This window comes from Denticeps clupeoides, chromosome 7, assembly GCF_900700375.1.
Source record: "Denticeps clupeoides chromosome 7, fDenClu1.1, whole genome shotgun sequence".
Classification (NCBI taxonomy): domain Eukaryota; kingdom Metazoa; phylum Chordata; class Actinopteri; order Clupeiformes; family Denticipitidae; genus Denticeps; species Denticeps clupeoides.
The window spans coordinates 11,737,352-11,859,247 of record NC_041713.1 but is presented as its reverse complement, the minus strand read 5'-3'; the positions used below and the strand labels follow the sequence as shown (position 1 = coordinate 11,859,247).

Here is a 121,896-nt window from a genome sequence, read left to right as displayed (position 1 = left end):
GTAAGATTCTGTGCCAACACGTGATCATCAGACTTCCCTGGGCAGCTGTGCCAACCATTTCATCGACCTGATGCAGCTGGAAATTGACCAGTTCAAGAACAATTCGACAAGCTGTCTTTCTCTATAAATATACACAATTAATGTGGAAACCCTGATTACACCTTTACTCATAAGCAACAATGTTGACCAAAGTGGCCCATAACACATTTGCACATAAATGATGTTGTAAGGATTAACCCTTTCTATGCAAACCCACCTTTCACACACACACACACACACACACACACACACACACACACACACACACACACAAATCCAGTTCACACAGACACAGTCGAATCTCCCTAAAGCACTTAAAACCCACACACGCAAGTGTACAGACACATACAGACGGCAGCAACATCCCACATCCGAAAAAGGGACACATCAACTAATTCCAAAAAATATGGACAATGATGGGGAAGTGGTGGCCTAGCAGGTAAATAAATGAACTCGTACCCTTGAGCAAGGTACTGTCCCCACACACTGCTCCCTGGGCTCCTTTCATAACTGCACACTGCTCACTAAGGGTGTTGTGTTAAATGCAGAGGACACATTTTGTTGTGAGGATGCTGTGTATCACAGTAACACAAACAATCACTATCGTGTTGTAAATCTGAATCAACAGGGTCTTATAATTGGTCATATATTATTATGTGATGTGTATTATTATACGATATTATGTGATGGACCGTCATTAGGTGGACTGTCCCTCAGTCACTCTGTCTTGATCTGTTTCCCACCTGGCAGTAAGATCCACACATGACCATCATACAAACATCCTGAGACAGGTGGCACCTCTACTGACCCCGGAAGTACTTATGCCGTAACCCCTGGCGACCTAGGCAGGGGCGCAGGAAGTGGCAAGCGGACCCTGGGGGTATCTTCCTGTCTCATCCCATCAAGAGGAAGGATGCGGTTTACTGTCCTCAGGGTGCGCTTCACACTGAGGACTGCATTTTATTAAATCCAGCCCCGTCCCATCCTGTCCCATCCTATCCTATCGTTTCCTATCCTATCCTGTGCAGTCTCTTCTCTTCTCTTCTCTTCTCTTCTCTTCTCTTCTCTTCTCTTCTCTTCTCTTCTCTTCTCTTCTCTTCTCTTCTCTTCTCTCCTCTCCTCTCCTCTCCTCTCCTCTCCTCTCCTCTCCTCTCCTCTCCTCTCCTCTCCTCTCCTCTCCTCTCCTCTGCTCTCCTCTCCTCTGCTCTGCTCTGCTCTTCTCTTCTCTGCTCTGCTATTCTGTCTGGAGTCCTGGCAGACCGCAGGCAGGCGCAGCTGTGTTTTCTCGCAGCCCATGCAGTGGCAGCTCACTGTCATTCACTCTCCCAACTTCATGTTTGTTTGCTGACATGTTTGTTTGTTTGTTTGTTGTTTTTGCAGCAGACGTGGTGGCGCAGGCCGCAGCAAATGTGGCGCAGACAGTTTGTGCCACGTTGTTATGTCTCTTAATGATATGGTCACTGTACACACAGACACGCACACACACACACATTTCCTGCTACTGAGGCGGATGCCACAGACTGTCCTCATTTGGCCAGTGCTGGGTGAACTTTGTGCATTTGGGGTGAGTTCCTTTGACCTTTTTGCCTCAGGGTTAGAGTCTGGGCTTTGTTTTCCTCTTTAGCTGCCTTAGACATGAGCTTTTGCAAAAAATACAAAAATCCATCACACTTTAATTGATTTAATTTAATTTTAGATGTGCAAACCCTTTGAATCAATAACTTAACTAACTAAAAATATATATTCTAAAATGACTTTTTTGATGCATTGTAACAAAACCTTAACATTGCTGGATGCATTTATGGTAAGTATTTTGAATATGAGCAGCTCTCCCTTCCCTGCCAGTGATGACGCCTTCATCTGTATTGAATGAAGGCAGGTTATAGTGAACTGGTGTGAACAGTAAGTTCTGGAAGCTTCCTTCATTCCTTTTTCTCAGATGATTACAGAGCAGACTCGGGATCTGGAGCATCCACTGTAACATTAATCACCGAATAATGCAAAGGTGTCACAGCATGTCATGGTCCAGAATCAGATTTACAGTTCATCTCGGCAAGGGACAGGTGGTCCGAGGCTCAGTGGCCATGGCAGCTGTTTCTACCAGCAGCTGATATGAAGAGTCGCAAGTTAACCCTTGCTCTGTTTGATGCATTCATGCCAGCCAGCAGATTCTTCTTGAAAAGTGCAACTTTTAAAGGGTTGCCGTATTTTGTGGGAAATTCACAAGACCGCACGAGATGAGCAGGAAGGTAAAACTGCTCTGCCATCTAGTGGTGGGCTTGAGGCATTAACACTGCCGGGGACAAGTGACAAAATTGTTCTGTATTATTGTTTACTTAGAATATAGAACATCTGGAGAGGAGAGGAGGGCTGAAAAACAGATCATCACTGTAAAGTGTATGACTTATGTACAAAGGTAGGCCTAATTGGTCATTATTGCCGCTGCCTCAGTGCCAAACAGCGCCTGAAATGGCTTCTGGCCACCCGAATACCTGAACATGTCGTAAAAGGGGTAGCCCATTTTGTTTAGCTGTGCTCTGCTAATTGGTCTCTGAAGACCAACTAATGGGTTTAGTTTTATGGCCACCATTAACTAAAAAATAAGTGGGCATGAACACAGCACACGCTGCCCACAGTTCACAGCCACTAAATGAATATAACATGTAAGCACACACACAGACACTGAACCCATGCTCTACACTGAGTTATTGCTGATGAATGTGGTCAAAATCTTTCAGATGACTATCAACATTGCAAAATGGGACATTATAAAATGCATTATTCATCAGGAATACAGAATCCTACATAGTACAGTGCGACATGGTTTGTAAACTTGCACCCTTTTTGTACCCCCAACTTGCCATCCACCTCATTAGACTATTAACGATCCCATGATCCTAATAAGGCAAGACCCCAGAGTGGAACCCTCAGGTCCTGAACTGTGAGTCTATAATGTAAATAGTATATGACCTCAATATTTCTTGGCTGATGTCAGAATTAGCTTGTAAATAATAATAATAAAAAAAAAAAACAGTTCATTTTCCAAACTGTCTATTTAAAATCATAACTGTGTGTAGGACATTAAATCAGAGCTATGACTTAGACTATATGGTGATGGCAATTTGTGTGTGTGTGTGTGCTTGTGTATGTGTGTAATTTTATTGGGTGTCTAGACATTCCATAATTGAGTTATGTGTGTGTGTCTATGTTTGTTACAGACCACGTGTGTGTGTGTGTGTGTGTGTGCTTGCGTCATTCCACTCAGTGCTTCATAAACGTGTTTGTGCTTGTGTGTGCTTGCACGTCATATGATCCTATCTAGAGTTTGAGAGGTGACCACGGAGATTATTATGCATAACCTCAAAGTGTAAACACACACACACACACACACATACACACACGAACAGACGCACGCTCACACACGTATCTCCCATTCCAACACGACAACTGTTAACTCTCACTGCAGTGGTGACAAGCTGCACAGCGCCAGCATAGATCACACAGAGATGAAATGACAACAAAGTCGAGACATCTTTTTCACTCACTCACACACACACACACACACACACATATACACACACATGCACACTTTCTACAAAGAGAAGGCAGATCATGGCGGTTTCCGGTGCCGACTGCAGCCATGGTCTCACTCATTGTTCAATTACAATACTGGGATTTTTTATATTCATTTTGTGCAATAAGAAGGTAAACTCTCACAGGATTTATTCAGTGGTCTGAAATAATGCCCCCCACACGATGCTGAAACAAGGCAGAAAGCTGTATGAACTGGATGAAAGAATATCTCAAACTAAGGGCACTGTTTTCAAAATGGTGCTAAGCACAGCCCTACACAGGAAGTGTGGGCTCGAATTTTCGTAATCAGAAGGTTTTCGGTTCGAATCTCGCCACTGAGCAAAGCACCGTCCACACAGTTCCCCGGGTGCCTTTCATGGCTGCGTCACCAAAGGTGGTGGGTTGCAGAGCAATTTCAAACGTTGCAGTAGTGAACAAGCCCCACGCTTAGCATGCAGCCTGAAACTAGACGTTTTAATGAACATTGTGTTTTCTTATCTAGGCACACACACACAATCTACAACTCCAAGTATTAACTGTATGATCTTGTGGGCACTACCTGCCTTTTTAAAATAGTGTCCAACACACATACATGTTTATACCTTTATAAACACCCATAACCACGCTTCACACACCCATTGCCACTGTTTGTTCTGCCAATCTGTGCCCACCCCAGGGTCCCCTTGCTCTGCCACTGTGATCATCAGCGGGAGAACGAGAGCAGGGGGAGGGAGTGTTTGTGTGTGTGTGTGTGTGTTTGAGTGTATTTCTGTTTTTTATTGAGGTCTTCGCTGCTCGGTCTGTGTGAGTTATGAGTTCTTTCAAAAGCTCAGTGTTTGGGCCACAGCAGTGATTGAGACAGGAAGGTAACATCTCTCTCTCTCTCGCTCTCTCTCTCTCTCTGTGGATCATAAACACTTTCTGGGTGTCGCAAGATGAGCCCCATGCTGACATAGCATATTTTTCCCTCTGTTTTTCCCCCTCATACACACACCCGTGAATAAAATCACACATGCGCTGCATTTTGACTTTATTGCCACAGCAGCATGTGCCCTCAGCAGCATGTGTGAGATCATCCATCACGGGAACGAGCTGGCGGGTGGCGCGACAGGCACAGGAAGGGGTCTCTCTCTCTTCACGAGATTTACGGCAAAGGAACAGAGGCCCCCATGAATCCTGGGAATGCCCTGGGAAATGCCATCCCACCGGGAGGATAACGATGGGCTGCTGCTAAAGAGCACCATGAGGCAAACTGCTGCACAATCCAAAAAAACAACAACACAACTTCTCTCAGCAATCTCATGGTTGAGGACCCCCAAGTACATAATCGAACTGATGGACTCTCTCTGCAGGGTCTGGCAGCGGATCGCCTGTCACCTGTGTCTTCCAGTGGCCTACAGTCTCTAGGAGATTTTTTTTATAGGTGTAACGATGCAGTTTGCTAATTCCCACGATCCAACATTCTCAGGGTGACCCAACAGAAAATTGTGCAATTGGTCAGGCGTAATTGTGAGAAGGAAAGCTGTGGGGGTGTTTGAGAGATATTATATTTCTGTTTGCATAACCAGAAAGCTCAAAAAATGAAAAATAACTGCAATAACTTTCATCATTATTACTTCTAAAGGTTGCAAATACTTCGTATTCGAGTGAATCCGGCCATCTTGTCTGTGACTCTACATGTCATAATTATAAGATGAGTTTAGTGAATGTCAACCCCTCAGTATATCAGTATCTGCATGTTTTATCTAAGGTTTCCACTGGGTCAAGGCTGCTGCTGGGGGACTGGACATCCATGCAGCAGGATAATGGATGACGGTTTGTTTGGTCTTCCACTGCTTGGGTGAAGAAAAGCCGGGAAAAAAACTTCATCCTGTTCAGAACAAAAATGATAAAAAGTCAGCATACATAAGGAGAAAAATTATATGTTTTTTTTTTCTTGTGGAGCCTGAATTGCAAGGTTGACCAAAAACCTTGTTCAAATTTGAGGACAATGCGAAAAAAGCAGAGAGGGGAAGTATTGAAGTATAAAATATCTTTACTTTACTGCTGAAGAATGGGTCAGCCACCTCTGAGCAAAAGGAAGAGTCTATTGTCACTTTTGTGATAAACTGATTTACAGATTCACCAGACTCAACTGATGCTTCATTCTCCCAAGGGTCAGATTATGTTCAGATGTACATACAGGCATGGCTTAGGGCCATATTCAGACGTGTACATCTTACCTGAATGCCCTAGTTTCTCCACATTATTCAGGCAGGAGCACCTTTTCTCTGGAAAGTTTGAAAACATGACGAACATTGCTGCTGGCTTGCCATAGACTGCTGCATAAAACCTCACTATGCAGAGGCCTACAAATCCTCCAGCTTTTATTTGGCTCCAGGTTCAGCCGAGAGGTGTGAGCACACAGCCAAATGTTTCCTCCACGGCTTTTGAATTGCGATGAATATCAGTTTACTGCTGTTGGATTAAGTGAGGCTCTGTTCTTCAAGAATATATCTTTTTAAACATCTTCTCCTCAATACCTTCTTCCCCTAATTACTCTGATACCTGGATAATGAGGATTACAGATGCACTTGTCTCGCCTTTTCCCATTCGTGCTTGGATTCAGGAACATTTAATTTTCCAAGGCCGACACCAAGGCCACAGGCATAAGCCACTGCGTTTTTAATATTTAGGAATGATATGAGCCTTACAAATTGACTGTGGATAAAGAACTCAAGGACACAAAATGACACACAAGCTTTGTACAAAAATATTCTTGTTCTTACGTATCACTTCACCTCCACAACAGTTAAATAAATATCAGACAACAGAGAAGGTGCATTTTAACTAAGACTGATCCAAGGCTACATGGAACATGATTACATGAGTATTACATACATATTCACCAATCAGCCATAACGTAATGAACAGTGAATTAAATAATATTGATTCATATTGATCAGCTATCTTGTTACAGCGGCTCCTGGCAGTGGGTGGGATATGTCAGGAAGGAAGGGAACATTTTGTCCTTGAAATGACAGAAGGTGATGAGTTGGAAGCAAAAATAAATAAAACATGGCCAGGGCTGTTTTGACAGAAGAAGGGCAACCTACTCAATAGGAGGTGGGTGGTCATAATGTTAAATCTAATAAGACATGCAAATAACACTAAAGGTGATGAAGTGCACATTGGCGGTGAAAAATTAGAAGAATGATGTAAGGTCAAACTGAACATGTATTGACTTGGCAGTTTGGCATTTTATTACATATTGACCGATTTATTGATGGTCCTGTTGGAGGGGAGCAAAGAGATATTGTGCAATGTTGCATAACTCACACATTTTGGTCTCTTCGAACATAAAATATAATTGAAAAAAGTGCATGTGTGTGTGTGTGTGTGTGTGTGTGTGTGTGTGTGAGTGTAATGCTGGTGTGCCAGGGCAGTGGCTGCTGCCAGGATCTCCGCCCAAAGTGTAGACTACAGCAGCACTTGGGCCAGTGGGCAGCTGGGGGCACACATGTTGGCTGGCAGCTGCTGCAGGGCTCACCGCCAGACTGCTGTTGACCATCAGTTCGTGCACACACACACACACACACACACACACCCTGGATAAACTGACAAATAACTGGGATCAGACAGGCTAGAAGACGTTGGATTATGTATGTGGATTATGCTTCCAGACATCTCATATTATTTCATTACACAAACACACACACATTACAACATTACAACATAACACATTTAGATTGGGGTACCCCCTCTGTTCAAATAAAACGAATGTTTCAGGGTCTCCCACCCTGCAACCCTGAAAACCAAATCCAGTTCACATATTGTTTGGTTTTTTATCAACATTTTCATTGATGGAAGAACCAAAGCAAGTAACTTGAAGTATAAGCACTAGAAGTGTTCTACTGTCCTGCAGCTGGCTTTTTAAGTACTTGGACACATTAACAATAATAACATGAAAAAGAAACAGATTGCTTTGCCATGATTTATGCATCACATACAGGAAAAATCAGTTTTATCTGAGGTGCCGCACTAGGAATCTAAGATATGGATTCCAAAGCCGTTTTTCCCTCCTTTTCAATTTCTCTTCCCTCCAAAACGGCCAGCTGTTGCTACGGGAGACAGCTGCATGCGAGGTGGAACAAATCTCAGCTGTCCGAGGCGCTTTGCGGCCTGATGGAGGAGCATTCGGAGGGGGGTGGGGAGGGCGTTTGGGCGAAAGTGCTGACAGACAGCAGTTCTGCAGTGAGGGGCGGACCAGCAGCACCCCTCCCTGCCAGCTGCCCTGACTTGTCTTGTGGGCTGCATCACAACAAGGTCCTGAGATCCTATCTCCCTCTCCGGCTATCTTCTACCGAATGACAGAGATGCTCCTGCAAACTGACCTCGTCAATGCCACAGACTCATCCTAAAGGAATGTTCTTTAGAAAGAAGAAACCAGTGACACAAAATGCATAAAAAGCTCCTCTACTTTTTTAATTCAATAGAAAGTATTTATTTGTGAGTGAATGAAGGAATGGATGAACGACTGGATCCATATGACGTTCTCCTGAATATGGCTCTAGGTTGCCCTCACGCGGTGGTATCTGGTACAACATCTGGATTTATCGCCACTCAGCCACGTGTTGCCAAGTCCAGCAATAATTTCAATTCAATTCATTTCAAATATCTCTTGCCACTATAAAACTGTAAAATTCTAATTCATTGATGACCAGTTGTTGATGTATTTACATTTTTTCCACAAATCACTTTCAATAAAATATCTGGCAACACTGAGTGTAACAACCTATTACCAGGAATGTGTTCAGACCTTGTGTGGAGTTTATATGAAATTGTCATGGCCAACGCGCCTCCAGCCCGCTAGAGGGCGCCTCACCAGCCTGGGAGACGACGACCCGGAAGAGGAAATGGAAGCGGGCGGTGGCAAGTATAAAAGTGAGGTAACCCCAAGGAGACCCGCCCGCTCTTTGTATGAGTTGTATGAGTTTACTCGCCAGAGACGCTAGCTCTCTCACCCACGACCTACGATAATAGTGATTTCCTGAAATACGACCTTCGCCTGCCCACGACTTCGAGAATTGCCTGACCCCCTGGAAACCACGAAAGGAACCCCGACCGGAACTTCCTGGCTACGACCTCAGCCTGTCCCTGACCTTGAACCTACCTGGCCCATCGTTTAAGACGGGATTCCATGCTCCCCTACCTTCCTGCCGCCCAAGACCTACTCCCGTCCAGTCCAAGATCCCGGACCATCCTGAAACCCGCCGTCTCCCGGTCCTCCTGCCCCGCTCGCCCAGTGTCCTCTACCGGTACGATGGCTTATGCCCACGCCCATAGTATGTCTGCAAGTACGTCATCGAATTCCCCCTGTGACAGAAATGTTCTCATGGTCTTCATATTGTGCAAATTACAACAGCACATAGTTGCACATAATTAAATCACCGTTATGATGATAATGTCTCATGCTCACCTTCATATTATTTTGACATTCATTTGACTTTGACATACTTCCTATTTAGTAACAAATCATTTATTATTTTTATCAAGTCAACATAAACTTTCTGTTCTTGTTTATGGACCAGCTTGAACATGTACGTGTTGTGAGAAATTCTTCAGAGCTTTGCATCCAACAGCGAGCTTGCTTCTCTGGGAATGCAGATCCCTCAGAAGCGCCCATTGAGTGATTATTGACTAAAACCTGGGGCAGACAGGAGGCGATATTGCTCTGGCCTCTCACGGGAGACCATACGGCCTCATCCGGAAACAAGTCTGTCACTTCTATTCTCATTTCGATATCTGGAGAAATGCACAGTAGACTCAAACCCCTTTTTTCATAACTACGATGGAGAAAAGGTTGTGAGAAAAAACATACGGCCCTCCACGTTACATATTAAGTGTTCATACTGTTGATATGGTGAGCAAAGGCGTTTAACATGCCCAAATGAAAAGTAAACAATGGTGAGGGTACTTGTGACCCACATGTAGCATGAAGAGGCTGAAGGACATATGAAATGTCCTTCAGAGAAGACAGCAAGGGTGGGATCAGATGTAACCATTCTTCTCCATCCCACTCTTACCTTTTTTTCCCACTTTCACTTCTTATAAGCAGTAGGTTGCCGGTTCGAATCCTGAGTTGCCGAGGTGCCACTGAGCAAAGCACTGTCCCCACACACTGCTCCCGGGTGCCAGGCATGACTGCTGGTTAAAAGCAGAGGAAACATTTTGTTGTGTCACCGTGTGCTGTGCTTCTTTTCACAACGACAATCACTTCACAGGGGCATGGCATGATGCACTGTGTGGCAGTGAAGATTTTTCCATCTTCATAAAAAGTGACTGAAATAGTCAAAATTTAAACTGCACAAATAATAATAATGATTACAAAGTGAAAGTGTGTAATCACTTGTCAATTACAGCAACAATCACACTTGCAATTTGATAAAGAAGCTCAGTCTCTCATGCGAGTTTTTATGGGTTATAAATACTATGGGGATGGGTACTATGGTTATGGGTATATGAATACTACATTTATTCTAAAAGTGGCCTGGCCCTTCAAATTTGTGATTATATAAATATATCATATATGTCCTTTAGTGTATATGTATATATGTGTGTCTATATATATGTCTGTGTGTGTGTGTTTATAATACACACACACACACACACACACACACACACACACACACATGATATATATATATATAAACAAACAAACAAATAAATAAATGCATATATATTTATAAACGCAGCACGTCCTGTAGGCGATTAGCCATTTCTGTTCACTCCGGGCTGGTGATCGTGTCAGTCGAGACCTCCACTCGGTGAGAAGCAGGCGTGCGTGATCGCGCAGCAGGTCCATCATGCCAGGTGAGAGGGGGGATTCAGGTTAGTGTGCAGCCTGCGGTCTCTGCTCCCATCGGACGTCCGATTCGCTCGCCTCCGCGAAGTTTTCAAACTCAGCACCGACGCCGCAGCCGCGACATGTCGCGCAAAAAGGCGCAGAAGGGGAAAGGCGGCTCCGCGAGTCCCAGCGCGGCTGCGCCCGGCGCCCGGGGAGGCAGGAGCATCATCGGCTCCGGGGTCCAGGCCGGCGGGGTGGTCCACCCCAGCCGGCCCGCGCTCAGCAGCAGCAGCGAGTTTTACGACATCGCCTTCAAGGTAGGGGGAGCCGAAAACCTTCAACGGGCTGCGCGTAAAAGGCTGCTCGCCAAACTTGTTGAAAAGCGGCGATTATAAGAACTTTTGGTTCGCGTGGTGGGTGGGAGGACGCTGAGATATTTATACTAGATTGTCGTGGTTTGCTTTATTTATGGCTTAGTGGTCCTTTCACCACGTGACAGACCGACAGCGGCTCTGCGCAACTGGCGCGTAAAAGCCGCAGTGCTGGATCTCGGAGAGGATGAAACAATATCTACGTGAATAGGTTTAAACTGTTTTTTTTTTTTGCCATTGTCGCCATGGGCTCAGCCTTCTGGCCAGCGGCATTGGTGGGATCCCTGTCGTGGTCTGGAGTTGTAGTTTCTGGATGCGCCTGTGCCGTATGCATGATCATTCATTGACTGTTGCTCCTCTCCCCTTTCACCTTGAAGCGGGCTCTTCGCTTGCGAGAAAGTGGCGTGTTAATAATAATGGACACAGCCCGGAGATGGACGCACGGCATACATAATTTATTCCTTTAATATGAGCCATCCGTGTAGTCGTCCGCCGAAATGCTTTCGCCGTAGTTTATGTGCCCAATTTCCGCCGCTGGAAGGAGGTGGTAAGATCCCGTACATATTTATCGTGTCGTTCAAACTATTTAACATGCAAAGATGCTTCGTGCTTAATCTTGCTTCTGGCCTTGGGCCGTTCTAGACCGTTTTTAATATCATTTCTCGAATGAAAAAGAGGAGCTGTCTGTGGTGCTGAAGCTTTTCACATGCTTGTCTTCTGTGGATAGTTTCATGGTCTCTCTCGCCCTCTCTCTGGTTGGTAGGTTCTCCCATGATGCACTCCTGCCAGATTATAATAAGGTGCAAAGAATTTACGAAACACAGGATATGTGTTATTCTGTTTTTCCTTTAATAAGAAGAGAAGGTTGCCCACTCGACTGAACAGCTGAACTTTGAAAAGCATCACAGCTGAATTGACACTAGTGGCTGTGGCATTTAGAAATAGAAGACATTTCCCTTTGCCCCATCCATACCCTCTCTTCATTACGAGTCCAGGGGCGTCTTCATTCCCTCATCAAGCCGTATGCAGCCGCCAGCTCCATTTGCAGTAATGCCACTAATTCCAGGAAAAGGTTGAATACCACTCACATGCTACATTTAATTGCAGCCATTTACGGTGAATATGTATGCAAATGAGACGCCCATCAGTGGCGAGGTGCAGAAATCTGAAAAGCGAAACCTTTACTGCATTGTTCACGCCAGTCCATTCTATGATCATTGAATTGCATTATTCACTTTTCGTTTAATTCAGACCTTTGCTCAAATAATTTTGCACAATATATGGTTGGATTGAACAAATGAATTGAAATACAGGGTGGTCGTTAGTATTGATTTGGCACAGCATTGATCACTCTGACTTTATCCTCCTATAGGCAGCATTGCATACATTAGAATGAATAATAGTGAACAGTGAATAATAAATGACATATTATGTGACATATTGCATAGTATGTGACATAACACTTTTTTTTGGGAAAGTATCGTAATATGTCATGTATTATGTAAGTCACCAAAGCACTTATCTATGCATTTTCAGGGGCCAGACAGCAGTGGCCTGGCATGTGAGGAGATGAGTCTTGACAGTATGATCAGTAAATTAAGTTCTCAATTAACAACAGGAATCTGGACCATGGATGGATTTATTTATATTAAATTAAGGAATAGAATGGGTGTCTTTCATCTAGCAGAACATGGTAGTGTTTACAGTAGGTGTCAGTGGCACTCTTGCATCTTTTCTAACTAGACACAAGAGAAGGATTCATCCCCATATTCCTAAAGTGATGAAAGAATTTCTAAATGCTATATTCTAAGATCACTCATAGAAGAAAGCGCGCTGAACAGAGTTACATCTGTGTTTCTTATAAATGGTTTATTCTGCCTGAATTTCTTCTGGGTAGAGGTCTCTTTCTGTCTAACAGCATACTTGTCCCACACAGAGGTCTAGACCTTCTCAATAAAAGGCTGCATTTCATCCTGTCAAGCCTCCCACCAAAGTCCCCTTCTTTCTCCTTTAGTTCTTGACTTCATTTTCCCCATTTGCTTTAACGGTTCTTGCTATGTCAAGATATTGTCCTATGTGTTATCCTCACTGAACTAAACTATTTATGTATTATTAACATCATTTATAATGGGAAGAACACTATATGAACTTCTGGAAGTATCATCAAAAGATGAAAGCATATGTCAAAAGCCCAAATATGAAGGCTTTTTGTAGACATCATACTTCAGGCACATCACTCATCATCAGGAAAACAAAGACAAAAGAAAGAACTCATCATTCTGACATAATATGCTCTGTGTCTGCAGGAGCAAATCTAAACCCTTGTGCCGGCTACAAAATCTGTAAAACAACCAACCAATGACAACCATTGCTAAAGTTTCAAACTCAAGCATGGTTCACACTGTGTGTCTGTCTCTGGATTATATAGTTTGAAAACCACTTATTTCAGTGCAGGCTTGTGGTTGGTGGTCAGATGGATGATGGGACTTTTTCCACACAGTCATCAGCTTTAATGCTGGGGCAGTGGTGGCCTAGTGGCCTCAAAATCAGAAGGTTGCCAGTTTGAATCCTGGTCCACCAAAGGAGCCACTAAGGTGCCACTGAGCAAAGCACCGTCACCACAGACTGCTCCCCGGGCACCTGTCATGGCTGCCCACTGCTCACTAAGGGTGATGGGTCCACACACACACCATTCTCTCACACCTACAGACAACTTAGAGTCACCAATCCACCTAATGTACAGGCCTTTGGATGGCATGAACTAAAAATATGCTACGAAACAAAGACAACAGTGAAATCAACACTTAGAAGAGGACTATACATTATATAAACTCGTAAGCCATTTCTCTGGGACTGTTTGCACAGACAAGCTGAGAAAAGTACGGGTGGGGGAAGATGCAGGTGTTTTTCCAGCCCTGTATCCTGAAGGAAGTGCTGCAAGCCAGCCGCCAGGCACCGACCAGCCATCAAAAAAGGTGTTAGTTAAGGAGGGATGGGGAGACTCTATCAGTTCAGATCTGACCACGGTTCGTTATATAAGAACACAAAAATAGACTCCTATGAAGAGATGTATCGATCCCGACTTCAAGTGGACCATTTAAGAGAGGAGCTTATTCTTCAGGCCCAGTAGAACTCAGGGTTTCAATAAAAATTTCTATATGCTAATAAATGATATTGAAGCAGCTGTGAGTCATGTGATGCTCTGGCCATTTTGGTCCCTGCAATGCAATATTTTGGCACCGGACATGATTGGAGCAGTGGTGATGTGGTGGCCGTGGTTAAAGGACAGCTTCCCCCATCAGGCTGTCAGGAAGTTTAACTCTCTCCCGGCTCTGCCCCCACTCCCCTCACTCCCCTCTTCTGCCCCACAAACTTTTTGAATTCTAACACACACACACACACACACACAAACTGACCTGCACCAGTCACTCTGCAGAATTGGTCTGCCAACTACCTCACACTACTCATAGTCAGTTACAAGACTGCTCTGACACTTTTACACTTTACAAGCTCTGATGCACTACATTGTTTACCATGTGCCCTTACTTGTATATTGTGTTTATAAATTTTATGTATTATGCTTATTTTTATACCTTTGTATTTAATGTTACTGTGTTGTATTTAATGTTACTGTTTGTATTTTAATGTTACTTGTATGCACCATGGGTCTGAGAGTAATGCAATTTCAATTCTCTGTATGTCCTGTACATGTGGCAGAATTGACAATAAAGTTGACTTTGACTTGAAATCATTAACGATGGGTAATAATGTTGTGTCACAGGTGATGCTGGTCGGAGACTCTGGCGTGGGGAAGACATGCCTGCTGGTTCGCTTTAAAGATGGAGCCTTTCTGGCTGGCAGCTTCATCTCCACCGTAGGGATTGACTTCAGGGTGAGTGTGAGGGCTGCAAAAAAACCAAAAAAAATTCACATTTTAATTCAGACAAATTCTCACATGTTGTATAATATGATAATAATACGAAATGTCATATTATCCTACAAACCTCCATTCACATATGACTATTATGCATACATAAAACGTCATCAACCATATAGGTAAACCTGATATAAAGGTGTTTTTATAGTAAAACATAGAAACATGGTACACACAGGCATACAAACACACACATACATATTCATAAACATTTTTTTTTCTCTCTCACACTCACACACACACACACACACACACACACCTCCACCACCATAAAGAGTCCTCAATCGAAGAATATGAATAATTCAAGCCTTAACACACACAAGGCCCATTTTCCGAGGTGCATAAAACAGACGTTCAGTTTCACCTACTGTAAAGCCCTCAGGCCCATGCTGTCTGTTGGGTGAAGCCTCAGAGGAACCACACTGATTTACTGACACGGTTTTATTCTGGACGAATCGTGACGTGTTGTGACAGATTCATTTGCTGAACATATAAACACGCCGATTTTCACTGCAGGTGGATTTTAACATTTTAACATGCAAATGCTACCATGTCATGTTTAATTCACTGTCATCATGAGGTGTAAAGCCTTGTCTGTGTGTTTTAAAGAAAACACATTGAATGAGAAAGTGTGTCAAACGTTTGGCCTGTACTGTATGTGTGAATGCTAAATAACTACTCTCCACGAATATGGATTGTGATTGGATCACCGTATGTCAAATTTGAACTAGATTTCATTTCTAGTGAAATTTTACAGACACCTACAAGATGGCATGTTTGTTATGATTGTTATGTGTCCAGCAAGTTTCAGCAGTTTTTTGCAAAATGTGTTGTACCTAACCAAACCAATACACATTGGTGGTGCTAAAGTTTAAAATGGGTGTTAATCAATACAATAAATGCTGATCTCTTGAAGACAGACATTGCAAGGAGGTGTTTGGTTATATCCGTATATGGTTGTAGAGGTGAAAACAACAACATGTACACAGAGCATGGAGTAGAATACAATAGAACAGAATAGAATAGAATGTTTTTTACTGTAACTATATGCACGTACAATGAGATTAAATGATGGTATAGTTGTAGGAGGGTGATGAGAACTAACAAGGGCAGCACATTCTTTTTCGCTTAATTTTAAGCTTTATATCACATTAAGAAAATGCCAAGCCTTATTAGTCCAGTAGCTATTGTATGTGTTGATCAACTGGGTTGGTTTAAAAGCTTCAGTCTATCAGGCCAAAGTCAAAGCAGATCCAATTTAAAGCTTTTTTATTTTATGAAGCTCTGAAAGTAATGTGAGGTTTAAAAAAAAAGTTAGCCCTGTCTTCTGCAGCCTCTGAGACTATCGTAGCTTTTGATGGGATCACTCATTAAAAATCTTCCCAGATGATAACGAAGATCAGCGTGAGCGCGTACATCCTTGCGTGCTACAGCGCCAATCCTCGCTTCTGCCAGTGTAACGTTTGATCTGTGGCGCATCACACACAGCGGAGAGCCACACAAAAGAAGCTCAGACACATGCGGTGCTTACAAGCTAAATAAATGAAATCTGAATGCGTTGTATGCAGAACTGCAGATGGTTCAGACTTTTCGCTGTTTATCTGGGTAAATGATGTGTATCAGTTTTTTGTCTGTGGGTGGACGTCTCTTTTTTTACTGTGGTTTTCAGAATGATTTCTCTTTAAATACTTATTTATTTAATAGACAATTTCAGAGAATCAGTAAAAAAACTATATTCAATTCAACTGTTCAGATATTAATACCTTCAAACTGCACAATTCACAATCTGTGTTGCCAAATTGGGCTGTTTTCAGTTTTACTTTTCAGCCAAAAAATTGGAGAACCTGTAGGAGACCGTGCCAACACAGGGAGAGTATGCAAACTCAGATTTAAGAACTCAGATTTAAAATCTGCATAATGTCATTCGGTTTGACAAACCACACTTATTTCTAATAACATAATATTCTAAATAGAACCCCTCAGTCACTGATCTGAAGACTCCATTCTCGTTGGGGTTGTGGCTTTTCTCCATATTCTGTTTTATTAATCACAATGATCAATTACTACCATGTTCTCTGCTGAAATGGATAACTGGGGTATTTTTGGGATGAGCCTGATCACTTTCATCATTTTCATATTCTGGCCAATTACCCATTTTTCCTTCATGCTGCTCTCATATACGCACTGCACCGTTGAAAGCGAGTATGATCGAGTGTGTGTGGCTTAGTGATGTGGTTAATGGCTGCCGTCTGCAGGAGGGCTGCAGGTTGTGTGAGCAGGGTGGCAGCTGTTGTTACTAAAGCTCAAGTGACCTTTAAGTCAGATGGGCCATGGTGATCACACAGCCATGGGGTGTGTTTCCTGACCTTCACACACACACACTAGGAAACACAGAGGTTGAAATGCTTGCTTCTGCACGCCTGTAAGAAATATCTGTTTTAGGTCCATTTGCACAAATGACTAGACGCAGAGCTAGAAAAAACTTTTTTTAAAACTGTCCTTTTAGGCCTCTGGGTTAGGTATAGTGTCCTCACTAACATGAAATAGATGGCCAAATCTACCTGGTGTAGGTCTCAGGCCCCCATGGCCTGGATAAGTAGATGTAATGAATTGAATTTCCCATATAGTTAGTTTAGAAGTCATGTGGATAGCCAATGGGGTCAAAATGGGATAATCTAGGAACATTTTTGCAAGGCAAATATCTTTCTGTGCCTCACTGTCGATCCAGTTTTGGGAGGAGGAGTCTATGGATTGTTATGACTGTGGCAAGGATGCAGATTGGTGGATCGGTGCAGATCAAGCTTGGAAGAAAAGCTCACTGGAATCTAAGCGGAAACATTAAAAAGCCACGCCCGAGGGAGGTGGAGCCTGGCTCTGACAACAGCAACAAGGACACAGACCGGTGGGGCCTAGAAGAAAAGATGTCCAACTTGCCATCCCACCACTGGGGATGCCTGCCTCACCAAGCCTGGCCAAAATCCACTGACAAAGCAGGTCCACAGCACATTACCGACATTGCGTCTGACCCCTGTGAGCTCTTCTCCTGGCAGCCCATCTTTGTCTGGCTCAGTATGGGTTAGGGGCCCTGACCCTAAGGCTGGAAGGAGGAGGGGCAAAGGGGCTGATCGGAGTTAGGTGGGAACAACTGAGGTATTGGTTCCATCTCCTCTCAAGAAGTGCAGAGAGAGTACACCAGAGTGCACGGTGCTCTCAGGAAGCACTGGGGGGAGAAGGCTGAGTACTGAGTCTGAGTTCTCGGGTCTGCCTTCAGTCAAGAAGCCGGAGTCTGATCTGCCTGAATGCACAGGGCTGCCCGGCTTTGGCAGCTGGATAGATTTAACCCAGTTAACACCAATGCTGGAGGTGCAGGACTCCTGTGTCTGCCATCGCCTACACCACCTCCTCCTGTGACTTTCTTTGGGTGCCATGGAGTTGTGTCCTTTGGGATGGGGGGGGGGGGTCTCCTGGATTATCAGGCAGTTTTGAACTGACTATGATGTGTGTTTCTGTGTTTTTGGTTGTATATGTGTTTCTGGCCAATGTTGCCATTCACAGCTGTTCAGATTGGTCTGTTCAGATGGTCTTGTGCCTCATTCACCCGGTGTGTCATTACAGTTGGGATGCAAATGTATTTATTTTTTCACCCCTCAAAAGTATCATGCTGGTTTGGTTATGCAAGTGTAGAATATTTTCAGCACCCAAACCCGTTTTTCGACATCAGTCAGTGCACTTTTTTTTGTAGCTTGGAATTCATTTGCTTATGTAATGTGCCCATGCTGCGCAATTGCATAGAAAATGGCGTGAACAGAGGAAAACAACTGGGAGAGGTGTGATGGCGCTTCAAACAGTTCCATGCATGTAGGTTGTAATTAACGTTCTCTTTCCAAGTCTTCTGTCATGCTAAGCATGAGGCAAGGGAGTGAAATACCACTTTAGCATTATTGCTGAGTATATGTGTGTGTGTGTGTGTAGTGGCAATGTGGTCTCAGATCTTGTTTGTTGCTTGGGTAACAGTTTTATGTTAGTATTTTGGATATCAAATAGATGGACGGGGAAGATGTGGATAAGCCTATTTGGAAGGAGTGCTTCAAAGTTGTCGCTATCAAAGTGAGCAGCAGTACAGGCTTAGCAAAGTATTTGTAAAAAACATCTCTCCAAATTATACATGTTTCGTGAGGGGAGTAAAGTTGTTGTTCAAACATAATACAAATATTTTAACTGCCTCTGTCAAGCAATACTGTTGATGTAAGTTATCTATAAAAATTGGCGGTGTCTTCGCTATATAAACATAAATATTTAGTGTATTAAAATGATCTAAACATATTCTTTATTTATATAAAAAATTATATAAAAGGTTCCTTTGTTTGCTTTTTTTCTCCCATAGTACTATTGAAAATAGTGCTAAGTATTGAATACCATCCTTAGTATTGGTATCGAGTTAGAAATTTCAGTATTGTGACAAGTCTAGTTCATTTCATAGTTGCTTTTGTTACTCATGATAATTAGCATCAGTACGGCAATGTTGTTTTTGTCACGTTTGCCTCTTGCAAATACCAAAAATAACTGTTACGAGAACAGTATGATGAAGGTTGTAGTGTTGTGAAAATCTCAACCCCATGCTGCTATTCAGACACAACAATGAGAGCAGAGACCACAGTGAGCAGCGTTTGCAAATGACACGTGAGTGAAAAAAAATGACACTAGGCTTCATGCGGGGGTGTTTTATCTCTGCTGCTCTTGTCCTTCAGGGCCCATTAGCGGCATCTCACCTGCATGTCTAATGTGCCACATGAACAGATCAACAGAGAAAACAATTAACACTGCATGTTTCTGATTGCTGCTATATTCAACATGTTTTAAAGGGCTTATATATCAGTGATGTGTTCTGAGTGGCATTATTCAAGTCATCTATCTGTCTGTCTGTCTGTCTGTTTTTTTTTCCACATTGAGTTTCTACTTCAAGTGTCACATTTCCCAGCCTTTGCCCTATAGTCTGTTCATGCCCTATATTCTATGCAAGCTAAGCATCCTGTTCTTTTAGAGCTGTGCTCTTGCTGTCAATGCATCCTAGGTATCTGAAGCACAGATGGTTCTTTCTTCATTTTAAGTCCACATTACCAGATTTTTTTCTTACTTGCTGTGAGATTATTATACTAAATTATCCATTTTGCCTAGACAGAAAAGATTTTTGATTTAAAATTCCCTGACTGACATGAGATCCTGATGTTGATGTTACAGACATTGTTGCCCTAAATATTAATTAGACAATCTTGGGCAATTATAATGAATAACAGGTGTTGGATATTTAGATTTTTTTATATCATTGTAAAGAAACATTTTCATTTGAAATAGCCCACTTTTACAAAATTTTAGCTTGTCTTGGTAAGAAAAGATCTGACAAACCATACTGGACGGAAAACAGGCACAAGGCCAGCTCTGAAGAATATAAATGAATCTGGAGCCACTTCAGAGGCCCTTGACGACTCTCTTGACAAATATAATTGATTTTACTCTTCATGTCAGCCCGTGTGGAGCTTCTGCAGCTTAATGCCGGATGATTGCAACATGCATTTTAATTATGGCCTACTCTCTCTACTGTCTCTTTCACTCTGAGTTAAATATAGACAGTAAATAAGACACACGGGATATTTGCCTGGTATACACATGCAGCATCTATTAGAAATAAAAGTTGCATCCACCTCAACCAGCAAACTGAAATGCAAAATTATTTGCCATATTAATTAATCTGGAGTCCATTCAGAAGCGCTTGATGACTCACTTGACAGATATAATATTGTGTGGTACAATAGCTTAGAAAATGTTATTGTCATGGCCTACGCGCCTCCAGCCCGCTAGAGGGCGCCTCACCAGCCTGGGAGATGACGACCCGGAAGAGGAAATGGAAGCGGGCGGTGGCAAGTATAAAAGTGAGGTAACCCCAAGGAGACACGCCCGCTCTTTGAATGAGTTGTATGAGTTTACTCGCCAGAGACGCTAGCTCTCTCACCCACGACCTACGATAATAGTGATTTCCTGAAATACAACCTTCGCCTGCCCACGACTTTGAGAATTGCCTGATCCCCTGGAAACCACGCAAAGAACCCCGACCGGAACTTCCTGGCTACAACCTCTACCTGCCCCTGACCTTGAACCTACCTGGCCCATCGGTTAAAATGGGATTCCATGCTCCCCTACCTTCCTGCCGCCCAAGACCTACTCCCGCCAGCACGCTGGTCGGACGCTCCGACGACTCCGCCACCCCCGGATGTCGACGAACCCATGCAGCTTGGCCGAGCTCGTCTCCCCTGCTCACCTGAGGCGCAGAGCCCCCTGGTGAGCACCCGAGGCGCAGAGCCCCCTGGTGAGCACCCGAGGCGCAGAGCCCCCTGGTGAGCACCAAAGCCTCCCCCTGCTCCACCACCCGCTGCTTGTTTCCCATCACCATCTGCTGGAGGACACCCAAACCTGGCCGTTATGAGGGACAAGCTCTGGTGGATTCTGGGGCAGCCATGAATCTAATCGATATCGACCTGGCCACCCAACTCCAGCTCCCGGTCACCCGGTGTAACCCACAACGTGCAGTCAGGGGGCAGGATGGAAGCCCGTTGGGCTCGGGTCGGGTCCTGTTCCAAACCAAACCCCTACTAATCTGCCTCGAGCCCAACCATATCGAAACCATGACCTTTTATCTGACCACGACTCCCCATGACCCCATCGTGCTGGGCTACCCCTGGCTGACCGCCCACGAACCCCACATTGACTGGACCACAGGCACCATTAAACAGTGGGGACGCCAATGCGTCCACCACAACCCTCGACATGCCACAGCAGCGAATCATTCTTGTCCCCAGAATGTCGCTATGGGACGACTCGGCCACACCCCTCAACCCAAGCCATGTCCACGAAAACGTGGACCCCTCCGAGTGCCTCGCCGCATCGGCCCAGTCCTCCGTGTCTCCCACCTCCGCCAGACTCACCCATCCCCTTTGCAACCCCCCCAGTTTCCGCCACCGTCTCCGCAGCGACTCAACGGCTCTCCGACCCACACCCTGATCTACCGGGCCCGTCAGGTGCCGGGCCTAAGAGGGAGGGCTCTGTCATGGCCTACGCGCCTCCAGCCCGCTAGAGGGCACCTCACCAGCCTGGGAGACGACGACCCGGAAGAGGAAATGGAAGCGGGCGGTGGCAAGTATAAAAGTGAGGTAACCCCAAGGAGACACTCCCGCTCTTTGTATGAGTTAAATGAGTTGTATGAGTTTACTCGCCAGAGACGCTAGCTCTCTCACCCACGACCTACGATAATAGTGATTTCCTGAAATACGACCTTCGCCTGCCCACGACTTCGAGAATTGCCTGATCCCCTGGAAACCACGTAAAGAACCCCGACCGGAACTTCCTGGCTACAACCTCTACCTGCCCCTGACCTTGAACCTACCTGACCCATCGGTTAAGACGGGATTCCATGCTCCCCTACCTTCCTGCCGCCCAAGACCTACTCCCGTCCAGTCCAAGATCCCGGACCATCCTGAAACCCGCCGTCTTTCGGTTCTCCTCTACCCCGGTCCTTCCCAAAGATCCCGAACCGACTCCCCGCTGTGTGGCAGCGCATCCATTGCTTCCTCATTCCTCGCCGGCCAGGCGCCCCTGGTCCTCCTGCCCCGCTCTCCCAGCGTCCTCTACCGGTACGACGGCTTATCCCCATGCCGAAAAAAGTACGTCTTCGAATTCCCCCTGTGACAGTTATTTACATTTTACATTTACAGCATTTATCAGACACCCTTATCCAGAGCGACTTACAATCAGTAGTTATAGGGACAGTCTCCCTGGAGCAACATAGGGTTGTGTTACCCACTAGGCTACTGCCACCCACTAATAAACTAATTATTAATATAGTCATGCTGAATATAACCCAAAACTTTGTATATTGCTTTACGGCACTGGACATTGCACACACAAAGCTGACAAACTTTCGAATCAAATTCCAGAAACAAAGAACTGTGTTTCAGTTTCAGACTGAAATGTCCCACATGTCTGTCAGTGTGACACAAAAGACCATCCGTCTCATAACGATTCCCTTCTAATCGAGATTGTGTCGAGAGAGAGAGAGAAAGAGAGAGAGAGCGAGTCTGTTGTGTAATTAATGAAGCAGATTTCTGCCACCTGTTGCTCTAATGCCAACAGGAAGGGATACCCAGAGGAAGGGTCATTTATAATTAACACTCTCGACTGATGGATGTGTTTGTGTGTGTGTGTGTTTTGCATTAATTTCTCAAATGCTTTAATAAAGACAGAAAGTATAAAACATTTGCCCACATTTAAAGCCTGTTTGTGTGTGTCATATGAGGTTTTCTTTTACAAAAATATTAAATGCTCTCCACTGAAGGATATAATAATATTATATAATATATAAACAATAAGCTTAATTGAAAATTTAAATGGCCTTTTTTAAAAATACAAACATAATTTATGTAATAACAAGAACAGCTCTGACACAACATCAGGGCATTTAAATAAAGGAACGTACTGGATGCGTTGAGAATGAGAGCGTTTTGTGTTTGAAAATGGGAGTTGCTGTGTGTGTGTAAGAGTGAGCAACAGTCTGTAGCTTGAATCTTATTGTTTTCTTCACCCCAACCTCGGAGGATGTGGACCAGAGTCTTAATGAAAAGGTTCCAGCAATTTTTGGTCAAGCTGGATGGGTCCAAAGTCATTAAAGAACAGTCTGTGCAATCTGCCTCTGGTTTCTGGCAGAACACGAACAGCTCTGTTATTTTACAGAAATGATTTTCTTTTTCCTCCAAATTCCTCCAAGCTTAATACATTCTTCACACCAAACCTAGTTACCCAGTAACTGCCCAGCATTGTGGTTCCTTGGGGGCAGGTGAGATTGTGTAGTCACTGCAAGTGTGAGTTTAAAGTGGTTACGGCTTTTGGGAAAAAAAACTGTTCTTTAGTCTGTTTGTCCCTGTTTTAATGCACCTGTAGCGTCTCCCTGAGAGCAACAGGTCCAACGGATGGGTGGGAGCTGTACTTTATGATATTTTTTGTTCTGCTGAGGCCTTTGGAGGTGTAAATGTCCTTCAGGGAGGGGAGAGGGCAGGATGTTCTGGGCTGCCTTTACTACTCTTTGAAGCCTCTCCCTGTCTGCCATGGTGCAGCTACCATGCCGTACAATAATATAGGCAGGGGGTGCAGGGGACCGGAAGGAGGAGTAGTGGGGTTTTTGGACCTTGCACACACCGTACAGGCCTCCACATAAGGCCTAACAACGGTGCCAATGTGGCCCCAGTGGAGAACTGCTGGACGACAGGTGAGTGGAACACAGAAATGGTTTGGTGGTGTGTTGGGTGGACAAGGGTTGATGGACTGGTCAGTGTGGACATGTGACTCAAGGGACCAGAGGAGGAATCCAATAATGCAAATTGATGCCAGGATGGGCGCTGGGACAGGAAGGTCAGGGGTCTGGGGAGTTTTGATGGGAGACACCATTGGCCTTCTTTCTTTTGCTGCCAGGATGGTAAAAGAGGTGGAAGTTGTAGTTTTCAAAAAACACATGGCTTGCCATGGATTAAGTTGTTTTGTCTTGCAAATTTTAAAAACAGTGTACTCGTTTAAACTGTAAATGGTGTGAACCAACGGATGGGTGGGAGCTGTACTTTATGATATTTTTTGTTCTGCTGAGGCATTCAAGGTAGCAGTCATTAGACCCCTGATTAAAAAGCCTGATCTTGATCGCAGTCAGCTTTCAAATTATAGACCGATATCCAACCTTCCGTTTATATCAAAAATCTTAGAAAAAGTCGTAGCCCAGCAGCTGAGCACATACCTAGACAGTAACAATATCCACGAAGTATATCAATCGGGATTTAGATCTCATCATAGCACTGAGACAGCGCTGGTAAAAATGTTAATGACCTGCTGTTGGCCTCTGATCAGGGACGCATCTCGCTGCTTGATCTGAGTGCAGCGTTTGACACTATCGATCACGCTATTCTCCTTGCCAGGTTAGAAAATGTTATTAGGATTAAGGGAACAGCCCTTGAATGGTTCAGATCATATTTGACCAACCAATATCAGTTTGTGGACATAAATGGTGTTTCATCTTCACATAGAAAAGTACAGTTTGGTGTTCCACAAGGTTCTGTCCTAGGTCCGTTACTTTTTTCCATTTACATGTTACCTTTAGGCGACATCACGGTATTAGGTTTCATTGCAATGCTGACGACACACAGCTGTATCTGTCAGCAATGCCAGATCAGAGGTAGCAGCTGAACAAAATAGAGAATTGTCTGAAGGACATTAGACAGTGGATGCTCACCAACTTTCTCCTGTTAAACCCTGACAAGATAGAAGCACTTGTACTTGGGCCTCAAGCAGCCAGGCATAAGCTGGCTGACTACACGATAACCTGTCACTGGGATAGCATTCTTTCACCTATTCTTTCAATAAGAAATATCATTTCAATGCATGATGCAGAAAAGTTGGTCCATGCATTTATTACATCAAGGTTAGATTACTGCAATGCATTACTGTCTGGATGCTCTAGTAGGTGCATGAGTAAACTCCAGCTAGTACAGAATGCTGCAGCCAGAGTTCTAACTAGAACTAGGAAATTTGACCACATCACCCCAGTCTTACAATCACTGCACTGGTTACCCATCAAATTTAGGATTGACTACAAAATCCTACTTTTGACCTATAAATCTGTTTTCTCTGGCTTTTTGTTAAAGTCCTAGACACTCATTTCACTTCACTTTGACGCAGTGTCAATTATAAAGTCCAGTTTATCACAGAGTCCCCCTGTTAGACACAGACACAGACAAAGTTAAATTCACCCTAGTTAGACTGTCCTAGTTAGGGTACCGGGCCACTGTAGCACCAATATACCACTATAACCACATATTTCAGTATCGGTCATACAGTGCAACCGTCTGCCGCTGCTTCTGTTTGTTTCTCCGAGACACGGAATCAAGCACCCAGACTACTGGCAGACCCCAGTGAAGAGACCAGCAGATAAATCTGAAAGCAAATGAAAGGAGACTAAAAATTCCTTCTTCACGGGGTCTCCGATTCCAATCACCTCTGTTCTCCGTTGTTGTCCCTGGCTGGTGGAACAACCTGCCCTCCTCCACACGACTAACCGAGACTCACCACTTTTAAGAAGCAGGTGAAAACCCTCTTGTTCAAAAAATATTACAGACAAATCTAACACTTAAACACGCACATGCGTACACATTGCACAGACAACAAAAAAAAAGTATAAATACATTACAATTTTTCTTAGTCTAGCACCTAACAATCTCTGAGCATGCTCTTCGCTGACAAGTTGAGCATTATCAGGGCTCTTAGTTTGTAAACTCAATATTCTATAGAAACCGAACGAGAATTGCTGGTGTCTTCCTCTTGTAAGTCGCTTTGGATAAAAGCGTCTGCTAAATAAAGTAAAGTAAAGTAAATAAATCCTGATTCCTGACAACTGCTAAACGAGGACATACCATGAAACGAACCAGAGGGTCACCACAGCCACCACCACCATTACAACTACAGCTTCAGGGATCTTCAAGTGGACCAGTATCATCATTATTGACACGTAATCTAGACCATGACACTGACTACATTCTGGAGTTCTCCAACCCTACAACTGTAGGACTTATTATTATATCATCCCCAACCCTGCGCTGACACCATTTGCAGGCTCACTCTACACTAGAAGGGGGTCCCTCTCTGTATAACTCCTTCCCAAGGTTTCTTCCTTTCTTTTTTTTCTCTCTCCTAGAGTTTCTTTTTTGTGTGGAGTTTTTCCTTGTGTGCAGAAGGGTCAAGTGTGGGGGGGTGTCAACTGTAGGGCCTGTCAAAGCCCATTGAGACATACTGTATGTGATTTTAGGCTATATAAGAAATAAATGTTGTTGTTCTTGTTGTCACGATCCGGTCCGAAATGAGGTTACTCTGGTCCGGGATCCATTGTTGTCCTGTGTAATGTTCCCTAATCGTTTTCACCTGTGTTAATTGTATAAAGCTGCCCTGTTCGTTTCTGTTCGCTGTCAGGTCTTTAATGTTATGTTCTGTGTTCACCAGTGTCTACGTCTTGGATGTCTCCCCTGTCTTGTGTTCCACAATTAAACCCCTGTTTCGTGATGTCAGGTGAAAGCGTCCTTCATTTCTCATCACTCTTCGTCCTGCTCTCCGTTCACCTGCCTCGTCATGCCCGCATGGACATGACAGTTGTTGTGTGTCGCTGCCCTGTAACCAGTGCCGCCACTCTTCCAGGGCCCACTTAACCGCCAACAGCTCACAGTCCCCCAAAACGTAACGTTGCTATGTAATGTGCACTTCTCCAACTTGAACTACAGTCAGTGGGCGAGAAACTTTTTCAATACGGCTCTGACGTGCTGGACTTGGGACTGGATGGTGGATGAGTAGATGAGTAGATGAGAAGGTCATCAAGATAAATGTACACCCACCGTCCCAACATGTCCCGGAGTACGTTGTTGATTAACTGTGAGTGTATTGCAGAGGCTGAAACGGATTTCCAAGCTTTCAGAGTGACCTGTGGGTGTGATGAAGGTGGCCTTCCATTCATGGTCAGCTATCTGATGCGAACAATATTGTAAGCTGATCTGAGGTCCAACTTGGTAAAGATGGTAGCACCAGAGAGGGCGTTGAGGGCAGTGTTGGTCACCATATTTCCAAATCAAGTTTCATTTGTGGATGCCATTCATTTTATTTGCAAATCATATGTATATATTCCATACTCCATACGCGACATACTCGAAATTCTTTCTGTCTGGACATAGAGGATAGTTTTAGTCATCAATTAGATAAATGAGCTTCTTTAGATAAATGGCCATTGCATGTTCAAAATGTGACTTTATATCTAGCCTGATGCTATTTTAGGTAATTTGCTTTGAGCAGCTCTTAGCCATTCACATCTACGCCAGAGCACCCATAAATCTACAAGGGCTTTTTAGTGCTACTTAAGCTCCAACGCTTTCGGGAAACTCTTTGTATATCCGTGATTTATAACATATAGCTTGGAGTGGAAAATATGACATAAAAATATGATGCAGATGTTCTTCAAAGATAATTTACACCATGCCGCAAAGGGTGACATAACAGAGATCTCAGACATGACTGAGCTTTTGCCTGCATTTTCCCTTCTATTTGTCTTAGTGAGACCTCATGTTCTTTGTGGAGGTATTGGTATGGAGCAGTGATACGAAACTGACACACAAGTAACAACACAACTGGCATGATGCGTGATTAAGTGTTAACAAGGGACTAATGCTGTTAACAGTGTGCTGAAGGAAACAGAATTGATTGCAGAGTTACAAGCATGCACACACACACACAAACGCACACTCGCACCATACACACAAATATGAATACGATAGCTGATGCTGCACTTATATAAAAAGCCCCAAATCACCAGTGAAGACATTCACTGGGTGTGTGTGTGTGTGCTCACTTGCTCAACCTACAGAAATTTGACAACAATAAATATGGGTCCAGTGTGTTTATACATTGTGTTCTTCAGTTTTTGCATAAAGCACCTGTCAGGATTCCTCTCTAACATCAAAGGTGAACAAAGACTTGCCGCCTTCTCAAAGCCACCTTCACTGTCACTCACACCGTCACTTATCATGCTGCTGTAAACAAGACACAACAAACAAGGCCTTTCAGATGCAGTGGGTATGTTCTATTAAAGTCATCGATGGAGACTAACGACTTTGTGCCAACTTTGGCATCAGTCACGTCTGAACATCAAGAAAAGAAAGAAATAACCAAGACACCTTAAACACTGACATGCTTCTTCGGGCTGCATATATGGATTTTCTGATCGACATCTGTTCATCAGCACTCCCTCATTATTTCTTTCTAGTGTTCTTCAGTGTTAATCTCATTTTCTTGCGACCTCGCAGCTTTGCTTCCTTCTTCTGTGATGAATGCACACACACTGGAGGCCACTGCACCAACTACAAACAAGCAGGCAAAGGAATAATGCCCCGTGCCGATTCCCTGTACCTCTTGTGTAATAAGTACAACAGTGACAAAAAAGGAGGGTCAGAAACACCAACCCCAGCATTGTCAGCTAAATGAGATCATAAATATTTTACAGTGCAGAAGATTTAAAAAATGACAGCTCAGCTTCTCAGATGCCTTAGAGTATAAACAGTATAAAGATATCATACTGCAGGAAAATGAATCCTACTTAAAGCAACAAAGAAATAGATTAATACTATTAATATAGGATTTTTACTAATTACAAAAAACTAGAATTAACCTGTTAATTCACTCATTAAAACATGTCACCAGATATTCAGTCTAAAAAAACTAAATAATCCCAAATTAATCAAATTAAATTTAATTCAATTGATATAATTTCTATTTACTGTACTGTTACTGCTTATTGTTAAAAAAAAAAAAATCTATTGATAAAATGTATAGGAACTCATATGACAAATATTACAGTGACCTGCCTCCTCTATCAGGTGAATTTATGTTACTGTTTATTTTACTGTACTGTACTAACAATTGTGTAGTCTCTTTTCAATGTGTACCAAAATGCATTGCAAATGACTGTAATTAAAAATTAGTTTTCTTTGGCACAATATCTGTGAATGCTTAACATTGGACTGGACCCCATGAAAAGAAAGTCCAGGGTTACAGTTAGACTGCAACTGTCTGAGGCAGGTGCGATTGAACGTATGAGCCTTGTACTATTCCGAGAAGCTTAATTGGTCCAATCTATCAGAGTAATCAGGCGTGTTCACCCATTAAAGCCCCAAGCCTTTGTTGGAGACTGAGACTTTGGGATCGTCCATTATTTATGGGCTGGAAGCAGCTGGCTTCTGTTAGATACGAAATAGGTGGCTTCTTCCGCACTGCCTAAAACCACAGAGCAAGTGCTTTTCATGATATTTTTTACATGAATAAAATGCCAATACCATGTTCTTTAAATATGTAACTGTTACTAATTAGAGCAGTGTGAGATGCTTTAATGATTAATTCACAATCAAGGATTAGATTTATTTAATACAATAACTCGTTTTAATGTGAATTTATTGCCATTTTGTGCAGTGCCATTTTATCTTCCCGCCCTCCTTCCTCATTGGGACAAAATGCATACATGCTGAGGGTTGCCATGGCGCTAATGATGTAATCAGGTGTAATCTGCTGTTGAGGCCATTGTAACACCATCTGCCGTTCAAAATAAATACATGGCCATATTTATATGAATATATGGCCATAGCTTCCATGCAGGATCTCAAATAAAGATTCAAATAAAACTATTATGCCATTATGCAATTAACTATCAGGAAGTAGCTACTACTGGGAGTAGCTAAGATTTTTGCAACACAATAACTGTTTAATTAACATGGGTACAAGGAGCAAAGCATGATTTTGTGCATGTGACAGGCATGACACTGTGCTTATTTAAATTGCTTACTCAAAGAATTAGTTTAAGCCATTTGTTTGTTAGTACTGCATTGTACTGATTGCAGGTAACCTTAAAGGGGGGAAAATCTGTTAAATTATTGTTGCTGAATTTTTTTTTTAAATCAGAAAAACCTGGCTGTGTACATTTTTTACATCCTCTGTACCTCCATGACGTGTCATTATTGGCCTTGGAGAAGGTTTCAGCATTTGATTCTGTGGCCTTCTGGTCCTGCGATTAGCTCTTTGGCTTGTGTCAGACAGAGAATAATGGGCAGGAAGAAGAATCTCTCCCCAGACCCAAAGGTGGCCTGGAGGTTACACTAAATGCTGCCTCCTGCTCACCTCACGATCATGGATCTCCATGGAGATAAAGGGTATGAGCATGAAGGTCAATACTTCTGGGTCGTTAAGGGTCATGAAGGAGAAGAGGGACAAGCAGGATAAGATGTGAGGTCTGTCTCAAGTGGCTGTAGAGGAATATGGGGTTCTGCATTATTCATGAACAGAGCAGGACACAGTGTGTGATGACCAGACAGAATATTAGGCTGTCAGCTGTCCCCTCTCTTACACACACCACACCACAACCATCACAAGAGAATGAAACAGGGCAATATAAAACGGTTCAAATCCCGAGCCGCCAACATGCCACTGAGCAAAGGACCATCCCCAGACATGGCTGCCTTTCATGACTGCCCACTTCTCACCATGGGTGATGGTTAAAAGCAGAGTTCACATTTTGTTGTGCCACCATGTGCTGTGCTGTGCTTCACAATGACAATCATATATGATATGATATATGACAACATGAGTTCTTTACTACACATACCTTCCTAAAGTAGCAAAAAAAATAAACAATTGTTTCAATAATTAATACATGTACATTACTGAAATAAATACTATATTTCAGCTATTTTCAGTATGCTTTAGCATAACATTAAACATCTGCAAACCTTTTTGGATGTACACACAAACACAATTTATTTGTTAAACCTTGACTGCTTTGCATGTCTTGCCACTGACAGTTGATAGCTCCCAGTTTGAAACTGTTTGCTCTTCTTTTCCATCTCACAGAATAAAGTCCTCAACATAGACGGGGTTAAAGTGAAGCTGCAGGTAAGCAACATATTTCGTTTACCATTTTCCTTGCACATGCAGGCCTGTAATTATTGTAATCGTTGCAAATGAGCTGGATTACAGTGCCAATGCTGCCCATCATGCTGTGATGTCTTCATTCAGGCATAATTGCCTGTAAGTGTGAACCCAGGACAATGTTTAGCATGTAAACGCCAGCCCCTCATTACTTCAGCGGAGCACCAAGGGGTGCACATGGAACGAACATGAGCTGGAGATTCAGGCGGGAATCGGGAGGCGTGCTGACAAAGGCTGGCAGAATGTGAAGGGAAAAATAATGATGGGGAGAAAGACAGAATGAGGAATTGGGATGTAGACCGCATATTCTACTCTGACTTCCAATGTATGTAACAGGTACTGGGCCTATATTGCATTTAATGCTGAAATGGATTCAATATATTGAAACTGTATTGTCATGTTGTTGTTAAGATGAAAATGGTACACATGCAGCACATCACTTAATTAAAATTTCATTTTATGTGGATTGTCACAGTAACAATGTAACAACAACTTTATATAGTGGCTTTCAAAAAACCCTTACAAACCCAATGGGACAAGTAGGGTGAGAAACCTAAAATCACTGTAAGGCTGTACAGTACAATAAAGAGTATTTCAAGTATCATGTAGCTATTGTTCATTAATGTAACATTGAGAATTTTTAGAAATTCTCTGTCATCCAAAAGCCAACGGTGATGACTGACAGCTCTCATGCACCCTACTTCCCCATTCTGGACAAATAAAGCCTCCCCCTGACAGTACGTCAAATGCAGTTGCATTAGCAGTGTTGCCATGCATGTGATTGTTGGAAGTGCTACAGACTAGGGCTGCAACTATCGAATATTCGAGTATTCTGTCGATTTTTCATCGAGTAATCGGATAAACCATACTTTTCAGTTTTTAAACAACTCTGTCAATAGTGTGTTATGCAACATGAAAATCCTATTGAAGTCCTAAAAGAACAAACAGTCGGCTGTTATTACTCACAAAAAAAGGTTTTTATTTAAACTCAACACTTTTATTAGATCAAAGCTTAAAACCTTTGCATTACTGGCTCCAGAACTAAGCCCATTTAACAAATCTTTCTGTCTACCCCCTGCTATAGCCCATCTGAGTATAACGAAAAAATAAAAAGTATAAAGGTACAAAATAGTAAAAAGAAAATATAAATAAACAATTCAAGTATTACTACTAATACAATTTAAATAATACAGTTCAGTTTCACGTTGTATCCAGATGAGGTAGGTAGGTAAATGTTTGTCTTAGTGCAAAGTTATGTGCAAAATAGAGAGAGAGACAGAGAGAGAGAGAAAGAGAGAGAGAGAGAATTTGTCTTAGTGCATGTGTGTGCAATGTATTTGCAAGCCTGCGCCACTGTGATGTACAACAAATGCTATAAACTTGCTCAAAAGTAAATCTATATGCTAATTAATGTAGATTTGTCCATCTGTTGCATTTATTATTACTACCTTATGTATGGAAAAGGCAGGTTTTGGATGTAACCTGTGTGTGTGTGTGTGTGTGTGTGTGTGTGTGTGTGTGTGTGGCGAGGGAGGGAGGGATGAATTACATGAGTGAGATCTTGGTGTATTTGCTCTCTTGCTACTTATCATGCCTCGTCACTATCGACTCATAACACAAATAATTACAAATAATGTACGTTCTAAGAAGCGCTAATGTTAGTTAGCAATCATAAAAATACGACACCTTGTAGAAGCTCCGAGTCCGCTTGGAGAAGTGCAGTTTACGTGAGGATTTGTTCGGTTAAGGTGCTGTAACATTAACATTCTTTTATGGTAGGCCAGGTCCGTTTTACAGTGTATTATTACAGTGTACTATGTTGTCCACGCTGCGTAAAATGGTCCCACACTTTAGACATTTTATGCCTTTTACGCACACCGGTATCATCATTTTCCGCCATTGCCATAGAGCTCAAAATAAATCACGGCTCCTTAACTTTGCACTTCGTTAAAAATGCGCTACATTTAAAACAGTCAGTGTAAAACAACGATACCGGTGTTGCACAATAGTCTACAAAGCGTGAGTGATGCGATAATAGATGGGCGAATTAAATAAAGCCTCGAGGCAAACAATTTTCCTTGAACATTTTTGTAATTGAATCATTCCCTACTACAGATTGTGTAGCCTGTAGAACCTGCAGAGAAATATATTCACGAGAAGCGCAGAATTTACATTGTAAAGACTAAAACTTGTGCTCTGCATGACGCTATATTAATGAATGTAATCTCTCACACTGCGAATCAGCAAATACGATGTAGCAGGTTTTATAAAGCGTGTTCCGTGCAAAAAGAGGCACAAACAAGCTTTCACTGTTCTCTGTGTCTTGAGTAAGGTAGTATAACATAGTTTGAACACTTACTCACATGCATACACACTTACAGAGTGTAGAAGTGACTCACATTGAACAGTCCGGGGAGTGTGTGGTGCACATAGTGAAATTAAACACACACAGTCTCTTTCTTCAGATATGGGACACGGCAGGACAAGAACGCTTCAGGAGTGTGACCCACGCTTACTATCGTGATGCCCATGGTAAGAGCACATACACACACACAACTATAACACAATGTTATAGTTATAAATCTCACTTTGACACTCTGTTGTTATTTTTATTATTATGATAACCATAATCTTTGAGTTCCTTGTGCATTTCAGTTCTTTCAGTTTTTTTTTTTTACTTTTTATTTTCATTTTTTTATATATTTATAGTTAGTTTTATATAAATAAGCTATCAACAATACAGAACATAACCAAAACAATACAAAACAAACAAACAAACAAAAACAATCAAAACAAAACTAATTCTCTCCACAACTACTTTCTCTCGCCCATGTATCAAACCAGGAGCTTTTTCTTTCAGCCAAAACATGGTAGTTCTTGCAGTTTTAATATGAGCTTTGACAGATTTACCTTCTACAGTCTGAACTATTGAGCTTGAGGTGGCAGGTGCTTATCTGTTCCTGTAACTGGATGGTCTAGATTTCTCATTTTATCCCCCAGTAAGAACAGCTCTTTAAATTCTCCACTCGATTAGCTCGGGAACTCTGCAGCTGTGAGTCTCCTTGTGTGGATTTTATTTGTGTGTGTGCGTGTGTGTGTTAATCACCTCAGTAGATGTTGAAAATGAAAATGAGTTGTTCGGTTTGTGATGAATCCCTCTTGCACACACACACACCTTGTCTCAGACTCAATCTTATTCCCATCCGTGACAGAGAATGAGCGCATGCAGAGGTATAGATATATCATATTGGCATTACGCTGTAGTGAAAGTGCTGATAGGAACTTTCTCGTCTGTGTTTGTTATGATCTATAATCTAATTGTTCTGCCATCTGACACTTCAGTTTATGGATTTTTGAATTATGATGACCATATGGTGAACTAACTCAGTGGAAGTGGAAGTTGTGGGGACAGCTCTGTGTGCTACAGTGTTGAAATACAGTCTGTTAAGCTTCGGGTCCGGAAGGGGCTGCTCCGGATCCAGGGTTCGGATCGGAGTTTTGTGTTTGTCCTGTGTCGTTATGTTCTCTGATTGTTTTCACCCGTGTCTGCCTGTATAAAGCTGCCCTGTTCATTTCTGTTCACTGTAGGGTCGTTGTTTGGTGATGTTTCGTGATGTCATGCATGTGAGTCTTGTCTGGCCATTTATGTGTCTGTTATGTGTCACACAGCTTTTTTTTTTTAATATCCATGCCAAAGTACTGATAGTGGGGAAGGATTCAGTCTTATTACATTTATTTAGAATTTATTGTTATTTATTGCTAAGTCACTCCAATTTTATGCCTTGGCAGGAATCCTTATAAACCCAATGGGACAAGATATAGGATCTCCCACTGATGAAGAGCTAAATGCCTTGACATCAAACATTTTTTTTATGTCCCTCTTCTGTCCTCTTCCATAGACAACATTGACGTGCTGTCATGATGAAGCTAATTCACAAATATTCACTAATGTGTGCCATGTAATCTGAAATACAAATTCTGAATTCCAAATACACTGCATCTGCAGTATCTCCCAAGAGTGACTACACCCCTCATATTTTGTAAATATTGTATTATATATTTTCTTTGTGACAACACTCATTTAGAAGAGTACACTATTTTGTTGCCAGGTGTTTAGACATTAATGGCTGTGTGTTTAGTTCATTTTGATGGAACAGCAAATTGTTACACAAGCGGTACACTGACATATTGACATTTTATCAAAGTATTAAATCTTCAGTACTGTCTCAAAGAAAGATATAATAAAATAATTTAAACAGTGAGGGTAGTACTTACTTTGTGGGTTCCTTTACCTCAGGTTCATGATCAAAACTGCAGTCAGGCTAAAATCAGTGTGGGCTGGAAGGAAAACATTCAAATTTAGAAAACACCATGTAACATCAGGCAGCAGGCAGGACATCACTGTAGTGTACTGACCTGAGGTAGTATAATACCTGTAATCTTCTGTAATTACAGTGACACTTACAAACATTGTGCCCAAGGAACAGGGTTGAAGAAAAATGGTAAAAATATCATAATTCAGATTCTGTTCATATAATTTTTATGAAAGATAATGAACAAATGCAGTCCACTTCATGTTTTCATCCACTGCAAATTTTTCAGTCAGTAGATCAGACTTCACAGACAGCATTGAGCCAGAATTCAGCATTTATGGAGATGAGATCTGTAGTGAATGCAATTCATCAAGTGAAGCAGTATCCTGAAATAGCCTTCACACAGTTTCTTTAATGTGGTTATTATATGAGATGAGACACCACAGCAATATAGTTCTCATCCCAGGCCGAGATCAAGCCCACGATTATTACTTTGGGAGTCATCAGTTGCTATAATCAGAAAGCTAATGTTGTAAGTCATTAGGTCCATTGCCGGCAAGAATGCAGTGTGCCTGCAGCATAAAGGAAGTTGGTATCCAGCCCATGTCATCATTTATTTCAGAAGAGCCTTTGAACGTCTTACAGGCTGAACAGGTCTCACAGCCAATGTTTTTTCCATTAAAGGTTTGTACAAAACACTATTAGTGAAATAACTGATCAGTGATGCTATGCAACAAAAATGAATCTTGCCTCTTATGATTTAGGTTGAACCCACACCGAGCATCATGCAAAAGGTGCAGCTGATTAAATTGGCTACATGTGAGGCATTTCTGGGATGTGATAGTGACCAATTTCGTGGATGAATTTTAGATTCAGAACTTAATTTTCACTGCCTTAATATGGCTGTAAGACTGGGGTGATGTGGTCCTGATGCCTTTTAGGCATGTTTGCTGTTTAATGGAAACACTGTCAGTGCTGGATAGCAAGAGTTGCAAGAGACATCAACATGAGCCAAATAGGCAAGGCTGATTATGTTTGTAAAAGAATAAGTAATTGTACAGACAGCAGTAATGGTAATTAGGGCAATCACAAGGTGTAAAAGATGCAGTATGGCCTGGTGACACCTGTCTACATAACTTTGTTCACACCCTGTTGGTGTGTTTGCTATGCACATTTATCAACATTTATCAGCAAAAAATGTATTAATTATACCCTGGCTGTGAAGTGATCAGCAATAGGATGTGATTTTACAACTCTTCTTCAGGGGCAATCTTGGAAATCCTCTCTTTGGAATAAATTCGCCAGAAAATTGTTGTGCAAGTGCAAACAGTCTCCTGCATGCACCACAAAACACCATTTCTGCTTCTTCAGTGAGAAATGATCAATTCCAGAGGATTAGCAAATGTGATAGGGGAGGGGGAGGGATTGAGGTCTGCATTGATTTTCCTCAGAAGTGGGAATGAATTATTGAACTGATCATTTGAAACAGCATACCTTCATACTCCTAATGAAGAGGGCAGGTCCTCTGACAATTTGCATGAAGCACAGTTGGTCTCAGGGGACAGAATAGGTCTTCTGACCCATTCCAAACATGGATAGTATAAAACATATTAAAACAGGATTTTAATTTGTGCATCTGAATCTGTTGAATCTTTAGCCTTTATTTTAATTAAATCATTGACAAGTCACTTGATAAACCATTTGCCCAGGTAAGCATCTGCTGTCCTGGATATTTATGTGTATTTGAGATCCAGACGTCTAAGACTGTGTTAACACTGACCAGAGTGTGACAGAGTGAAAAACTGAAGAAGTCAAACACTCGGCCATCTGAATGAACAGCACTTCACTTGGCCTTGTTGGGAATTTCAACAGTACAGTGTAAAAAAAAAAATGATGTGAATTGCAGATCACCTTCAGCCTTCTGTATTCATTCTCACAAGCCACACGTGTCTTGATCAAAGATTCAGCGGGTCTGTGTCAGAGCACAGCAGGCTTCAAACACACCAGTGCACCAGAGCAAGGGGTGCTCTGGACTCTTGGTTCCAGACTATAATAAATGCAGCCAACACATATCTTGATTATGAAAATCCCCCATACTCTAAATGACACCAATTACACACTTCTTTCTTTCTTTTTCAGCCCTTCTCCTGTTGTACGATGTCACCAACAAATCTTCATTTGAGAACATTCAGGTAGGTTCTCTTTAGCTCCTGCTGCTTACACCAGACTGCAGAATCAGCTTTTATTGAAGTGTAATTGCTTTTTGTGAAGTTCCTTTGTGATCTGCTGACAAGACAGAGGAGGGAAAGAGAAAGACAAGAGGAGCCAGAACAGGAAAGAGAAATGGAGTTTAGTGCCCGGCAGTATGGCTGTGGACTGTTGTCTGGTCCTTACTGTGGGTCCCAGGGAAGCTGTTATAGAGCATCTGCACTTCTGTGCTTCTTTGCTTTGCAATGGAGCTCACTGCCAACTCACAGGAGATTCACAGGGAAGTTACCAGTGTCTCAAGGTGGCTTAAAAAACTTGCTGACACTATTGCATGATCACAGAATTCACTTTCCTGAACCCCTTAACACATCAGGAAAATTCTGTTTCATTAGTCATTCATTAATAATAATGTTGTTGTGGGATCAGCAACAATAAGGCATAAAGATGACAATTTAAAACTGTCATACGCGTGAGAAATCAGTCCCCACGAAATTCCCCCTTCCCTTCATTCATTTCAGCCATGAAAAGTAGGACTTTTAGGGATGCTTTTTGTACTGCAGTATGTACCGAGCTGCTCACATGTATCAAGCTGCTCTAGTTACTTCATTTGACTTTCAATATAATTTTTTATTTATTTAGTTACTACCATTAACTACATAATTTTGTAGTAAAATAGAATAGATATGATTTATCTTATCTATTCTATAATTTCTACGTTTGTGGCATTGATATTTGTGCAGGGGTCATCATCTGCAACAACTGATATAATTTATAAATGCAAATAGAATGTTGAACCATATGATGACTTCATTTACACGAACCTCCTTCCTGCCTTTTAGCACAGAGTGCTAAGAGGAAATTGTGGAAAAGTGGAATGCATTTGAATGAAAATAACATCATGCTTTATGCAAACCTACATAGCGTAGACAGCACCTTGACACTGGTTGCAGTGTTGTGAATTGTTCTCATTTCTGGCACTGGTTTGAGAATTGTTTTATGTACTGGTCTTTGCAATCTCAACATGGTTAATTATACATTGGCCCATCATTATTCCAGTCTCACTATATACGATATCAGGTGAATCTGACATTGTCATGTCACACAGGCTCCCTCATATCACAACCGCAGCAATACATCTGTGGGTCTATAAAATTTCCTTTACAGGCCTCCAGGCTGGTGTTGTTACTGTGGCTTAATGTACATCACAAGTCATTTACTTTTCTCAACCCTACATGCAATACAACAGAATGCTGATCACAATAATATAATAATACAATTTCAGGGATGTCCAGCAGAATCAATCCTCAGAACTCCTACAATGAGCCAAAAGAAAGGCTAATCTATATTACCTGCACGCCTGTGCTTCAAAGACAGCTCATTTTCAGCAAGCCTCTTCATTACATCACCGTCAGATTGTTTTTCTCTGGGTGAATTCAAGCCACTTTCCCCAGCAAATGCTCTGAAAATGAAGCCATTGTTCCTCTCCCACTTGCGTGAGAAGAATGAAACTCAAATGTGGTGGACCAGTGCTTGGGAGGAATGGTAATGGCCTAGGGTTGAAATTTATGGAGTGGACAACAATGTTTAGGAATGAATGAATAAATAAAATAAACAAATAAATAAATAAATAAACAGACAGATGGTTGTAATAAAAATGCTAAATTAATAAAAGCTTCCCAATTAGGATTTTTTTTTTTGCTTTTATATCAGTCTTAGTGGTCCCGTAATACTGTATCTCAAGTCCGTTTCTGAAATTCACCCGTTGTGGACAATTACAGCCTGTACCATTCTTGGAAATGATGTCATCATTGCAACTTCATTTGGTGCAAACAAGAAGTTGTGTTGGCCCTTGTCCAGAAAACTAATTAAAATAACCCACTGGTTCTTCAGAGTCTCGTGTGACAGAAGTAAAAAAATTAATTTGTGCTCATTTTTACATTCACGCTTTCAAGCCACGATGGTTGGTGGAGATAATGTTTAAGCGGAGGGGTGGGAAATTCTCTGGACAGAAAAAACATGAGAAAGGGGAGGTAACCTTCCCCCTTATGACGAAAGGGACCCCCCCGACTGTCTGAGCTGCTGCTCTCTAAACGGCGAAGCAGAATGGCCACCTATCTTTACACTTATTGCCATTTCTAGCTCTACAGGACCATAGACAGGATAGTGGAACTTGTACAAATGTTAAATTATCTTATAAACTGAAATTTCATAATAGGGGACATTTAATTTTTGAATTACAAAACCTCAAATTGCAGCACAGGTCTGGTTCACAGAAATAGAGGGAATGATCCATTCTCACAGCTTCTGCTTTGATGGCTTTTTGGGACAGAAATTGTATGGTATACTCTACATCCAATCTACTCGGGGCAAAATGCACTCAGGTGAAGAGCATCATCTTGCAGCACAGGGGCAAGGAGATTTTCTGGGAAAAGCAGATTTTATTGCCTGTTTTTCAGCTCTGCAGAAACATGATTTGATCTTCTGGGGAGAGATGTTGGCATAAGGATGCTCTCAAGACCCTGCTGATCTCTTTTTATGTTTAATATTTCAATAATGACTGCTTGGAGTGCGCTGACTGCAAAAATGTGTATGTCTTTTTAAAATGTTGTTTTGTAAATGTTGTGTATGGTCTGTCAGAGTGTGAACTGTGCACTTGGACATGCCCACACAGACTGGCCTTGTATAGATCAAGTCTGTGTATGTGTGTTATAAGCCCATTGAGGACTATAATTGGACACCTAAAGTACAATTTAAAGTAGGTTACAACATTGAAGGCCACTCAGCCTCCACATAAAAACAGGCCACTGCAAAAACTAGAAATGATTGTAGGTAAAAAGAAGGCGCATGTCTGATTAATACCCTGAATACGTCCCCCATGTGAGATGTCCATTGTTCTGAGCACAAACAGGGAGACAGCTTTCATTTGGCTCACAATAGGATATTTTTTTTTAAGTAAAATGATAGACTAGATCTAGCAGCTGATGGAGGCAATTGCAGTAATTATTTAAAAACTAAACCTAGCAATTACATGGTCAATAAAGAAATGTTTTTATAAGTTGTTTTAATAAGTCTTTTCATGTACAGTTTCAGTTTCAAGTTCACAATGTTAATGTTCACAGAGTAAACAGACAGATGGAATGATGGGTAAAGAGCATGAGAAAGTGTGCTAATTCCTTGACTTCCCATGATGCTTTGCAGCTCTCTGTTCTATGTTAAGGTGTCAGATTGGTGAGTGCACTGATGATCTTTAAAGTCACAGGACCCGTTAATGACTGTTAATGGCCGTTAACAGGCTGGCGCAGACAGTGAACATTGCTCCTTGTTCATCTCATATAGCCTTCAACCATCATCAGATGGTGAGCACTCTGAATGTGTGGTCAGTCATCCTGGACGATTAAGGGAAAGGCCTCTGACCATCTGGGTCATCATGATTTCATCCAAAAACAAAAGAGCAAAGATTTGACACATTGTCCATAGTTTCAAAGGTTACTAAAAACAGTGTTTACTATTAAATATAATGCATTTAAGGTGTAAAATTAGTTCCAAATTCTGTGAAGTAAATACACAATTACCCAATAATTTACAATTTACAAACTTTTAGGTCTTTTGCTTCTTCACTGCTAAAATTGTACAGAATGCTTCTATACTGTGGTAAAAGTGTATCAACAAAGGTGGAAGCAGAAGCAGTCGGGACTCTGTCCAGTTCTCCATCAGTGCCAGCAGACAGCAGACCCCATCGATCTGTTCTTTTTTGCTGGAATGAACCTGTCTGCACGTGTCATTGTAAAATTGTAAAAGCTCAAGCATTGAGCTGAAAAAGCAGCTGTCAAGCACAAACTTCAGAGACTTTTGTTCCTGCCTGACATTTCTCAAAAATTATGACAAATTGCTAAATGACTGCCATTGGTTCAGTCCTACTGTTTTCTTTCTCTTGTCTGAGGTAGAGAATGGGACTCTGTATAGGCCCCATTATCTGGGAAACCTTACTCCAATATATATTGCCAACAGATTACTATATGGCTGATAATGCATTAATCACTGTGATTAATTAAAATATTTTTAACCTGTTAAAATACAGCTGCGTTTTGTTTACTTCATGCGTAGGTCTGACAGATGCAGAATTCGCCATGCTCAAAGAAGCAAATGCAATTAATCACGATCAGTTCATAGTTGATGAGTCAACTCAATCAGTTCCCTTTGTCCCCTCGTCCAGTCTGATGGGCCTCTGCCACTAGGGGCCAGAATTGGACAAATACATTCTTTTATCACCTGGATATGTCCAGTTTGCTACATTATTTGCACCTGTTCTGTATAGGCACAGTCCCACACTCCATTATGTACGTGTCCTCTGTATATCTTGCTTGAGAGATTCCTTTACGTTCCCTAATGTTTCTCGTTTATGTTGCCTTTTTGCTTCTTTTCCTACAAGTAGTTGTGAAAGTGAAAAGTGAAGTGAAGTGAAGTGATTGTCATTGTGAAACACTGCAGCACAACACACGATGACACAACAAAATGGGTCCTCTGCCATGACAGGCGTGTAGGGACGGTACTTTGCTCAGTGGCACCTCAGTGGTTCCTTGGCGGTTCGGGATTTGAACCAGAAACCTTTCGATTACAGTTCTGTTTCCTTACCCGCTAGGCCACCACTGCCCCAATTCTTTTTCCTAAAGTCTGACACCCGTTCTACTGCATCTAGGTCCATGGATCTATTTTAGAAAGTGTTCTGTCTCCGAATCTAAACTTTGGAGTACAGTTTTTAAGACTGAGCACAATAAGTACTGTCAGATAAAGCACAGAATGGTACTGATGATTGAAAGGTCACTGGAGATGCCTGCAAACAGTAACCCTGCAAGACTGCCATGTTGTAGCTTTGGTCTAGCCAATGGTGAAAACACCACGCTTATTTTGTCCAAGCTCCATCTCTTTACCCCATTAAGACACACTCACCTGAAAGTACACACACACACACAGCAAGCAATCTTTCGACAGATTCTGAAAACGTTACTGGCATCACACACTGCAAACCAATTTCACTCTCTCTTGTTTGTTTAAATTGGCACCTCTAACAAACAGAGCACTGGATTTCTTGGGGTAAATGGGAAAAAGGCACATAAAAAAGTCACCAAAAAAGTGATCTCTCACTATTGTCTCAGCTGCCTGACCTGATATATTGAAATATATATCATATATTTTGTGGGTTTTGTGGGTTTGATCCTTCTTTTTTCCTATTTGTAATGCATTGTCTATTTCTTTCTTTCACAAGTGTGAACAACATTTACAGCATTTATCATTTACATCAACTAGAAGTTTTACATGTATAAGCTTCAATTTGTCTGCAGATTTTTCAGATTAGTTCTCTTCATTTAACCATCACCCTTGCTGAGCAGTGGGCAGCCATGACAGGCGCCCGGGGAGCAGTGTGTGGGGACGGTGCTTTGCTCAGTGGCACCTCAGTGGCACTTTGGCGGACCGGATTCAAACCGGCAACCTTCTGATTACGGGGGCCGCTTCCTTAATCACTAGGCCACCCATTGCCCCCATTAAATAATTAATTAAATATTCTGGTGTGATCTTTCAGGTGTTATGACCTTATATTTTAACATTGGAAACTCAATACCCACAAGAAATATTTTATTGAACAGACTAATCTATTGCTACGACAAACCACATAAAACATGAGCAGGATGGTGTTGCAGATAACATTGCGTATCTTTGAGGCAAAGAGAGATGCAATGAATATGATAGTAAATACCCCACTTTCCACTTGGATGGTAGGCTCATGTGACATTTTTATGGGCTTTTTTAGGCCAGTGACCTCTGGTCTCTGGTCAAGAGTGGTCTTCAGGATCCCAGAGCTATAAACTGGGGGGATGTAAAGTAATGTGGCTAATTTTATTTTATTTTTGTCTGCAAACAGGCTGTATAGGACTCCAATGGGCAGTGTCTTTACTTTACTTTACTTTATTTGGCAGACGCTTTTATCCAAAGCGACTTACAATGGGAAGACACCAGCAATTCTCGTTCGATTTCTATAGAATATCAAGTATACAAACTAAGAGCCCTGATAAGGCTTAGACTTGTCATTGAAGAACATGCTCGGAGAGTGTTGGGTGCTAGACTAAGAAAAATTATAATGTATTTATACATTTTGTATTTGTTTGTTAAATGTGTATGCATGTGTATGTGTTAAATTTGTCTGTAATATTTTTGGAATAAGAGGGTTTTCACCTTCTTCTTAAAAGAAGGTGTCCTACCTGTGTCCTCTACAAATTAAACATAGTTGATCCTCTAATGGTGCATTACAGCAGCATCATATGGCATTGCATTTCATCATCATCATTAAGGCTCAGGTCTTTTTCTGTAGCCTTTTATTCAAAATCAACAAGAAACCTGCATCTTCAGAAGTAATATTTCCTATGTGGTACTGTATCTACAAGATTTTGGGCCCTATTTTCCTAAGTCTTTTGACATTGACTTTAGCATTCTGTCATTTGTTTTGCAAGTTTCTGGTAGTGTGTTGCTCATCTTCAAAATAAATTATTTTGCATGCATTTTTTCTTACGTTTATTGTATTGTACTTTTGGACAGATGAAAACGATGTGGTGTTTTCATGGTTTATTTACATTTGATGCACAAAACACACCTCTGAATTATAGAGAACAACTATTGTTCTTCTCACTTTGCTCTGGCATTTCAAAAGATTAAAATCGACTTTAACTAAGTAAGTTTATACAGAAAACAATACTATTAATGGTTAATTCAATTAGCTTTGAAAATGGATCACTATGTGTGAATTTTTGTTAACCTAACTTAATGTTCTGCATTTGATATTTGCTGTTTTACATGCTTTTTGTTAAATGGCCATTTTTTTATTTTTACTAAATGATTTTTCAATTTGTTTTCTGAGCATCTAAGCACTGTCTATGATTAATGAAAATAACACTAATATACAACAACACTAGTATATATCAGACCATATATCAGCAAGGCTGTGAATTTCCTCCATTTGAAAATGTCTTTTAAAATCCAGCAGACTTACTTTTTGACTGTTCTCAATAGAACAATATAATTACATATTTAAGATGCTTGCCTGAGGCCATAACATAACCTAATTAGACTGCACATCTGCAGGTTTATGATTGGAGAGAAAGGCTTAGTGAATCTGCAGAGATACAGAGAGCTGGCATTAAACTTGTCAAATCGTACCCATGTAAGTGGATGTAAAATATGGACCTCTGTTGATCTGAAGGGATCACTTTTATGTTGGTTCTTGTTCCCACGACAGTGTTAAGACTCCTCAACATTAATTTCCTCTTCTGTAGCCACATGTCCTTTGTGTGGAGAATCTATTTACCATGGTAATGTCCTGCCTGCTTGGTCAAGGACACAGGACTTGTGTGCAGAAAAAAAATCACCCCAGTGGTATAATTGGCTGACACTGTGATTGTATAATGGGGGCTCTCACCTTTGGGACTGATGTGGCAGGCAAAGATAATGCCTGTCCAGCTTTTTACAGACGCTTCTATTCATGCTGCGGGGGCGACATATGCCAGACTGTTCCTTGACACAGGCGCGTGGAGATCGCAATAAACGTGCTGTGCTTCAGGTAGAGCAATGGCAGGGTTTCACAGATGATGAAATGATTGCAGCTTGACAGCAAATGTCAAACAGTCAAAACATGATGCTGTTGTATCCTGAACAGGCTGAGAATGCAACAAGTTGCAAAGTTGTCCATGTTTATGCCCAATAACCCTCTATGCAATGTCCTCATTCAGTAAGGTTATTTTTGGAAGAAGGCCTTTTCTATGAGATTACTTACTGACAAGTAAGCATGTCATTAAGACATGTGCAATGCTATTTCCAACGTGTTGAAGGAATTTTGACAACACTTTCATCTAATGGTCCTTCCTGCCAGTACAGGGACATAGATTTCCCATTTAATAAAATTTCTCATTTACTGTTTTATTGTTTCAGTAGTTGTGACTTAATGAATTGCAACATTATGTAAAATCGAAGAGTAGGAATGAGCAAGGAAAATATTATACTCTTTGAAAATTGTCAGGTCCTCATGTCTAAGGGTCGGAGACAGTGACAAAACTGTGTGACAGGCTGATGTTTGGCTGCACCATAATGAGCCAAACTAACAAGAACAAACGCCACAAAGGGGGGTTTAGCGCTCAGTAAAATGTATTTTCTGAATGGCTATTTACAGTGTGCAGTAAATTAAAGTAAAAGAAATAAAAGGCAGCAACAAAACATGATACAGCAGGACGGTGGGGACGATAACAGGAGCAGCAATGTTCTTGCTGGTCACGCAGCAAACCACGTCTGTGCCGGAATGGACTATTAATGCACAATCACCTTTTAAAGAGAAAACATTTATTATTTAAATGTCATTAATGTAATGTACGATTTGTTTGGTCAGGGCAAAAAAATGCTACAAATACACCATCTCAATTGTGGCCACAATGCCATGCACTACATTCTAATTCTGTATAAAGCAGATGATGACAGTGAAACATACAAAATAACTGAAATTTGGAATATGTTTTACATTTACAGCATTTATCAAACGCCCTTATCCAGAGTGACTTACAATCAGTAGTTACAGGGACAGTCCCCCTGGAGCAACTTAGGGTTAAGTGTCTTGCACAGGGATCCCTCTGGTTCATAGGCAAGTGTCTTACCCACTAGGCTACTACTACCATTTCTTGGTACTACTATGCATATCTCTCTTCACATTTTCACATTGCCTGTCTCATGAGAGCAGACCTACATTTCTCAGACTTCCCTTGTGTGTATGAAATTAACAGTCTGAGGAAACACACTTCAAAGCAAGATCAAAGCAGGAGCTAAGAAACATCACATTAGCCAGTACATAGGGAAAAAATCAAATGAAAACACTCCACCAAGTAGAAATTAATAGGCATCCCATGCTCCATTAATGATTTCCGGTATAAATTTCCAGTTGAAAAACAAGTCTTGATGACTTTCACCTTGATATTTTAGCGCGGATGTATACCTAGCCGAATTGCACTGTAGGGGGCGAGAACGAGTCTTCGAACTGTGAAATTACCACATCAAACGTGACGTGGTAACATGGATGCAGCTATTTAACTGAATAAACAGTTGGCAAACACAAGTACATCTTATTGAACATAATTTATTTTCATCACCAACTATCATAGTAGAACAGCTTTCTCAAGCAGTTTGTGATGCATTTTGGAAACAGGAGATGAGCCCCTGGTCTAATGCGCCACTTGGCTTGAGAAACCCGTTCTCAAAGACTTACTTTTAGTCATTATTTGGGTAGCACACATATTATGAATGCCTTCGGCAGAATGCCTTCGGCCATTTTAATCTAGATTAATGTACATTAATGTAGATTAATGTAGATTAATCTAGAATCTAGATTAATCTAGATTAATTCCAAGATTACAGTGATATTAATCTAGATTAAGAAAATTAATCAATGCCCACCTCTAATATATATATTTATATAGTTTTTCTTTGTCTAGCATGCTCTTTGCTGATAAATTAGGCCTTATCAGGGCTCTTAGTTTTTGTAAACTCAAAATCTATAGAATCGAACGAGAATTGCTGGTGTCTTCCTCCTGTAAGTAGCTTTGGATAAAAGTGTCGGCAAAATAAAGTAAAGTAAAGTAAATGGCACTGCTAAAATAATATGCAAATGTGAAGTTGCAGATTGCAACCAATTGAACACCCCTCCATTTACAAGCATGTGTTAGCACCTACGGTGACCTAATGTGAGATTTGGCAGCTTTGCACACTCTAGAATTTGTAATTTTGCAACCTGTCAGTTAGAATAACAAAAAATTCTTGTAAATGATGATTTACTCTTTTTTTTCATTCTCTCAGCTGTCAAATTGTCAGGATTGCCTGCAGCTGGGCTCCACACCGGAACTCAATCCTGACGCCCCATAAATGCCGGAAGTTTCCGCCCGTTCGGGGTCGCTGGCATTTTCGTGAACTTTAGTTGGTAACACTGTTTGTAATTTGAGTTCTGGCAATCGCCACACGCCTACGGGTTAGTTTCAGTTCGTTATTTAAGTTAAATCGTTTTCGGCCACCGCGCCGCTGTTTATTTGTATTTCTTTATTGTTTGTATTAATAAAACCCCGTTCCCAGCATGTCAAACCTCTGCGCTTCCTTCCCCCGTAAGTCCGTAGACGTGACAGAATGCCAGCGACCCACCCAAAAGCGCAGAGGTAGAAAGCAGAGGAGAAGAAACGCCGCGAAGGACGCAGCCCGGCGCGGCGAACGCGGAGGGCAGGGGAGAGACGCGCCGCCCGTTCTGGTGGAGCGTTTTCTCCCCGAGAAGCCGTGGTACGCGGCGCCGCGTGATGACGTCACCCCCGGGAAACTCCGCGAAACCCGGAAGCGACAACGTCGGCGGGTGAGTGGGCGGAGCGAGGACGTTGGCGTCGGCAGCAGCGAGGAAGTGACGTGGGCAGCGAGTGCAGAAGATGCGACCCCCACGATCTTCGCCATGTCGAGCCAAGAACTCTGCGCTCTGCTGGCAAGGCTCCCCGTGGACTGGGACGACACGGACGGCGACGAGAGCACGGGAGACGAGAGTTGGGCTCCGCCCATCGCGCCAGTCTGCGATCGTCGCAAGGTCCGTGGGGACCCACGTCACTTCCAGGGGGGTGAGAAGCGGCAACAACAACGGCGGCGTTCCTCCAGCGAGGAGGTGGGCAGCCTCCAGCCCGAATGGCCAGAGTACTGCCCATGGGAGCTTATCGCGCCATGGGTCCAGGATGTCCGCAGGGTGGACGACCCTTGGAGTCACCGGTGGGAGGACACGGATGACGAAAGCGATGATGACGTGGATTTTCGGTGGGCGGGTCGGTGCCGGGATGGCTCCGCCCAGCGTGCGCGTCCGAGATCATCGCGGCGTCCGTGATGACCCATGTGACTTCCGGGGGTACGAGGTTGACATGGACGACGACCAGGATGACGCCGTTTGGGCAGTCGGTGCCGGGATGGCTCCGCCCATCGCGCCCATCCAGGATCGTCACGAGGTCCGTGGAAACCCACGTCCCTCCCAGCAGTGTGAGGAAAGCTGGTGGAAGAGGGCGACGGGAGGTCGCCAGCCAGCAACTGCGCTGCCGGGACTGCCTCGCAGGGAATCCTCCATTCCTGCTCCAGTCGCCGACCCGCCTTCCCTCTGCCCGGACGTTCCCCAGCAAAATGGCAGCGCAGCACCAGCGTCCACACCTGCTGGAGAAGACGTCCACCCCCCTCCACACCACACACCAACCACCATCTCCAGCGACGTGCCCAGCCCCGTGTGGGACAGCCCAATTGTCCCGGGACCCTTCAGTGGGGCAGCAGACACAGACGAGATCACTACCATCCTCAAGTGTCTGACTGGATCAGCATGGGGCTGGAGCACAACCCTCTGGCAGCAGGGAGAGACAGACAGGAGTTTTCGGGACTTCCAACAGAGACTGAGGGCGGAGTTTGATCGGCCTGAGCCAGGGATCGAACTCTGCCCCTCCACCACATCCAGTGCCAGTCAGGATCCGGGGCAAGAAGACCCAGCACTGGTGGGCGACGAGAAGGTCGCTCCTCCCGAGATCCTGGCTGTGCCCCCTGAGGAGGTCCCGGAGAGCCCAGAGAGGGAGCCAGACGACCCTCTCTTCTGTCTGTCTCTGTCTGTGTGTGTCTGTGTGGCATATGTGTCCGTATGTCGCCCCCACTTCCCCTCTTTGTGTCCACCAGATGGCGACCCAGCCGCGGAGCCGAACCCCAGGGAGGAGGTTCCTGACCCGAATGTGCTGGTCCAAGGCGAGGTGGACAAGCCCCAAGGTACCCCTAAGTCCAGCCGGGGGGGGTGCTCCCCCAAAGAATTTTTTGGGGGGGTGCAGTTCGGGTTGGGGACTCCTCCTGAGGGGAGGGGAGGTGGGGAAGCGATGGAGCTGGGTCCTCCGGTAGCCAGTGAGGAGGGCGGGCCAGGCATGGGCCTGCGTCTGCCTCCAGAGGGGTGGAGCGCCATAGAGCCCCCGGGTAGGCATGAGGACCCAGCTGGGACAGGCAGGAAGAGGGCCTGCTTGTCCCAACGGACGCAGAAGGGGCTAGCCGGATGGTCTGGCAATGCCCCCCCCTTGGCACCAGGGCCGTGCAGCGAGAGGGGCTGCATAGTCCCAGAAGGCACCAGCCTGGGGTGCCTGGAACAGTCGCCGGAGGCTCTGGGACAATCTCCCTGCGCGGTGCAGGGGGTGACACAAGACGTGTCAGAGGGGACATGTGGAGACAGGGCCCACACGTACCCAGATGGATCGGCCCTGATTATTGTGTGCAGGTACGGGAGTCCGGGGCCGCCATGCGGGACCACGCCGGGGAGCCAGGCCGAGGGTCCGGGGCCGCCATGCGGGACCACGCCGGGGAGCCAGGCCGAGGGTCCGGGGCCGCCATGCGGGACCACGCCGGGGAGCCAGGCCGAGGGTCCGGGGCCGCCATGCGGGACCACGCCGGGGAGCCAGGCCGAGGGTCTGGGGCCGCCAAGCGGGACCACGCCGGGGAGCCAGGCCGAGGGTCCGGGGCCGCCAAGCGGGACCACGCCGGGGAGCCAGCCCGAGGGACCGGGGCCGCCACGCCTGACCACGCCGGGGAGCCAGCCCGAGGGACCGGGGCCGCCCCGCCCTGACCACGCCGGGGAGCCAGCCCGAGGGACCGGGGCCGCCACGCCTGACCACGCCGGGGAGCCAGCCCGAGGGACCGGGGCCGCCACGCCTGACCACGCCGGGGAGCCAGCCCGAGGGACCGGGGCCGCCACGCCTGACCACGCCGGGGAGCCAGCCCGAGGGACCGGGTCCTCCAAGGGGAGGATACAGCAGGGCAGGAGCCCTGTGGTTGCCGCCGTCCGCCCCGCCGCCTACACTGATGGTACTGTTGGGGCTCCGAGGACGTAGCCCTTGGAGGGGGGGCTCTGTCAGGATTGCCTGCAGCTGGGCTCCACACCGGAACTCAATCCTGACGCCCCATAAATGCCGGAAGTTTCCGCCCGTTCGGGGTCGCTGGCATTTTCGTGAACTTTAGTTGGTAACACTGTTTGTAATTTGAGTTCTGGCAATCGCCACACGCCTACGGGTTAGTTTCAGTTCGTTATTTAAGTTAAATCGTTTTCGGCCACCGCGCCGCTGTTTATTTGTATTTCTTTATTGTTTGTATTAATAAAACCCCGTTCCCAGCATGTCAAACCTCTGCGCTTCCTTCCCCCGTAAGTCCGTAGACGTGACACAAATGTAGATTCAAAGTGCACATTATAAGCTTACAAATGTACACTAATGGAAACATACTTATGAATGCTACAATAATTGCTGCCAATAGAACTCTCTTAATGCTACATGATGCATCTTTAAAATGCATAACCTCAGCACAAAGTGCTCCATGAACACACTGTTCTGTTAATTTTTTTGCACTTTGCATTTTACAACAGCAGCCTGATCAGCAAATGAAGGTTTAAATATAGACAGAGAGGTATTGATCTTTTCATTTTGCTTAATGATGCTTGTCCTTTTATGCAAGGAAAAAAAGGACTGTTTAAGGACATATGCACTTAAACAACCTTGTTTATTTAGCAGGGAAAACAACCATGCCACTGTTCGTTAATGATCTGTTAATGAGTCTCCTGCCATAGGTGCATAAATCACCTTATCTGACATGAATATAACTTTATTTAGCGGTTAATTGGAGTTTAATTTATGGTAGGTGTGAACCCAAGAAGACTGCATGCTGTAAATTAAATCAAGAGTTTCAACATTGTTTTTAACAGATTTCTAGATTTCTCAATCGATTGTACAGGTTATAGATTACATTAAATGTGGGACAAATTTGGAATTATTTTAATTATTTTTTGCACCCTGTTATTTTAACATGGTGCATATACAGATTATAGGTGCCACTGAGCAAAGTACTGTCCCCACACACTGCTCCCCTGACACTTTTAATGACTACCCACTGGTCACTAAGGTGATTGGTTAAATGCAGAGGACACATTTTATGTTTTTCACAATTACAACCACTTCACTTTAACTTACTTAACAACAGAGGACAACAGTGGAAATAATCAAATCATCAGGGTAATAATGACTCCTGTTTATTATTCAGTAAGTCAGGACATGAAAAACCTTTCACTCACAGAGTTGGTCTAATGCCAAGCTGCTGCCATAAAATGCAAGGTGAGAGGGATTCAGGCCAGTCTTCTGTCACTCTTCAACAGCCCTGCATATTGCAGGCACTGTACGACTGAATATTTCTCATGTGAGAGGTTTTGAAAAGCTCTTTGTATGATCTGGAAAGACTTGTCATTTTCTTTCTGGAGGCTCAAATCAAACTGGCTTGTAATTCTGCTCAGACTGATTGTTGGCCTCAGGTCTCAATGATGCTGTTGTCATGGCTGCAAGTTACTCTCTGAAGCAAGTGTGTACACAAAAAGTGCCCTTTTTTCTCAGATTTTTCAACTCACTGCCCTTGGGTTTATCTATTCAGTGATTGGTGAAGCCATACAACTGAATGCAGAATGTTTGTGATACAGTGCATTAGACAATGAACAAAAACTCAACTGAAGTCTTCCTAAATTCCAAAACATTATTTATCTAGGTCAGGGTTATGGGGAAGTTGGAGCTTATTTTATCCCATTGTGATTTTATACACAACTCCAAACGTGCTTTTTTGCAGTGATGTAGGGTGTATTTGACTGTATTTACTGTGCTGCAGTTACTCTCAGGTAACAAGTCTATCTGAGGGGACATAAGTTTAGCTTATGTCCCCTCTGGCAGATAAGAAGCAGACTACTGAAAGTTGCTGATCCACATCCGAAAATGTATTCGCTGTTCGCCATATATGTCTGTTTTTTTACGGCATGCATGACAAATGTAAGTAAAGCAGACAATCAAAAAAGACACATTTCATGTCATTCATTCATAAGAATAGGAACAAAACCTTGATAATGACTAATAGCCATTAGTCATTAATGGCTAGGTGCTTAATTATTTTTATGGGACAGCAAATTGACACTGTTATACATGCTGTACACTGACTACTTTACATTATATCAAAGTGTCTTATCTTCAGTGCTGTCCCAAAGGAAAGATAATAAAATGTACTCTCTTTTGTGAGAAACTGTATATAATTTTATGATTTTGTAAAAAAAACGCATGTGGTTTGGGGTGAGAGAACAGAGTGTAGAAAAACTCTTTCTCCCTCCACACAAAAGCACTGTATTCAACCACTCCAACTTGATGTTACCTGGCAGAAAGAGGCATGGCACAATAGAGGTTAAAAATGAACAGTTTCTAATTTATTAACACCGGTAAATAATTATTGTAGTTACATGTGAATATTGAATGTAAAAAGGTACCAATGTTACAGAGAAAACAGAAAAAAGAAGAAAGAGTAAAGAGAGAGAGAGAGAGGGAGAGGGAGAGGAAGAGAAAAAGCCATGAGAAAAAATGGGAGAAGAGAAAAAGACTCAGAAGCCTTCCGGCTTCCGATGGAAAACCCCCTGAGCAAGAAAGCTCAGTCCCTTTTCCACATGTGAGCAGACCTTTATACCCCTGGCCTACAGGAAGTTGTCACTGGCCTACAGGAAGTTGTCATTGGCCTACAGGAAGTTGTCACAGACCAATCAGAACCTGTTGTTTCTGATGTCACGCCCCCCGGTGCCTCCCATCTGGGGAAGACAAAGAGAGTAGGCGGTCCCGACGGCCAACACCTCATACGTTGCCGTCTCACAAAAGGCATAAAAAACAGAGGTGTTGAATCTTCATGCACAACAATTGGCACAGGAATGTCACATTTTTTCTTGTAGACGGCCGCTTTGCAAAACAAAGGCATGGTCCTGCGACGGCAGCTAGGCAAAACAAAAGCATGCTCCTGTGATGTCCAATCTTACAACTTATGATTTTATAACAGTATGATTTTGTTCCTTGTAGAGTCTAGTGTCTATGGACATTGGTGATTGAATCCCCTTTTTTGCCCTTTAGCGTGACACCAAGGCAGCCCTGGGCTAGTGCTACCAATCACATGCACACTAAGATTCTAATCATCCCAAAGCTGATGCTTGTTTGGCATGGGCGATTAGAACCCTTTTCTTTTGTTTTCTCCCTCACTTCCTAGTCCTGCATTGTTCTATTTAGTTGGTGTTCTTATGCTGGGTTTTTGTTGCTTTATCGGTGGCTATCATTTGGCTATCATGACATTTTATTTTATTTTGTTAAAATTTACCATTTAGGCAGTGGAGGCCTAGCGGGGCAGTGGTGGCCTAGCGGTTAAGGAAGCGGCCCCGTAATCAGAAGTTTGCCGGTTCGAATCCCGAGCCGCCAAGGTGCCACTGAGGTCCTTAATTAACCCTTTAGGGAGACTGGTTAGACATTTACATGAGAAACTGCAAGGAAACACATGCAGTCATCATTGTGTTGCATAAAAATGCTTCACTGGCAAGGATATTGCTGCTAATAAGATTGCACCTAAATCAACCATTTATTAGATCATCAAAACTTCAAGGAGAGGTTGTGAAGAAGGCTTCAGGGTGCCCAAGAAAGTCCAGCAAGCACCAGGACCGTCTCCTAAAGATGATTTAGCTGCAGGGTCAGGGTGTCACCAGTACAGAGCTTGCTCAGGAATGGCAGCAGGCAGGGAGGCCAAGACTTTTGGAGGATGTCCTGGTGTCAAGAAGGGCAGCAAAGAAGCCACTTCTCTCCAAGAACGACATGAAGGACAGACTGACATTCTGCAAAAAGTACAGGGATTGGACTGCTGGTAAAGTCATTTTCTCTGATGAAGCCCCTTTTCTGATTGTTTGGGGCAACAGGAAAAATGATTTTCTGGAGAAGACAAGGTGAACGCTACCATCAGTCCTGTCTCGTGCCAACAGTAAAGCATCCTGAGACCATTCATGTGTGGGGCTGCTTCCCATCCAAGGGAGTTTGCTCTCTCACAAATTTGCCTAAGAACACAGCCATGAATAAAGAATGGTACCAAAACATCCTCCGACAGCATCCTCCAGCCAGGAAACAAAAACCGACAAATTCAGACAAACTCCAAGCACTGATTATGTAGGAATATGTTGCCATCAGTCAGGATTTGGCCCAGACGTTGATTGACAGCATGCCAGGGCGAATTTCAGAGGTCTTGAAAAAAAAGTCCAATATGAACTCTTTGCATAAACTTGTCAATAAACGGCTTTGAAACTTATAAAATGCTTGTAATTACACTTCAATACACCACAGAAACAAGTGACCAAAAACATTGAAGCACACTGAAACATTGAAACTTTGTGAAAATCAGTATTTGTGTCACTCTCATCACAGTCATTACTGTGTCTGTTTGATTTATTTGTTTTGTGATTCGGTCTTTTTGTCAGGATTGACGGCAGCTGTGCTCAACACTGGTGGCCAATCCTGACGGCGCATAAATGCCGGATATTTCTGCCCCTTCCAGGTCTCCGGCATTTTCGTGGACTCTCTGCACGAACTTGACCTGGTTTTGTTTCAAGTGTATTTTGAGTTCTGGCAATCGCCACACGCCTACGGGTTTGTTTACGTTCTTCATTTAGTTAAACTGTTTTCGGCCACCGCGCCGCGTTTATGTTTGTTTATTGTTTGTTATAATAAAATCCCCTCCACGGCATGTCAGACCTCTGCGCTTCCTTCCCCCGTAAGTCCGTAGTCGTGACACTTTTTGTCATTGTCCCGGACTTTTTACGGTTCTCCGGTCACATGTTTCATGTTTGCTATGTTTTGTGTTCTCCTGTTAACAACTACAAATACTACAGTAAACATACTGATGCCGCATAGTGGTTAGAGGGGTCATGAAAACATGCTTCATATGTGGTGAACTTTGTGTTTTGTGAATTGCTGACACCTTTATTCCCTGTTCTCTCTTGTTGTTGTATGAATGTGTCTACACCACGCTCCATGAAGTTTTGCAGCATTCTTTTTGCACCTGACCTTTGCAATAAATGACAACTGGCATTTCTCTTTGTGATGGATTTTTTTCTTCAGTTTGCCAGGTTGTGAGCAGCTCAGAAAAAAATCTACAGTCCCAGACTCCCATAGATTGTGACAGAGAACTTGCTGCCATTCTAACAGGCCTCTATAGACCAGAATCCGGGATGTATCACACAAGTCAATGTAATGCAATACACTTAACCCTAAGTTGCTCCAGGGGGACTGTCCCTGTAACTACTGATTGTAAGTTGCTCTGGATAAGGGAGTCTGATAAATGCTGTAAATGTAAGTGCGTTCTGACTTTGTCCCTGTAAGGCTCTTGTTTGTCTTTATCCATTGCAGGGATATTATCAAGCAGCCCATATGCTCCACATCTTTGCTCAAATAGGGTTGTTTTCAAAGTCCCATAAATGTGTGCCAGTGTGAAAAACAGATGCTGCTGTTGACCTGAGTTAATGTTGTTTGGCTACCTCACTGATTGCCTGTAATAAAGGTTTATGGTGTCCACTCTGCTTTTTATGCATAACAGTCACTTTTAATACCCCAGCCACAGCTAAGAACTTATTTACTCTCACATTGTAATTTGCAGCACCCCCTGCCATTTCCATCCATGTGCATTATATCACCTGCAACGATCAAAGATTTCCCACCAAAACTGAAGCTTATGGACTGGCTGAGCAAGACTCAGCCAGTCCATAACCTCTGATCTATACATGGTTTAATATAAGGCAACAGAGCTGAAAACATGACAAATTCTGGTTTAGTGAAATCTGGAGAATGTTCTTACTTGAGCACTAAATATGCAGCTAACATAAGAGATTCTAAAGGTAATTTCTTTGTGAAAGTATTAAAATTCTACTTGACGTTTTAAATTTAAATTCAGTACACTGAGCTAAAAGTTTGTTTTGTTGTAGGCATTTCATGATCAAAAATGTTCACTAACAAAAGTATTTCCTCACGCTAGGATATTCATAGGATTAATAAACAGAAATAAACAGTTGCTGTTATGACAAGTATGAAGCACATGACATAATGAACACTTTGTGTTCAATGACTCCCACGCCATTTACTTTAACAGGCAAGGGAACCTTAAAAGAGAGAATACTTACACAGGCAAGATCAGCACTGAAAGAGTGCAGAGGTCAGCCATACATTCTGGGATGCATACATATCGCTAGTGAGACAGGAGTGAGGGACAGATGGAGGGAATGGCTTAACTAAGGGAAGACTATTACATATGAATAGAAAAACATGGAGGTAATTATGGTAGACACGTAGTAATATGATGCCACACATTTGTTTCAAAACACAATAGACTAAAAATAGTTCAAAACACACACAAAACTGCTGAAATGGTCTGTAAAGTATTTGAATGTAAAAAATAATGGGGTGCCTCATTACATGTTCTCTACAAGTAATTTTTCCTGGCAGCAATGACTACAAAGTAACGTCTTTGAATGTCCCCAATGCAGAAGGTTTAATGTGGCATATTGCTAATATCCTCCCTACAGGTTTCAGGTTCCCTTGTTCATTATATCTCACGATATCTTGCACAACATCAGTGCGGTTGGTTATTTATCCTTGTGTCCTCTCTGTGTCTCAGGCCTGGCTGACGGAGATCCATGAATATGCACAGAAGGATGTGGTGGTGATGTTGCTTGGCAATAAGGTGAGCAAAGCACACCCATCAACACAAGAACCTGGTGACTGACTGTAATCAGGTCTCTTCTGGAGCCTTTTCATGTTTCTTTTAAATGACCTGAGGTCTATAGTTATGAATGGCCAAGTTATCACACTGGGCCAGCTCTCGGGCATGCAATCAGCAATCAGCTTTTGGTCCCATATCTGGTCTCCTCGAAGAACAAGGGAAAAAGAATAAAATTGGTAGTCGAATGAGACTCCATATCTTTAACCAAGGCATATCAAGGGCTGTAGAGATGCAATGTAGACAACAATCCAGCTCTCAGAATTAAACAGATGCGAAGTGTCTCAGCTAATTTTAAATCACATCTACATATTATCCCCTAAGGAAAAAATCACAAATAATAAATCAGCCAAACAACTGACTAAGCAACAACAAGTCTACAGTTTGATTTTCTCTGTGAAACCTCCTTGGATGTGTGATTTTTAATAAGCCACTGCCATGTTTGTGCGCAACACCTCTTATGAAAATGGGAAAAGCCTTCGAAAATCATCAGCTCTGTAACACAGCCAGCACATTCTCTGGGACAAGAACATGGGAAGACTTTTAGGGTACAATCTGTGTGCATTGGTGTTATTGCTTGAGAGAAATTACGGAACAGAAGGTAAACAACAAAATCCAAATGACTGCAAATAAATCGCAATGATTTTATCAGACTTGGTCAAGATGCCCCAAAAAGCAATGCAATGAGGAGAACCAAACATCAGGCAGACCACTGTTCCTCTAATTAAGATCAGATATATAATAACATGGATTAACACAGTATGAAATTTACCTGTGGGTATTAATTAATCATCTAAAGCTTGGATTAAGGGGAAGGAGATTAAGTAAAAAGGGTTACGTGGGCAAAAAGTTATAAAGTTAGCATTACTTTTTAGCAGAGAGGGTTTTTAGATGTTTCTGGGCCAAGGCGCAATTTAGACAGTGGTCTAAATTCCACACAGCAATGCATGACCTGACAAGACAGAAGACCGGTTCAATTAATTATCTTTAGATAAATGTGTTTTTCTGCAACTGTTGTCATAAAGAATGTAAACCTTGGCTGGTTTGGTGGCATGGTAGTAGCCTAGTGGGTGAAACACTTACATATAAACCAGAAGAGCCAGGTTCAAACCCAATTTATGGATTATGGAGATTATGGGAGTCCAGAACACAAACCAACATTGTGTCCCTAAGCAAGACACTTAACCCTGACACTTGATTTTAAGTCGCTCTGGATAAGGGTGTTGGATAAATGCCATAAAAATGTATTTGTATTGACCAAATGCTTTTGCTGGCTTACTACTGAATTATGTGACCAGTAGGCCAACGCTCTAATGGTGGGATGGGATTTACATTTAAGGATGGGGTGAGGACAATCATGTTGTCATGCAGAGGCCATGGAAAAGTGCTGGAATTAAACTGTTCCCGCCGAGGCACGAGGCACTTAGCAACACTTTTGTACATGAGCGCTGGCGCTGTCCTCTGCAGTCTGACAAAATCGTCATATTTTAAAAGCAAATGAAAATGAGGTGGAAGATTGCTCAAGCCCTCCAAACAGACTGACTGCTGATCCCCCATTTAAAAAAAAAATCTAAAAACATTTAAAAGGCCTGTTTAATTTGGTAACACATAAAGATGAATCACAGTTTTTGTTATTCAGCCAGAAGCCAAATGTAGTTAAGAGAAATGTGTGCCTTTCATCACAGGTTATGCAGTCCAGGACACAAACCAGACTCCAAAGAAGGCAATTAACTAAGCAAATACAAAAAAACGCCACCCTTGATGTGGCAAATTACTTGATGACTTGAAGTCCTGCTGAGAAAGAACTTTATCTTTCATGATTAAAGATGAAATGTACTTACATCGTTTTTAATTTAATCCACTATGCAATTCATTTATTGAAGTAAAATAGTTTTTTTGTTTTTTTTTATTCAAACATAATAAAACGTAAAACTTTTTTCCCAGTCTCTGCTCCAGACCCAGTCACTCCAGCTTAATAAGAAATGACCCAGTTCCTAGAGCTGTTTTATATCGGAGAACATGTCACTTCCAAGCACATTAATTAGGGAAAGTCACTGGTGCAACGCTAATCCAACAGGCCATGAATATGATTTCTGGTAGGGGTCCATGCTTCATAAAACACATGCTTCAATTTGGCTTGTGCCTGGACTTGTCATGGCTGGGCGCCGCTGGGCACACAGTCAGCGCCAACCAGCCTGAGCCCTAGTCACGTACCTAGTCAGCACTGATGTGGACATTCTTCTTACCTGACATTTTATGTTCCTGTCTTCAAGACACATGCTTACGGGTCCGTTTTAGTTCCTTTTATGTTTCCTTTTGTCGGCCATTGAGCCAGGTTTGGTTTCCTTTATTATTCATAATAAAAACTTTTTGTTCTACAATGTCCGAGTTCCTTCCCTATCTGCCCCTGAGACGTGACCGAATACTGCAGAAGACCAAGGAGGCAGAGAGGGGGGACAAGGTTTCCTCCCCCCCGGTAGCCACAGGATTGGACACCATTAAGAAGTGCCCGAGTATGTCTCGTGGGAGACTGTTGCTTGGCGAGCCACAGTCCAAAAGGATCCACCCTGCTTTGTGTGTGCAGGTTGTATGGTGAGCAGCTGGTATGCCAAAAGACATCTGGGGTCCAACAAGAGTGTCCGGGTCCTCCTAGACAGGAGAGGACCCCCATCGACCGCCTGTGTTCGAGCTTGTTTATTAGCAGATTAAGAGATCAAAATGAGATCAAAATGTTTAGGAGCTATTAGTTCCACAAGCTGCCTTAAAATAACATAGTTATTTAATTAGAGGTGGGCATAGATTAATTTTCTTAATCTAGATTAATATCACTGTAATCTGGAAATGAATCTAGATTAATCTACATTAATCTAGATTTTAGATTAATCTCGATTAAAATGGCTCATTTCAATTCTGATGAAGGCATTCAGAATATGTGTGCTACCCAAATAATGACAAAAAGTAAGTCTTTGAGAACGGGTTTCTCAAGCCAGGTGACGCATTAGACCAGGAGCTCATCTCCTGTTTCCAAAATGCATCACAAACTGCTTGAGAAACTGTTTATTCAGTTAAATAGCTGCATCCATGTTACCACGTCACGTTTGATGTGGTAATTTCACAGTTCAGTTCGAAGACTCGTTCTCGCCCCCTACAGTGCAATTCGGCTAGGTATACATCCGCGCTAAAATGTCAAGGTGAAAGTCATCATAGTGTAGTGGTTGTGTAACTTTTTGATTTCGTTTTTCTTGAACCACAAATGATGAGCTGACACCCAAGAGATTTTCTGTGCAAAGTGTATTCTGTACAAAAAGCAAGGTCACATCAGAATATCGCGTCACACATCGCGTCTCTCTACAATATACAGTATTAAAATAACATAAAATATTCACAAAATAACACACATGCAAAATATTCCTAATATGTACATAAATTAAAATGAAAGAAATAACTTTTTGCACACAAACCCCACGCACCTCTCACAGCTCACGCCATGTGTCCAAGAGACCTGAACCGGGTCTCAAAAACAAAATAAAAGTCTTTAGAAAATAAGAAAATAAAAGACACAAGAAATAAGAAATATACTGGTAGACCCTGGTTCATAAATAGCGCCCTATGTGTTAAAGGACATGAAACTATTGCAATATACAAACTGTGGAGGAAGGAAGAAATGTCCTAGTTTTACAACATCTGCAGAAAATGAAGACAAGGAGTTTTTGTGCAGGTTGATTAAGCAGCAGCGGCGACTCCCTCTACTGTGAAGTGCTGCAGTAAAACCCTTTCCCACCACCAACCATGGTTCTTCAAGGTTGTAATTGGGAAGAAAAGCCTCACAGGACCAATTCTCACGAAGCACACAGTGTATTTGCTGAGTTTACCCTTGTTGAGCAAAGCTTAACAGTCCTTCTTTGACATCGAGGCTGCAGCACTCAATCCAACCATAGTGCCCAAGGTTTTTATTTATATAAGTTTTAAAACGTGCAAGTAGGTCACATCATTGTAACTTTCTTAAAAACCAGAGGTTTTCTCTTTGTATTATTAGCTCTAAATATCTGCTGAATAGGGTCACATGCAGGCTACTGCTTAATAGAATACTATATTGGTTAATAGAAACAGACGCTCTGTTCTTTTATGGTTTTAACAGAATATAATATAGAGTATCTTTCACGCGGTCAACAGGAAAAACAGCAGTGCTTATTACTTTGGTTATAACCACTTTGAAGAAGGCCGCATGTCGGGTTATGTTTGCTGGTGTATTTAATCCTGAAGTGCTGCTCCTTTCTCCAGTGACAAATTCACCAACTGAAGCCATTCTGTTTTGTCGCCTCCGCAGGCGGACGCCACCCAACAGAGAGTGGTGAAGAGAGAGGATGGAGAGAAACTGGCGAAGGTGCGTTTCGAGGAACATTTCATTAAATATTCATGTTAGACAGTTTTATCATGGTGTTTGCTTGATTTTTAGATTCTAGATTGTTACACTAGTTATACAGTTACAGCGTACCCTTAGCTGGTCTGTGAGACTGTGTGTGTATACAACAATAGCAAATCAATAATACTAACAGTATAAAATTGCTAGAATGAAATTAAACATCGCTATCCACATTTGCACTGTAACAGTATGAATTCCAGTACAATTTGGATAGAATTGTGTTGATCTGCTGCATTTATGGCTGTATAAATGACTGTAGTAAATTAACATCTTTTGTATTATGTGTGGGCATGTGTGTCTCTGTGTGTTTCTTCATTCATGTTTGGTCAAATCGGCAAAAGACAGGAACATTTTAAAAAGGCCAGATTTGCATTTTGCTTTAGCTACTGTTCTAGATAGACTTTCACGCTTCTATACTCAGTTATGCTGGAATAGTTATAATGCACATCTCAGTACTGCAGCTGAACAATTTCAACTGGGGGCGACTGGTGACTGAAGCTACCGATGATTATATTGGTCAGGACTCGTAATCCAGTTACTTCTGGGGAGATTTATTCCCCCTACTCTCAGTTGGACATTGTAAAAAGGAAGAGCTCTTATTGTGCATGTCTGTTCTGCAGGAGTTTGGAGTTCCTTTCATGGAGTCCAGTGCTCGCTCAGGTCTGAATGTGGAGTTGGCCTTTGTTGCTATTGCAAGGTGAGTTCATTTCCACCGGTCTGTTAATATTGACTGTGTGTTTGTGGGTGTGGCCTGTTCATTTGCTATAAAAAAAAAATACAGAAAGGTCTTTTGTGCTTTGGAAACATAAGTGACATTAGTTTCACTTTTGCACAAACCCTCATCTCCATGGTACCATACCTTGTTCTTGACTACAGTCTTGTCGCTTGTGTACAAATTGACCTCAAGTGCCGCTGAAATATATTTCTAATCAAGATTTCTTTACAAGAAATAGCTCATTTTATTCCCAACAGCTTTTGTAATAATAAATAAAATAATAATAAAAAGAGGCCAAATTCTGCAGCAGGATGGTGCTCCGTCACATACTTCCATCTCCACATCAAAAGTCCTCAAGGCGAAGAAGATCAAGATGCTCCAGAATTGGCCAGCCCAGTCACCAGACATGAACATCATTGAGCATGTGTGGGGTAGGATGAAAGAGGAAGCATGGAAACCAAAGAATATTGATGAAGACATATTCATCAATCTGGGAGGCATATTAAAGATATAAAATTTGGATCTCACAGCACCACTTAATTTGCCAACATATTTTTGTATTGGCAGTAAATTTGTTCAATTTCTGTATAGGCGACAAAACTTTTGTCTTGCCAAAGTTTTACCTTTCTGTCTTGATTAAATGATCAGTGAAACTTTTTTCAGTGAAACTAATTCATTTCAATGCATTAAACATTATTTGGTAGGGTTTTAACACCAATTGATTAATTAAAAGTCAGATTAATAGCCGGTGTTTCTACAAAATAGATAAGCGACAAGACTTTTGTCCGGGACTGTACAACACAAAATAGCCAGACCTGTTGGTATGTTGGTGTCCGAACATGTACTCAACCAGAGTGATCACAGCACACCTTTGCTCATCCTCAATTGTAGCCACCCTGTGCCTGTGATTTGAAAGTTGCCAGTTCAAGCCCAGCCTCCCCACATCTGTGGGGGAGTCCTTATGCAATGTCTTTGGGGCAGTGGTGGCCTAGCGGTTAAGGAAGCGGCCCTGTAATACAAAGGTTGCCGGTTCGAATCAAGGTGCCACTGAGGTGCCACTGATCAAAGCATCCCCACACATTGCTGTCATGACTACTCACCAAGGGTGATGGGTTAAAAGCAGAGGACATTGTTTGTGCTGTGCTGTAGTGTATGACAATCACTTCACTTTCTTTTGCTTTCAAATAGTGTCTAAAACTGATTCTGTTTCTGTTGTTGGTTTTTTGGTCTCTTTCTTGTAGAGAGCTGAAACACAGATCTATGAAGAATCCAGACGAACCCAAGTTCCAGTTGCATGAGTATGTCAGTCGAGAGACCAAATCTGCTGGTTGCTGCAAATCCTGAATGAAGGATAAAGCAAGTGTGTGTGTTTGTGTAAGACACTGTATTTGTGCACACATTCAGAGTACAGGCATGAGTGTGAATGCACCATATATAACATCACTATCAGCACTGTTCTCTGTACTACTGCAGAGTAGTGGTAGCTACTCTAGTTAGGCTGCAGTTGTGTTTTTGCATGTCTGTGCATTGTGGATATAGTGACAGTGAATATAGTGACAGTTTGTGGACAAACTGTTCTTATAAGTGAAAGGACACATTTACATTTTGTAAGTTAGGGGCACAATTCTGGTCTAAAGACTTCATTTAAAAAATGAACTCAATGTTATTGTTTAGGTTTATTATTGAGGTTTATCAGTTTAAGGAGTGGTTACATAGGGAAGGTGACTTATTTATAATACTATTGAGACATTTATATCACTTTTATGTTTAACATGATTTTAAAATGTAAAAAAAAAAATTATGAATCACAAAATCTTTTTTATCTACTAGTTACTGTGTAATTTGTGTGCATGTGTATGTGAGAACATATATTTGACCTGGGCTGCACAGCACTAGACTGACCCACCTTCTTCTGCAACTGTGAATGTACCCCTGTCCCACAATGCTCACCCCATAGACACACACACTCACTTACACATATACACACATATCTGGCCACATCACATGCATCTCCCCAACTCCAGTGTCACCAGCACCAACAGTAGGGTGTCAGTGAGTGGATGGCCTTGCATTTCCAGTGGTGTGTCCGTTCCAGGAAGGTCTGTGTATTACAGTTTTTTTACTGGTGCCTGTGTGGTCAGTGAAATGTTACTCACTTTGCAAAATCAGAAAGCATGAACACTATATGCCAAGACTGTATGTACAGATGGTTGACAAAAGAATAAGTAGCATAAAGTATCATCACAAAAACCTTCAGTGCTTCATGGCAAAGGTCCAATTTTAAAATGTTATAATCTGTAGGCATGATTGACAAATAATGTGAATCTCACATCTTCTTTCTGGATTATTTTAAACAGTCAATACATAACCTGAAGTGTAGTACAAGCAATCTTGATTTAAAAAAAATACTGCCAAAATAACCTGATAAGTTTTAAACTGCTTTGATTAATAAATCAAACTGATCATTGGCTCCCTGACATTTTTTAAATTGCCCAATCTGGCAACAATGAATGCAACATCCTGTTCCATGTGCAGTGCCATAATCTTCGGACCACATCTGCTAGCAAACCGGACAGGCAGGTAGATCATTGCTGCTTTCATTTAAAAACTGGTAAATGTGACATTCGCAAACAAAATATCCCCCACTGTGATCTAAAGTGTCACCCGTCTGTATCTAAAGGTCTGAGATTTGTAAATGATACATGGCAACATATTCTTTCTTTAAAGCTGTGTATTAATGGTCACCTGCTGATGCACTTTTACTGCAAGTGCATTAGAGAAAATATTCTGTTAGTGTTAAATATCTCTGTTTAGTGATTCACATAAGTTGAAGTTAGTTTTCTGTAATTTTCTCCTGCTGTTTTTGAAAGAACATTATATGGTTGATGCTATTGCTAAAGACTTTAATTAAAAATAAAAACAAATCTTGAAATAACTAATGGGATTTAAAAACTCGTTTCAAAAAAAGAACTGCAGTAAAGGGTTAACAAAATGAAATTAATATCTCAAATTTCGTAATTCATTTGTTTTTCCCTGATTAAAAGAAAATTTATTATTAATTGCCAAACAGAAAAAAAGGCATTACTATGAATAATGTAAGGTCTAGTCTGATTTTGTGGGGATGCATAAGAAAATGTCTTGTTGATTGTAAATTTTACACTTATGAAGCATTATAGAAATGACCCTGGGTTCGCCCAAAGATTCTTCATTTAAAAACATTATTATATATAAAGAAATGTTACAAAATTGTTCGTATTGCTGAGAACAAAATGATTTGTTGACTGCTTTTAAATGTGATTGCGTACTTTTGTAAAACTTGTAAAGTGTTGTACAGTAAAACTCAACATGTTAGGATCTCATTGCAATAGCTTTGTATCAGTGTTCCAATCCATTTCTTCAAACAGCATTATTAAATATGAAATGGCTGTGGGGTTTCTAATCATAGTTTTAATACATTTTTTTTCATTTGTGTACTATTTCCTCAGTGACAACAAAAGAAAGGGGTTTTAAAGGTTTGAGGGGTTTTAAAGGTTTGAAAAAACACAGCACCTTTAAGACTCCAGTTCATTGTGTCTTTTGTAAACTGTGCTGTACAATTAAAAATGATCATCTTAAACTGAATAATCACACAGATGCTGTATTTGCATTTATCTTTTAATTCAATAGACCCCATAAGAAAATGGATATGAAATGCTCAGTTTTACATGTTGTTGGTTAAACCCATATGGTATGTGAAGATTTTAATTTTCAGCAAACTTTGATTTCATATTTATTAAAGTTATGTACAATCAAAACAGGTAGCAGTTCTCTTGTTTGCCGTATCAGATTTTGACTTTTATGCAGGTGGAACCCCCCCCTCACTTTGCAAAATCAGGAAGAATGTACACTAAATGCCAAGGCTGTATGTACAATATCCCCCAATGTGTTCTAAATGGGTTTCTAATCATGGTTTGATACAAAATTTACTCTTTTCTTTTGATTCAAGTAATTATTTTGGGGGTTTCACCCCATCACCCCAGTTCTTTGTGTCCTTTGACCAGGTGGAAAACCAGCAACAGAAACCCAGGAAGTGTAGAGGTGAATGTTGTCACATCAGTCACACTTTTTTTACTTCTTTACTTAGCTGACCTTGTAGGCGCCAAACTGGAGGGGACGCAAATCCTTTGCTGCTATCACCCCCGTGTGGCAAAGAATAGAAACTACATGAATTGGCACATGGATATCAGCACTGTTCATATTATGTAATCCTCACAATTTTTTTTCTGTTATTCATTCACATCAGCAGGATTCCACATGACTATATAACAATATAATTCTCTAAAAGCTGAGCTGTGGCCTAAAATATAAAAATCTTTCATTTCTTTTAGTGTTTTATTGTGCACCGATGCATCTCATTTGCTTACTCTCCCTAATTACAATTTTATTAGCCCTGGAACAACATGGGTATAAGTGTGATACTCAGAGGCACACTGCTAGCAGCCGGATGTGTAAGAGTGGGTGTCTTGATATTCAGATTTGTTAAAACTTCTAATAAATTCCCTGGAACCAGATGCTGTGCAACAATAGAAGAAAAAAAACAGGAATAAACCAGGGAAAAAAACAACAGATTCCAACAGAATGCAGTGTTTCACTCAGGATCATTTTTATACCTGCATGAGCAAATGTGGACAGTTACTGTAAGCAGTGAAAATAAATTTCAATATAAAATGTTCTTAATGTATATTATCTCATTAAATCCCAGTATATGTATGTATGCGTGTGTTAGATCCATGCTCTCATCTTTTGTGGAGACAACCTGTAATAATTTTATCAGGTGACACACTATTCAAGTTATTGGTGATGTCACACCGCTGAGTAGCCCCACCGCAGAGTAGCCGCCTTCACTGAGTAGCATAGATTGTTCCCACTTCATGGCTTGTGCTTGAATTGTGCTTCCACTGTAAAAAAAAAATAAATAAAACATCAGCATGAGCCATCATCTTGAACATTAAAACAAAAGAAAATTCCTTTAACTTTTTCAACAATACAAGCAGAAGGGTATTAAGAACAAACAAATTATTCTGTCTAGTATATGATCATATATACAATTGCAAGTAAAAATTGTCTATATATAGCTGGGATATATATAGCTGGGAGCTCTCAGGAATCAACATTTAAAACAAAGAAAACTAGATGTACCAGAACATGTGTTTTGGGAAAGCCACTGTATGACATGAGTTCACATTTTACAGTATCCTGACCAAATGCAGAAACAAAGGTACAAGCAACCTGCAGATGGCACTAAAGCCACCTTATTTAAGCACCACTTACCTGCATATTCCTGAGGTGCCATTGGGCGGTTAATCACGCTGCCAAAAGCTGCAATCCAGTCTTTCTGATCTGTCTCCTTCTCACAGGTGAAAAGGAACCTCCGGTCTGGGGTCACTATCGTGATGCCGAACTGCCAGTGGTTGCCCTGTACAGAGTGTGGCAGTCCTGGCAGCACAGAGTAACTGTTCTCCTTACTGCCAATGAACACCTCGCCACGTGCAAATGCATCCTGAGGGACACAGGAAGTTGAAAAGAGAGCGTGAATCCAACTTTTTACTCAATTAAATAATGACATGACTTAAATGAGAATAATAACACTGCCAAGTCCTGAACAGAAACATACTAGCTGGTATTCCCACATTCCTAAGTGATGTTTATGAATGACCTAATGTAACTCTACTTCTGTCAAAGGGGAGTGGCCAGAATACCGGCAAAACTGCAGGTTCCAGAACTGCAATGACCGCGGAATAAATCATGTATTCGTGGTTGTCAGTGGGGTCTACATACTTCCCACCGATACTCAACCTCTCATTCAGCTAGAGCACCATTCCCACATGCTTCAAGCACACAACCATTGTCCGCCTTACAGATGAGAGGTGGCCAGCCTGGTGTCATGGTGGAGGACAACAACCTCACCCTCAACATGGATAAGACAAAGGAGATGATAGTGGACATGGGGAAGAAGAGGGGGCTCATCAGCCACTGTTTATCCGGGAATTTAAAGTGGAGAGGGTGAGCAGCTTTAAGTACATGAGGGACCTCAGCCGGTCACTGAACACCACACAGCTGGTCAAGAAGGATAAACAGCGGCTGTCCTTCCTGAGGAGGCTGAGGAAGTTTGGCGTGTCAGCTAATATCCTCAGCGGCTTCTACAACTGCATCACCGTGTGGTACAGTGATAACAACTGTGGAGAAGATCATAATGACTCTGCTGCCCTATATGCAGAGCATTTACCATGGCAGAGTCCAGCTGCCTCCATCCTCGAAGACTCCACACACCCCCAACACGGACTGTTTTCACTCCTGACCTCGAGACGAAGTCTAGAACCTCCCTACTGCAATCAGGCTCCATAACAGCAGAACTACCTCAATTGTAATTTTCCATTAAGACTCATTAAGCTCATTTGCACAATAAGCTCTTTGCACTTCCCCTCCATCTACCCCATAGTGTAAATTTCTGCTCCTTGCACATCTGCACATCATACTGTAGTTTCCTTGTCACTGTATTACACTCAATATTTATTTATATCTTCACAACACAACACAGTCCTGACCAACTTATTTTATCTTATTTATATTAAACTTAGCCTAACTCGACATTTGTATGTGGATAGCAAAGGAAGAATTTCATTGAACAGAGAAATGTAATTTCTTTCATACGCATAAATACTTGACTCCTTGAATACTTGGTCAAACAGATGGGGCAGTGGTGGCCTAACGGTTAAGGAAGCAGCCCTGTAATCAGAAGGTTGGCGGTTCGAATCCCGACCCACCAAGGTACCACTGAGGTGCCACTGAGCAAAGCACCGTCCCCACACACTGCTCCCCGGGCACCTGTCATGGCTGCCCACTGCTCACTCAGGGTGATGGGTTAAATGCAGAGGACAAATTCCACTTTGTGCATTCACTGTGCTGCTGTGTATCACATGTGACAATCACTTCACTTTACAGATATTTGGGGAACCCAGAGGTCATACCAGAACCCTTTAATTATTAAATAATGTATATTTTAGCAACAACTACTTTACAGTAAGTTCTCCTTCAAGAGGAAGCTGAGCGTCCTTACCAGAGGATCCTTAAGATACATCAGTCGTCTGTCGTCCATGGTGAACCACCTCCTTTTAAAGCCCTCTGTGTGCTGAAGGGAGAGAAATGAGATGGGGTCACACCTCTCATGCACACAAGCACAGAGTTACATTTAAGACTGCTTATACCTTTGGGCCGGTCTTCTCCATGTATCCTTCTTTGATGAAGTTTCTTGTCAGTTTTGGCAGTTGCTGCATAAACATGAAAAAATGTATGAACATTTTTTACACAAACGTTGGATTGGAACTCTCTGTGTCTCAAAAAAGGTTATTTCACTTGCAACTGGACTTGTTATGGATCCTTCACAACGTTTTGCCCTTCCATTCCAGAGGGCTTTCTCAAGCAGGATTAAACCCTGTGGAATCCTGAGGGTGGTAGTTGGTGATCACCCGTGGGTTGTCCTTCTCCCTGACTTTGAAACCGCCTGGGTACAGTTGAAAGAACTGCATTGTAAATTGGTGATAGATTATGTCTAAGGCCACCTCCTCTGTTTAATAAGGGTCGTTCAATCTTCTCTCACACCTCGTTTTAACCTATCAGCTTCACGGTCCAAAATTCGAATTTCATTGTCTTCAAACAAGTGGCCTTTGTCTTTCAGATTTAAGTAAAGTAAAGTAAAGCGATTGTCACATGTGATACACAGCAGCACAGCACACACAGTGAAATTTGTCCTCTGAATTTAACCCATCACCCTGAGTGAGCAGTGGGCAGCCATGACAGGCGCCCAGGGAGCAGTGTGTAAGGAGGGTGCTTTGCTCAGCTGCACCTTGGCGGATCGGGATTCAAACCGGCAACCTTCTGATTACGGGGCCGCTTCCTTAACCACTAGGCCACCACTGTCAAGAAGACTGCAGAGTCCTGTCCTGAGCTGGCTCTTCTGGTCACAGGTAAAGACCAATTACCACCTTCAGGATTCCAGAGTTTACAAACCTGCTTCTCTGACCAGACCTTCCACAAGTCCAGTTGCCAGTAAAATACCATTTTTTGGACAGCTTTCCTGTGCGGGGCAGGGAACGACGTAAGACATGGCAGAGGGGACGTGCAGAGACAGGAACCGCATGTAGTCAGGTTTGGCCCTGACTTTTATGTGCAGGTTGGAGGGACCGAGGCCACCATGCGGGACCATGTCTGGGAGCCAGCCAGAGGGTCCGGGTCCTCCCCTTTTCCCCCGTCTTCAGCCCTCATGCGTTGTTTCGTTATTGTCAATAAATCATTGCTTCCCAGAACGTCCCGCCTCCGCGCTTCCTTCCCTCATCAGCTCATGGATGTGACAATGACCGAGATGACTGAAAACCTTCACAGAAACTCAGTGTATTCAGTGAAATGATTAAATAAAATTAGATAGATATATACATCAATAATTAAATTATAAAACACCATAAAATATTTCAAATGGAAATATAAAATGTAATTAATAATTTTAATATAACATGAAAGTAATGGCCAGGACAGACACTGATCAAGCCTGTGTCCTTTCAAACATGGCACAATTCATAGACACTACCTGCCAAAAAAAACTACCTGAATAAATTCCTCCACTTTACCAACTACATATTCAGGTTCAGCACCCCCTGCTTCAAGGAAGTCTGTTAATTCTACAGTGTCTCTTACCAGCTCTGAAACAGCTTCAGACTAAACCAGTCGCCTGTACCGGAACATGCTAGATCAGCGTTAGTCCTCGCCACTTACTTTGAATGTACACAAATTAAATAAATTGTGATTTTTTTTTTCAAATGAACACATCTAATTTTTCCCCCTAGTTTTAGCAATTCATGTCAAAATTAATGAATTAATTATTGGTGTATTCATCGATTTAATTTGGTAATTTTTTTATTTATGTGTGTGTTTGTTTTATATTAAATATGTATATATGATGCAGAGAGCACGTGCCCATGCTGCACACACAACTCACACTGGCGCTGACTGTCCCTGGGTAAGCCACCTGCAGGTAGTGAAAGCGCGCCGCTCTGATCGCGTTGAACCAGTCCACCATTTCCTGTGAGCCAACGGAAAGCAGTCAGTCTACAGCACTGTGCACATACAGAGAGAAAAGATGAGGGCGTAGGGAGGATGCTGAGAACAGTAATGGCAGGATCCTCAGCACTGGCTTAATATCACAGTCCAGAATCTTCCAAATAGGTAAAAAAAATTAAGGGCTGTGCAATCAAACCAGGAATCACAATATTTTCACTTCCACAATTCATGAACACATCTGTTTTCAGCACATAAAACAGGGAAACCATCAAAATGGTAGAAAGTGTGACTTTTTTATTTAAATAGCTGATATAGCTAAAGAGAACGCCTCGGGTGTTCTGCCGATCTCAGGGATGAGTTCAAGATTGCTGATAAAACTGTATTTCCTAAATTTCATAAAAACATTCTCTGTCACACCAGAGGAAACAAAACTCTGGATCAAGTTTATACAAACATGGCTGAAGCCTATGCTGTGACCCCCCTCCCCCACTTCGGACAATCAGATCACCTTTCTTTGTTTCTCACCCCCAAGTACTCCCCCCTCATCAACCGTGTGAAGCCATCAGTGAGGACCATCAAAGTGTGGCCAGCGGGGGCTGACATCACACTCCAGGACAGGTTCCAACACACAGACTGGAGTATGTTTGCTTCACAGGCCACCTGTGGCTCTCACACGGACATCGACATCTACACCTCCTCTGTTCTGAACTACATTAACACCACCATAGACACGGTTACTACTCAGAAACAGATCACCACATACCCTAATCAGAAGCCTTGGATGAACAAGGAGGTGCGTCTCCTGCTGAAGGCACGCAACAATGCCTTCAGATCGGGTGATGCACAGGCCTACGGCATTTCCAGGGCGAACCTGAAGAGGGGCATCAAAAAGGCCAAGCACTGCTACAAACTAAAGCTAGAGGAATACTTCTCCAATGCTGATCCTCGACGCTTGTGGCAGGACATTCAGGCCATTACAGACTATAAACCCAGCAACTCAGCCCCCACAACCACAAATGTCCTCTTTCTGAATGAGCTCAACGACTTTTATGCTCGCTTTGAAAGAGACAACAAGCAACCTGCTGTCAAGATCCCCTCATCTACCGACCACTCGCCCATCATACTCACCTCCTCAGATGTTTGCACTGCACTGAGTCGGATAAACGCGCGCAGGGCTGCTGGACCAGACGGCATCCCGGGGCGCGTACTTAGAGCATGTGCAGAGCAGCTCGCTGGCGTATTCACGGACATTTTTAACATGTCCCTCGCCCAAGCAGCTGTTCCAACATGCGTCAAATCTACCTCCATTGTACCAGTGCCGAAACATTCTAGCCCAACATGCCTGAATGACTACCGCCCTGTAGCACTCACACCCATAATCATGAAGTGCTTCGAGCGGTTAGTCCTGGCACATCTGAGGGACTTCCTCCCACCAACTCTGGACCCACACCAGTTTGCGTACCGTAGCAATAGGAGCACAGAGGATGCAGTCTCCATAGCGCTGCACTCTGTACTCACACACCTGGACAAGCAAAACACATATGCACGGATGCTGTTTGTTGATTTCAGCTCAGCATTTAACACTGTCATCCCCTCTAAGCTAATCTCTAAACTTAGAGCCCTGGACATCAACACCTCACTTTGCAACTGGATTATGGACTTTCTGACCAGCAGACCACAGCATGTAAGGTCAGGCCACATCCGCTCCACTACTGTCACGCTCAACACTGGTGTACCACAGGGCTGTGTGCTGAGCCCCTTCCTCTACTCCCTCTTCACCCATGACTGCCGACCTATGTATGGATCAAACTCCGTTATTAAGTTTGCAGATGACACCACGGTGATAGGTCTCATCGACAACAACGATGAGACTGCCTACAGGGAGGAGGTCCAGCATCTGGTCACTTGGTGCACAGAAAATAACCTACTTTTAAACACCACCAAGACCAAGGAGCTCATTGTGGACTTCAGGAGGGAGAGAAGAGGCTCGCATGATCCCATCCACATCAATGGGATGACTGTGCAGCCTGCTACATCCTTCAAGTTTCTGGGGACCCACATCTCAGAGGACCTGTCCTGGAGCATTAACACCTCCAGCCTGGTCAAGAAGGCTCACCAGCGCCTCTTCTTCTTAAGAACATTAAAAAAGAACCAGCTACCCACTACCATCCTGTTGAACTTTTACCGCTCTACAATAGAGAGCATCCTTACCAGCTGTCTCACAGTGTGGTATGGAAGCTGCACTGTTGCTGAGCGTAAGGCGATGCAGCGGGTGGTGAAAACTGCCCAGCGCATCACAGGGACTCCACTTCCATCCATTGAGGACATCCAGAGGAAGCACTGCCTGCGTTGCGCTCACAGTATTCTTAAGGACTCCTCCCACCCGGCCCACGAACTGTTCTCTCTCCTGCCTTCAGGCAGACGGTTCAGGCTACCACGGACAAGAACCAGCAGACTTAGGAACAGCTTTTTTCCCAGAGCTGTTTCCTTGCTGAACTCCTCTGCCCCCCCATACACTCTTGATAATCACTGCACTGCACATATCACTTTGTACTGCACATATCACTTTGTACTGCACATATCACTTTATGTATAGCACATATCACTTTATGTATATATATATAACTTAACTTATTTGAACTGTATCCTGCACTTGCTGCTTATTGCACTTCTGGTTAGACCTAAACTACATTTCGTTGCCCTGTACTTGTACATGTGTAATGACAATAAAGTTGAATATAATCTAATCTATAGCCAGATTGATGCATGCACACACACTCACACACCTTGCCATCATCATGGTAAACAAAAATGTTCCTGGTACTGTTGTCCTTCAGGTAGGTGATCTGGAGTCCATTTGTGTGGTCGATCTTCTGTGGCTGAAAGGAGGCGTTGAGTGTTTGGATCTTCATAATCGCTTTGGGCTCCCTGGCCTGAACACAAACGCATTTTAACATTCATTCACAGTTTTCTTTCATCCTGCCACCCTAAAACATGAAATGTTCCTGCAGGTTGGAGAAATACAGAAAACAGAAAAATCATTCTGACATTTTGTGTCCTCCCTGGCATTTTCACTTAGATCTATATACCTACACTATTTTAGATCCAATATGGTGGCGGTGAGGTCGACTGCCGTCGCGACTGCTCCGACCCCGTTTAGCTAGTTTATTTTCAATAACCTTTCACCAGCAAATCCACCACCATTGAGCGCATTAAGTACAGTAGAGACACTCTTGTTTCTATTGGTATACGATGCACTTACAATACGAAGATTTTAACTGGTCTGGATCCCAGCTGAGGAAGAACAAAGGAGGACACGACGCGATGGGGACACGGCCCCCGGGGAAAACGAGCCGGCATCAGGAACAGGGCCCGTGCACACCACACACCTCTGCCCAGCATCCTGCTGGCCAACGTCCAGTCACTGGAGAACAAGCTCGATGACCTCAGGGCCAGGGTAAAGTTCCAGAGAGACATCCGGGACTGCAACCTCCTCTGCTTCACCGAGACATGGCTGAACCTAGCGGTGCCGGACCACGCCATCCTGCCGGCCGAGTTCTTCTCGGTTCACCGCATGGACAGGACACGGGACTCGGGGAAGACACGGGGAGGCGGCGTGTGCTTGATGGTAAACTACAGCTGGTGCGACAGCGTTGTCCCTCTCTCACGCTCATGCACACCCAGCCTGGAACTATTGTCCATCAAATGTCGTCCTTTTAATCTTCATCAGCGCCGCTTACATCCCACCGACAGCGGACACGGACACTGCCTTATGTGAGCTGCATGAGGCGCTCACACAGCACCAGACACAGCACCGGGACGCTGCCCTTATTGTGGCAGGGGACTTTAATAATGCCAGCTTCAAACACGCAGTGCCAAACTTCCACCAGCACATCACCTGCCCCACCAGGGGCGAAAGGACATTAGCACGACAATTAAGGATGGATGCAGGGCACAATCTCGTCCACCGTTTGGTAAATATGACCACGTCGCCATCTTCCTCATGCCTGAATACAAACAGGTAGGCAAAATCAGGAAGTTCCGGTTCAGAGGGCGGTGGCATGCTGGACGGACCAATCGGTGGCCGCTCTTCAGGACGCACTGGATGACACAGACTGGACCATGTTTCGTAGCAGTTCCGGAAGCATGAGCGGTTGCGAGCTTCATAGGGAAACTAACGTTCAGAAAACGATCATCAGAACGTTTCCCAATCAGAAGCCGTGGGTGGATAAAAACATCTCGCACCGCGACCTATAACGCGGGGCTTGCTTCTGGGGACATGGGAAGTGGTGAAGGAGGCGAAGCAGCGCTACGTGAAGAAACTAGAGTCACAACTTGAACAGAGTGACTCTAGGAGCCTGTGGCAGGGACTAAGAACGATCACGGATTATACAGCACTAACATCTGGTATGACGAACGCGGACGTGTCTCTGGCAGACGAGCTAAATACGTTCTATGCTCGCTTCGAGGCTGCAGCTAAAGACGCTAGCGATGCTACGGCTAGCGGCTCCAACAGCTGCAGACAGGAGGACACTGCCAGCACCGAAAACGCGTTCATCATCACCGAGCATGACGTGAGGAGAGCCTTCAAGAGAGTGAACAGGAGCCCAGTAGAGATACTGGACACCTTCCGTTACCTCGGTGTCTACATCATGCAGGACCTGTCATGGTCCTGTCACATCAACACCGTAGTGAAAAAGGCCCGGCAACGTCTCTACCACCTCAGATGCATGAGAGACTTTAGACTGCCCTCCAAGGTGCTCAGGAACTTCTACTCCTGCACCATAGAGAGCATCCTGACGGGAAACAGCACCATGCAGGACAGGCGAGCCCTACAGAGGGTGGTTCGATCTGCTGAAAGCACCATCTGTACCAAGCTCCCTGACCTTCAATCAATCTACAGCAAGCGGTGATAGACTAGTGCCAGGATGATTGTGAAGGAACCCAACACCCCAACAATGGACTGTTCTCTCTGCTGCGATCAGGGAAGCGCTACCGCTCCCTGAAGCCCAACACAGAGAGAATGAGGAGGAGCTTCTTCCCACAGGCTGTCCGAGCTCTCAACAACAACACTACATAGAACTCCAATACACTCCAGCCCTTTCACTTTCACTCTCAATAACTTCTGGACTTCTACAAATTCTTGCACAAACTTTTAAAACAAACTTTTAGTAAAATTTTTTACTCTTTACCTTGCACATTTTTCCCCTGTTATACTTTGTCACTTTATACCTTGACTCCACCTATTTGCACACCTTCTCCCTACCTGTTACACATATTTTATGTTTTAGGTTAAAGAAATAAAAGTGTAATATTTGGTTATGTTTGCAATATTTGCATATTGGTTCATTGTTTACTTGCAAAATTTGCAATTCTCTGGTCTGCAGCAGTCGCTAAAAGCAATTCACTGCATTTCATACCGTGTATGACTGTGTATGTGATAAATAAAATTTGAATTTGAATTTGAATTCTAGCATTCTTTTTTATCTATATGAGGGTCCCCATACCCTGTTCATTTATGATTAAATCCCCATGTTTGTGAGTCCTGCATTTGCATCCTTCCTTGCCTGCCTCGCATCCCTGACACAGACACAAAACTCCTCATTCCATCACACTTACTTAGTTCATGGAAAAAGAAAATGTACACACACTCACTTCGTGCTTATTGAAGTACTTGAGAACTCCTTCTTGCTCTGACAGGATAAATTTACGAGACAGGAACTGTCCGTTGTCTCGCCCACGTTTCCATAGAAACCCTTCTCTGTATCCTGTGAACAGAACAACCACAGAGGGAGTATGTGCATGTGTGTGTGACAAGTATGACTAGTCTTCAGTCCTGTGATTACCCAGCATGCCCCTCTTTTTCTCTCTGTTAAAAGGCTATTGGGCAATTGTCCTTCTCCTCAGATGAGTAACAATTATTCAGGCAGGACCATCGGCAATCAATAACCTCCTCCAGTCTCATGATTGATCCAGAAAGCAATCTCCTAAAAGAGGGGCTTCTCCACAACACAGTATGCCTACTGTCCCCAATGTCCATGTGAAAAAAACACCAGAACCGTTAACCCACAAACTGGGTCACATGACCTCCCACAACCCATGGCATGGCGTGCCCAGACACAGGAGATGAGATGGAGGTCTTCAAATAAGCAATAAAATGTGGGGTAACCAGCTCTGTGACTTCGTCCTCAATTGCAGCCCTAGAAGAATGCATCTCCTGAAATTGACCGTATGTAGCCAAAGAATGGCTGTGTGGTTAAAAAAAAAAGAAGAATAAAGAGTAAATAAAGTAGAAGCTGTGTCAGAACAAAAGTGATTGTGCGTGTGAACCAGTGCAGTGTTGTCTGATAAGTGGTACAGCTCAACAAACAATAGGTGAATACGCTCTTTATCTCTCTCTCTCTCACACACATTTTGTGCAGGAACTTTGTGCCCTCAGGGTTCACAGTCCTTCATGGCCGTCTACTCCTAGTCTTAGTTACCGTGCCTTTATCTTGCTGTGGCGCGTGTCAATGTGTGTCTGTGAGGTTGGGTATAAGATTAGATGATCCCTTATAAGACACAGACTCTATATTTTTCAGAGGCAGCAGTGTATGACTGATGCAACTATCTAATTAAAGATCGAAAGAATCAGCCTAAAGTCCCTGTGTGTGGGTGTATTAGATACTGTGCCGTGTCAGCGAATACAACCAGCCTCTATATTTGGCTATTTGTCACATATTGTGGTCATGATCAGCTGCTCAAAAGTGTATGAACAAATATATAAGATCTATTTTGATAATCAAGATAAGATGTGTACACGTGTGCCCGTGCACATGTGTTTTGTCCCTTATGCAATGTTCTGTGGGCGCATTCTGGATGCCTCTGATGTGTGCTTGTAGTTTTAAGAGTGTGTCTGTGGTTTCAGAATTGTTGTAGGCAGAATTTTTGTTTTGTGTGTGTGTGTGTGTGTGTGTGTGTGTGTGTGTACCCGTGACTGTCAGTGCCTCTTTTTCTCTCTCAATAATGCTCTCTGTTACAGGCATTGGTTGGGTGGTGCTGGGCCATCAATGAACTCTTTTGTTTACAAAATGATCATTTTCAGTCCCTGCGTGTGTGTGTGTGTGTGTGTGTGTGTGTGTGTGTGTGTGTGTGTGTGTTCACACCTGTGGAATATGGCTCTTGTCTTTCTTTGTACATGAACTCGCACCTCTCGTACTTGGCTCTTATCCACTGATCCCGCAGCACCCTGGGAATTATGGACACATCCGTCATTTGTGAAACACTGTGGCCAATTTCAGTTTCAGTTTAATTTAAAATGTTCTGATATAAAAAGTCATTAATGGTGACAGTGACTGCTCCAGCCATTTCCTTGCTTTGGCTGACATTCTTATCATCAAGTCGAAAAAAAAAAAAATTAATATCCATTCTCGTTTTCACTGTTCTACCAGTTGTTCATACCACATTGTTCTACCAGCGGAAGGAAAAACATGCGGCCATATGGACATCAGCTGAAAATGTGCAACAGGAATCTCTTGCTAAAATAAAAATGTCTCATTTCTTGTCAGTGGGTGAGGCAATGTTGTGGTTAAGCAGCTTGAACTTCAGGAAATGACGGACCCGGCATGAAAAAGGTTTAAAGGCTGCATGCAGGTCACCGTAATGAGGTCACAGGATTATAGATATCCTCACTATGGCACATGTAGATATACATGCATGAATTTGTACAACTTACGAGCAGTCAGACTTTGTTGGTTTGTAGTAAAATTCTGGAAGTTTCTCTTCATATTTGTCTTTGGCTGCAGTGTTTCCATTAGAGGTCATGAACTAAATAAAGAAAATAGGACAGATGAAGAAAGTGTATTCTGGAAATGTAAAATGTCGACTAGATATGTATTGCACACTACATTATCACATTATATTTGATTAAGTATAATATAATACTATGTTCTTAAATACTATTATTCAGTGTAGCATCTTAAATTTGCATTGTAACTTTGTCACATGACCCCCTCATCTCCAACATATTAATGTGGTGGTGGGCCGTGGTGAATTTCAACTTACAAACATTAGCTAGGACCAGTTTTACCTGCACCTCGGCGGTCTCCCAGGGGTCCATCAGGACGGATTTGACACGGCTAATATGTGGGATGTTGCGGTGTAACCCTGAGCAGCTCTGGCACATGAACACCCCGAGTGTCGTCGATGCCCATTCTGGTTCTATGTATCAAAAGAGAAAGATGAGCGGTGTCACAATAATTATAGTGAAAAGGATGTAATCCTATTTTATTCCAGTGATTTCTATGTATTTTGAAAGCTCATTATGTTAAGATCATTATTGGACATAAAATACTGCGTAAACTGTAATAGATACAACCTATACCGACTTAATATTTAAAGAAATTGTTTACGTCTGGTTGACAGAAAACGTCTCTCGTAACACAATAAAGAACTTATAACTCAATAGCAGACTGCACTGTACTTCCAACACACAGCCACAACCTCTCTAACATCACCTGCATCTCTGTGTTGCCCCTGGACAGAACAGTAGCATGGACAGTATCGCAAGCCATGTTTAGCACATTTTTGTATCACAAAGTCAGAAAGTAATAAGTGCAGCGAAGATAGGGTTAGGGATTAGCCACATGTGAAATACAGAATGTCTTCAGTTCTTACAGTAGAGATTTAAAATAGTATGTCTTTAAATGATTAAATCTGTTCTATAGATCACTGCCCTAATCATATGACTTTCCTCATTAATCTTACTAAAGAGTCATGTATATTCAAAAGGCATGAATATTTCACTGCAGAAAATAATGAACCATTATAAATGCACATGACCCAGCAGTGTCACTGGCTTTCAACAGGCAGAAATACAGGCAAGAGAAGCACACAGACCTCACCTAACACACATTCAGCCAGGTTGAAACCTGCAAACTACAATACAGCACACCCAACTACAGAGAGACACTCTTTAATATATGCACTACCAAACATTTGGAAATATCTACTGTAAATGCTTTAGCATCCTTCAACTAGTCACGTCAGAGAACATTAATAATTCAAAGATGTCCATTTTGGCCCACAAAAGCAATCATCTACCAATGGAGTAAAAGAACAGCTTGTCTGCTAAAGACTGACAGGACAACTCATAGAGGAAGTCATAAAAGATCCCAGGAGATCATAAAAGATCAAACACAAGTGTAGCCCCAACTTAAGTCAGCATTTATAACCACAGAGATGCTAAGAAAAAATGGCATTCATAGGAGAAGAGCTGGGCTGGAACCAAATGTCTGTCCAATCTGCATTTTACCTTCAGCTTCAAAAGCCTGTCTGAATGGTATCAAGAAAAAAAAGATTCAACTCTCTCATGGTTTATTCAGAAGAATTTGATCTCAGCTGGTTTAAACCAGAAAAAAATGGTCATTTAAACTAGTAAATAAGACCAGCAAACACATAGCCAAAAAAGTTCAGGCTCAAGCAACAAGGGCTTCATTATGTGAAAAGATACCAAAAAAAATATATATATATATAAATATATATATAAATATATATAAAATATCCCTCTTGGCCACCATTTGTCTGAAGATCCATAGAGACACCTCCCCCCAACAGCTCCCCAAAGACACCCTTCAGAAAATGGTGTCGACAGTGCTGCCCACAAACACACGTGCTGATCTCACTAAGTGCTTATCTGAGGTGGTGGAAGCACAACAATTGCAGACTTCAGAGCAAGGCTTTACTTTCAAATGGCCTGACCCATTTGATGGGAATCGATCCAAAAATGTACACTTCAACGCCTTTGAGGTATCTAATTATGTTTGTAGTAGTCACTGTTAGACCAAACCTTAACTTTTAACTATACTTTCATTTGAGGATGAATTCAAATTTTGGGAATCTGTCAGGGTGATTTTGATCATTCATTCGGTCACAGAGTGATGCGCACATAGTACTCAAGAAGTTTGGTCCTTTTCTTTGACTCCAATGGCAGATGTCCTACAATGCATTCATTCATTCATGAATTCACTCATTGGTTCATTCATTTTTTTATTCATTCTTTCTCTTCTTTTTCAACACTCGGGTTTGTGCAGTGAACAAAGGCTTTTTCTAATTATAGGGTCCTCTACCATGAAATCTGGCCACACCTACAGAAGCATTGATTATGCTCAGAACAATTGTTCAGCAACTTCAAAGAATGCAAAGGTCACACAAGCATGAGCATTAAAAACACTTTTACTAAGAAAATCCCTGTGATCCAGAGACGTGGTCCACAGATCTCCAAAGCTACCCCAGCCCACAAGCAAGGTAAGAGCCATAAAGAAACATTCTCCAATCAGTCAAGGCTATTGCTGTCTTCGTAACGTTAGGTGAAATGGTTTCCATAGTTCTGTCCACTGCTGTTGAGTTATATTGTTTTCTTTTAATCGTAGATCCACTAGAAGAAATGTGTAGTGTAGAATATGTTCTAAGTACACGTAACTAGAATATATACACACAGACCAATTACGTAGCAGCAAATACATAACTTGTCTCTGGTATGAAGCCAACTGACTGGATTTTGGGGGGAAAAAATGGAAGCTGGAAGTGGCCTTTGTTTCAGCAGAAACATCCCAACATCTATAAATGTCACGGGTGGACTGGACATGGCGATGAAGGAGGACACATTCACATGATTTCACAGGACAGGGGTTTAATACAAACTACACGAGACAAGGGAACATAAACACGCACAATGACCCGATGGCGAACAGACACAAACAGGATAGTTATATACAATTATATAAATATACAAAAGGTGAACACGATCAGGGAACATTACACAGGACTAACATCAAACTCCGGTCCGAACTCTGGATCCGGAGTAACCCCTGCCGGTCCGGATCATGACAATAAAGTTTATTTCATGGCCAACTGCAAGTTGTAGCACACTGTCTTAAACTGTTATCTGGGACTGTGAGAATATGAAGTGATCACAAAAAAAAAGCTAAAGCATTTTTTTCATGCATTATTTGTGTATCATTTGTGAAACAGGAAAGGAACATTGTGCAAACATTTTACCATATACATCTCGCAATGTCTCTAGCAATGAATCGTGCTGTGGTTTTGGGTTGCAGACAGTGGCATAGGGAACATTTCATTTGTAAAGAGAAGAATGGTTTTTAAAAAAAAGAAAAGCAAATTCTGAAAGCAAAGATAAGATCCAACAGGACAATGATCTACAGTGAAATGCCTTGGTAGGTGAAACCTGAAATGGGTGAAAAGTCCTAACATTGAATCTTAGCTATAATGCGACTAAAAAAAGCACTTTTCATGTTTTGAGTGGGTTAAATCTGTGACTCTTACCTTCCATTAAAGACATGTGCTATTTTGCTAATCAGGTTATCCTTCTTCTCAATGAGATTTTCCCAGTACCAACTACTCCATGCATTTATAAACCACAACGGAATGTGCTGATGACACACGGTAGGTCAACACCAGATATCCATTTGCTTGTGTCGAGTGAGCAAACTACAGAAGTCTGATTGTAGAGTTGTTAAAGTTTTATGAAAGTATTGCATTAAACCCAATTTCACAGAAAACACTGAAAGACTAAATATTATCAAACATAATATCTTCACACAAAGTCATTCTAAACACTCCACTAGCCAATTTTCATTAAGGCATTTTTCACAAAAAAGCCTGGACTTTTCATAAACTAAGATGTGTAAATTTGGAAAATCAAAGAAGAAAAATTTGTTAATTCAACAAAACTGTTTAAAATGGATATCAAACGGGCAACATTTTAGGCAGCCATTTTAAAACCATTTGTCCACTTTACTAAAGATAACAAGTTAGAGGACTGTACGGAAGCAGAGCTTTCGAGAATACTCTTGGACGATACTGCACAATTTAGAATGTGAGGAAAACAGTGGTTGAAGACGGTACTTTGCTCAGTGGCACCTTGGCGGTTTGGGATTCGAACCAGCAACCTTCCAATTACGGGTCCATTTTCTCACCCACTAGCCCACCACTGCCACCACTTGTGGGTTAATGGGCCATGAAGTAAATTATTAAAATTAAAATTTTAAGTTAATGAACCGGGGAAGTGATGGAAGAATGGACGTATTTGCACAACTATCATAAAAAGGGGGCTTTAATGCACACAACGTGATCACAAACCATCACATAATAACACTTAATCACCCGATGAGGACACAATACAATGGGCATATATTTATAAGACTTCACAGATTAAAAGAATCAGGGCAATCAGGAACAAAACAGACAACCCAAAAAACTTTTAATAATGACCTTTAAATTGGACCTTTGCTGTGTTATAAGAATTAAATTGTTTAAGAAATCAGAACAAACATGGGACTCTGCCAGATGTTCCCAGCAGACCCTCACAATACGTTTGTGTATGCCAGGTCTGACCAGCATCCTCCCCCACCATCAGAGCCAACTCACAACCAGGTGGTGATCAGCTGAGAGCTCCGCCCCTCTCTTTACCCGAGTTGTCTTAGACATGCGGTCGCAGATCCGATGACACAACTACAAAGTCGATCATCAAACTATGACCTAGTGCACACCATTATGCCTGAACATGTGGTTTGTTATGGACAATCCATGCCGAACACAGAAGTCCAACAACAAAACACTGTTCAGGTTCAGGTCAGGGGGGTCATTCCTCCCAATCACACCCCTCCAGGTCTCACTGCCCTTGCCCCTCCATCCTCCATCAACCCCCCTCTAAACAATCCAAAAAGGATGGGTATTCTGAACAGCCACTTGGGCATAAGCACAGAAACCCCTTCCAGGATAGAGTAAGTCTCCAATAGGTGTCAGTGCATGGTTGTCTAAGAAAAGAAAAAAGTCCAACAGGTGTAGTGGTGGAAAAGTCCAAAGTGCAGTATAGAGCATCTGTCCATGTTTGGAGGTACTGGACAGTGCAGAGTTGTGGTCCAGTGTCATGGTGTACATTGCATGTCCATTACAATGCTACTGGCTGTGTTGGGGAGTAACGGAATACTTGTACCGGCGTTACGTATTTAGAATACAAAATATGTGTAACTGTATTTCGTTACAGTTACCGTTTAAATGAGTGATGATCAGAATACAGTTACTTTTTTTAATGAATGGATTACACAGCGGTCATTTCCTGTTTCATATATGTTAGGCAATCCCCTCTATATCTTCTCTCTAATTTTGGTAATTCCACACTGCGTGGACCACGCATAACACAGATGTTCTGTCGAAAATGCTGCCTATCAAGTTGTGCTACTTATCGGATTTGCGCAAGCGCAGTCCCTCAAGTTTGTTTCAGCACCCATAAATCCACGCTACCCCTGAAATTGTAAATAAATGTGATTTAATTCACTATTACACCACGATCTTTATACTCTTACAGTGCACATGAACTGAGTATCGGTGCCATTTAAAGTGATTTGTACCGTTATTGGAAATGCACAAATGGAACCCTATACGGTAGCACTTTTCGACAAAGCAGCATAAATTGTCAGAACACCTGAAACGCCAAAACCCCAACAACAAGTTCTTTTTAAAAAAAATTGCACTTTTTTGTCCTAATATACCAGTAAATACTTTTTAATGGCATATTTTATGTTTGTCTAATACTCTTCCACTTTTCAGCTTTATAAATAAAAAAATGGTTAACGAAAAACAGGGCTTTTATATTATCTGTCATTGCTACATTCATGTAGTTGTAAAAAGCATGACAATATATGAAGTAATCCAAAGTATTCAGAATACGTTACTCACATTGAGTAACTTAACGGAATACGTTACAAACTACATTTTGGGGAATGTATTCTGTAATCTGTAATGGAATACATTTTAAAAGTAACTTTACCAACACTCGCTACTGGTCTATTTGTAGATTCCTGAAGCTTTAGCCGTTACGGTGGTGGTGGCTGTGCTGAGGGAAGAGAGGGAAGTCTCTCGGATAAGCATGAGAAGAGGATGATGTAATCAATTAAAACTTTTTTCTATTATTTATTTAATACTTAAAAACTGACTTTATGCAAAATATTTTGTTAAATAAGTTATTATTTTTTTGTTGCTACCGCTTTTTTTTTTTTTTTACAGTGAGGGTGCAATGCATCGGACATTTTATCCGACATATGCTGCATTGGCTGTCGCAATGACCAATAATCATCAATTATAATTTCCTTAAAGGAGTCCAGCAAGCTTACTTATAAATCTGACAAGGAAATGAAGGCACATTTACCATAAGTTCAGTCAATTTGAAGAAAGATCTTGGAAAGCAAAAATGAAAAAAAGATGACTGTTGTCAGCAACCCCACCATAATATTCTGACTGCAAATCATGAGCCAATGGTGCTCGTAACCATTCACTACACTCCAGTGTGCTGTAGTAATAAGCAGCAACATAAATTTCAGGACAAAACTACCTTAACAACTTCCCTGATACTCCAATACGGCCTTTGTTTTTTAAATATATTTAAAATATAAGATGTATCTTTTTCATTCATTTGCATAGCCCACAGAGGCAAATAAGCACATATACCAACAAGAGTGGGGTGATAGGATAAAATATCTATCACAATATACTTTCCCATATCGAATTATTAGATTTTTTGACCAATTGTTATCAGAATCTTTTCAGATTTTACCAATTTAAACCGAAGATACCCGATATAATTAACAGTTTATTAACATATAAAACCCTGACTCTCCAACCATTTTGCCTCTGCAGGCCAGACATCCCAAGCTGAAAAATCTTGCAAAACCTATAGTCTCCAAGTATCTGATTTATGTGCTCCGTCAATTACATAACAACGTGTAGATGGCGTATATGTCTAGCACGGGCTCGGTCAAAAGGCACACGTACTGCGATCCACACATTTACACATTCTCCCTCATTCTACATACTATTGACTGCTTGCTCAAGATTCCAGGGTATTTAATTCAATATGTAGGAGACGCCTGGAACTTCTATTTTAACACTAATAACACTCATTTCCACCATTTTTATCATGCTCGAGAAAAATGGCCAAAGCTTATCAATGAGATCATTGCCGCAGCCACCGATCGATAAAATCGTCCAGCACTAATGCCAGCAACAATCAGTTTAAGAAGGGGAGAGAGAGAGATAAAAAGCTAAACATTGCCCATGTTTATGATAAGATTGGACTCCAAATATCTCTACAGCTTTCGTGGTAGGATTCATTCTTTTTGTGAACTTTTAAGGTTCAAGACACTGTTTGTTATGCATATCTAACATTCGCTTTGACAAAGTGGCATGGTGCTTGCAGTGCAAAGCGCAATGTTGGAATTGGCTTGACCCTCCTGCAGACGTGAGTGGCACAGCCCTGCATCTGGGAGGAGGTGTTCAATGACACCCCAGCTCACAAACCGGTTTCAACTCCTGCCAAGCAGGGCACTGACACGCACATTGCAGAAGATCCTGGAAAAGAGCCGAAATTCTGGTTGCTCTTCCAGGTAAGAGAGGTGGAGGCCGAAACGTCTGCCAACTTCCTTGGTCGCATGAATTGTTTCATGTGGCAAAACGTCTCCACGCGTGTCTGCAGAACGGAACCGGAATTTCGCCATCGCGATCCGGGGCTGAAGACCGAAGCCGCCTGGAAATCGTCGTTGTCGGGGAGATGGCGTGATCGGCGTATTAATTACAAATCGGACTAATTCGGATCGTGTGATAAAGTCATTCCGAAGTACGTGTTCCTACTTCATGGGTCGGACCTGTTACCTGCGGCGCCGCAGTCCGCGCAGCTGCAGTTTCCCGGCGTGTCCAAGAGGGCGAACAAAACGCGCCGGGTCTTCTCCTGCTCCATCAATCGATACCCGCTCTCTGTTGGCTTTGTTCAAGAAAGTGACGAATTGAGTAAATAGTAATAAATTATCACGGTTTGCAGAACATTATGAAAACTGAAAATAATAATAAATACAGCAGACGTTAAAACGCAGAGAGGGAGGGCGGGACGGCAGCAGTGAGCAGCAATGACGGCGTCTGACAGCAAGGCGACAGTGTACGAGCTTCCTCTTCTCACTCTCTCTCTCTCACTCTCTCTCTCTTACTCTCTATCTCTCTCTCTCTCTCTTACTCCATCTCACTCAAACTCTCTCTTTCCCTCCCTCTCTCTCTCTTACTCTCTCTTACTCTCTCTCGCTCTCTTACTTTCTATCTCACTCAAACTCTCTTTCCCTCCCTCTCTCTCTTACTCTCTCTTACTCAAAATCTCTTTCCCTCTCCCTCCCTCTCTCCCTTTCTCACTCTTTCTCTCGTTTTCCCTCTCCCTCCCTCTCTCCCTTTCTCACTCTCTCTCTCTCTCTCTTTCCCTCTTACTCCTTCTCTCCCTCTCTCTCTTACTCTCACTCAAACTCTCTTTCCCTCTTCCTCCCTCTCTCCCTTACTCCCTCCTTTACCACCTTTACTCTCTCTCCCACTCAAACTTTCCCTCTCTCCCTCCCTCTCTCTCTCACACCCTCTCTCTTTCTCTTAGACACACAGAGACCTCAAGTGGCCCCTTGCCCTCAGAAATGTTTTTATATGTTCACTGATCATTACTCCATTATTATTAACTCCATTACACCGTTACTGATCATTACTCCATTATTATTTACTCCATTACACCATTACTGATCATTACTCTGTTATTATTTACTCCGCTGCAGCATTACTGATCATTACTCTATTATTATTTACTCCATTACAGCATTACTGATCATTACTCTGTTATTATTTACTCCGTTACAGCATTACCGATCATTACTCTATTATTATTTACTCCATTACAGCATTACTGATCATTACTCTGTTATTATTTACTCCGTTACACAGTTGCTGATCATTACTCCGTTATTATTTACTCAATTACAGCATTACTGATCATTACTCCATTATTATTTACTCCATTTCACCATTACTGATCATTACTCCGTTACTATTTAGTCTGTTACACAGTTACTGATCATTACTCCGTTATTATTTACTCCGTTACAGCATTACTGATCATTACTCCATTGTTATTTACTCCATTTCACCATTACTGATCATTACTCCGTTACTATTTAGTCTGTTACACAGTTACTGATCATTACTCCGTTATTATTTACTCTGTTACAGCGTTACTGATCATTACTCTGTTATTATTTACTCTGTTACAGCGTTACTGATCATTACTCTGTTATTATTTACTCTGTTATACCGTTACTGATCATTACTCCGTTATTATTTACTCTGTTACAGCATTACTGATCATTACTCTGTTATTACTTACTCTGTTACTGATCATTACTCTGTTATTGTTTACTCAAGTACATCATTACTGATCATTACTCTGTCATTATTTACTCTGTTACACCGTTACTGATCATTACTCTGTTATTATTTACTCTGTTACCGCGTTACTGATCATTACTCTGTTATTATTTACTCAAGTACATCGTTACTGATCATTACTCCGTTATTATTTACTCTGTTACAGCATTACTGATCATTACTCTGTTATTACTTACTCTGTTACTGATCATTACTTGTTATTGTTGTTTTTTTTAGGTTTCTGACTCTGACAGCCCCATGCGAGATCATGCCATTGTGCCAGGTCATCCACACTGAGAAATAAACCTTTACCGGTTAAAGTGAAGATTTAATGTAACTTGCCCAAAAAACTGGTATGGCTCAAAATAATGAATATTTACGAACTTTTGTTCAATTTTACTGTAATCTTAAAGTGAAAAAACTAAATAAATAAATAAACAGAAAATGTTTAAAGCTATACCGCCACCCAGTGGATGAAGGGCTGCCAACAAGTGGTGGGTGTGGCACGTTTTCTCCCTTACGGGCTTGTACAAACGCCACTTTTCCTTGCACTTGTACAGTCATGGCCAAAAGTGACATAAATACTGGTTTTAACAAGGTTTACTGCTTCAGTGTTTTTCGATCTTTGTTTCTGTTGTGTATAAAAGTATAATTACTAGCATTTTATAAGTTTCAAAACCTTTGGTATTTTCAGTATTGGCCCTGTTTCTTTTCAATACCCTGCAGTTTGCCCTGACATGCTGTCAACTTCTGTGCCAAATCCTGACTGATGGCGACCCCATGAAAGCAAACCATCACAACGCTAAGCCCCGAATTCATGATTGACAGGAGAGTCTTGTGGTTAACTGCATCAAATGTGGCAGGGAGGTCGAGCAGAATAAGGACAGATGAGAGTTTTGCTGATCTGACCACATGTAGCTTTTCGGAAACAGCCAGAAGGGCCATCTCCATGGAGTGACCTTCTCTGAGGCCAGACTGGATTGGGATCTAGAAGGTTGTTCTGAGACAGATAAAGTGATAGCTGATTGTAGACACAACGTTCAACAACTTTAGAAAGAAGAGAAGTCTTCAGTGGTTATGGAAGATGGAGCAAGAGGATCCAAGTTGGAGGGTTCAATATAGATAAGAATATGTTGTGGAGATTTTGGGGGGGTTGTGAGCAGAGGTTTCAAGTTTTGCTTTGTAGAAAGTCGATTTAGCAGAGGTGAGGTTAGTGGAGAAGTTGCGTAGGGGATCCTGATAATGCAGCAGGTCCGAGTAAAGCTACAATATCTTGTATCTCCTCTCTGCTGCTCTTAGTTCCCTTCTACTGCCGCGCAATGTCTAAGATAGCCAGAGAGCACAGGGAGAGGTCCTTTTGGGTTTGGAAGATAAAGGACAGAGATGATCCATAGAAAGGGGATGTACAAGTGCATGTACATGGAAAGCTTGTACTTTGCAGCAGGGAAGAAATGTAAGTAATGTATGTTTTTATTTCCTTTTAAATATGTTTAATTTGACCAAAATCCGTTTTGTAGTGTAGGTAAGGGTTAAAATGTCGGGAGCGGCCCCTTGTGGGGAGGACGTTGGTGCAGTCTAGTTTTCCCGGCCAGACTGAGTTCACCTGTCTGGAGGGAGGTGCGCTCCTACAGGAAGACCCGAGGTCGTAAATCGTTTTCATCAGGAAAGCCACCAGCAGTGCGAAGGACACTACACACCCCTAACATGCACTCTTCACCCTCCTGCCATCCGGAAAAAGGTACCAAAACATTCGGGCCCTCACTGCCAGACTATTAATTTAATGCATTAATTTACTATCTATTAATGCACCATTGGATTTGCATAGCAATATTTGCACAATGTCTACGTGCTTTTTGTTAAATGTTACTCTTGCACCGCCTGTGTTCTCTGTTTGCACTTTACGTATCCCCGTTTGTGTGTTTGTGACATGACAGTAAAGCTCAACTTCACTTCAGATACACCACTGTTCGTCGGACATGTACTTGTGCGTACACCGCTTCTCCTTGCACATGTGCATGAAAACCATGTACATAAAATGCTTGCACAAGCGCTGCTTTTCCTTGCACATGTACGTAAAAAGCTTGCCACTTTTTCCTCACACATTAATTGTGTTTAATCTGCAGACTGTCTTATTCTCTTAGTCTACGCACATAACACTGTGTTGAACAGTAGCACTCTGGATGAATTATTACTCTTATCATCACATCTCCACATCACATTTCTTTTATTTCAGCACCAAGACCAACCTTTGGAACATCTTGTAAAATCTTTTATACTATTATACAGCATTTCTTTAACCCCAAATAATCACATTTAATGCTCAAAGGTTTTCCGTGTCAAAAAAATACAGTGCAATACTCTTTTCCCAGAGGTTCAGTCTGTGAGGTGCTTCAGTCTGGCTTCAGGCTGTTTGGCTTTATTTAAAAAAAAAAGAAAAAAACGGGTTTTACAGCTTGAAACCATTTGGGTAATATCTGCTTTTTCAACATTTCTTCTCTCTGTTTTCCCTGTAAGTTTGTCATTTATTTCTGCTACTGTCTGTGCGGATTTCATGCCAGGAACAAGAAACAACTCAATATGGTTTACCTGGAGATTCACATCTGTCTCTGTGGTGCTCATGTTGTGTATGTCACATTGTTTCTTTCAGGTCATTTGCAAACAAAATGTGCTTACAATGTGTGTCTTCAGGTCCATCATTGTATAGCTGCATCATTCTCTTGATTTATGATGTAATCTCACTGAAGTTTTTCTTGGAGAAGCCACTTCTCTCCAAGAAAAAGATCAAGGACAGACTGATATTCTGCAAAAAGCACAGGGATTGGACTGCAGAGGACTGGGGTAAAGTCATTTTCTCTGATGAAGCCCCTTTCTGGAGCATCTGGAAAAATGATTGTCCTGAGAAGAAAAGGTGAGCGGCACCATCAGTCCTGTCTCGTGCCAACAGTAAAGCATCCTGAGACCAAGAGTGTGGGATCACTCACAATTTTGCCTAAGTACATAGACATACCAACATATCCTCAGACAGCAACTTCTCCCAACCAACCAAGAACAGTGTTGTTTCTAGCATGATGGAGCAATGTGCAATAAGGCCAAACTGATAACTAAGTGGATCGGGGAACAGAAACAAATTTGGGTCCATGGCCAGGAATCTCCCTGGACTAGAATTCTCAAGAAGTGGATGGACAAACAAAAACCTACAAATTCTGACAAGCTCTGATTAAGAAGGAATGGGCTGCCACCATTCAGGATTTGGCCCAGATGTTGATTGACAGCATGCCCGGGCAAATACACAAAAGAAACAACTGACAGATCAAAAAACAATAAAGCAGAAAACTGCTGAGTGAATGACACAAATACTGTGAAAACCAGTATTTACAAAACTTTTGGCCATGACTGTATATCTGCCACAAACCTTGGTAGGCTGTGAACATAGCCATGGAATTTCTCAAATCCATATACTTGTCCTAAGCATTCCTTCTCAATTTGTGCACATTGACACTCAGTCAGTAGTCATTGTTTTAAATGCATAGACTACTGGACTCCATCAATAAAGTCGACTTTACAAGTTGACATGACTTCAGCGCAATCCCAGCTGTCAACTTTTTTTTTTACATCACCATCTCCAAGCTCTCCTTTCCCTCCATAAAAAAAATTATATAATAAAAATAGTAATACTGTAGCACTCGCACTGTTAGTTGATTGGCTTTGTGTCGGTTTTTGTCAGTTCACAGACACACACATGAACTGAACTGAACTGAAACCAGGAAAATCAAAAACTGGGAAGACTCCCAGACACGTCAAGCTCACCCCTGGAGACCAACTCCCAAAAGACAGTCATGCTTTCTAATTATATAAAAAAAAGAAAATGCATAAAAAAGCGTATCTGATTGTTGTCTCCTTTTATTTAGTCCGCTTTAATGTGGTGGGGAGAAATAATCCACGCTGTCCAGGTCCCTAAGGCAGATGGAAAGTCTTTACCTCATCTTACTGCATCAGCTTCCCCATCCGCACTGCTTCTTCCTCACCGCGTACCTCACCTGCTTCTACATAGGTTGTATATATTGGGGTGGTAGTAGCTTAGTGGGTGGTAGTAGCCTAGTGGGTAACACACTCGCCTATGAACCAGAAGACCCAGGTTCAAATCCCTCTTACTACCATTGTGTCCCTGAGCAAGACACTTAACCCTAAGTTGCTCCAGGGGGGGACTGTCCCTGTAACTACTGATTGTAAGTATGCTGTAAATGTAAATATATATTAAATACATGCATTTAGTATAACTCAGTCTGCAGTTCTGTACAGAAATTATGTAAATGGGATTTATTTTGTACTCTTTATTCTATAGTATTCTATGATACATTTATTATAAATGTATCATAGTATTATAGTACTTCTATAGAATATCTATCCCTTCATGTATCCCATTTTTCCCACTAGTTTTAACTCCATTACATTTCAGGTTTTTTATTAAACTTATGCAAGTAAATCTTAAACAGATATGTTGCTTGTTCTCAAAGTAAGCTTGAAGAAAATACTTTTGTATTTTGTACCTTTACTTCAGCAGAGTTTTGAATATGGGACTTTGTTTTAACTAGAGTAATACTTTACCTTTGCTACTTCTACAGTGAATCAAGAACTTTTTGTACTTTTGTGTTCTTCATTCATCACTGATTAACATAAGTGACCCCTGTTTACCTTTAACTCATTACAAATCCACAGGCCAGCCACGTCTCACAGTGATTTAAGAAATATCTGGGATTCTGACTTCCCAGCTTCTGTGATTTTCTTCGATATGGACTTACTGGAAGAGCTCCTGCAGTCCCCCTGCTCGCTCGCCCTGTTGTCAGCTGCCCTGCTGCTGGTTTGTTACCTGCTGTCTGCTGGCTCCAGAACCTGCAATCATGAAAAGGAGCCTCCTGGACCAAAACCTCTGCCCTTCCTGGGAAACATGTTGCTGCTGAATCTCAAAAGGATTGATAGGTCCTTGTGTGAGGTGAGAAAGCAGGCACAAAAGAAACTCGAATGCTTCATAATTTTCAGATCTGTGTTTAGGCGGTGACTTGGATTTTATCATCACTTGGTGTGAAAAGAGCTAAAATTGATCCTGTGTTAAGGAGTTTACAGAGTATGGCAGCCTTATGCATCATAATGAAACATCACAATTTCAATTTCCCACAGCTTTCGAAAGAATACGGCCCAGTCTTTACAGTGCACCTTGGTCCTCTGAAGCTAGTCGTTCTGACAGGATACAAGACAGTGAAGCAGGCACTTGTAAACCAAGCAGAGGCGTTTGGGCACCGAGAAATTATGCCCATTAGTCGTGACCTGAACAACGGTTATGGTAAGGTGAAGGATATTTTGGAATTTTTGGACCATTGTTTGCTATATGTATACATATGAAGGCAGATTTATGAAGAGCCCCTTTTTAATTGATAATGATGCCTGTTAAATGGACACAAATTTAACTCTCATCCTTAATGACATAAAATGATGTGAACAATTAGTAGTTGGGGTCAAAAGACACAATCAGAACTGTTAAATTCCAATCATACATTTGTTCTCTGCTCGATGTCAGTCCACAAATCTGAAAATTGTTAAAATAAATATTAAAAACATGACAATCCATGAGCAATAATTGTCACATGTTTCTAGGACATAATAAGTAACACAGTTGGCATGTAACAAAGTCCAAATGTTCAATAAAGTGCAATTCCTTGTTTGGAGTTGTGAACTGAACCGGCATAAACTGGGAATGTTTAATGATTACTTTGATTTACTTTTGAGTAGGAATTATTTTCTCCAATGGCAAGAACTGGAAAGAGATGAGACGTTTTGCAATTGCAACCCTTCGAGACTTTGGGTTGGGCAAGAAAAGCCTTGAGGCCAAAGTCTCAGAGGAGGTTCAACACCTGATTGCAGCATTTGAAGAGTTCAAAGGTGAATGCAGCATGGAAATTGACTTTCTTTTCTTTAGGAAGTACAGTGTGTTATGGAAAACAGCATGTTTATGTGTTCTGTTACATCCTTGCAGGTGAAGCATTCAACATGTTTCAGCCTGTGACATATGCTGTCTCTAATATCATCTGTGCCCTTGTGTATGGCAGCAGATTTGACTATGCTGACCCTAAATTTAAGGACATGGTCAGCAGGACAAATGAGACCATAAAACTTTCTGGATCACCTTCTTTATGGGTAAAAGACTATTTTTTTAAATATATAAAATGAACTTAAATTAATAATAAATAATACATATATATAACATTATTAACAAAAATACCCCAAAAATTAATAATTAAATGTCTCATTAATTATTTTAAATGGCAAATTAAAACATCATTAACTTATTCAATATGATATAAATGATGAAAATTGGAAATAAAAACATTATCAATAAATTAAATGTGTCATATTGAAATATTTCACAATTTATTTCAATTTTAGAAAGTTTATGAAACATTTAATTAATTATCTGTTTAATTTTGGCAGTCCTAGCATTCCATTCTTCATTTATAAGGAGTCTTTGCATTTTGTCTTTAAAATGCAATGAAGTGGTTCTGGTAGGATTCTATGGTTTGTTATATATTAGATATATTTAATTTAATGTACATTTTAGCCTATGAAATGGGATTGTGCAGAATACAAATATTAACATATTTATGTATTTACATAATACACAAGATTTCTTGATTCTGTGGATTCAGATCTACAACACCTTCCCCTGGTTGAAGTGGGCGGTCCCAGCACAGTGGCAAATTATGGAGAACATGAGAGAAAACATTGGCTCAGTTAAAAGTCTTATTGAATGCCTTCAGAAGACTCTGAACACTTCAGACCAAAGGTGCTTAGTTGACACCTTCATTGCCCGAATGCAGAGTGACAAGGTATTTAAACATAATTAATTACCAAGGTTAAGGAATACGTGCTAAAAAAAATCTCTGTTTATGGTGGTCCAGTGTGTCATTGAACGTGATGTGGTGCTAGATACATTCCAAATACACTGTACTGGTGGCTGCTAAGATATCCAGCTCTTGTCATAGCTGCATAGCTTCCTTAAGGAGACTAGGACTCGCCCAAAAGTAAATCTATATGCTAATGAATGTAGATTTGTCCATCTGCATTTATTATTACTACCTTATGTATGGGGAAGGCGTGTTTTGAGATGTAACATGTGTGTGTGTGTGTGTGTGTGTGGCGTGCGGGAGGGATGAATTACATGAGAACTTGGTGTATTTGTATCATATTTTGTGTGAGGTATCATATTTTTATGATTGCTAACTAACATTCGTGCTTCTGACATGAACATTATCTGCAATTATTTGTGAAGTGTAGACACTGCACTATGTTGTCCACCTTATGCAGCATAAAATGGTCCCACACTTCAGACATTTTATGCCTTTTACACACACCGGTATCTTAATTTTCCGCCAATAAATCGCTCCTCCTTAAATCTATGAAATGTGCTTCAGTTAAAACAGTGCTTGTAAAACAATGATACCGGTGCTGCGCAGCGCCGCACTGCGTAGCTCCATGGGCGTGATACGGACTTTGGTGACAAATTAAATGAAGCCTCAAGGCAAAGAATTTTCCTCAAACATTTTTTTGTAATCGATAAAAATAATATTTAAATAATTGCTTCAGCACTAAATGAGACAATTAGAAAAGTGAAAGTGAAGTGAGTGTCATTGTGTAACACTGCAGCACAGCACACGGTGACACAACAAAATGTGTCCTCTGATTTTAACCATCACCCTTGATGAGCAGTGGGCAGCCATGAAAGGACATTGAGACGGTGCTTTGCTCAGTGGCACCTTGGAGGTTCGGGATCTGCTTCCTTACTCGCTAGGCCACCACTGCCTGCCCCACCATTGTCTCTTTCAGATGATTTGCTTTGTCTTGCTCTTTTTCATTCTCGGTGCTAGTTTTTCAGTTTAGCTACTTTAACAGAGGTCTGTCTCATGCTGTATTGATCAGGATAATATTAGTCGGTCACTCTGACACGATCTTTGCTTTACAGGAAACAGGCAAACAAGATTCTCACTTTACTGATTACAACCTGCTGATGTGTGTGCTCAACCTGTTCTCGGCTGGAACCGACACCACAGCCACTACACTGCGCTGGGGCCTGCTGTTCATGGCCAAATACCCTCACATCCAGGGTAACATTTATTAATGTTAGATAACCATAATGTGGAAAAAAAATTAAAAGCGTGACATCATCACGACACTGTGTGTACAGATCGAGTACAGGAGGAGATTGAGAAGGTGATTGGCCTCCGGTGCCCTGTTGTGGAAGACAGGAGAAATCTGCCCTACACAGACGCAGTCATCCACGAAACCCAGAGACTGGCTAACATTGTCCCAATGAACCTTCCCCACAGCACCAGCTGTGATGTTCACTTCCAGGGCTACTTTATCAAGAAGGTCTGGTTTTCAGTGATGAGCATGCAGGCTTCACAAACAGTATCAAAAGTACTGTTATTGTGGCTCTAATGTCTATTTTTAATTTACTGTTTAAATAAATTCAATTTAGGCCAAAGAAATTTGTTACTTCTGACATAATTTTTTAATGGAATGCCAGTAATTACTCTGCCACTGATAACTATTTAAATGATCGTATATTTATATTTATATACATTCTGATAAAAATCCTTTAAAAAAAAAACACATTTACAACATTTATCAGACACCCTTATCCAGAACAACTTATAATCAGTAGTGACAGGGACAGTCATCCTGGAGACACTGAGTTAAGTGTCTCGTTCAGGGACTGTGGCTTCAGACCACCCACCCACAGACAGTCTTTGGAATCTGGAACTGTGAATAATATTACGACTGAATGCTAGTACTGTGTGTGAGTTACTGAGCGCTTGCCGATATTGTGATCTGGTGCAGAGTACAGGTACAAGAACTGTTAAAATTTACATTTTAGTGGACATTTTGGATTTTCTTCTACTACTGTAATCACAATAGATTTGTTCTGTGATCATTGTATCATATAATGGCTTGAATCAAATAATATAAGCTAAATTTATGCATTTGAAAATATTGTAAATGTGATCATCTAAATCTATTTTGACCTGTTAATGCAGCACATATAAACTCCACAATCTTTGCTTTTGGCATTGCAAAAACAGACAGGTTTTTGAAAACTAACTGATAATCTTTCTGCATATTTGATTTGGTGCCGAAAATTAACTAAAAACAATAGGCATCCTTGAAAACACACAGGGTGTGATGAGAGAAATTGTTTATGAGACAATGAATACAATCAAACAATGAATACAATCATTTTATTCACTTGGTTGTAGTTTTTCTTACATAAGTCAGACTATAAAAAAGTTATTATAAGTCAGCTAGTGTAAGAATTCTCTAAATAGGAATGTCTTAAGCTGATATGGGCTTTCTGGATAAGGGCGTCTGTTAAATGCCGTAAAATGTAGATGTAAATGAAAATACTCAGCGACTGTCCTGTACCTAGGGGCCAAGACAAAGAAGAGTCTAATTTAAATTCAAATTTTATTTGTCACATACATAGTCATACATGGTATGATATGCAGTGAAAGGCTTTTTGCGACTGCTACAGACCACAGTATTGCAAATGTTGCAAGTATACAATGAAAAGCAATATGCAAATATTGCAAACATATCCAAATATTAGACTTTTATGTCTTTAACATAAAATAGGTGTAATAGGTAGGGTGAAGGTGTGCAAATGAGTGAAAGTCAATGTATAAAGATTAAAAGAGCAAAAAAAAAGAGCAGAGATTTTGTGCAGAGAGTAAAAAGTGCAGAGATTTTGTGCAAAGTGATTTTGTGCAAAGAGTCCAGAGTGATTGAAGGTGAAACGGCTGGAGTGTATTGGAGTTCTATGTAGTGTTGTTGTTGAGAGCTCGAACAGCCTGTGGGAAGAAGCTCCTCCTCATTCTCTCTGTGTTGGGCTTCAGGGAGCGAAAGCACTTCCCTGATCGCATCAGAGAGAACAGTCCATTGTTGGGGTGGCTGAGGTCCTTCACTATCTTCCTGGCCCTGGTACAGCACCGTTTGCTGTAGATTGATTGAAGGTCAGGGAGCTTGGTACAGATGATGCGTTCAGCTGATCGGACCACCCTCTGTAGGGCTCGCCTGTCCTACATGGTGCTGTTCCCGAACCAGGTTGAGATATTTCCCGTCAGGATGCTCTCTATTGTGAAGGAGTACAAGTTCCTGAGCACCTTGGAGGGCAGTCTAAAGTCTCTCACACGTCTGAGGTGGTAGAGACGCTGCCGGGCCTTTTTCACCACGGTGTTGATGTGACAGGACCATGACAGGTCCTGCATGATGTGAACATCGAGATAACGGAAGCTGTCCACTCTCTCCACTGGGCTCCTGTTGATGACAGGGGTCTGGTAGGTCCTCTCCTGCTTGGTACTGAAGTCCACTATTAACTCCTTTGTCTTGCTGACGTTCAGGTGGAGATTGTTCCTCTGGCACCAATTCTCCAGATTTCCAACCTCCTCCAGGTAGGCCGTCTCGTCGTTTTCAGAGATCAGGCCCACCACGACAGTGTCGTCAGCAAACTTGATGATGGTGGTGGAGTTAGTAGTGGCTGTACAGTCGTGGGTGTACAGAGAGTACAGCAGGGGGCTCCAGTGCTGAGAGTGATGGAGGCTGAGACATGTCCGCCCATCCTTACTGCCTGTGGTCTCCCGGTTAGGAAGTTGGAGATCCACTGACAGAGAGATGAGCTGAGTCCCAGGTTGCTCCAGCTTGGTGGTGAGTGTGGAAGGGATTATCGTGTTAAATGCTGAACTGTAGTCAATGAAAAACATTTTAACATAATTTCCCTTCCGAGTGTCCTGGTGGGTGAGTGCTGTGTGAAGGAGATGTGAGATGGCGTTGTCTGTACAGATGAGTGTCTTCCTCGTACCTTCAGAGGCAAGCAGTACTGGAGGGTCAGAGAACGTGAAAATTGAAATGGATAAAATAGCTGAAGCCTGCTACTGCCATTATGGGTAGCAGCATATTCTGAACCTGTCTATCTAAGTTTGTTGAGAAACTAGCAATCAAAAATTTCCATCAGATTTAAATCATAACTCTATGTGTTTCCTTGGATTAGACAGTAAATTTTTGTAAGACAAAATTGTATGTGGTTGAAGCAGAAGTAAAAGGCATTTGATCGTGAAAGGGCCCTTCTTCAAAAAAATCTCATGGAGGTTCTGGCAAGCTGGAATCTGACATGTTCTCCATCTTTAAAGCCACCATAAGCAAATTCATGCAAAGGGTATAGCAGGTCAATAGCCGTGTGCTGTAATTCAGTTGGTGCACTTACAGCATGCATCTTAGTGCATCTTGATCTAACAGGTCAAAAGTTAGATTTTTAAATGTAAAGTTAAAGTAAGAAGTCTAAAAAAATTTGAACACTAGTAAAGTACAGATACACAAAAAATGCTTAAGTACATTAAGGAATTACATTTACTTTGTTACTGTCCACTACTGCAAAAAGCACAAACAGCATAAATGAACATAAATGCAAATGCTCTTACTGGGCTCTCAAAGTAGTGGAAATGAGTGTTTAGTGATACCCATCAGTCACCTGTTGCTATGTAATCTTGTAGGGGACCTGTGTGATTCCGCTGCTCACATCAGTCTTGGAGGATGAGCGTGAATGGGAAAAACCCCACAATTTCTACCCAGAACACTTCCTGGACAAGGAAGGTTGCTTTGTTAAACGGGACGCATTCCTGCCCTTCTCTGCAGGTATGTCTAACTTTTGTTTGAGCTTTTTGTGTCTTTTTTATAAAGATTTTCACTATCATCAATGCACAAAATCACAAATGAAGCACATCATCATGTGCAAGTCCCATTTCTACCACTATGAGCTGCATCAAACATACTTGCCTCACCTCATAAATAAAGTGTCTTTCTGCACAGGGCGCAGGGCATGTCTCGGTGAAGGTTTGGCTAAGATGGAACTCTTCATCTTCTTCACTACCCTTCTGCAGCACTTTCGCTTCACCCCTCCCCCTGGCGTGTCTGAGGACGAGCTGGACCTCACACCATTCGTCGGGTTCACCCTCACACCCTCCCCACACAAGCTGTGTGCAGTTAGACGTGTCTGAGAGAGCGTCTTGCACAGTAAATCCATATGCAAATTTATGGTGCCATATATGTGTAGCTGCAGACTCTACAATAGATTGTGAAAATTAACCAAAACCTTTTTTTATAAGATAATGTGAAGTAGGCCCAGACTAAAAAATCCACACATTTAATTGCATATTAATTTAAACAGCAGTTTTTGTTAATGACAAAATAATCAATATTTTTAATACTTTTTACATGTCTCAGTTTTTATAAGAAAGGAGCTACAGGTGGTGCTGTAGCTCAAGGCTGGTGTATCAAATATACAGAAATTCTGAGACGTTACAGAGTGCATTTAGAATTTTCAGCAATTACCTCCAGCATGAAATTCAACATATAATCGATTCATTTTTTTAATTAGCCATTAAATTAAATAACAATTTTGATGATCAATTAATAAAAAAAAGGAGGTTTGAGGGCCACATCACACATCAACAGTCAAATGTTTCATTGAATAAGTTGCATGAATTTGATTTAATAATTATTTACTCAGTAGTGTTACTCTGTGTTGCTGAGAAACCATTCTAATCATCTCTTCAAGATGGAAATCCAAAGGCACCTTTATTTTCAAATGTTCCTGACTTGATGGGGATGTGACGTCCCGTGGCAGAGTATGGGCGTGTTCTGTTTGTGTGTCTCTCTCTTTCTGTCTCTCTCTCTCTATAATGCTGCAGGGTGGCTGCTCATCAGCCCATGATTGGACTCCTCCCACTTCCTGCCATGATTGGTGGGCTGTAATAGGGGAGAGTACTCAAAATGGCATCTGCTTTGGGACAAGGTGAGGGTGTTGTTGGTGAAGTGAAAAGAGTGTTGGTGTGAAGCAAGAAGGAAGTGCTGTGAAGTATTGTGACCAGAAGACAAGAATAACTTAGACTGCCCAGACCTGTTTTGTGTGTGTTTTGTTGTTTCAATGTCCTTGTAATAAACAATTAGCCATAAGTGTTGTCGCGTCGTTTTGGTGTTTCTGCTCCTATGTCCCATTTGTTATGTCCCTGACCCTAGACCAGGGTCGTAACAGGGAAGCAAGTATCTCTTGGAAGATCAAAGAAAATCACTTTCATCCTCAATTTGATCACATTCATGGAAACTGACCAGAGACCAGCATACAAGGACGAGCTTTCTGTAGAACCACTGAGCTGCAGACATGACAAGGTACTTAATTCCCTGTGATGCGGGAGAAAAGACAGGCCTGAAGGTGAAGAGGTGGGCTGGTAAAGGAGAGGGCACAGTCAGTTTTTTATTTATTTTTTTTGGTAATTGCTGAAAACAGAACACATTGTCCCTTGGGTTGAAAGATTTTGCGAGATAAAATCAACAGTCTCTCTTTGCTAATCAGTGGCCCACTGTTCTGGTATAATCACATTTTTCCATTTTTTTCAGGACGGTCGGAAAGCAGTTCCCATGCTGAATGTGTGTTTATTTTTCCAGGAGCCGGAAGGCTCCTCCGAAGTTGTAAAGTAAACAGGACATTTTCTATTCTGTTATATTCTGAATTACTTCCTGCCATCAAGAAAAAAAAACAACGTATATGCACAGCATATTATATTCACCATGCCAATATTTTTAAACGCCTATAAAATCACACTTCATTTGAATGTTTTTATCTGATGGTGTGTCTGTGGTGTGAATAAAATGCGTTACATAACACCGTGTGAATGTGACCACAGATCCCTTACACGGGTTAAAAGTCAAGCTTTCAAACGTTCAGCTGGTAGCAAAGCAAACATCTGTTCATCTTTCCATTCGTGGCTCCTCGTCGATTTTCTCACGCACCGGGGCAGCAGGATACAGCACAGCATTTCAGGTCAGCAACTGGATAAAACCTCATTAACCGTTATCGGGGGTCATCGTCACCGACGTGGTGCGTTTATCCAATGTTGCAAAACGCAGCACTATGATGCGTGTTCATGATAAAAGGATAGGTTTGATAAAGCAGATGTTTTTAGAGGTTTTAAAAGCACATCTGGAAAGCAGGTGCCCTGCAGGGTCCCACTGACAGATATTTATTTCTTTTTGGGTCCATTTACTTTTAACTATGTATTTATTCTGCACATTAGCGCTCCCGTCTCGCCTATTCAGACCAGAGATCATCCCTTTGGAGGTAGTCAACGCAGAGAGCTTGATCTATCCCATGACCCCTCTTTCTCTTTGTGTGTGTACTGGTGCACGTGCAGCTGTGGCTGCATCTGAGTGTGTTAATGGGGAAATATCACATAAACTGCAACGTTCGCCAGGTTACATTTCTTTTATTAGGGTGGACGCATCAGCATTTTGATGACGTCCACAGCACACGGCCCTTTAAAATGCATTCATATTCCATTCACTGCCAGCCTGCGAGAACATGTCAGATGTAACGTGTGTGCAAAGCACACTCACAAGTTCAGCAGTATACAAACATATTACAGAGGTGTCAGCAGAATAAAGTGTGGTACCATTCACAATATTTCTCATTTTTGTACACATGAAAAATGACCCCAGACCAGTAGGCGAGGTCAAGTCGTGGTCATTTCAGCTCCTACTGATGTGGTCTCACAGAGGCTCCTGTATTTTTTTTTCTTGACATCAAAGCATCTAGAAGCTGCATGCAGGCTGGGTAGTGGACTGAGGAACAGAGCGGGGTGCTGGGCGTGGAGGAAAGCCCTCCTTTAAAAATCTGGGCCTTCCTTCTTCAGGTTCTTGTAGTCTGTGTTGATTGCCACAAACTGGGGGTAGAGAACAGCGTGCATAAGTTTACATGAGACCCCGCAGAACAGATTCTGATTGGCTGGCTGGGATGCTGAGCGGCATTTTCCCACAATAACATCTGTCTGGCACCCCACCCAAATGTTTACAGAACTTATTGGGCCATGACTGACAATGTCGGCCATGACTGACAATGAAGTTTCCTTGCAGCAGTTTCATGGTGCAGTACACCTTGTTTTTTCCATTTTTGACCAGCACTACTTAATTTAAGGGATAATTAAATTCAATTATATTCATAAATTTTACAATCATGTAAGTGTAAGTGGTACCTTATATTGGTAGGTTGGGCTAAGCTGGTTCCAGGGCTCAGGATTGCCTGTGTGGTTCCATCTGTAGTGATGGTGCAAAATTGTCAGATCAGAAAAGTAAATGAAAAGTAAACAACACAGTAAAGGACAGTAAAGCAGGCGGTGGTGGGGACAGCAATGCGAAGACCTACGTGACGTGGGGCCCCTTGGCCAGGCGAACCAGATAGAGGGACGCACCACCCATCCCCAGAAGAATGAAGAAGAACTGCGGGACAAGCTGCAGGTGGCAGATAAAGGAGGGAGGGGTTATCAGATTATCAAAGAACCTAGATTAGATCAAATTAGACTCCGACTTCATCATCGACTAGTTTTAGGAGTTCGGTCCTGGAGTCACGGAGTTCAAAACTCCCCCGAAGAAAACGCAGAGCGTCTTACAAAAGTAAAAAACATTCAATACAAAAATTAAAATAAAAAAAATTCCGATATGGGCATGTAGGCTTGTATTTACAAATGACACGTTTTACGAGGAAATTACAGATGTCAAACAGACCAAATTACAGTATCAGAATATAATACAATAATTTAGTAATGTCGCTTCAAATCTGGAATTTCTACACGATGTAGATGTACGATGTACACGATGTCTACTCGCACTGTGCCTACTTAACACAATTAAGATGACAAATATCTTAATTATTGTTGTTACTATTATTATTGCGATTAAAAATTATTTTAAAAAAGTAATGGTGTGACCTGTCATTAAAATATCTGAATAAAATGACATATACACTGCTAATTAAACACATAATTTCGTGTTTTATTGCTGTCGTAAATATTAAAAAATAATATATTAATATAATTTTTTTTAATAAAATAATATAAAGTCGATTCGTAAATAACGAGTAAACTCACCCCGGGGTGCTTTTTGGCGTGCTGGGCCATCATGCGGAACATCCTGGGACGACGGAGCCGGACAGGGTCGCTGTCACTGCTGATGGCGAGGGGGACGCGCGCGTGCACGTGGGAGGACGACAGGCCACCTGCTGCATCGAAATAGCGGAGAACCAAGCGGGTACCTGTCTGTCTGTCTGGCTGGCTGTGGGCTCCCTGTTCACTGTCGGCAATTATATAGCCTCTTGAGGCAAAACATGGTGTTCGGAATTTGAGAAAACTCCCACACCCACCCACCCACAGAGAGAGAGAGAGAGAGGGAGAGAGAGAATTTCAATAAACCAAAACGGTGAAGAATGCGTACCGGTTCGCTTTAAATTTGCTTTACTTTGATGGATTTTTCCATCTCTTATGAGTGTAACGGTTAGTTATTGCATATCTTCAGAATGTTGAAGTCAACAAACGATTTGCCCTTGAGCCCTTTTTTTCCTACAAGATGAATCCCAGAGGACGGAGCAGATGAAAAAAAAAAGTAAATGTTTGTCCCTTGCTGATCTAAACACTCATGTAAACACTGTCCTCTAGCTTTATAACCGATACTATTAATTAAAAAAATACAAAACTGTTCCACTCTCAGCAGATCCTTAAAAAAAAAAAAGCTTTGATTACACAACAAGGACAGCTTCATCAACTATCTCCAGGGTAATTATTATAATGATTCATTTAATAATAATGGACCTCAGGATAATTGGACAATTGAAGATACTCTTTCAGGGGTACCTTTTCCTCTCTGAAGATTTACGTGAACAAGTAGACAGGAGCCATTCATTGATTAATTACTTCTGCAATTAATATGTTTCAGGTGGCAACATATTATTTAATGTTTTTATGTTACTCGTGGAAAACGTCCTTGCATTGCCGAAGGCTCAAATAGCTGCATTAAGCAAATATATCAGATAATGAAAAGAATGAAGCCATATAAAACTGTACATGAATAAATCACATGCAATTCTTGAAAGGAGAGAGCAAGAACCAGCAGCCAAATGGGAGCTGGAAAAGTATCAACCAGTAATTTGACCCTTTCTTCAGTGCAAGGACATCTTTTCCATGAGCAATCAGTGAGAAGATATTTACTCCATTAAATAACAAGTTTTCTGTTAAACCACATTAATCGCTGCAGTAACCAGTCAAAAGTTTACTGACGTCAAATAGAAAATATTGCAGTAGAAAATCCGTAGGAATTAAAACCACATTGCGATGAGTTCTGTAGCGTATTCGGCCTTCAGAAAGCCACTTAGTAAGGCAATTTATTAAAAAGGCTTTCATTGGCTAAGAAGCACAAAGGTGGTACTCTGGAGTATTGGAAAAAAGTCATCTGGCCTGATGAGTCTAGACTTACCTTATTTCAGGGTGATGAAGCGTAGCACATGATGCCATAACCCCTGTACTTCTGTCTGTCGCTGATGAAGTCTTATTTTATTGTAAGAGGCAGTGCTAAATGGCAATGCTTGTTCTTTCCATATTTCATTTTGGCAAGGCCAGGATGATTCATCAGGGTCTAACTGTGACGAAGTTTTCAGGGTAAGCAGTGGTTTGACTCTCCTAAATCCATAGCGAAAATGAAATAAAGATGGTTTTACCAAACCAGGAAGGTGTTAACTAGTATGATGCCGAAAACAGAAATTCATAAGCGGACACATCACATGGTTGACTATTCACTTGCAATAATTTCACAGGTTAATTCAAAAGCATTACATTTAATCAAGTTTTCCTATTTTCAACCCATTCACCTTAAGTTCCTTTTAGTGGCAGTAGGTGTTGGTCTTTTTCATGACTGTGGGTAAAATTGGGGGCGACTGTTCACCCTTATTTTGGTTCTTGGGTTCATATCAAGATAGTGCCTGTGCTCAGTATTTGCAGATCGAACTCTGTAAAGTGTTCAATTTAGGACTGACTCTGGTCTCAGATTATATAAACACTGTGCAATGTTAATTTAACGCTGCCACATTCGATGTGTAATTTACAAAAAGAATTGAATACATTTGAATAAACTTATTTGATTTGCTGACACTTGCTCCACACATGAAAAATTTTTCAGCTTTCTTTCACGTGATAGAAAGTTGACGTTTTTGTAACCTTTTGAGAATATTGTTATTGTTCATACGCTAATAATTTCAATAAACAAAGTAAAAACATTTTTAGAGTTGCTGCATTTCCATGTGAATCCTTAATGGTCCCCTGACATGAAAATTTTACTTTGTGAAATTATTTAACATTAATAATAGTTCCCCTAGCCTGTCTATGCTCCTGAAGTGGCTAGAAAGTTCATTTAGACATTCTGCATTCTGACGGCCGGATCTGGAATTTGTCCCCTTATCTCTTCACAAGGGAAAATGGAAAAACGCAGACATGACATCCTGTCTGCGCCAAACATTGTGGTTGGTGAATGTTGTTGATGATGTCATTTCCGCGAATGCCCCCTCAGCTTCTATAGGCTGCTCTCCTCCTTGTCCCGCCTCTCTCCTCCTCATTAGCATTTAAAGATACAGACACTGAAACAGCACGTCCAGGGAAATCTAAAATCGACTGTAATTCTGCACCAAGGCAACATTTCCGAAAGAGACTTCAGATACAGTATTACGGGACCACCAAGACCGATATTAAAGCAAAAAAAATGATCATGTACATTTTCTGAACCTTTTTTCATATCTAAAGAATAATTCTGCTTTTGTGATTGGCTGTGGTCTTTTTACTCTATTTTACTTTTATTATCACTCTATTTTAAGGGTGGGGAAAATACTGATGGTGAATAATTTTAGCTAATGACTGACATCAGTAAGTGAGTATTAGAGAAATAGAAGAGGACTGTTTCATTACTTATTAACAAAAAAGTAGCTCTGAATAATCATGCAAGACATTTTAAAACCCAAAAAGAGAATGTTTCACTTGAATGTTACTGAGTGGTTGTGCTCTCAGTAAATAGTACATGAGAAACATGATTTCGTGTTATAGACCAAAACAAGGATATTGTATTAGAAATACATTTACATTTTACAAATGTAAAATTTGTGTGGACAGCACACACATTGTTCTGTGGACAATTTTGAAATTTAATGTTAAACTACAAAGTGATTGGCTCATCAACTGTCTCTTCATAACTAAGGAACAAAAACACCATTGCTTAAAGTGATGCTGTGTTAATTTGATGTTTTAACCTGAGGAATTATACTTCATTAACACCATTCACATTCCTGCATTCATGTCTGTGTGTTCCATAAGAGAGGACGGTAACGGCAAATTGAATCATAAACAAGTCAGATAGTACTCGATAGTACTGCCTAAGCTTCATGTTGACCGGAGTCTTATTTGAAGTCATATGCATTCACAGACGTGCTGTTACTGAGCCTTTACAGAATTTCTAACTGTGACTCAACCAATCACCTATTACAACAGAGCTTATCCTTTCACCCATTTTCACCTAGGTCAAGGGTTAAGGGAAGCTAAATCCTTTCCTACAAATCCTGGGTCACACCATGTTTTTCATTACAAGATGAACACATGAAAGGGAACAGAATCAGGTACACATATAAGCGGCCATAATGAAATTAGAAGTAAGGTCAATAAAAGCTGGTAAATAGAGGTTGGATAAATAAAGTAAACCAGGGAAACAAGAAACAGTGAGTAAAAAACAGGTAACAGATAATGTTAGACGATAAAGGAATCGTTAGTGAAAAGTGAAGGGATTGTCATTGTGAAACACAGCACACGGTGACAAAAAAAAAACGAAATGTGCCCTCTGCTTTTAACCATCACCCTGAGTGAGCAGTGGGCAGCCATGACAGGCGCCCCGGGGAGCAGTGTGTGGGGACGGTGCTTTGCTCAGTGGCACCTCAGTGCCACCCTGGCGCTTCAGGATCCGAACCGGCAACCTTCCGATAACAGGTCCGTTTCCTTACCGGCTAGGCCACTACTGGTCCAGTGCAGTGCATTTAACATTTTAGGGACTTGCGTAAGGAGTTAGAATTTTCAAAGCTCCTAATGATGACTGTGAACAGGCCATAGCTCAGTAAAGCCAATTAAATTCTGGAACTTAATTAGGTTACCTGAAAACTCAAATGAGCGGAAAAATGTTGCAGCCTCTTTCGCCCAATATGCAAGAACACAAAACAATGATTCAATTATTCCCAGCAACAAACATTTTTAACAAGGGTCTAAAAACATCAAGTCAAAGTCAAATTTATTGTCATCTCACCATATATAAGTACACAGAGAGGCGAGATTGCGAAGCTTCGAGAATTCACAATGTCCAAAAGACAGTGCAGATAAACTTTACATTGTCTTATGCTTTATGGCTGAGTTGCTGTTGATCATAGTTGATATTGGAATATTCATGATGAAAACTCACGAACCAAGAAAAAAAAAAGTCTATGAAATTAGCATGTGCTTCTGTTGCATTCATTACACATAGCTAAACGTTTTAATCTAGCAGATGATTTACGAATATTAGATTTATTTTATATGAATTTATTAGACGAATTTATCATTTTATTCCCGTCTCCGCTTCCTATTCAACGCGTGGAAGAAATGGTGGTAGGTGTTTGGGGAGCTTTTACTTTGAAACTCGGAGGAAACACCGGAAGTAGGAGCACCTTTGTTGCATCACCTTTGTTGCATCACATCTGATACGAACGTTGTCCGTTTCGCGTTTTCCTTTAGAAAACAGTAAGTTCTGCCTGTTCTCTGCATGTCTGATAGCGACTAGTTCTTATGCGTCTAAACGAAAGTAGTCCTATTCTTGTACTTTTATATTTTATATTAAAATATCGTTTATATTTTAATCTTTACCTGTTGCTTACCCAGTTGTCACAACTGACTAGTTTATTTAACCAGCTCACATATTAGTCCGTTAAATCTAATCATTTAATTTCTTGTCTTGTTTAATTCTAATTGAATTTACTGAATATGGTGTATATAACATTTGCAGTCATTTAAAGTCGGGTTTTCAGACCGCGGGGAATCTAGCCGCTCGTCCCTTGAACACGGTTTAAAAAACCGCGCACAAGCGTTCAGGAGGTTTACGGTATCCATTGAACGCCAAAAGCTCTTTAATTCCATTATCGGACTTGGAAAACATTGAATTGAACGGGGAGCTACATTTTAAATAAAATACAATTATATAATCATATTAATGTAATGTTTTAATTAGTCTGTTTACATGTACAGCTAGTCATATAAAGAAAGTATATTTGTTATCAAGCCATGTCCACGAATAATAATATATCATGTTTTTAATATAACATATTCTCTTAATATTTCATCTTTGAGGCAACATTACAACCTTAAATGAAATAAGGCCAAAACCAAACCATTTCGGTACCTTTGATAATGTTTCCATGAACTGTTTTTACTGTAGTGTTTATGAATCAATTAAGTTTGAAATAAGCCCTTTCAGCATTCGTCTCTTAATATCTCACATTTGAGGCAGCATTTCTACCTTAAATAAGAACCAAACCACACCAGGTCCACTCAGCACCTCACATGCTTTGTTCATACCTCACGTCTAAACGTTTTACTGTGGCATTTATAAATACATTTATTTTTAAATCAGCACTTTCAGCATTCATCATTTGTCATCTTTGAGACAGCATCATGAATTCAGTGAACTCAATTTACATTTGTCATCTTTGAGGCCATGATACGAAAAAAAAAAAAAACTATATATATATATATATATATATTTTAGGTGTTTAGAAATACATCAAGTTTGAAATCAGCACTTTCAGCGTTTGTCTGTTCATATGTCATCTTTCTGACACCATTATGACCTTAAATAAAATAAAGCCAAAACCAAACCACTGCAGGTGTACTCAGTAGCTCTCATGCTGTGTCCATACTTAACATGTGGTGTTAATGAATAAATTAAACATTTCAGCATTCATCAAATCATTTCTAAGATGCTGTTACGAGCCGGACTAAGGACTTTGACCCATAACAAAAGAAAGGACAAAAAACATAAAGCTACTAAAATGACATGAAGTGATTAACAAGTATTTTATATAAATAAAGAAGAAATACATATGAAAGGAATTACAATGAATAACGACCAACAAAATGGGAAAATAGAGAAAAACAAACAAGTTGCGTCGCCTCCTAGGGGAAGCGCAGGGGAAACCGGAAGTGATTTCAAAGGGAAATGGTAGGGAGGCGGGCGGGGTGGATGGCACGGCAAGCGCAGCCCCGGAAAAGGAGACTGAGACTCTTTTCTGTCTGTCCCGCAGCAGGAACAGGTGGGCTGAATTTGTGATCACCAGGCACCTGCAAACACAACACAAAACACACAACAGAAACACACCCAAAAATACCAGGATGTAACACCCCCACAACTTTAAATGAATCCCTTGTAAATATAAGGACCAACGCATAAGACGCTGATTGGCGTTTTTCATCCTGGTGAGGAAGACGAGGGTTATGATCAGTGAACACTTTAACGGGAATGACCTCACATAAACTTCGAAATGTTGCAATGACAGCAACAACGCCAAGGCTTCCTTCTCGATTGTACTGTCATTGAGTTGATGCTTCAATAACAAACGGGGTGATCAAATCCATTTGCATCTTCTTGTAAGAGTACAGCACCTGCTCCAGTAGCACTTGCATCTACCAACGCTTTGGCATGTTCAAATGCCTTCTGGCAATCTGCAGACCAAACAAAGGCAGTGTTTTTACGGTGGAGATTCGTCAGTGGCAACACTACATCAGAGAATTATCCCAATTATCCCAAGGAACCTACGCAGCTCTCGCTGAGTGGTTGGTATGGGAAAGTCAGAGATGGCTACTACTTTAGCTGCAAGGGGACAAACTTGTCCCTGACCAACTTGTTTACCTAAGTAACTCACAGTTGCTTTAGCAAACTCACACTTCGCCAAGTTTAGGGTGAGCGAAGCCTTACACGATGCCTCACAATGTGGCACTCCTGCCAACACTGTAGTCATAAGACGCTGAAAGGTTGCTGGTGCATTCCGCAACCCGAATGGCATTACGGAATACTGCACAAAACTATCTGCCGTCACGAATGCTGAGACCTCAGCAGCTCTACATGTCTAGCCACACGGTCGACGCAATCCTCCATTCGAGGCAGTGGGAACGAGTCAGGTCGTGTGACTGCATTCACTTTACAATAGTCAGTGCAGAACTGATGAGTTCCATCTGGTTTAGGAACCAGAATGCACGGAGAACTCCAGGCACTAGAACTGGGCACTGCTAATCCATGATCTGCAAGATAGGCCACCTCAGCTGCCATCGCAGCCCTCTTTGTGGGATTGAGGCGGTATGCATGCTGCTTTATGGGAGCATGGTCACCCACGTCAATGTCATGGCACAGGACATTACAACAAGATGGCACATCTGAAAACAAAGAAGGAAAGAGGCCTATCAAATTTTAAATCTCACAAGCATGCTGATCAGATAGATGTGACAGATACGAGTCCAGATCAGACATGATTTCAGAATTCTGGAGACGGGCACAAGTCACAGGGAACGTCTCGCAGAGTAAGGCCATCCTCCTCAGGACTGTAGCACGGAGTCACCGCAGAGGACACAGCTGCAACTGGAACAGCTCCAGCAGCTACTTTCTCCACATCCCTGGTAACATAAGATTTTAGCATATTAATGTGATACACTCTAGTTTTACATCATCTATCAGGCGTACAAATGACATAATCTGTCTCACTCAGTTTAGACACAACTTCGTAAGAGCCAGAAAACCTTGCCTGTAAAGCACATCCTACAACAGGCAAGAGCACAAGCAGTTTTTCTCCAAGCTGGAACCCCCACACTTACAGCCATAACGCCCCTTCATCTTTAACTGAGATTTTGATAAAGCTTCACGTGCACACTCGCATGCTCGATGCAAACACTCAGGAAATGAACTCATAATCAAGGATGTTCCATGGATGATCTTTGCCCTGAGAGCCCCACTTCTCACACAAAAGTTTCAATGGGCCCCGGATGGTGTGGCCAAAGATCAAATCAGCAGGACTAAAGCCAAGTGACTCTTGGGGTGTTTCATGAACAGCGACCAATAGTAGTGGCAACCCATCATCCCACTCTTTAGTGTCATCACTGTATGTACGAAACATGGTCTTCAGCGTCTGATGAAATCCTTCCAAGGCTCCTTGAGGCTCGGGATGATGAGCACTAGATGCCACATGCTTAATGGACAACTCACTCAACACTTCCTTAAACTGGCGTGATTGAAAGCGTGATTGAAAGTATGAGCCCTGATCTGTCTGTACTCACAAATCACTGGGATGGGACGGAGCGGAGCAGGGGGAATCACCTGATTTGGTTTTCCTGCTTTCTGATAGCGATGGCATGACCGGAAGTATTTAACCACATCAGACTTTAAACCTGGCCAATAGAAGTGGCCTAATATATGGTGGTACGTCTTATTTACCCTCAAATGACCATGGTCGTGCCCTATGATCAGAACCTGACCTCTAACCTCCGCAGTAACAACCCATCTTCCCAGTAAAATGATGCTGATGTGATAACTACACCTCCTTCTCTGGCAGCAGCAGTACGGCACCGGGCCAGAGAAGGATCGTTCTTTTGTTCATCAGCAGCTGCAGCACCACCAGATGTGGACATCGCCTCAGATACATGCGCAGAAATCACAGGCGAAGGGTCAAACGACATAAAAGTATCAGATAACCCAACTTCATCTTGATACTTATGAGTTTGAGCTCGAGTAACGACACACACAGAAAAGACTGAAGTCAGACTTGAGTCCACATCCGCAACCAACATCGGTACGTCTACGACTTCCGGAAATGGAAGAATTCATTCACTGCACCTTGTATACTCCGAGCCTCCAGTACTGCTCGCTTGGTCCCTCCATCTCTAAAGGTAAAAGGAAGACATTCATCTAGATTCTTCTCAGTCTTGGCCCCTCGGTGGTGGAATGAACTTCCCCTCAAGGTCAGAACAGCTCAGTCACTGAGTATTTTCAAACGGCATCTCAAGACCTTCCTCTTTAGTTAATATTTAGATTAACTTGTAACTTTCTCATTGTTGAACTTGTGTACAGATTCTACAACAGAGTGAATAAAAAGATTGTATTCATAGTTGGGATCCTAGTGAACCAGAACTGATCAATTCATCGATGGTAATTTGAAAGCACGTTGTAAGTCGCTCTGGATAAGGGTGTCTGCCAAATGCCTTAAATGTAAATGTAAATTGAATATTACATTGCCAATTGCCAAATGAATTGCCATTTGAATTTTTGTCCTTAAAATCTTCAATAAACACACAGGTCAGACAGAAAATACATAATCGACCAACATATGTACGACCAGCAAATAATTGGGAATCACAATTGACAGTGATCTATCCATAAGCAATAGGTAAGATGGATACTCACCATACAGTTTACTTGAGGTTTATTAAAAATGTATTAAAATAAAAAAACGCAAACGTACATAAGTATTCAATTGGAGTTATAATGGTGGTAGTAGTGATATGACATGATATGATGACAATAACACAGCAGCAGCAGATCTCTGGCAAGATCATAAAATGGCTCTGCACCAACCCTTCCCGTCTAACCTGATGGAGCTTGAGAGGTGCTGCAAAGAAGAATGGGTGAAACTGGTGAGCCAAGCTTGTGGAGTCATATTCAAAAAGACTTGAGGCTGTAATTGCTGCCAAAGGTGCATCTACAAAGTACTTGTGCTTTCTCATTTTTTTTCTTTTTAATAAATTTGCCAAAACATCAAGTAAACCTTTTTCATGTTTTCAGTATGGGGTTTGTGTAGATATCTACTTCCCAATACTACCTAGCTACACTCCTGCACGCCCTCTCAGATCTGCAAATGAAATGAGACTGAAAATTCCCTCTTCACGGGCTCTCCGATTCCAATCAACTCTGTTCTCCTTTGATGTCCCTGGCTGGTGGAACAACTTGCCCTCCTCCATACGACTAGCCGAGACTACCACCACCTTTAAGAAGCAGTTGAAAACCCACTTATTCAAAAAGTATTTCAGACGAATGTAACACCTACACACGCACATGCAGACAGACTGCACAAAACAAAAAAAACATTTTTTTTTCTTAAAAAAATATATATGATGAGGCCTGACAAGTTAGGCCTTATCAGGGCTCTTAGTTTTTGTAAATTCAAAAACTATAGAAAACGAGAGTTGCTGGTGTCTTCCTCCTGTAAGTCGCTTTGGATAAAAGCGTCTGTAAAATATAGTAAAGTAAAGATATCTGAGGGAAAACGAATTTAGTCACTTTTTGAAATAAGGCTATAACATGACAAAATGCGGAAAAAGTGATGCGCTGTGAATACGTTGACACTCATTCCTCCTAGGCTGTCCTAGACAGGCCACAACATGTGCACAGGCATCTACTACAACCACTCAGTCCCAGCCAAATCTGTCTCTCTCTGAGCAACTCTAGGTCCTGGGTGGTTTGGTGTTGGCCTTGTTTCATTTAAGGACTTTGTGAGGTCGGAAAAAAACCTTATTTATTTGACTTACTGCATATGTAAACAGGCAAATTAAAACATTCATTAGATCGTTCAATTAAATTTGAAATGCTGCAGTCCCTCATTCAATTCAGTATTGTGCTTTGCCTCCAAAAACTTGTGCTTGGCTTTTTTATGTGCGACTACTTTCACCCTGCTGAAGTAGCGTGAAGGTGCAACAGAGTCAGAGTCACCCTTAACACACTGGCACCTGAACATTTATCACCGCCTCTAAAATATGTGATGACGTAAGCTGATTTTGCATAGGTACCTGCTTGGGCCAGTGAACTTTAAGAGGTGTCTTTGCATTGAACTTTGACAACATTATGAGCGTATATAGATATGGGAATGAGTGAAAAGCCATCTGCTGTTGACCCTTTCCTGAATGATTAACTGTGTAAGCACCCTTACAATACAAAAATCTCAGACAGGTCACCGAGTTCGGTGCGACGGTGCCATATATACCCCAAAACATATAGAACAGTTTAAATTACATTGGAATTTAAATAATAAATTAGCATTAGAAAAATAACAGCAAAAAAAAAAAAACGCGCTGTATATTCTGTCGGCTTATCTGGAATACTGAATTCGTCTGCTGAGCATACAATTGAAGTTTATCATTAACCAGCAAGTTACAGGCTTTATTTATACTTCGGCAGCTTTAGTTCACGCCTCTGCTCTTCAGCATCAATGGAAGGGCTTGTACAGGTTCCCAGTGCCTTCACTCTGCTGGCCGCTGTGCTGCTGCTGCTGGTGGTCTACCTGCTGTCTACCAGCTACAGCCACCAGAACAACGGAAGCGACCCCCCAGGACCTAAACCTCTGTTCCTCCTGGGGAACATACTGCAGCTGGATCTCAAGAGACTCTACAAGTCCCTCTGCGAGGTGGGAGCTACATATGTTTAACAGAATTTTGTCCGTATAGAATAAATGACATTTAAAAAAATTGCGTGAGAAATTGGAATAAAACGTTTGGTGTGACATTGGTAATACCCGAGCTGTAGTCATTCCACAGGTTAATATTTGTGAACCCATGTCTGTAAGCATCCAAAGTTGTGTAATTTTATTTGATTTATTTTCTTGCTCCAATATCCAATATACTGACATGAATAATCCCTCCATTTTTTTTTACAGCTTGCTAAAATATATGGACCAGTGTTTACTGTTTACATCGGAACTAAAAAAGTTGTGGTCTTGGCTGGGTACAAGACTGTCAAGCAGGCGCTTGTTAATCAGCCCGAGGAGTTTGGTGACCGAGAAATTGGTCGTATTTCTCAAGACTTTGGACGTGGTCATGGTAATCTTGATTTCATCTTCTCTTTGCTTTTCATTGAACTTTTGTTTATCGGAACTCTTTTAAATAACCTGTTTGTCTGTCCACATATAAGCATTGCCACCTAATTACATTGATGCTATGTACAACAAAATTTAAGTTTAAATGGAAAAGCTCAGTAAGGGTAAATCTTCTCCCATTGCACTCGGAAATACTTTTATTTAAAAAAATCAATGTAAAGTTTTCCTTTTACTTCTGCAGGTATTATTTTTTCCAATGGGGAGAACTGGAAACAGATGAGGCGCTTTGCACTTTCAAATCTGAGAGATTTTGGGATGGGCAAAAGGAAGATTGAGGGGAAAATTATTGAAGAGACTCAGAATCTGATTGAGGTGTTCAAAACTTTTAATGGTAGGCTCAATCCACACAAAATTCATTTTGCCATTTTCAAAGTGCTGTTGTTATGCTCAGATTCTGGTACCTTGTGTGATTTGTGCAGGGAAACAATTTGATACAGGAATGCTGCTGAATTACGCAACTTCCAACATAATCTGTGGAATTGTGTATGGAAACAGATTTGAATATGATGACCCCAAGTTTAAGGACCTGGTTAACAGAGTGAACGAGAACATTAGGCTTACGGGTTCTACAGCTGTCCAGGTAGATTCTCCACTAAAGCCTACATTCAATTGTGTTTTTTTAGATTTCTGATCTAATTTCCAAATTTTACAAATCAAAGTATGGCTATTTCAGATCATGATATGGCACAGGTTTATATTTTTTACATAAAAAGGCACAAATAACATGTATCTGAATATGCCTGCATTCAGTAAACATGATATTTGAGCAAAGATAAAAAAAACTCTAGCCTTAGACTAGTCATATTCTGTAAATTCAATTATTTCAAAAGATCAGGCAAAAGTTATTGTGATGTTCTAGCAGTCATGAAAGCTTTTTATAATAGTGTGCTTTAAAACTCCTTCTTGTTTTGTGGTGCATGTACAGCTGTACAATGTGTTTCCTTGGTTGGGCCCACTGCTGAAGGAAATATCAGACCTCAAGAGGAATGTTGGAGAGAATATAACAGAGATGAAAAGACTTATCAGTGGACTCCAAAAAACACTGAATCCTCTGGACTGCAGGGGGTTAATTGACTGCTTCCTTGTTCGGCAGAAGGTACAGTGCACAGCGGTTACTTTTCCTCGCCGGAGTAATGAAGTGCTTGGGACAGCGACTCACTTTCCCTTCCTAATGATCAGGAGGCAGGAGAGAAGGACGCTTTGTTCCACGAGGAAAATCTGTTGAACTCAGTGAGCAACCTGTTTGCAGCTGGTACAGACACCACTGGGACTACCCTGCGCTGGGGACTGCTGCTTATGTCCAAGTACCCTCACATACAGGGTACGAAGAACCACTTTGTCGCCGAGCTAGCACTTTTAAAATTCGTGACATGAGTCGTATCTTTTTTTTGGTTCCCTCAGATCGAGTACAGGAGGAAATCGACAGGGTGATTGGAGGCCGGCAGCCAGTTACTGAGGACAGGAAGAATCTACCCTACACTGATGCAGTGATTCATGAAATCCAGAGATTTAGCAACATTGTGCCACTAAATCTGCCTCATGTCACCAGCTGTGACGTCCACTTCAACAGCTACTTCATCAAGAAGGTGCTGGGATCATCTCATTTATTATAATATATGATATTTTACCATTTATAATGCTGCAGAAACCAGAACCACAACTCACATAGTTCATTCTGCTATTAAGTTGCCAAATGACGATGGGCTCTGTATGTTCTAGTTGCCATTGGGCAATATGACTCTTCACTATTAACAGTACTTGCCCATCTGTGATTAAACTTTGCTCTAAATTGCCCTGCAGGGGACCACTGTGTTTCCTTTGCTGACATCAGTGCTGCAGGATGAGAGCGAATGGGAAAAACCACACAGCTTCTACCCAGAGCACTTCCTGGATGAGCATGGACATTTTGTTAAACGGGACGCGTTTATGCCTTTCTCTGCAGGTATTTTGGGCATGCGCCAGATAATTGAAGTTTCAGGATGGCCGATGCATGTGATTGACATCCGTGTTTTGTTTCTCAGGTCGAAGAATATGTTTGGGCGAGGGTCTGGCAAAGATGGAACTCTTGATCTTCTTCACTTCGCTTCTTCAACGCTTCCGCTTCACTCCTGCCACTGGCGTGTCTGAAGAAGACCTGGACCTGACGCCAATTGTGGGATTAACCCTCAGCCCCTCCCACCACGAATTGTGTGCAATTAGCAGGTTCTAGAGATGTTAGTTAGTTTGTGCCATTTCTTTAAGGATTTGCTATGAGTGTGTTTTTAGAATGTGATATATAATACTGACTTAGTAGTGTCTTGAATGCTTAGCCTTTATTTAACCTTTATACAGATTGTTTTTTTTTTACATTTTTACATAAATATAATAACTGTCTGTACATCATTAAATTAGATAATAATTACATAATAATGTAATTTAATCATTTCATAACTAAAATTAAATTTAAGATAAACAGTACAGTTTTATATAAGAATAAAAATAATAAATATGCTTGTTCACCACATACTTTTGTGTTGCCTGCCAATGTGTTTGCTGATATTCTATCCGTCAAAAATTGCTTTATTCTCTCAACACACAGATTTAAAGTCAACTGCTAGCTGTCTCGTGTCAATTTATATGCTTCCAGATTTAGGTTGAGTTGTACACTAAAGCACTGAAAGCAGATAGGCCTACATTTTATTTTATAATAAAAAAACAATGACAAATGAAATACTGTGAAATTACTGAATTCCGTGTCCAAAATGACTCAGATCGCAGATGCCTTGATTTGTTACTTTATTGGCAGTCTCAAATTAAAGGTCGAAAGGCAAAGTGTACACTGGTGGAAGTGAAGATTTGACACAGACCTGATACAGCCGAAATGGCTGCTGACAACGGGGCTAGTTGTGGTACCCAGGTCAACCCAGGAAGATATGAGAGGCCGTTTAGGAAATATTTCAGACACATGTGAAATACATACACATTCACATATGAAATGCATTTATACTACAGAAAACTCTCACACACGTATATGAAACACTAACACAGTTTCACGTGAAATGGACATGGATCCACACACACACACACATATAGAGAATATATAGTGAAATATATAGTGAAATGCCTTCCGGTTATACTGAAAAGTTTTCATGAAGCTTCAATAATGCTATATGGCCGTTTAAGTTAAATTTTTGTTTGTTACGTAAGAGTATATCTCACCTGTATCTGTGCATGCGTTATTAAATACAGTACAGGCCAAATGTTTGGACACAGCTTCTCATTCAATGTGTTTTCTTTATTTTCATGACTATTTACATTGGTAAATTATCTCTGAAGGCATCAAAACTATGAATGAACACATGTGGAGTTATGTATAGTTATGTATAACTCCACACATGTGGAGTTATTCAGTGAGAATCTACCAATGTAATGGTCACGAAAATAAAGAATTCACGTTGAATAAGAAGGCGTGTCCAAACCTTTGGCCTGTACTGTATGAGTTTTCAGTAGTATAAATACATGCTTGTCAGTTTCATATGTGAATGTGTGTGTGTTTCACATATGTTTGTGTAACAAAAGTCTGAAATTTTTCCTAAACGGCCCCTCATAGGAAGACGTGAAAAATACTGCATGACTCATACAGGGACGCGTCTCTGTGCTTTAGTCACGTGGCTCCACCACATCCAACTACATGGCTTTGTATTTGCACCAAGTCAATTATAGCAGCGAATAAACAAACAAACAAACAAACAAATAAATAAATACTCGTGATTATGAGAAGGTCTGACGCGAAGTGCAGTTTTGAGCAAGTTAACGGGACACCGGGCACCAGGCGCTCTCGTACCGGAAGTGACGTTTTCCTTACCGACCGCCGTGTGTCAACCTGGTTACAGCAAATCAATGGCTGGCGTCTGTGGAACACAGAAGTCTTTGTGGCAACGAATATGTGATGGTAAATACACATTGCAATTAAACTTTACAGAAGCGTATCACACTCATAATTGTCTGAAATAGGATACTGAAAAGAGGCTTTTTTTGTTTTTGGTAGAATATGAAGCGGAGGTACCGGAACCCCCCGAGCTTTTTCAACACAGCGCCAAAAAACTCACAGCAGCAAAGGTAACTTTGTTAGCTTAATAATTATAATGATAATAAACTAAATAATAAAAGGCATGTAAGTGTATGCTATACGAGTGTACAGCATTTGTAAAATTATCAACAAAATTGTGAATATTTATTACGATTCGAATACAGGTAAGGGTAGATGACAAGGCCCTGAAAGAAAGTCCGATGCAACGTGAGTCTATTTCAAATATAGATTTATGCCTAATAGCACTCAAATGCGTTCTTTAAATTTTGTTCTAATCACAAGTTTTTTGTATTTTACTTGTTGTCCACTAGGGGGCATAAACTGACCTCAGAAAAGTTCTCATGCCTGCAAATGCATAAAGCGTAATAACAGGCTTAATAACCATCAGCATAACTTTTCTCTGTGGACAGACCCTGCCACCACTTTTCTGGAGCAAACTGTGTTTCCTGTGTTGCTTCCTGGGCTAGAAGCATTGATTATGGAGGCAGAGAAGCGTCAGTGCTTTGTGGTCAGCAATGTTTTCCACATTTTACATTTACATTTACGGCATTTGGCAGATGCCTTTATCCAGAGTGACTTACAACATTTTTTCATATTACCATCAATCAAGTAGTCAGTTCTGGTTCACCAGGACTCAAACCATGAATACAATAATCTTATTCACTTGGTTGTAGTTTTTTGTTTTTGCATAAGTCAGACTATAAGAAAGCTACAAGTATTCTCTAAAAAGGAGGGTCTTAAGCTGCCATGGCTGACATGGCACGCGATGTTTGCAGAAAAAAAATGTAATTAGAATTTCTTCTCTTTTTAGAAAAAAAGAACAGCATTTAGTGGTTGTGACTTCTTAACTGAGTGGCTGTACAAGTAAGTGTCTGTGATGATGTTCCTCATTTCAAGCTTCCATCATC

General features: G+C 41.7%; 6 protein-coding genes across 13 annotated transcripts in view; 4 read left to right on the top strand and 2 right to left on the bottom strand.

The window, feature by feature from the left end:
• The first annotated feature begins 10,349 nt into the window (after positions 1 to 10,349).
• On the top strand, positions 10,350 to 66,469 carry LOC114793997 (ras-related protein Rab-26-like). 2 transcript variants are annotated; one of them, XM_028986231.1, is made up of 9 exons: positions 10,350 to 10,464; positions 14,591 to 14,701; positions 31,256 to 31,297; positions 33,799 to 33,865; positions 37,786 to 37,838; positions 57,436 to 57,501; positions 61,865 to 61,921; positions 62,581 to 62,657; positions 63,917 to 66,469. In XM_028986231.1, exons 2-9 carry the CDS (start codon positions 14,594 to 14,596, stop codon positions 64,017 to 64,019), a joined length of 573 nt encoding a protein of 190 aa, XP_028842064.1. In that variant the 5' UTR covers positions 10,350 to 10,464; positions 14,591 to 14,593; the 3' UTR covers positions 64,020 to 66,469. The 2 variants fall into 2 exon arrangements, with proteins under 2 accessions (XP_028842064.1, XP_028842062.1); XM_028986229.1 differs by having other exon boundaries at positions 10,366 to 10,755.
• Positions 66,470 to 67,032: 563 nt separating this feature from the next.
• Positions 67,033 to 87,839, bottom strand: LOC114793996 (arf-GAP with dual PH domain-containing protein 1-like). Of its 2 annotated transcripts, none has more exons than XM_028986227.1 (12): positions 87,670 to 87,839; positions 87,471 to 87,579; positions 79,834 to 79,964; positions 79,480 to 79,571; positions 78,911 to 78,993; positions 77,421 to 77,533; positions 74,552 to 74,698; positions 71,704 to 71,787; positions 69,920 to 69,982; positions 69,772 to 69,843; positions 67,986 to 68,214; positions 67,033 to 67,612 (listed from the first exon to the last, which is right to left on the bottom strand). In XM_028986227.1, the coding sequence occupies exons 2-12, from the start codon at positions 87,553 to 87,555 to the stop codon at positions 67,584 to 67,586; spliced, it is 1,128 nt and encodes a 375-aa protein (XP_028842060.1). In that variant the 5' UTR covers positions 87,556 to 87,579; positions 87,670 to 87,839; the 3' UTR covers positions 67,033 to 67,583. The 2 variants fall into 2 exon arrangements, with proteins under 2 accessions (XP_028842060.1, XP_028842061.1); XM_028986228.1 differs by having other exon boundaries at positions 87,677 to 87,839.
• Positions 87,840 to 90,569: 2,730 nt separating this feature from the next.
• Positions 90,570 to 102,738, top strand: LOC114793994 (cytochrome P450 2K1-like). Of its 5 annotated transcripts, XR_003750288.1 has the most exons (13): positions 90,570 to 90,780; positions 91,731 to 91,950; positions 93,759 to 94,032; positions 94,218 to 94,380; positions 94,827 to 94,976; positions 95,071 to 95,231; positions 95,741 to 95,920; positions 97,054 to 97,195; positions 97,276 to 97,460; positions 100,634 to 100,775; positions 100,950 to 101,934; positions 102,159 to 102,308; positions 102,537 to 102,738. XR_003750288.1 is itself a non-coding variant. In XM_028986224.1 (11 exons), the coding sequence occupies exons 1-11, from the start codon at positions 90,747 to 90,749 to the stop codon at positions 101,135 to 101,137; spliced, it is 1,839 nt and encodes a 612-aa protein (XP_028842057.1). In that variant the 5' UTR covers positions 90,570 to 90,746; the 3' UTR covers positions 101,138 to 102,040. The 5 variants fall into 5 exon arrangements, 3 of the variants coding, with proteins under 3 accessions (XP_028842057.1, XP_028842058.1, XP_028842059.1); XR_003750287.1 differs by having other exon boundaries at positions 102,159 to 102,738; XM_028986224.1 differs by lacking the exons at positions 102,159 to 102,308; positions 102,537 to 102,738 and having other exon boundaries at positions 100,950 to 102,040.
• A 647-nt stretch (positions 102,739 to 103,385) lies between these two features.
• Positions 103,386 to 105,288, bottom strand: LOC114794591 (NADH dehydrogenase [ubiquinone] 1 alpha subcomplex subunit 4-like 2). Its single transcript, XM_028987242.1, has 4 exons — positions 105,059 to 105,288; positions 104,338 to 104,423; positions 104,168 to 104,228; positions 103,386 to 103,858 (listed from the first exon to the last, which is right to left on the bottom strand). Exons 1-4 carry the CDS (start codon positions 105,098 to 105,100, stop codon positions 103,802 to 103,804), a joined length of 246 nt encoding a protein of 81 aa, XP_028843075.1. The 5' UTR covers positions 105,101 to 105,288; the 3' UTR covers positions 103,386 to 103,801.
• A 4,427-nt stretch (positions 105,289 to 109,715) lies between these two features.
• LOC114793446 (cytochrome P450 2K1-like) lies at positions 109,716 to 119,265 on the top strand. The gene is made up of 10 exons (XM_028985202.1): positions 109,716 to 109,759; positions 116,226 to 116,451; positions 116,701 to 116,863; positions 117,101 to 117,250; positions 117,339 to 117,499; positions 117,845 to 118,015; positions 118,099 to 118,240; positions 118,321 to 118,505; positions 118,720 to 118,861; positions 118,941 to 119,265. Exons 2-10 carry the CDS (start codon positions 116,257 to 116,259, stop codon positions 119,126 to 119,128), a joined length of 1,497 nt encoding a protein of 498 aa, XP_028841035.1. The 5' UTR covers positions 109,716 to 109,759; positions 116,226 to 116,256; the 3' UTR covers positions 119,129 to 119,265.
• A 1,515-nt stretch (positions 119,266 to 120,780) lies between these two features.
• iqck (IQ motif containing K) overlaps positions 120,781 to 121,896 on the top strand; it is an 8,311-nt gene continuing 7,195 nt past the window's right edge. The window contains exons 1-5 of one of the 2 annotated variants that reach the window (XM_028986093.1): positions 120,781 to 120,850; positions 120,947 to 121,017; positions 121,153 to 121,195; positions 121,399 to 121,496; positions 121,800 to 121,852. In XM_028986093.1, coding sequence (XP_028841926.1) covers positions 120,799 to 120,850; positions 120,947 to 121,017; positions 121,153 to 121,195; positions 121,399 to 121,496; positions 121,800 to 121,852 — 317 coding nt within the window. In that variant the 5' untranslated portion in view covers positions 120,781 to 120,798. The remainder of the gene's footprint in view (positions 120,851 to 120,946; positions 121,018 to 121,152; positions 121,196 to 121,398; positions 121,497 to 121,799; positions 121,853 to 121,896) is intronic. The other variant, XM_028986095.1, reaches the window with a different exon arrangement.

Bases quoted from the DNA above. Each gene is read 5' to 3' on its own strand.
- LOC114793997 (XM_028986229.1), top strand. From the start codon at position 10,579: ATGTCGCGCAAAAAGGCGCAGAAGGGGAAAGGCGGCTCCGCGAGTCCC. The intron at 31,298-33,798 runs GTAAGCAACATA...CTCTTTCTTCAG, and splicing joins GGGTTAAAGTGAAGCTGCAG to ATATGGGACACGGCAGGACA. The intron at 37,839-57,435 runs GTAGGTTCTCTT...TCTGTGTCTCAG, and splicing joins CTTCATTTGAGAACATTCAG to GCCTGGCTGACGGAGATCCA.
- LOC114793996 (XM_028986227.1), bottom strand. From the start codon at position 87,555: ATGGAGCAGGAGAAGACCCGGCGCGTTTTGTTCGCCCTCTTGGACACG. The intron at 78,994-79,479 runs GTAAGTTGTACA...CATAATTCCCAG, and splicing joins CCAACAAAGTCTGACTGCTC to GGTGCTGCGGGATCAGTGGA. The intron at 77,534-78,910 runs GTGTGAACACAC...TTCTGTTCACAG, and splicing joins ACAAGAGCCATATTCCACAG to GATACAGAGAAGGGTTTCTA.
- LOC114793994 (XM_028986224.1), top strand. From the start codon at position 90,747: ATGCACTCTTCACCCTCCTGCCATCCGGAAAAAG. The intron at 90,781-91,730 runs GTACCAAAACAT...GTGTGTCTTCAG, and splicing joins CTCCTGCCATCCGGAAAAAG to GTCCATCATTGTATAGCTGC. The intron at 97,461-100,633 runs GTCTGGTTTTCA...GTAATCTTGTAG, and splicing joins AGGGCTACTTTATCAAGAAG to GGGACCTGTGTGATTCCGCT.
- LOC114794591 (XM_028987242.1), bottom strand. From the start codon at position 105,100: ATGTTCCGCATGATGGCCCAGCACGCCAAAAAGCACCCCGGG. The intron at 104,424-105,058 runs GTGAGTTTACTC...TGCCACCTGCAG, and splicing joins ACGCCAAAAAGCACCCCGGG to CTTGTCCCGCAGTTCTTCTT. The intron at 103,859-104,167 runs GTACCACTTACA...CTCTACCCCCAG, and splicing joins GCCCAACCTACCAATATAAG to TTTGTGGCAATCAACACAGA.
- LOC114793446 (XM_028985202.1), top strand. From the start codon at position 116,257: ATGGAAGGGCTTGTACAGGTTCCCAGTGCCTTCACTCTGCTGGCCGCT. The intron at 117,500-117,844 runs GTAGATTCTCCA...GTGCATGTACAG, and splicing joins CGGGTTCTACAGCTGTCCAG to CTGTACAATGTGTTTCCTTG. The intron at 118,506-118,719 runs GTGCTGGGATCA...ATTGCCCTGCAG, and splicing joins ACAGCTACTTCATCAAGAAG to GGGACCACTGTGTTTCCTTT.